At 31.5% G+C, this 144,179-nt stretch overlaps 8 protein-coding genes across 14 annotated transcripts in view; 4 read left to right on the top strand and 4 right to left on the bottom strand.

Moving 5' to 3' along the window:
- Positions 1-894, top strand: part of LOC137827753 (trihelix transcription factor DF1) — a 3,620-nt gene extending 2,726 nt beyond the window's left edge. The window contains exon 2 of the mRNA XM_068634044.1: positions 1-894. This exon is cut by the window's left edge and continues 1,311 nt beyond it. Within this exon, the coding sequence (XP_068490145.1) occupies positions 1-316 (316 nt within the window). The 3' untranslated portion in view covers positions 317-894.
- Positions 895-44,118: 43,224 nt separating this feature from the next.
- LOC137827714 (trihelix transcription factor GT-2) lies at positions 44,119-47,693 on the bottom strand. The gene is made up of 2 exons (XM_090304999.1): positions 47,085-47,693; positions 44,119-46,189 (listed from the first exon to the last, which is right to left on the bottom strand). The coding sequence occupies exons 1-2, from the start codon at positions 47,387-47,389 to the stop codon at positions 44,545-44,547; spliced, it is 1,950 nt and encodes a 649-aa protein (XP_090161125.1). The 5' UTR covers positions 47,390-47,693; the 3' UTR covers positions 44,119-44,544.
- Positions 47,694-62,772: 15,079 nt separating this feature from the next.
- LOC137827816 (uncharacterized) lies at positions 62,773-69,732 on the bottom strand. 5 transcript variants are annotated; one of them, XR_011083779.2, is made up of 3 exons: positions 67,543-69,512; positions 67,322-67,410; positions 62,773-63,249 (listed from the first exon to the last, which is right to left on the bottom strand). XR_011083779.2 is itself a non-coding variant. In XM_090305071.1 (3 exons), exon 2 carries the CDS (start codon positions 68,893-68,895, stop codon positions 67,543-67,545), a length of 1,353 nt encoding a protein of 450 aa, XP_090161197.1. In that variant the 5' UTR covers positions 68,896-69,429; positions 69,591-69,732; the 3' UTR covers positions 62,773-63,249. The 5 variants fall into 5 exon arrangements, 3 of the variants coding, with proteins under 3 accessions (XP_090161197.1, XP_068490258.1, XP_068490259.1); XR_011083780.2 differs by having other exon boundaries at positions 62,773-63,169; positions 67,543-69,508; XM_090305071.1 differs by lacking the exon at positions 67,322-67,410 and adding an exon at positions 69,591-69,732 and having other exon boundaries at positions 67,543-69,429.
- A 13,306-nt stretch (positions 69,733-83,038) lies between these two features.
- Positions 83,039-87,409, bottom strand: FBP (Inositol monophosphatase family protein). The gene is made up of 12 exons (XM_068634110.2): positions 86,909-87,409; positions 86,579-86,626; positions 86,371-86,445; positions 86,182-86,243; positions 86,011-86,077; positions 85,749-85,862; positions 85,319-85,405; positions 84,856-84,926; positions 84,700-84,765; positions 83,866-83,952; positions 83,674-83,749; positions 83,039-83,276 (listed from the first exon to the last, which is right to left on the bottom strand). The coding sequence occupies exons 1-12, from the start codon at positions 87,065-87,067 to the stop codon at positions 83,163-83,165; spliced, it is 1,026 nt and encodes a 341-aa protein (XP_068490211.1). The 5' UTR covers positions 87,068-87,409; the 3' UTR covers positions 83,039-83,162.
- A 5,066-nt stretch (positions 87,410-92,475) lies between these two features.
- LOC137827785 (ubiquitin interaction motif-containing protein) lies at positions 92,476-102,776 on the top strand. Of its 2 annotated transcripts, none has more exons than XM_068634105.2 (7): positions 92,476-93,440; positions 95,411-95,489; positions 96,549-96,694; positions 99,476-99,599; positions 99,753-99,938; positions 101,407-101,478; positions 101,591-102,776. In XM_068634105.2, the coding sequence occupies exons 1-7, from the start codon at positions 93,046-93,048 to the stop codon at positions 102,413-102,415; spliced, it is 1,827 nt and encodes a 608-aa protein (XP_068490206.1). In that variant the 5' UTR covers positions 92,476-93,045; the 3' UTR covers positions 102,416-102,776. The 2 variants fall into 2 exon arrangements, with proteins under 2 accessions (XP_068490206.1, XP_090160580.1); XM_090304454.1 differs by having other exon boundaries at positions 92,786-93,440; positions 96,549-99,196.
- Positions 102,777-103,530: 754 nt separating this feature from the next.
- LOC137827784 (Ubiquitin carboxyl-terminal hydrolase family protein) lies at positions 103,531-105,615 on the top strand. Its single transcript, XM_068634104.2, has one exon. The coding sequence runs from the start codon at positions 103,831-103,833 to the stop codon at positions 105,079-105,081; it is 1,251 nt and encodes a 416-aa protein (XP_068490205.1). The 5' UTR covers positions 103,531-103,830; the 3' UTR covers positions 105,082-105,615.
- A 7,672-nt stretch (positions 105,616-113,287) lies between these two features.
- LOC137827782 (eukaryotic translation initiation factor 2 (eIF-2) family protein) lies at positions 113,288-121,952 on the top strand. Of its 2 annotated transcripts, none has more exons than XM_068634102.1 (13): positions 113,288-113,543; positions 113,662-115,898; positions 116,498-117,024; positions 117,110-117,217; positions 117,303-117,403; positions 118,620-118,710; positions 118,805-118,915; positions 118,990-119,055; positions 119,478-119,537; positions 119,634-120,191; positions 120,756-120,875; positions 121,270-121,389; positions 121,485-121,952. In XM_068634102.1, exons 2-13 carry the CDS (start codon positions 113,729-113,731, stop codon positions 121,548-121,550), a joined length of 4,098 nt encoding a protein of 1,365 aa, XP_068490203.1. In that variant the 5' UTR covers positions 113,288-113,543; positions 113,662-113,728; the 3' UTR covers positions 121,551-121,952. The 2 variants fall into 2 exon arrangements, with proteins under 2 accessions (XP_068490203.1, XP_068490202.1); XM_068634101.1 differs by having other exon boundaries at positions 113,288-113,548.
- A 3,658-nt stretch (positions 121,953-125,610) lies between these two features.
- On the bottom strand, positions 125,611-126,569 carry LOC137827783 (vacuolar iron transporter homolog 4). The gene has a single exon (XM_068634103.2). The coding sequence runs from the start codon at positions 126,515-126,517 to the stop codon at positions 125,846-125,848; it is 672 nt and encodes a 223-aa protein (XP_068490204.1). The 5' UTR covers positions 126,518-126,569; the 3' UTR covers positions 125,611-125,845.
- Between the last annotated feature and the right edge of the window lie 17,610 nt (positions 126,570-144,179).

Below are 144,179 nucleotides of genomic sequence, written 5' to 3'. Positions count from 1 at the left end.
ATACAAAGAAAAGAGCAAAACTCAGAACCCCTTTGGCGCTTCATTCCTCAACATGAAGCCACACGAGCTGATGGAGCCCTTGATGGTGCAACCGGAGCAGCAATGGAGACCTCCTTCCCAATACGAAGAGGGTGCAGTGAAGGAGAACAGTGAGAGCGAGTACGAAAGAAAAGAAAGAGAGGAGGAAGAGGAAGAAGATGATGAAGAGGTAGAAGAGGATGAGAATGAAGAGGGAGATCTAGAGAGTGTGGAAGATGAAGGAGGTAGCCGTTATGAGATTGCGACAAATAAACTTTCTTCAGTGGACGCAGTTTAATGAGACAAGATAAGGAAGTTTCTGATTGGATGGAGAGTTTAATTTTAATTTTAATTTATTTTTTCTGGGGGTTTAATTATTTAATTTGATTTAATTTGAAATTTCCAATTTGGGGTTAGGAGATGTCAGTGAAAGGTTTTCATAGCAGATAGACACTAAAGGGCATGCCACAAACACCTGCACTATAAAATTCAATTCTTTAATAATGAGTTATCTAAAAGCATGGTGGTGCACAAGGTACCTATCTGACACACTTTCTGATCATGGGCCAGCTGAAAAGCAGATGATTGGAGTTGTGGGTCACATTCCGGCCGCCATGAACTGGGATCAGAGTAAAGATCGTTAAGAACAGTTCACATGGGCCAGCAAAGCAGAAGAAGTTATAGTGGGTGTACATGTTCTACCGCTCTTAAATTTATAATGTGTAAAGTGTAAATTGAAGATGACAGACAAACACACACACAGAGTATGAGGTCCCATAACAGTTTAATAAAATAAAAAAAAAGTCACATGCAACTCTTGTAATTTTCCTTTACTTTCATTTTATATCACGGAGCCACTGTGTAGTTCAACTTTCACTTTCTTCTCCTTCTTTTTCCTCTGCAAGTTTTAATTACTTCTGTCAAATACTTTAATACCTATTCATTTTTTTCACCATTGACTTTACAACCATGTCTTGCTGTTAGAGACAAATTGTTAAAGAAGATAGGCCACATTAAATTTTTTATTAGCTTCGTCAGGTGTCCCATTTCTTGCCAGTTAATGCTCTAAGTTACACTGTTACGTGCCACCTATTACTGTTTTTTTATAAGATAAATAATAGTAATGCAAATATATAAATTAAAAATATTCTTAATTTACACATCTATCGATATCTTAAGTATATATTTTTTAAATGGTTAAATATTGTTTTCAATAGTTTAAAAATGGCATCATTAAAATATTTTTCTTCCATTATGTCCTCATAGACACGTTTGTAAAAGCATTAAATACTTATTACTGATGTTTATATTACTTAGAAAAGAAGCACTGAATCATTTGATATGGAGTAATATTTTTAAAATTTTGACTTATTATTGTAAGTAGCGAGGAGAATACAGTAAAAAAAAAGGGTTCAGCTAGGGTTTGTAATATATAATAAAAGAAAATGATGAATAGTGAGAAAAAGTAAAAAACAAGCACTTTCTTATCTTGATATAGCTAGTTGGTAGAACATGACAACTTTGCAAGAGGCAACCTGTTCAGGTAGCACAGAGAGGAATCTTATGAGTCATGTGCTTTCCAAATTAATTAAGCTATTCAATTTAATATTCTTTTTTCTATGTTAATCCGTGTTGACTTTCGTGTATCTGTTTTTTATATTGGGATTCTCCAGATCAACAGTTTCATTATTGCACTCGTGCGGAGGTTGAAATTGCTATTCACCCTAAAACCTAAGGAATAAACAAAGATAAGTAAATGATGTTCATGATTGATTCATTTCTATTTTTCCTTCATTAACAACACAAATCTCATTACCACAACGAAAAATTGCGTGTTTTTTCATACAAGATATATTTTTAATGAGTAATTACGACCTATAAAATACATCATCTCAGTCAATATTGCACGTCACTATATTCGAGTTCAAGTTGGAACTCTTTTACAAGTAAATTTGCTTATGATAATCACAATGATAAACAGTTTCAATGTCCAAACACGAACGGATATGTAGATAGAGGAAGGGCCGACATGAAGTTTTGGAAACAACTGATTAAGGTTTTTATGAAAATTAATTGATGAAGATTGCATAATTTAGGTGTATTTCATTCATGTAATTTTTTTTTATCAGCAAATCATTCATGTAAGATAAGTTTGAATATGTTTTTTTATTTGCAGTTACCGCTATTAAATATGCAAGTCTATAGAATGTTTTGCCTAGAGCTTGGCAAAGGATTATTGTTGAGTTTTTGATTAAAATGTATAGTCTCATATTCACATATGTTTCGTATAGAAGCATCAGTTTTTATAGTGTACGATTTAGATATAAAATATTTTTTATAATTATCAGGAATAAGTGGGATGCGTGAGAAGAACTTTTTGATTTATCATAGATTTGATTTTTTCTTATTCGTAATAGAGTTGAAGTATATCAAAATACTCTTATTTATTATATTCTTTTATTACTGATAAAAAAAATATAAGATAATGTTTTTTTAAAATGGAAAAATAATTTTTGGATCGTCATTAACATTGAGGTCGAAGTCTTTGGTCGAAATGTCAGACAGGTATCAACTAAAGGTCTTTCGACGGTTAAGTTAATTTTTTTTATTTTGGTTCTTGGAGAGGGTTGGATGATAGTGTTGTGTCGAATACTGAATCTTAGTTGTGGAGAGATGCCAAGAAGGTGTGTGGAGGAAACTCAAATTCTTGGTTTGATAACCAGAGAAGGTGGAAGGTCGGTGTAGGGAGTAATATTCTGTTTTGGATAGATTATTGGATAGGTAATGATACTTTGAAAAATAGATATCCTATAATTTTTTCAAACTCAATGCCTAAAGAGGGTTTTGTAGATAAATAAAGAGTACGACATGAAAACCATTGGGTATGGCAAATAGAATGGAGAAGAAAGTGATTTTTATGGGAAACTGAAATTATAAATGAATTAAAGACTATTAAAATAGATGCTTGTAGAAATGATGAGTGGATGTGGATAGGTGATACCTCAAATTCTTTATTGCTTATAAAATTCTTTACGACCAAAATATTTTGCAGCCACATTCATTCTCTGCATTCAATTTTGATTCTCTTTGGAGCCTAAAAGCTCTTCCACCACCACATTACTTTGCTCGACATGTTTTAATTGGTAAAATTGCAACATATGATAATTTAATACATAGAGGAATTCAGACTAGAGGGGGGGTGTGTCATGTGTGGGTCTGAGCTTGAAACAGTAAATCATGTTTTTTTCACATGTAAAATGACTTCTAAAGTGTGGTATATGTATGTTGCTTGAACTGGTAGAGCTTTTGTATATTATGATAATGCTATTCAACATTTTAAACAAATAGGTTTTACGGGTCTAAACTACTTGGGAAATTGTGTTTGGAAATGTATGTGGATTTCCAACATTCGGGGAATTTGGAACCACAGGAATAGGATAATTTTCAATAATGCAGTGGTGGATCCTGTTGAAATTTTTGCTTTGACCCAAGTAAAGGTGTGGGCATGGGTAAGTTATAAATTTCCAAAGTCAAATTTCTCTTATTCTGATTGGTGTATTAATGTATATGAAAATCACTACTTTGATGATTAACGCTCTTTCTTTGCTTTTGGATAGATTCTCGGTTTGCATGGGAGGAATTTCTTTGGGTACAACTATAGTCACAATGCTTGGGAAACTGCAGTAGATAGCAAGGAGACAAAGTCTTTCTTTTGAGCTGACATGCTTATATTCTGGAATTGGACAAAGTTGTTAGATTTTTTTATAGATGATTTGCTTTATGTAGTGATACCTTGATGTTTTTTTAAATGTTTTTTTAAAGAGGTTTAAGCTTATCAGAATTATATGTCTAGAATATAGGTATGTTTTGGTCATTTTTATCTGGAAACCTCATTTCTCTAGTACAAAAAATTTTTGTACATGGAGTACCCGAGTACTCCTATTTATTAAATTTTTATTGCTGATTAAAAAAAGTTATTTTTTTTATCTGGATGAGTTTGTATAATTAATGTTTAATAATTAGATGATATTTTTGTACGTGTGTGTCAATTTATTTACAAAAATGGATTGAACTTATTGTTTGGGCCTGTTTAATATTACCTTTATTTTTTTCTTTTAATCTTTACACAAAAATATCTATTTGTGACTGAGGGAGTCTTGGGGTCCCATGTTAGAATAAGTAATGTGTTGTCCATACTCCAATCCTTTGTACACTTGTTAGTGTGTAGATTTGAACAGTGAATAGTATTTTATTTTTTTTCAAAAGAAGATTGTTTTAATCAATAGAAACACTAAATATAATGGAAATTAAGATAATTTTTTTTATTACTAAGATAAAAAAAATATTAATTAAAAAATATAATTAAATATACTTTATAAATTTTTGGTTTTTTCTCTTTCGGGTCAGATGACTTTCTTTGGAATGGAGAAGAAAGTTTTTTTTTCCGTTCAAACAATTTTTTTTGTTTATTATATTAGTAGATAATTAGTGCTCATTTAAAGAAAAATTTGAGTTTGATTAAAGAATGGATCAATCTTATAATAAATTTAGTAATGTAAAGACTATTTTGTCCTTGCATAATGTCACAAATACGATTACAATTTTTTAAAAATAATCTAACACATTCACATTTTAGTTATTTTTTAAATGTACCACATTATTGAAACAAGACATTAAAAATTTGTATCACTACAATAAAATCATGAAATAGAAACCAATTTTAGAGACAAAAAATAATTAATTGCTATAATGACTATATTAGAGACCATTTTAGGGACTAAATAAATTGATGGTTTCTAAATTAGTTTCTATTATTGTCTTGCTACCAAAATTAGATTCTAAATAATTGGTAGTTAAAATCTTGATAGCTAATTAGATACCAATTTAGAAACTATTTCACAATTATAAAAACTAATTTAAAAACCAACTTTTTTTTAGTTTCTAAAATGATCTCTAATTTGATTACTATTACAACTAATTATTTTGGTACCTAAATATTGATTTTTATTTGATAATTTTCTTGTAGTGTATGTCGCATCTAAATTTTTCCATTATCGTTTAACTGGTGAAAATTATGACTTGATTTTACGTTTTAAGAGAAAATAATATAACATCATGATAAGTTGTAATTTGCCATTGATAACTAATATATATTATATTTTGTAAAGCAAAAAACTAATAATAATTTGTAAAATAATTTATGTCGGCGTATAATATTTAAATGTGTTTTTATTTTTCTTAAAATATTTTTTATTTATCATTCTAGGATTCCTTTTTATTAATTTTGACTGGATATTTTTGCACTGTCCTCCCCAATTCTGAAAAACATTTCGTGTTTTAAGAGATCTATCGAGTCTCTTAGGTTGGTCCAATTTAAAAAAAAAAAGGATTAGTAATATAAGTACGAAAAAAATGTGTGATTTTTTTTCCATAGATATAATAAATTAATTGATCATTTGTGTGTATGAGGAACATGTAATGTCAGGTTATATGTGTTGTTATTTTTTCACCATAAGTTTCTTTTTAACTTTTTATTTATTTCATTTTAGACTTAAATACATTTTTTCTTTGGTATTATAATGATTTTTGCTTGTAGTTCATGCAAAAAAATTACGAGTTTCCTCTATATATTTTTAAGTTCTGTTTTTATTCTTTATGATCACATTCGGTTAGGAATTTTTGTTATGGAAAGTAATTATAGGGACTTAAAAATAAAATACTTGTAAATTACAAAAGACAAAAAAAAAATGTATGATCAAAATTGGTACAATTACAATATTAAAAATATGTTTAAAAAATTATTTTTCTTATCTTCATTACTTTTGGATAAGAGAAGAATTTGATGTAAAGTTATTATATGTTTAGTTGCTTTAATAATTTTTTCTGAAAATAAAAAATATAAAATCATATTTAATTGTAAACTATTAATAAATAATGAACCGATATATAACTTTTTAAATTTTGGCTTCTCCAATAATTTTTTATTATACCTATTAATATTGATAATGATTTTGATCCATTCTTATGCATTGATGTTGTTCTCATTCTCAAGAAAAGTTTGTTGATTTGAACAAAGTCAGTGTTTATATACATACAAGTGAGGATGTTTCAATTCACTTTGGGTAAACTTCGTTTGAAAACTCGTTTTAAATAGTGTGCATGTCGGATACACGTATCGGATAAGACATTTGTATGGTACTCGTAGAATATTTATTGGTTAAGTGTCAAATTTAAAAAATATTTGTTGAATTTCTAATAATTCTAATACGGATTTAACACAATTTTTAAAAGAAGAAATTCATTAATTTTCTAAAAACTCAAATTTATTGTATAATTTTTTATTATGATTATAAAAAAAAAAAAAGAAATCCTTTCCAACTAGTCATGAAAAACATATTTATGCTAAAAACAAAATGAAACATCCTTAGTACACATAAATCTTTATTGTCAATTTATATAATTCATAATTATATAATATATATAGATTCATGTTCTTGTACCCAACATTTTAGAGATTATATGTATTTTCATGTTCATATTTATATCGTATCAGTGTTCGTGTCAATGTTTGTGCTACATAGTTTCCTAACAAAAGAGGTGACGTGTTTAAAAACAAATAATATTTTTTTTATTAATTATAAAAAATAGAGAATAATGTTAAAATTTAACGTGTTGATTAATGATTTTACCCCTGTTTATCATTTTTTTTATTATGATACTGAAAAATAGTTGATTAATGGTATTATCCTAACCTTAAAAAAATTAATAATATATAATTTTATATACTATTTTATTAATTTTAATGATTGATTTAATTATTTATTATAATTATAGATATTGAATTAACGATTCACTCATAATATGTTTGAGATGACGTGTTTATTATGTATGAATAATCCCTTGTAACTTCCATCCCATTTATTAAATACTATAAAATTTATTTTCTAATTGTTGAAAAATTAAAAATACTTTACAGTTAAACTGCTAATTCTTTGAAATTTTACAAGATTAGTAAAGTTTGAATTTGTAGTTTTAATCGTGTGCCATGAATATGATTTTCTCAATGTGTATAAAGAAAAAATAAGAACAAAAAATAAGTATATTTCTTTCAAAATTTCTATTGACAGTGATAGTTTTTGAAACCTTAATTTTCCTCTCTCGTACTAAGTACCTATGCACAAGATACACGTGTTTTTAAAATAGAAATGACGTGGTGATATTTGGTGTGTGACAAGAAAGACTATTTATAAATCTAGTAAATATTTTGGGTTATGTTACTACTACTGACACATTTATTAATTTGGTGTTATACGAAATAATTTTATTTTTCTTACCTTTCTTTAAGATATCTTAGTTAAAGATTAACCTTTATTTTATTTTTATAAAAAATTTTATGTTAGACATTACTATGTAACTTGACATCTCAGATAAGTTAACACCTCAAGTAATAACAATCATCTGCCATCACATGAAAAAAATATTATTGAAAATAAAAATAAAAATAAAAATACAGAAATATGGAGAAACTAAACCAAAACTCACATGTTAACGAAAACGATACATAGGTAGATTATACCTATTCATAAAGAATTTAAAGAACAGACTAGATGAAAGTTTATTATATAAATGAATTGATTCTCTATAAATAAATCATAAATTAATCAACTTATCCGCACACAAATTCTCTTCACGAAACAGAAAATATGACCCTTAACCTGATTCTCCTACCGAAATTAAGACAAATATTATTATGTACCTGTTTGTTATCTATGTTAACTAAATATTTTCATCCTTCTCCCATAATAATATATATCTTGCTAGCATTCCCTTCATCCTAATAGTCGCATGTGACATGTCAAGTTGCGATTAAATTAAAATATCTAGTAAATCAAGTTAATGTTCACGATTTTGCTAAAAGAAATCGAAATGACTGCTATAACATAAATATTAATGATTTGTGATGGTATAAAAAATTGAAAGTTACATGAACCTGATAATGTTAAAATATAGAGAAGGCAGCAATTGATATAAAATTAAAAGGCAAACATATGTTATGATTATAAAAATGATAACAAAGCAAGTGTCGTTTTCAGATAATGAAGAGATAGTTTATTAAACATAATCCTTGCTTAGGTATAGATCCCAAAGCGTTGATTAGTTTTAGTGGGTGAAGCCCCAAAAGTGTGTTCACATTCTGTTTGATTAAGCTTTGGAATTGGGCCATTGAGAGTTTGAAAAATATTAGTTAGTGAGTAATGATGATAGGTAAAGTTAATGACAGGGACACGCATGTGTTTGTGTAGTTTTGTGAAGTGATTACCTTATTGTGGCAAAGATAAACCTAGACTCATACCTCATTTTGGTCTCTTGAAGTTGGAGCTCATGATATGAATGTTTTGGTTGGACCACAATATCTTAATAAACTAATTTTATACCGCACTGCCTCTGCAACACCATCTCATCTTACGTTTGATGCTTCTTCCTCAATCTTCTCCAATTTCAATTTTTTAAATAATAATTATATATCTATCTATCTATGTCAGACTCAAAAGTGGTGCGCGTGCTTATCACTATTTTTATATCTCTTCTTATCTCACTATTTTATCACAATTACATCATCTCACAAAAACTCACACTCTATATGTATAATTAACAATAATTCAAAATTTTAAAATCAATTAATAATATAATCCCTTTCAAACCACTCACTCTAACATAAAAAACATTAATTAATTCCAAGAAAAAATGATTTAGCATTGACAAAAAAATCGACAATCAATAAAAAGTTGGCATTAAATTATGATTCAGCAAAAAACCTCATTCATAGTAGTGGAAGCTAAATAATTTGTGTTGGCTTATATATGGACCCGATTACTATTAGTATCGGTTAAACCCGTTTTAGTTATAATTTATACTAATTAATTATTGAATGTTAGATACATAAGAAAAAAAATATTTATTAAAAATTAGCTCCAGTTTAGCACTGACAAAAAATCGACAATGAATAAAAAGTTGGCATAAACCGTGAAAGCTAAATAATTTGTGCTGGCTTATATATGGACCCTATTATTATTAGTATAGGCTAAATCCATATTAATTATAATTTATACTAATTAATTATTAAATGTTAGTGTGTGACACATAAGAAAAAAATATTTATTAAAAATTAATGTTTGTTTAATCAATGTGAAATAAATAAATAAAAATTAAATGTAACATAGTAAATGTTAATTGAAAAACATAATTGTACACTAAATTTTTTTTACATTGTAGAGTCGGTTAAGCTGATATTCATAGAAAACAATTAATAAAATTATTGTTCTGTTTAGGATCAATTTAGATCTAATTGTGAATTGAGACCTACCTATATAAATATAAATATGCATACAATTCAACCGCATATAAATATACAAATGATTCTGAATTGTAAACCAATTTATTATGCAAACACACTAAACTGTCATTAAAACCAATGGAATTTCATTTCTAAACCTTAAAAATTGTACTTATAAGAGTTGTATCCAACAAAAGCCAAAGCTAATTTAATGTAATAGTTGAGTAATAGCACTACAATAAAATCCTTAAATATAAATAAAAAATCCTTAAATATAAATTAATATTAGAGACTAAAAATAATTAGTTGTTATAATAACTAAATTAGAGACAATTGTAGAGACTACAAAAATTATTGATTTCTAAATTAGTTTCTATTATTGATAAATAGTTTTTAAATTGATATCTAATTAATTAGCTACCAATGTTTTAACTACTAATTATTTAAATTCTAAATTTGGTAAAAAAACACTGGTAGCTAATTAGATACTAATTTAAAAACTATTTATAATAATAGAAACTAATAACTTTTTTAGTTTATAAAATTGTCTTTAATTTAATCACTATAACAACTAATTATTCCTAAAACTGGTTTCTATTTAATAGTTTTCTTACCATGTAGGATGATAAAATTAATTACATTTTTATTGTCCAAAAAGTGTTAACAATTATTATAATCAAATAAATAAATTTAAAACAAAATAATTAAGAAAAAAAATTTAATTCTGAAACACAAATTTGAAACTGTACCCTCCCACCATCAACCATGAAACAACGACATATATAACACACTATCAAAATAAAGAACTAAGCATAGAAGTCACCTTTAGGCATATGAAAGTAAAGGTTTCATCTCCATCCAAGAACCCTTACCCAAACAAGGATTGTTCTCTAACACCACAACCCAATTTTCAATTTCTTATTTGCGTATCAGGATTTGTTAATACTACTCAACAACACAAACAATATGTAAGGATTCTTAAGATGACTTACCAAGTCAAAGAAGATCCAACATTTCCACGATGAGAGATGTCTTTATTAGAATACGACTTAGGACAACTCAATACCGGAAGAAGGGAAAAACACGAGAGAAAGGGTGAAATAAGAGATAGGGAAAATATGAAAGATAATAACTTACATGTGTTGAATTACTTAAGTTATTTTTTTTTGTTTCACAACAAGATAAGCATCAACCAAACTGACACTACCTTATAAATAGCTAAATCATGAGTTTGGAATATGATAGCAAAATAAATAAATAATTTTTTCAATGATCAAGCCTATACAACTTTTTTTACATTTTATTTAAATTATTATTTTCAAAGTTAATTTTTACATTACATGATGCAAATACAAACCATTAAAAGTAGTGTCAGTTTTGATTCTTCTTGACCAATTCAATGTAATTTTGTGCCATCTTAGAGTCAATTTGACCAACTCTAATAATGCTACTTATATGATTGACACTATATGAAATGATGGTTAACCCTCACCATTTTTATACTTATTTCACTATCTCTATAAAAATATCAAACCCATCTCTATAAAAATATTAAATCCATCATTTTGAAAGTAATTCAATTTGTTAAAGTACTTTAGATTCTACCCTACACATTTCACCTCTTAGAGGTTTTGTTTTTCTTGTTGACAATACATTTAACATGAGATTAATCCACTGAAATTAATCCAAAATCTTTGAAATTGAAATCATTATCCAATTTCATTAGTGTTTATTGACTTATTGGAAACAACTTTTTTTTTAAACATTGTCCCTCTAAAGTTCCCTTAAGATATTACTACTTTATGCCATAATAAAAATATATATACATATGAAGGGGGTTGAGCAAGGCAGTGCTGGATATTTCCTCGCGGAGTTTTGGAAGTCAAAGACTATTCCTTCGGCGCAAGTTACAACTTGGAGGGTGCTGACTACAATTGCTACTAAGAACAATCTTATGCGGAAGAGGAGACGATAAATCATGTATTCTTCGATTGTAAGGAATCTAGGAGAATCTGGGGTCTTTGTTTTGAGTGACTTGGGTTCTACTCAGTGTACCATTTTGATGCAAAAATGCATTTGATGCTGTTTAAGCCTGTAGGTATGAAGGAAGCTATCATTAGATGTTGCGGAGGGATTTGGATAGCATTTGTAGGTGAAATATGGAATCATAGGAACAAATGTATTTTTGAGAATGAGAGTAGATTTTTTGGAGGTTTTTATTGTGGCCAAAAGGAATTTCTAGTCTTGGGTTACGACTTAGGAAAGATTGATGGACTTCTCTTATTCAGATTGATGCTTGAATCCCCTTTGTTGTATGAAGTATTTGAAAAAAATGAAATTTTTTTATAATGCTTTAATCTATATGTTAGGAATGTTGGATTCTTTTATGCAGGTTCTTGTCTTTACAGAATGTGGCTATGAAAAGAGTTTATGGGTCCCCAATAGGCAGGTAAAGACTATATGTTTGAAGAAAGTGTACTCTTTTGGTTAGTAGACTTCTTTGGGACTTGTTTTTGGATGAGAAATTTGATTTGTAATTGTTATTGTGGATTTTCAGTTGTTTAAAGGGAGGTTTTTGTATGTATTATTGTTGATTATAAGGGTTTTGATAGGATAATTTGGGGGCTGTTGAATTCTTTTGATTTTGTTAGATATTTTGTTTTTTGTAACTGCATGCAACTACAATTTGTTTTTTTTTTTCTGTTTCAATTGTTGAATTAATCTTTCTAAGTAAATGTTCCTAAACTTTAGGTAAAAGCATTTTGGAGTCGGTTACTGCAAGTATTATAAATGTAATTGTTAACAAAGATAATGTATATCTTGCTCTGTTTTTGTTTCAATTAATATATTTTTCTATTTCAGTATTTTATTCCTTTTATTTTGCTGTCTACCTTTTATTCCTCAACACCAACAATTTGTATTTGAGTTTTATTCTTGAGGGATCTATGAGGACACTAAAGTGCATCAATGGAAAACGACTCAAGTTTTTCAACAATGGCACCACCAATCTTCGATGGAAAAAACTAGCCGATGTGGGCAGTTCGTAAGGAGACCTACATAGAAGCATTGAATCTATGAGAAGTTGTAGAAGAGGACTATGAAATTAAGTCCCTTCTAGAACACCCTACTGTGACCCAAATGAAATCACAAAAGGAGAAGAAGACAAAAAAATCAAAGGCAAAAGCATGCCTATTTGCAGGAGTATCTCCCACAATATTCACACACATTATGTCTCTCAAATCAACCAAAGCAATATGGGACTATCTTAAAAAACAGAGTAAGATTATTTGGGTTTGTTGAGAAACTTTTGCCTCTCATTTTTACCTTGAAAAATATCAAGGATCTGTCCAGAATAACCTTGACATAGTTATTAAATTCTTTACAAGCATAAGAGTAAATAAGGCTATGAGGGAATCAGTTATTGTTGAGGAAGCTTTACCAGCCAAACATGAAGATGGTTGGAGAAACAAAAACAGCAAGAACAAGTAGAACCAACAAGAAAATGGAGAAGTTGTTGCACAAAATAACAAGAAGAGACAAAGAGAAATTTCCAATAGAAATTATCCTCTTTGTAAGCATTGCAACAAGTTGAGTCATCCACCGTTTAAGTGCTAGAGAAGACCTGATGCTAAGTGCAACAAGTGCAATCAACTTGGACATAAAACAATCATTTGTAGAAACCAAAGTGAACAACAAGATGTAGATGCTCAAATTGCAAATGAAGAGGAGAATGAACTTTTCGGTGTAACTTGTTTCTCTAGCAATATTTCAATTGCATCTTGGCTAATTGATAGTGGATGCACAAATAATGACTCATGGCAAAGAACTTTTCAAGGAGTTGAAGCCTTCAAAAATTTCAAAAGTCAAGATAGACCATGGGGGTCACATTCCAGTAAAAGGAATAGGAATCATTGTTGTAGCAACACATTCAGGTACTAAAATCATTACTGATGTGTTATATGTACTTAATATAAACCAAAATTTATTAAGTGTTGGTCAGTTGCTACAAAAAGAATTCAAGGTATTTTTTTTGAAGATAACCACTTTTTGATAAGGATGCAACATGACAAGATCTGTTCAAGGTAAAAATGAGAGGCAAAAGTTTCTCATTAGATCCATTTTAGGAGCAAACATTATTTTCAACAAAGAAAAATATTGTTGAGTTATGGCACAAGAGGCTTAGTCAAGGGCCTCTCAAGATGCAAAAAATCTGAAATGGATGATGATCCACCAATTAGAGGCACTCGATTACTCTCTGACATATATCAGAGATGTAATGTTGTAGTATATGAACTTGTTGATCACAAAGAAGTTATCAATGGACCAAAGTGGAAAAAGGCAATGGAGGAGGAGTTGTATATGGTTGAGAAGAACAAAACTTGGGAGTTTGTTAACATACCTTGAGATAGAAAGGTATCAAATGGATGTCAAGTCAGCATTCCTAAATGGATTTCTTGAAGAGAAAATTTATGGTGAGCAACCTAAAGGTTTCATTGTGGAAGGAAAAAAAGACAAAATTTATAGGCTATCTAAAGCTCTTTATGACTTAAAATAGGCTCCTAGCCAAATAGATGATTATCTTTTCAAGTTAGGCTTTGAAAAAAGTCTTTCAAGGTGAGGATGTGTTTTTTATTTTTTATTTTTAAATGCAAGGGAGATAAGAAAGATGGAGTTGTTGTTATTATTTATTGCAAAATTGGAAATCAGGTTGCAAATTTGTTTACCAAATCACTTCCAGCTAGCAAGTTTGAGTTTAGCAAGTTTGAGTTTCGGTTTCGAGACAAAAAATGGGAGTTTGTAGTTCAAAAATCAAGGAGAAGTGTTAGATATTTTGTTTTTTTTTATAAGTGTAGGTTTTTAATTGTTTTTTCTGTTTCAATTGTTGAATAAATCTTTCTAAATAACTGTTCCTAAACTTTAGCTAAAAACATTTAAGATTCTGCAAGCATTATAAATGTAATTGTTAGCAAAGATAATCTATATTTTGTTCTTGTTTCACTTAATATTTTTTTATCAATATTTTATTCCTTTTATTTTGGTGTTTATCTTTTATTTCTCAACACCAACAAATTTTTATGTATCCTTAAGGATAGATTTATTGATTGGTATAGTTTGTTGGATTTATGTAGATCAGATGAACTTGACATTTTTTTTATAAAGATTAAGATATCTTGAAATATCTCATTTTATTTATTTATTGTTAATAAAAAAAATACATATTTAAATCTAATTTGTCTTTAAATGTTTTCTCCAACGCCAGGCATCATTTTCTTGTGGTCCTGCGGAAAAAGGATGATATAGGCAGCTTTGAGGGAGTCTTGCAACTTGCTGGTTGTAATAAAACTGTGGCTGAACAGTGCTCGTTAATTCCGTAACAATTTTATTTCTGAAACTAATTTATTTCTTAGAGATCAAAGCCTATATATTTATGTTGATCACATGCACGAGCTATGTTACAAATGAAGGACACATAGTAATTGCTTTACATGTTCATTACGAAATGAAACTACAAAAACTATGTACTCTCTCTCTAATTACTAAATAATTAAAATTAAAAAAATTGGTAGAAATTATTTAGTTCTTGAATATCTTTGTTTGATTCACGTTGTTTATTAATTTTTGTATATATTTGAATGAAAATGTGATAAGTAATTTTGTAAAAAATAAGATTATAACAGGTCAATTAATTTTTTTTAAAAAAATAGATGGGTTCACATATATTTAATCCTAACCAAGTTAAAATTGAGTAATAACTTTTTAGACACTAACCAGGTAAAGTTTTAGTAATAACTTTTTAGGCACTAACCAAGAAAGGAAGATATATATAGTTAAACCGAACCCGTGTTGCTTCGTGCTATTTGCTTCCCTAACCTCTTGACAAAATAATCTAAACTCCCCAAACTTTTCTTTTCAAATCTTTACTTTTACTGATCAATATATTCAACTTTTTTTTAATAAATAATAAATAAATAAATTGAAGAGAATATTTAATGGTGTCTCAACCTTATATAAGATATAATAATTTGACATATTCATTACCACTCTAAAAAATATAAAACTCTTACAATATCGGATTAGTTTGCACGATACCTCCACCAAAAATAAAAACAACCACAGCCCACAAATACGTCAAATATAGTCAACTTAATTCATTTGGATTAGGCCAACAAAAAATGGGTTACCCTATTTTTTTTTCACTAAATATAAAAATTTAAAGTGTTTTATATTTAAAAACATGAAATTTGTAAATTATTAATTCATATGATTATGAAAGTTAAATTTTGTCTGTTCATGTGCAAGAGCATAACAACTAACTGAAAACATTTACATTGATAAGTGAACTCGGAAGCATTTATATTTGATAGTGATTGGTTAAATGACTTGGACTTAAAAGATGAGAGAGATAGAGATAGATCAGATGAAGTATTAAACTTAGAAGGCAAATATATATTTAATAACATTTAAAAAATATATATTTAATTAATCTAACAATTAAACTTAATGTATTTTATAAATTAGATCATGTACATACAAAATTTATATAATTTTAAAATCATTTAAACAGTTTGTTACACCACTTAATTTTAATATATAAAATGATATTTAAGAAAATATCAATATTTATTATTAGATAATATATTTATTAAAATATAAATTGTGTAAACTTTGATCCACATTATTAACAAAATATTATGAACTTTAACGGTTAACAACATGGAAAGATGTAGGTTGTGGTCGAAAGTAACTTATGTTACGTATGTGGGGTAGAAGAGGAGACAACAAGTCATTTGTTTTTTGGCTATACAATTGGTTGGCTAGTTTGGAGCCTGTGTTATGCTTGGTTAGAGTTGGTGTCGGGGTATCATCACAATTGAGTTCTACATTTCTTGCAGTTTAAAATGCATAATGCACTTGAATCCGTTAATGTAGTTTGGGGAAATGTTTGGAATGCATGAGTATGTGAGATTTGGAAACATAGGAATAAACACATTTTTAAAGGGGGATTGATTGATCATTCTAAAATTTCTTCTCTGGTTCAACTGAAGGTTTGGTCCAAGGTAACTTCTAAAGTTCCATCATCATGCTTCTCCTTTTCAAATTGGTGTCTTGATCCCTAGTTTGTATGTACTCGAATAAGAGTAATGATTATTTTTTATAAGGTTGGTCAGGTTTTTGTTTTGTGTTTTGAGTAGTGTTTGGTTGAGAGAGGTGTTTTTTGGTGCAAATTTTCAGTGAGAAAGGAGTTCAAGGCGAATCAATGATGGGTCAAGGATTGCTTAGTCTTGTACAAAATCTTGTTGTCATGTTTCGCATGTGGCTCTTTTTTAGCTTTGTATTTTTGCTCTCCTGTTCTTATCAATTGACTATTTTTTTTTCTGTTTTCATAGAACCTTGCTCTCGTGTTTTGTTAAGATAGAAGATTGAGTTTGATGTGATAGCTTGCTTTAGTGTAGCTTTTAGTTGCTCGGTTGTCAGCTTGATTTGTGTTGGTGTTTAGTAGTTAGTTATTGGCAAGCTTTCAGGAATTTGATTCTCTTAGGGAGGAGACGCAGATGTCTCTTTTGTTCTGTATAAGGGTTGGATCACCCTAAATTGGTTCATATTTATTTATTTTTTTTGCTTATAAAAGAACTCATTATTATTAAATAATCATTTAGGTATATGAGTGGTTGAAATTGAGTGAGATCTACTTTTAAATAGGAAACAAAATCATTAAATGAAAAGTTTAACATTTTTTTAATAAATTTTAACCAAGTCTAAAAATTAGATTAAAGAGAGTGTTTCTTTTTTCATTAGGAATAAAGAGTAGTAGCAATCGAGTGATGATAATTCCTCATTAATTATAAGTATTTTGAATTTGGCTTAGGATTGAACTACACTAAACAGTTTTCTAACACCTTGAATATTAATAAAACAAGCATACTTTTTATACATCTTGGACTCTATGCAGGGGAATCCAAGAAAAAAAAAATAGTTTAAGAGTCTCTAATATCTAAAATTAAGTCTAAATTTTTAAATTGGAAAGGGAGATACCAAACATTTGCTAGTAAAATTTATCCTATTAAATTTGTTTTGCATGTAAGCCTCTTTTCTATTTATCCTTTCATAATGTTCTAACTTCGGTATGTCACATGTTGACAAATGTACAAAGAAAATTTTATGTTGTTGAGGGAGTGAGAGTGAGAAAATAGTCTTAGATTAAATGAGAGCAAATATATAAGAGAAAACATGAGCGAGAGCTAGGTGTCAAAGATATTGGTCGGTCAACAAGGCTTTAATCGTCAAGTGGAGATAGAGATTAGGGGTTGAATTAGAAGGTAAGTGGAGAGAAATTTTATTTTCAAAGTATGAAAATTATTTTTTAAGAATAATGGAACAATATATTGAAACAACAATTTTAGCGGTGGAGAGACTTCATTACAATGATGGAAGAAAATAGTTGGTTTGATAAAAATACAATTTGGAAAATTGGATATAGAAATACTATTAGGTTTTGGAAAGATAAATGATTGGGTGGAATTAGTCATTATTTCCTAGGTTTTACTCTACATCAACTTGCAAAAACAAAAATGTACAACAAATAGTTGTGAGGATGAATCTTGGATGGGAGTGGCAATTATCCCGAAGAAGGAACATATTCTTGTGGGAAATTGCACAAGAGTAAGAATTGTTAGAGGAATTTGAACATGGATAACTATGTTAGGTGGACATGGTTAGAAGTATATTCTCTATAATATCTGCTTATGCTTACTTGCAAAATTGTAATATCGTTGGTAACATAACATATTTACAAGTTTTCCGGTTCATCAAAACACTAGAGAATGGTGCAACTATGGTGAAGAAGCAAAGGATACAACATAGTGTCTAGACTCACCCTGTCTACTTCTTTTTGGAGAATACTATAAGCAATAATTTACGAGTAGTTTTTTTTTTATCAAAGTTTATTGATTTTGTGATGGAAGTTCTACACATGGTTCATCACAACAGCGGTTGAGGTCGGATTTTAGAATGTGCATGGTATAATATGTGCTAATATAGGGATTTTTGAAATGATGATTTTGTACTTTATTTTGTGACCAACACTTACTTTTTTTAAGATGGATTTGGACATTCGACAAATGTCTAAATTAGTTGATTTACTTTTTTCGATAAAAATAAGTGTTTTGATTTTTTATTTTAAAAAGATGATCCAAATTGCAAAGAACGATAAGATGAGATTAAAATAAAGGAAAACTTTTCCTTGAAGTAGGTGTGAAGTTTAGAGCCCACGTGATGGAAAAATTTATTGGGGCCACTGGCATTGGGATTAGAAATGTGGAAAGAATCACCTACACGTTTTATAGGTAAAATTTGGAAAAATTGAAAATAGTTATTTTTTTTATAAATATCCGTGAGTTTTATATAAATATTATAAGTATTCAGTTGCTAATCCATGAATATGGATATCGTAGTGTGTATGTTTGGTGTCTCGTAATTTTGTTGTGATAATGAGAATTAGGCATAGCAGGAAGCATAGTAAGAAGATAAGAGGTATCCCCATAATGGACCATCATCCTCAACATTAATACCTTCTTCCCCTTCTTTTTCCACTCACCTTTTCAGAACCAACCACATTCATTCATTTATTTGGTCCAACCTATCCTCAACATAAATATACATGCATCTCCACCATCTCTAAACATAATCATTATACTCATAAATTTAAATTCCACAAACCAGTAATCAAATGTCAAGACAAAATCACTATTTTGAAAATACTAAGAAGAATATCATCCTCATTTCTCCTCAAGGTTTCTCTTATGATTCAGATTATTTTCGTGCTGCTAACACTATTAGAAAATCATGAAATATAAATTAATTTTTTGAGACCAAAATAATTAGTTGTAATAGTAACTAAATTAGAGACCATTTTAGAAACTAAAAAAAAATTAGTTTCTAAATTAGTTTCTATTATTATTAAATAGTTTCTAAATTAGTATCTAATTAACAAGCAAGATTTTTTCTACCAAATTTAAAAAGTAAATAATTTATATGTTCGCCATTTGTGCTTTGTTTTTATGTATACAATAATCAGAATATAACAATAGTGTCCGGATCATCACATTCACAAGAAACTAACAAATCAATACACCGTAATAACAATCTCAACACGATATTTCTTTTCTTGAAAATACTATGTCTTAGTCACACTTTCACTTCATTGTATACTTCATTTAACACACCAAGACACCAGTCAACCACATCATATTTTAATATTTCTAAAAAATTCAAATATATCTAAAATTCACTTAAACACATAACTAAGTTCCTTTAATCATATTTTTAAATAAAATTTAGAGTTTTCACTTAAAAACTATAAGCAATGATAACCTAGACTTTCAAAAGAAAAAAATTAAAAGTTTTAAGTTTTTTTTTACTGGCTTGAGCGAAAATCTTCTTACTTGAGCGAGAGTAAACCTGAGAGCACCCCCAGAATTTACCTCATTTTCGCCTGATAGATATTCCTTCTCACTTAGGCAAAAATGAACCTGAGAGTACTCCATCTTCATTCTATTCTTGCTTGAGCGAGATATCTAGAAAAATCTGCATAATTCTGCCCAATTTCATCATTCAGAGTGAAAAAAAAAAATCAATAATTCATTTACTTCAAGAGTAGCTTACGTTATATCAACTATACAAATAAACCAATTGTTCAAAATTCAAACAAAAAATCTACCATAAATCATTGATATCAAATTCAACATATTCACATTTTATTTCAAACAATACCCTGCATTACTCATAAACAATCAATCCTACAAACAAAACTTGGAGTTGATGACCACGTCACCCTAACATTCAAATATTTTAACCTAGGATTCTATTTGAAATTAAAACTAGCTTCCCTTATCTGAACTTGAGCAAATATTCACTAAGAGCTCCAAATCCTAATATTGTTTAGGTGTAACTTAATATGCATCACATAGTCTTGATAAAAAATCTAACTATATCACTAGGACCCTAAGCTAACAGAGAATAATCTTAAAGTTAAAAGAGTCACATGCAAAGCCTAGACTAAGACAAACCTAACAAGTTCAAAATTTGACTCAAAGAAAAGAGCAAAATTGAACTTACTCAATTATATATTCTGATTCTGATCGGACAGTCTTGTTGTCTTTGCTGCCAAAAGTCTAATGGCGAACTTCTATCGTCAATTGATTAACGAGAAAGTTAGAATCTTAAATAGAAGACAGAGAAAAAAAATACTTCTAAAAGAATATGTTCTTTTAAAATAAAACCTAAATAACTAAATCTTCTATTTACATTTTTTTATTTAATAATAAAATATTTAAATATTATTTAAAATATACGACTCTTACTTTAATGTTATTTTCTAAATCCTTACTATTCTAATCTAAATCCCTACGATTCTCATTGTATATATGCTTTAAAAAAATCCTTAATTCCACTCATTTGATTTCAGTTGGAGACCTAAATGCTTATTTATGATAATTTAAACTTCGGTTTCATTACAAATCTTCTCTTCAATAGAACATTTTCACTTCATGATTAAAAGCTTCAATAAGACAGTGCTTGCCCAGTCCTCAATTGAATAAATATGTTATCCTTCTCCATTAATGCACAATATTATTATTTTGGGTGTATAATGTAAAATATTTTATATTTTATTTGGTTACAATTTCTTCCTACTTTTGGTGGTTACTTAAAAAATTGGAATTTTTGTATGATTCTTATAATTGTTTATATGATTCATAGACACTGTGGCTGATCACGTACCCGGCAAATGCACATGCCATAGTTATAAAATTGGGTAGTAATATCAGATTCCAATTCCTCTCACTGTTCATATATCACAGTATTGTTCTGTAAGTTTATAAAACATCAGAAACCTTTTTTTTTTGTCGTTTTTCGTTCTTATAATCTTATATATTCCATAAAATAATTACTTAGTCATATTTATGGAATATATAAATTTAACATTACTGCATGTAGATTCAACTTTATATAAAACTAAATAAAATAGATAATAACAGTTTATAATTTTATAAATATCCGATTCAACCTAAAAATAATATTTAATATCTATAAATCTGTAAATAAATTATTTTTAGCATGATATTTTTTATTAAAATTTAGTAATAAATTATATAAATCATAATTTATTGTAAACATAAAACTTACACATGTAATTTTTTTTAAAATTCAGTATATTTTATTTATTTATTTCAAATTAAAATAAAAATTCCTTTAAAAAAATTTACTTAATACAAACTTGTCAATGATCTGTCTAAATTAAGTCACAATTTAAATAATTTATATTTGACTAATCTCATAAATTAAATAGTGAAATAATTTTTTTAAAATATTAAATTCAGATTATACTTGTTTAACTAAATGGGACCCTCCAGATAGATAATGAGGCCTAGTTACAACAATATGATTATATTCATCCTCAATGATTGAGTGCCTCTTCATCTTTTCATCTTGAAGTGAATGTATGTGCAGACACATCCATAAAGAGTACAAAAATGTGGAATCATTATTTTTTTCTCAGCCTAACACGTCTCTTTATTTTTTTAAGTTTGATTTCTTTCATTTCTGCTTATCTTTTCTATCACATCAAATACTACATCTATCATTTACCTCTTTGGTTTGTTTGTCATTGTTAATTCATTGTTAATTCTTAGAAACAGTACGATATAAATGTTAATAAATTAGACTAGTTATAGGTTTCGAAATTCATTATCTTTTAACATTTTTTCTTGATTTAATTAAAGGTCTAGTCTTATTAATTTTCAAAATGTAATTAGATTTATTTTTCTATCTTGATTGGTGTTTTGATTTCAGAACTTGTTTGTTTATTATTAAGAACAACTATTAATTTGAGTAGGTGGTATTGTAAGGTTTTTTAGTAGCTTTTAATGAGTTTTAAGGATTTTTTTTTGTTTGAAGTTGTATGTATAAGGGTTGAATTATCTTTAAAGTGATTTTTATTTATTTATTTATTATTTTTTTAGATAAATATATATATAAGGGTTAAATCACCCCTAAATGATTCATATTTATTTATTTATAGTTTTTTTCTGATAAAAAAAACTAGTTATGCGTTTTTAATTCAACTATTTTGAACTTTAATTTAATTCATTATTTTGAACTAGTAGATCTCATGTAATTGTTGAGTTTCTATTTTAAAAAAATAAATTAGCTAGAGCAAAAGTATTTTTAGTAAAATTGTTTTTCTGCAACACTTTATTTAACAATCGGTGCAAATTTACACTTCTTTTTTTCATTGTACCGTGATGTGCCCGTGAAAAATATAATACAAAACTATCATTGTAATTAAGAGTAAGAGTGTCGTGCAACACTCTTGTATTCTTCGCTGCTGAGTGAAAATATTTGATTGTGTAACTTGAGAAGAACAGAATCTTATAAACAATGTAAAGAAAAGAAAAAAAAAAATTTCAGTGATGAATCTTTCAAAATAAAACTTAAATAACTAAATTTTTATTTAATAATAAAATATTCAGATGTCATTTAAAATATATCACTTCTATTCTAAAGTTATTTTTTAATCTTTACAGAAAGAATTTAATAAAATTATCTAAAATTTTAGATAAAAATCACATAAATATTGTGTTATTTTAGATTGATAGAAGAATTTATTTTTTATCGACAAAAAAAGAATGAATTAAACGAGATATTTTAGGGATATCTCAACCCGTATACAGAAACTTGCCAAACACACACAAGCCAACTGCTCCTCTCAAGAGGATGAATTCCTAGGAAATATAACAGACCTCATACATACCATTGGCTCAAGACACCAATCAGAGAAAGAAAAACACACACCTTGCACTTTGCTCGCAACCCATGACCACGCCTTTACCTGCGACATTGCAAAAATTTCAATATGATCTACCCTACCATTTCTAAATACCTTTTTGTTCCTATGATTCCACAGTTCCCCTACCACAGCTAACCACACACACCCCGAAACCTGATTCACACTTTCCGTGACCCCACTCATCCGGAAGCTTAAAAAGTGGTCCTTCGGATCCCTATGACCCACAAAAGTCGTGCCCACCCACTCACTGCACATTTCCCAGACACGCCAAGCCACCTTACAAGTACAGAACAAGTGGGACGTAGTCTCTTTCTCCTCCCCGCACAAACTGCATATGTTATTAATTAGCCCTACCCCCCTCCTTACTAGATTGGCTTTGGTTGCAATTTTGTCTTCCAAAACCCTCCACGCCAACAGATGAGCAGACGATTGCGCCTTTAACCTCCAAACACCCAGATATATGTCTCCCTGCTCCCCTTGATATTCGTCCCTGAGAATGTTGTATACTGATTTAACCGTGAACCTCTCTGTTCTTCTATCATTCCAAGCCCACTTATCCTCCTTGTCCGCCCTCCCCGTCTGATCTCCCAGAATATGCATCAGCTGACTCTCCAGACTCAGTTCCCATTCAAACAAGTTTCTTCTCCATTCTATCTTCCATACCCACCCTAAACTTTTGGACCACTCCCTAACCTGCCAAAGCAAAGACTCCTTGTTCGTACATATAGAATGAAGCCTCGGGAACAACTCTTTTAAGGCTACATTGCCTGCCCAACTATCATCCCAGAACCTGATCTCCCTCCCATTCCCAACCTCCCACAATATGTTGGCCTCAAAATTATCCTTCCAAAAGTCTTGAGCCCAAACCTCCTTCAGATCCCTCCACCAGAGAGAATCCAATCGGTTCTTCCTTTGACTTTGTAAGTCCCTCCAGCCTCCATATTTTGACTCCGCCACCTCTTTCCACAAACCCTGCTTCTCTGAACCTAGGCGCCAAATCCATTTTCCTAGCAATGCAATATTGAAGCGCCTTATGTCGATCATACCAAGCCCCCCTTGTTCTTTTGGTGCACACACCTTAGCCCATGAGGCCCATACGATTCTCCTACCTTCTGACCGCCAGCCCTACAAGAAATTCCTCTGCAATCTAACAATTTCCTTCGCCACCGTTACCGGCATTTTATAAAGAGACATATAGAATAAAGGCAAAGTAGATAACACCGACTTAATCAAGCACAGTCTACCAGACATCGAGATAAACTTACCCTTCCATCTGCCTAGTCTCCTCCTCACTCTTTCCACCACCTCTTCCCAAAACTTGCTTCTTCTGTGATTTCCTCCTACAGGCATGCCCAGATACTTAAACGGAGTCTTCATCGTGGCACAATTCAAGACCGTCGCAAAACGCTGTATCAAGAGATTATTGCACCCTATCCCTCCAACACTGCTCTTCTGGAAATTAACCTTCAACCCGGACGCTAATTCAAAACATATAAGAATGGCCTTGATGACAAACACACTATGAGCACTCGCTTTACAAAGAAAAAACGTGTCATCCGCAAACTGAAGCATATTGACCTTGGTGAGCCTACCTCCGATCTCCACACTTTCTAGTAATTCCTTATCAACCGCCATCCTTACCACTCCGGCTAGTCCTTCTGCCACAATGAGAAACATAAACGGTGTCAACGGGTCTCCTTGTCTCATCCCCTTCCTAGGCTTGAACTCCTGAGTTGGACTCCCATTCACAAGCACAGACACTGATGAGGACACATGGCACGCTTTAATCCATCCGACCCATCTCCCATAGAAGCCTAATCTCTCCAGCATATAGAACAAGAACCTCCAATCGATTGAGTCGTATGCCTTCTCATAGTCAACCTTAAAGAAGATACAGCTACTCTTTCTCCTCTAGATATCCTCCAACACTTCATTTGCTACTAAGACACTATCCACAATCCCCCTACCTTCCAAGAACGTCGACTGCCTCTCATCAATGACCTTGTGCAGAACTTTCTTCAACCTGTTTGACAGAATCTTTGCCACAATTTTGTACATGCACTCAACCAGAGATATCGGTCTAAACTCGTTCAAACATTGGGGGTTTTCCACTTTAGGGATTAACGATATAAACGAGGCGTTCGTCCCCCGTGGCCATCTCCCATCTTCCTCAAAATTACGCATTGCCCTAAAGATGTCTTCCTTCAACTCCTCCCAACATAACTTGATGAAACCAAAATTGAAGCCGTCAGGTCCCGGGCTTTTATCGCTGCCACAGCTCCACACCGCCTCCTTAACCTCCTCCTCAGAAATCCTTCCTACCAACCAGATACTGTCTTCATCAGAGATCCTTTTAAAACTTGCATTATCTAGCTTGACGCTCAAACTATCATCGCCAGAGAATCTCTCTGAAATACTTTCTAACCTTCACCACCCCCTGGTTTTCATACCACACACCATTGTCTCTCACCCCGTTGAACCCATTCCTTGCTCTTCTCCACTTTATGGTCGAGTGAAAGTACTTTGTGTTCAAATCCCCCTGCTTCAGCCATTTGATGCGGGCCTCCTGACTAAGGTTATTATTTCTCAGTTCTGCTAACAACCACTTCCTCTCTTCCCTACCCGCCTCATCCAACTCACTCTCGTCATCTTTTGCATCCAACTCATGTATCCTTTTTTGAATCTCATCCCCTTGCTGAAAGACATTGCCGAACACCTCCCTGTTCCACTCTTTTAAGTCAGCCTTCAACAATTTCAACTTCTCTTTGAACACAAATAAACCTCCACCTTGGATTTCATAACTGAGCCATCTGTTGCGGACTAACTCCCTGAACCTTCTATCTTTGTGCCAAACATCTAAGCAACGAAACGGTTTCGGCCCCCAGTCCACGATGATCGTGTCTAATACCAGCGCACAATGATCCGACACCGTCCTGTCTAACACCCGGTATTTGCTGTCCGGCCACCTATCCAACCATTCCCTCGACACTAAGAACCGGTCAATTCTACTCTTTATCAATCCGTTAGGTTTATACCACGTAAAATTTCTATCCAACATTGGTAAGTCTACCAATTCAGAGCTTTCAATAAACGCATTAAACCTTCTCATCTCACTACTGTGATCGGCGTCACAACCCACATTCCTCCTCTCGCCTGGGCACCTGATGGAGTTAAAGTCCCCAACCACACACCATACCTTCGTATTACTTGTCGATTTCTTCTCCCGAACCTCCCCCCATATTGCCTTCTTCTCTAACACTGACCCTGTGTTGTAGATATTGACCACCACAGTCTGTATCGGGTCTTCTAGCCTCCATTCCCCTTCGATAATGCTATAGTTACTTTCGTTAAAGACAGTTTTAAGACAAAAGCAACTTTTCCTCCACATCGTAATTACTCCTCCAGCATTAGTCACGTTCCCGTTCACAACCCACTCAATCTCATTTGAACCCCACATTTTGAAAATCTCATGCGACCCCAAATCCTTACATTTGATCTCCTGTAGACACACCATACCTGCCTGTTCTTTATGAATCAACTCCCTCAGATACTTCCTTTTGTGAGGACCCCCAACACCCCTTATGTTCATACTAATTACCTTCATCATCAGATATACTGTTCTCCACTCTGCTTACATTTTCCTTCCTGACTCCTGCCTTATCCCGAATTTCCATAGCTTGAATACGGCCTACCACCACTTCTTCCTCACCCGAGAAGGTGAACCCCAATTCCTTTCCGATGGTCCAGATTCTCACCACTTTCGAGTGCTCATTGTTGATCCAATACAGCCTGTTGCAATTCCTAACAGCTCCGTCTGACAAATTGTTACCGCTCAGAGAACCAACCCTTGCATCTTGCCGACTGGACACAACAACCGCCTGAGAATTGTCCTCCACCATACCTTTCCTTCCGCCTACCGGACTGGACCGCAGTCTCCTTTCGTTAATAATGACAGATTTGCGCCCCCCACTCACCTTTGTCATCTTCATTTCGTCGTTGACCTTCTTCGCCATCCTCGTCGCATCACCGCTCACTGCACCTGTTTCAATCGCCTTCGCTCTAGCCCTGGTGCGGATGTGATACACCTGAGTAGGTGGGCTGGTCGGAGACAGTTCACATAGGCGTTCAGGGCGCCTCGTCCTCAGTGTATACATCCCCATGCCGTCGTCTTCCTCCGTGGTCTTCACTTTGCCCACTACGTCCTCCCCGCTTGCCTCTACCCTGGACGAGGACCTGTTGCTACCATCCGTGGGGTTGTCGTCACTCTTCTCGTTGTCGGATTTGCTAGCCCTGGCCTCCACCGCATCATCCACCCCTGACTTTGTGTTCCTTGCTGACGGCACCCCTCCTAACTACTCATCTTCCATTTGTTTCAAGCCCAGACCCACAAAGATACTAAACTCACTCCCTTCGTGTAATTGGGCCTTATCTAGCCCATTAAAAATTAGGTCAAACGCATTTGCACTTCTACTAGCCGTTGACAACCTCTTAGATGTCCCATCCTCCTTCTGCACTGGCGCATGCTTAGAATGAGCCCTGTCTGCACTCACTTTCCACGAACAGCCTACTTGATCCTCCAAAAATGGCAACCTACTCTCAGCCCTAGACCCCGCGTCCTTGCTAGAGCTACCTGTACTGGCGCCGCCCCCTTCCCCCACCGCGTCCTCCGCCGAGAACTTTACTGAGCATTCTTCGACGTCTTTACTCCCCTGAAATTCTTGAGCATCCGCGTCAAAGCCCTCCGATTCTAGTACATCCTCATCGAACTTCTCCTCCGACCCCTCGTCTGAATCGTCTCCTCGTGCCTCACCCCCTCTGCCATGCAATCGATACCCACATGTGTTGAGCGAAAGAATTTCTTCTTCCAAGACAACCTGGCAGAGAATATCGTTGATCTTCATTTCCGTCACCATGTGAATGGCTGGTCCCACCGGTGCCCTTACTCTTAGCCTTACGAACTCCAAATCTTCGAATTCCAGCGTAGCTCCGTCTACCTCCACCAAGGATCCTACTTGAGCGGCAACACGTTCAAAGCATCCTCTGTTCCACATGCTGAGAGGTAGTCCTCTGCATCTAACCCATACCACCTTTTCATCTACTGCAAAACTCTCCTCCCACGGAACAATGGACTCGTAAAGGGCTGCCATCATCTCCTTGTTATTTTTTAACGTCTTCTGGATCATCCCATCCGATTCCCCTGTCAAGAGCACATACTGGCCACCTAGATATCTCACTCGGATGAAGTCGACGCCTTCCATGATGAAGCTCTCTTTTACCACCTGCACCATCCCTACGTCAGACAGTTTTCCAACAAAATTGTTCCTCAACCATTCAACCTCCTCCTTCACCCCATTGATATGAGCCATGTTCAGTTCTGTGTGCCCTTTTGCTTTCACCTTCCCCACCAGCCCCGCTTGAAAGAATGGTTGTCGACGGTCCATGGTCACTGCTTATGCATAGGTACGCGTGTTGTTGAACCCAGCCGGTGGATGAGTGTGAGCCCGGTGAGATACCATTCGTTCCTACCTCTGTTGTGGTGCTTTCAAGCCATTCAGGTCCGTGTTCCGCTATTTAGATGTCCCTGTTACCTTTGAATACATTGCTTTATTAGCCCTCAGCTTCCAAGTCCCAATCCAAATGGCGTTCAACCTTCTTTCCAGTTCATCTTCCTCTACCACCTCGTGGAACCTCACAAATCCGAACCTTTGTCTCTTGATGTTTAACCTTCTTGAGATAAAGATATCTTTTATCCTCCCCCATCTCTGAAAAATCTTCCACATGTCCCTCTCATCATGATCGTGTGGAAAGTTGGAGAAGAAGAAGCTTACCTCCATCTCTAGATTGATAGAAGAATATAAACATTAAAAATTAGATAATATTAATTATAATTTAAATAATAACAAAACAAATAATCAGAACTAATAAAATGCATCCTATCACTGTAAATCAAAACAATAACTAAAGTAAAAATATAAAATATATTAAGGAGAATTATATTTAAAAATTATGTGATAATAATTTAAAAATTAATTTTTACACATAATGCATCAGTTTTTATTAGAACTGATGCAGTATATCTAACACTTGTAACATTGATTCCTATTAAAATTGACATAGAATAGTTAATTCAAAATTGATTCCATTTAAAATAGCTAATTCAAAAAGAGTAAACATAAACACCACTACATTAAAAATAGTTAATTCAAAAACATTAATATTTTTTTTCTAGTTCAAGTTATCACTGTCAAGCCCAACCCAAGTCAACACAAACTTTTTTTTTGGCGGGCAAGCCTGCCCTGTCCCGCTGTTGGGTTGCGAGTTATGCGGGACGGACTGAAGCGGGTCAGTGGGTTGAAAAACTGAGCACACCCCGCATGTTTTACTAACGAGTTGCAGGCCAGCCCGGATGGCCCGCCCTGCTTTACCACCCATACGTACTAGTCAATTTTTTTTTTATCAGCAATAAACAATGAATAAATGTGAGTCACTTTAGGAGTGATCCAACCCTTATACAAAACACACGACCTTTAACCTTTTCCACAACGCACACCCCGCCAACTCCTAAATACTTAAATAAATCCGGAGAGAACCGCCTACAACCCTCACTCTTATACCCAAACAAAACATCAAAACATCATCTTCATACAGACCAAAGGAGCAACACACCAATCAAAGAAGGAAAAGATTGCATCCTACAACTTGGAAGTAACCCAAGCCCATGCCTTTAGTTGCACCAAAGCGAAAACTTCCAATACATCTATTACACCCCCTCTAAATATAACTCTATTTCTATGTTTCCAGATTTCGTTGACGACCGCGATCCAAATCACTCCCCAAACCTCATTTACTGAAACAGACTCGTTGCTCAACCTAAATTGAGAGAAATTTAGCAGTGGAACATTATGAAACACACTTTGCACGCCCAACCAAGCACAACAAAGGTTCCACACTCGCCACGCAAAACTACACTCAAAGAACAGATGAGTGTGAGATTCCTCCTCCACCCCGCAAAGACTACACACAGAACTTACCACCGTGATCCCACGTTTTTCCAAGTTAGCCTTAGTAGCCAACTTATTTTCAACACCCTCCAAGCCATAACATGTGCAGAAGGTACAACCTTACACTTCCAGAACTTCATAAAATCCCCCTCTCTCTCCCCTACTCGGCCCCCCCTAAGACGGAGATATCCAGCTTTAACCGAATACCCTACCTCCTCCCCTTCCTTCCACTCCCAACCACCTTCCTTCTCCAAATTCAAGCTCACACCCTGAACTTCCTGAGACAATAGACACACTCAATTCTTTTCCCACTAAAAAAGATTCCTTCTCCAACCAAACTTCCAAACCCAAACATTGTTGTTCCAAGCCCCTACCTCTGCCACTGTAGAAGCTTTTGAGACACTAAGTGAAAACAGCCTCGGGAAAACACTTTTCAACGCCCCCCCTACCCACCCAATTGTCTTCCCAGAACATAACTTCCTTCCCATTACCCACCTTCCAAGCCACAGCATCTTCAAAATTCTGACACCACCCTTCTAAGCTCCACACCTCCCTTAAATCTTTCCACCACAGGGATTCCGAACTTCCTCCCCTTCCCGCTCTCAAATTTCTCCAGCCCCCATACTTGGAAACAAGTACCTCCTTCCAAAAACCACCCTTATCCAACCCCAGACGCCAAATCCATTTACCGAGTAAAGCTGAGTTAAAAATTCTTAAGTCGAGGACGCCAAGCCCTCCATCCTCCCGCGCTTCACACACCTTTTTCCAAGAAGCCCACGCTACCTTTCTTCCATCAGAGCCCCAACCCCACAGGAAATTCCTTTGAATACTCACTATCTCATTTGCCACCCCAACGGGCATTTTGAAAAGAGATAAGTAAAACAAAGGGATAAAAGAGAGAACCGACTTGATAAGGAAAATTCGCCCTGCCATAGACAATAGTCTGCCTTTCCAACTACTCAGTCTTCTTTTCACTCTATCTATCACCCCAGCCCAAAACTACTTTTTCTTATGACACCCTCCTATCGGCAAACCCAAATAAACAAAAGGAATTGTCATCACCTCACAATTAAGAATTGTCGCAAAACGCTGGATCGATATTTGCTTTACCCCCACACCTCCTAACCTATTCTTCATAAAATTCACCTTAAGCCCAAACGCAAGTTCAAAGCAATTCAGAGTTGCCTTAATATTGAAAATACTTTTAATTTATTTTTAAATAGATAATTCAGTTACTCTTTGTGGGATGAGAATTTCCACCCCATCTTTCATATCAAACATCGATCTCCCAGTTAGTTTAGAAAGACTCATCATGATATTTTTTGCATGCCTCCTAACCTTCACATCAACACCCTAATTAATATGTCTCCTCTTCTGAACGAGTAAAATAAGGTAGTAGGGACTAAGAAATGAAGAATTTATAGATAAATAAAACTCCTTTTTTTCTCTCTAATGAATAAACATATAGGCATGTAATGTAGAACTAGAAAATACAATATAAATATTGTAATACACACATGATATAGGAGACCTTACTAATAAAATGTTTGACTAACTTAGGATTTGATCAACAAGAACTTGCAGGACTCAGGAACCTCTACCACTTCATTTTCTATTCTTGCACCATCAATTACAAAAAGGATCTAAATCAAATGGTTCAAAGACACCCCTGAGGAAATGAAAGCATATAATAACAAAGATAAACAAAATGATATTGATAATGCTACTAAGGTTTTAGATAAATCTTCAGATTTTTGAAGATGAACGTAGAGTACCTTCAAAAGAGTAATGTATAATTCAATTCAAGGTATATTTGTCATGAAGCTAGAAAATTGGATACCATTGGAGCTCAAAAATCATAGTGCCCTTATGGGGGATACTACATTTATAGTCTGCCTACTTGCTATATATTGTTGTTTTTAGACCTAACATTTGTTTTTCAAAACTTTTGGAAAGGCATAAGTTTTTACTATCTTGACTTTTCTAAACAGAATAAGGAAAATCGAGAATTAAACGAATTAAATCCAAACCGAATAAATCTAATAAAATTGTTTCCAACCTAAATCAAATTACAATTTCAAACACAAAACCACAATGAAATTATGAGTTTGTTTCACTTTTACAATACGAAGTCAGATAACAAACCTTACACGATTTCAACTCCACTTTGAAAGCATTAGGTTGACCACAACAATGCTTATTTAAGCTCTCCACCACCACGTCGTTTGTAGCTAAACTATTTTGGCTCACACTAGCAAAGATTTGAAACAATTTTCCAATCTTAGCTCCAAAAACCTTCATAAGGCACCACCCAACAACTATTGTAATACAATTGTGGAGAAAGGGTTATAGAGTTAGGGTAAATGATAATTAACAATGTAGAGTAAATGGTAAACAGGTTATGGCTAGGGTTGCAGAAACGAAGAAATGAAATTTTTAAAAAAAGGAAATATCGTAAGAAGGGAAACCATCTAGCTACCTGATTTAAAAATATTTTTTTTTTCAACTCGATCCATCCACACCATTTTAACTTTTATTTTTATTTATTTACCTTTGCATCAACTACAATGACCCTAAAAAATTATTATTTAAACTTTTGAGACCACTTTAGAGTATAGAGTAGCATAAATGGGTACTCATTATTACGAAGTGGACTTTAAGCCTAACTCAACTCCATAAAACCGGCTCAATGGGGTGAGGTTTGCACCCACTTATATACTATGAAAGGCTCTAATCTCTAGTCGATGTGTCGATATGGGATCTCCAACACACCCCCCTCACGCCGAGAGTGATAGATAGAAGCTCGTGCGTGGGACTATATATTATGGGTGGTCCGATAGCGGCCCGATAGCGGGTGGCACAATAAGCCCAACAAATACTCGCTAGGATAGGCTCAAAATGGCTCTGATACCATGTTAAGAAGTGGACTTTTAAGCCTAACTCAACCCCATAAAATCGGCTCATAGGAATGAGGATTGCACCCACTTATATACAATGAAAGGCTCTCATCTCTAGTCGATGTGGGATCTCCAACATACTATGAAAGACTCTAATCTGTAGTCGATGTGTGATCTCCAACACTCATAATTTATGATTAGTTTTTTATTTTATTTTCTTAAAACATTAATTTATGTGTCAGTTTGACAAACATGACTTAAAGATTTTAAAAATTTATATTAAATATATTGTGGGTCTAGTATCGATTAAACTCAATCTAATAGAATTTTCTTTCGATCGGCGCTTTATTTTGTTAACTAATTTGAGACACTTTTGTAGTGTAAGAAGGAAAACGAAATGGAAAAGCTCATCTAAATTAGAATTTCCAAGATATATTACTCATCATATCATTTACTAACTTGCACACTTAGATCACAAAAAAAGATGAGAACTCGGTGTACAAAACATAGAGAGAAGATGATGAATGGCTGAGGGAGAGAGAAGGAGGATGAATGGTTGCCTTATGTTAGAAAGAAGAAGAATTGAAGATTTCTAACGACACATCCTTTTTCTAGTCTCACACTTGACTTACTACAAGAAAAATATTAAATAGAAGCAAATTTTAGAAACAAAAAATAAATAGTTGTTACATTGATTAAATTAGATACTATTCTAGAGACTAAAAAAATTATCGGTATCTAAATTATTTCTATTATTGATAAATAATTTATAAATTGGTATTTAATTAGCTACATAGGTTTTGTTCTAAACCCAACTTACGTACCACTTGAATCGGCGAACAACCGAACCCTTGGGACCTTCTTCAACCCCAGGATGTGATGAGTCGACATCGAGGTGCAAGTTGTCAATTATTTAAAGTTGATATCTAAAGCAACTAATTATTTTTTATCTCTAAAATTGGTTTATATTTAATAGTTTTCTAGTAGTGACTCTAATTACTTTTTTATTATTCTGTTTTCACTTTGAACCAATGATGACTTTTTACGGCAAGTGCACCACGTTTGTCAGAAGTAATAATTGTCCCTAAGGACGGATATCGATCCCACAAGGAATAGTGAATTATCGAGTACAATAATCGCTAAATATAATTATAGAACAATTAAAAGAGTTTTGAATTAATTGCGGTGACACTAATCAATAAGAAAACAAACAAAGAATTAGTTGTTTCAATTGGAAAAATAAGGATTAGTTTCATCTCTCTCACTCTCAAGTATTTTGATTAGCATGTCAATATCAAGTTCTTTGATTGAAATTGATGCCCGTATAAAAATCATTTATATCGATTCCTCGCATATAAAATCCTTAAGAATGTCCCCTACCTATCGATCCCTCGCATAATTATAAGAACAACTTAGAACGAAGCTCAGACGTTTAATAGCAATTAACATTTCAAGTCTATTCCTAGCACTCAAATATGTTAAGTATTGTTGTTTAGGTCCGAACCCTAAAAATACCTCCCGGTCAGATTTAAGATTCTCAATTTGTCACGAAAAATTAAAAGTAAAACAATAATACCAATAATCAATCAAGAACTGAATATTAATATATAAGATATCACCTCAATACATAAGAGTTTGAGCAGATTACTCCCAATCCCAAAGGGTAGAATTAGCCACGCATACTTCTAGCACCTTCAATTCTCCCAATTGGGTTACAATTCACTCTATGGTGTTTTTTCCTCTCAATCTGGCCCCCCTAAGGTTGAGCCTCTAACCCTCTATTTATCCTAGTTTTCTAGGGTTAGGTTGTTTATTGTGTCGCGCTAATGGGCTAAATGATAAAACATAAAAAGGCCCAATCTTTCTTTGCATCTTTTTCCATTCTGGGACCTTCTATCTTTATCTTTTTGGCTCAAATCATTCATCTTTAATCCAAATCTCCAATCTTCCTTAGAAATCTGCAATTAACACCAAATTTGGGAATAAAATACTCTTATTCAAATAAAGATCATAAAAAATGTAAAAATGTATAAATTCATAAATTAGGGATTATTTTATATGTAAATTAGCAATAAATCCTCATAAGTGCCTATATTTTAATATGAAATATTACTGAAATTAGACACTTATCACTCTCCCCAACTTAGAATCTTGCTTGTCCTCAAGCAAAGTAAATGAATATATTTGAATTTAAATATCAAACAGCTTAATTCACTAAACAACAGATCAAATTAGAAACTTATGATGCTTCCAAATTCAAATATAGAAAATTATAGACACAATCAATTTCCAGGATCAAATCAAAACAAATAAATGACAATTCATCAAGGAATATCTTCTCATATGCTCACGGGTAAGTGTTTGTTTCTCTCTATTTTCACTGAATCATAACAAATCACAGTTGCTTTTCATTTAATCTTCAAATCACAAACATATTAGAAACATGAATCTTGAGGTCTTTTCCAGGGTTGTAATGAGGCCGGGCTTCCAAAAAATATTGGTTTTTCTTACATAACAAAATGCACATATTAAAGAAGAAGAACATATCTACGATTCAATTATAGAGAACATATATGTTATCTAATTACCACTTTCTTTCGACGTCACCTTTTCCCTCATTTTCTTTCTGACTTTTCATGATTTTCATGAAATTTTTCTATCTTTCTTTTCTATTTATTTTTCTTCTTGTGTTCCTTTTTTTTCTTTTCAATAATAGTAAAAGATTCTTCCCATTTTCAACTTTTTGACTTTCACAATCAGAACCAACCATTCCTTTTTCTATATGTATTGCATCTATGTTCTCCTTCCTTAAACATGCTAAAGGGTAGGAAATTATATCAATAAAGGTTAAGGTGCAATATTAACAAAAAAATTCTTGGCCCAAAGGGATAAAAAAATGGAATTCTAATATAAAGGTTGGCTTTTTGGCCCTGACTCCTAATTAACACAAACAAATGCCTCAATCATCTTCATGCTCTTTTATGATGCAACAAAAATAAAAATTAAGCACCCACAATTGTCAATTCATCAGTAAACTCTCAAACTGTTTAAGGTTCACACACTCATTTGGTTTAATTGGTCTAATTCATTTTTGTCTTGTCATTATCTGTCCTAATCAATCATCCTGTTAAATTTATGTATCATACTTTTAACTACATTTGAATAAGGATTCAATCATATTTTCTTTTCTAACATGTGTCTAATTCATCTCACTATTTAATATTTAAACACAAATTCTTTTTTTCTACAATTCAAAATTAATATTCTAGTTCTTTTTTATTTGAAAAAAATAAACTAGAAAACAAACAAATTAAAACTGAAGTTTATTCAAGAAAGATAATTCAAGACTTAAAACTAACAAACTAACAAAACAGGATATTTATTCAAAATAAGCAATATAAACAAACAAACTAAACAAATAAGCAAATAAACAGAAAACAAAATAACCGAAAAATAAAATAGATAAAATAAGACAAAATTCAAATAACTGAAAAGAAAAGAGAATTAGAAAGATAAAACCATATTTTTGCTCAATCCTCTCCTCTTAAGAAGTCATCCAGCTTTTTGTTAAAATCTTTATCTACCGTCTTTGCTTCATTTGCTGGATTTGCCCCCTAAATAATAAAACTTGTCCCCAGGTCAAAATACATAACATAGGTTGGGTTTCCCTTGAAATTCTCCATGGTTTACCAGTTGGGCTTATTTGATAGGAGTGATTGGCTAGACAGAATTTCCTAGCCACTTCATTATTAAAACCATATGTTCTCTCTCAACTGGTGATAAGTACCGTCATCATCATCTCTCAGTCTTTTCTAACTTCTCTCCTTGCTTCTTTTTTCTTTATTTTTAACTTCTATTCTTCCGGATTGTCTTCTCAATTGCTCAATCTATAAAAACTTGTTTTCTTAATATCATAAGACAACTCAAGCAAAGATTAGTATAACAAGTAAATAGTTTTTTTTTTTTTTAAAAAAATGAAATAAAGAAAAACAGAAAATTTAAAATAATAAAAGAAAGAAAAATAAATAGTAAATGAAAAAAGAACAAAATAAAATAAAATAAAAGAAGCAAAAACTTACTTAAATAAAAACTAAAAACTAAATAAAATAATAAAACTATAATTTTTAACAAAGAGAAAAATAAAATAATTAAAAACAAGAATAATATATAAAAAATACAAAAATACAAAATAAAACAAATAAAAAATTAAATAACTAACTAACTAACTAAGAAAACTAAAACAGAATATATAGATGGCAAAAAAAAATCTTGCGTAAAATAAAAACTAAGAATGAAATCAAAGAAAATAATAAAAATAAAATCTACGTAAACTCTAAATAAACCACTTAAGCTAAACGTACAAATAAAATATGATAAAACAAAATTCAAATCCAAATAAAATAAAATAAAATAATTACAGTAAAAAAAACTACGTAAACTATATAAAAAAAAAGAAATAAAGAATAAAATAAAATATAACAAAACAAAATTAATATAAAATAAATAAATTACAGTAAAAAAAACTACGTAAACAATATAAAAACAAAAAAGTAAAGAATAAAATAAAATATAACAAAACAAAATCAAAATAAAAGAAATAAAGTAAACAAATAAAAAAAACACTTAAAAGAAAAAATATTAACATAAAAATAACAGTTTTAAAAACACAAACATATTCACATCTAAAATTTTTTTTTTACATATTCAAAACTAGAAAAAAAAACAAAATCTTTTAAAAAAATATATATATATATACATATCTAGAAAAAAAAAATTATTCACAGCTAAAAATAAAAACAAAATCTTTACAAAAATATTCAAATCTAAAAAAAAACAAAAACTAAAAAATTTATTCACATAAAAAAATAGTTAGTATATTCACAATATTTAGGGAATTATACTCAACAAATCAAAACTGTTTCCAGGCAACGGCGCCAAAAACTTGATGACTTTTTACGACAAGTGCACCGCGTTTGTCAAAAGTAATAATTGTCCCTAAGGACGGATATCGATCCCACAAGGAACAGTGAATTATCGAGTACAATAATCGCTAAATATAATTATAGAACAATTAAAAGAGTTTTGAATTAATTGCGGTGACACTGATTAATAAGAAAACAAACAAAGAATTAGTTGTTTCAATTGGAAAAATAAGGATTAGTTTCATCTCTCTCACTATCAAGTATTTTGATTAGTATGTCAATATTAAGTTCTTTGATTGAAATTGATGCCCGTATAAAAATCATTTATATCGATTCCTCGCATATAAAATCCTTAAGAATGTCCCCTAACTATCGATCCCTCGCATAATTATAAGAACAACTTAGAACGAAGCTCAGACGTTTAATAACAATTAACATTTCAAGTCTATTCCTAGCACTCAAATATGTTAAGTATTGTTGTTTAGGTCCGAACCCTAAAAATACCTCCCGGTCAGATTTAAGATTCTCAATTTGTCACGGAAAATTAAAAGTAAAACAATAATACCAATAATCAATCAAGAACTGAATATTAATATATAAGATATCACCTCAATACATAAGAGTTTGAGCAGATTACTCCCAATCCCAAAGGGTAGAATTAGCCACGCATACTTCTAGCACCTTCAATTCTCCCAATTGGGTTACAATTCACTCTATGGTGTTTTTTCCTCTCAATCTGGCCCCCTAAGGTTGAGCCTCTAACCCTCTATTTATCCTAGTTTTCTAGGGTTAGGTTGTTTATTGTGTCGCGCTAATGGGCTAAATGATAAAACATAAAAAGGCCCAATCTTTCTTTGCATCTTTTTCCATTCTGGGACCTTCTATCTTTATCTTTTTGGCTCAAATCATTCATCTTTAATCCAAATCTCCAATCTTCCTTAGAAATCTGCAATTAACACCAAATTTGGGAATAAAATACTCTTTTTCAAATAAAGATCATAAAAAATGTAAAAATTTATAAATTCATAAATTAGGGATTATTTTATATGTAAATTAGCAATAAATCCTCATAAGTGCCTATATTTTAATATGAAATATTACTGAAATTAGACATTTATCAACCAACCATTCAAGACCCATTTTTATTGACTATATACATGGCTCCTAATCACATATACCATATAAAATGTATGAATAACATCCAAGAAGTGGGGTAGTAATTTTAGAGACAGTTTAAATTGGGAAATTGGCAACGGGAAGACTATCAAGTTCTAGGAAGATCGGTGGGTTGGTAATTAACCCTTGAAGACTAAGTTTCCAAGGCTTTTTTCTTTGAGTGTCTAGAAAGATATGTTGTTGGATCGTAGTGGGATTTGGGCAAAATGGTTGAGAGTGGTCTCTAGTGTGTAAAGGAAGTCTATTTGATTGGGAGAAGGTCCAAGTTAGACAACTTCTGGAGGTACTGCACGGATTGTGCTCGGTCTTGGACAAAGTTGATAGGTGGGTTTGGAAAGTCAATAAGTTTCAAGAGTTCTCAATTAATTCGACTTATAGGATTCTGAGAGGTGTTCATGAGGTGGACGGGTCGATGATGTTTAATTTGTTTTGGAGAATTAAGGTTTTTCCCTCATCTCAGGTTACCGCTTGGAGGGTGTTGGGAAATAGGATTGCTACTAAGGCTAATTTACATAGACATGGGATTGCGATCGGAAGTGTTTTGTGGGGTTAAAGAGGAGGAGTTAAACAATTTGTTTTTTAATTGTAAAATAGCACGGCTTGTGTGAAATCTTTGTTATGCATGGTTAGGCATTTCGTCGGTTGCCCTCATTCATGCTCACTCCCATTTTTTGAAGTTCAGGTTATGTAATGCTCTGGAGTCAATTGATTTAGGGATGAGGAATATTTGGATTGCAGTGGTTAGTGAGATTTGGACTCATAGAAATAAGATTATTTTTAAAAGTGAAGTTTTGGATTATTCTGAGCTCTTTTCTTTGGCTCAATTAAAAGTTTGGTATTGGTTCTCTTCTAAATTTCCTTCTGCTTGTTTTTTTTTTCTGACTAGTGTCTTGATCCTTTAGTCTGTCTTTATTTGCTTTATTTTGGTGATCGAGTTTGTTTTTGACAGTATTAGTGTTTTGAGTAGTTGTCTAGTGTTAGATTATCCTAGTTTCTTTGTAAATGGATTAAATCACCCATAAAGTGGTTCATTTGTATATATTGTTTATTGTTAATAAAAAAAATCATATACCATATAAAATGTATCACTAAATTAAATCTTAAACATAAAATAATTTAATAAAAGTTTTAAATTAAATTGATTTATATACTTATTTTATTAAAAAAAAAAACACGTTGGTTCAAATTTGTATAGTAGATATCGTCAAAAAGAAATCTCTTAAATAGAGGATACACAATTTTATTTTTTTTATCGGCAATAATAAATTAATAAATGCAAGCCACTTATACAAAGGAAACAAGAGATATCAAACCAATTACTAGCTAAAATCCCCTAACTAACAAACACAAGCACATAGACTTAAACTATATCAAACAATCATTCTCATAAATTCCAAAGGTATAATGCACAATTATAATAGTATATAATTCCTTATTACAATATACTTGAATTTTTTGTCTAAGTGAAGAGTTAACAAAACCTAAAAAGGAAAAGGAAGAAAGGATTAAAGTGTAAAACAGAAGTTGAGTGAAAATGGGAGAATAAAAGGAAGAAGTGAAGCATGTATAGGGTATTAGAGAGAGTTCGTTTCCGAAGTGTGAGGTCTCTGAGATGAGATTAGAGTGAAGGCAATGAATAAGGTGAAAGTGTGTGAGTGATGATCCGACAAAGGAATAGGATCCGTAGACTTTTGTGCATGCACGTATATGAATGAAGAAGGTACTGCAACTGGAGCGTTTATGTCTCAAACTGTTGCTGTGTAACAGAATAATTATTCCTATCCGTAGAGGTAAATGCAGGCCAATCAATACTGTGGGGGCACATCTTTTACGCCCAAATAGTCACCATTTTCATCAAAATGGACAAAATTGTAGGCCATACATAAGTCAAATACATATGCTATGCACCATCATATCATATCATATCATCAGAGCCAAGAAACCAGAAGAGACACTGCCATCACCCAAATCCACAATTTCTAATATAAAACTTCATTCCCCTTTCATATTATTTTCTATTTATATATAATTTCAGTTTTAAAATCTATGCATTCATCACTCAAATTATACTTGTGCCTCCTGCACTTACTTTTATATTATCTCACCCATAACGTGGAGGATTTTCTTCATTTGAGCCTATGGTGGGGGACTTTTGTCAGTAGCAGGTATTCCTTAGGTGTACCTTTTTTTGTCAGAATTTATGAATTAACAATTCACTGATATATGAGACTGCAGGGTGTAATTTAGATCTGCATAATGAAGTTATAATAATGAAAAATAGTAAAACCGTATGGTGATGAAGCACAAATACTATTGATAAAATCATTAAAGCATATAGATGGAGATGGCAAATCTGGAGGCTTCAAGCTTCAATTTAAGTAGGAAAAGGATTATTAATGCTTGGAAAAGGTTGGTTTTTCTTTAAGATAAATTGAATTTAATTCTTATAAGCAGAAAGAAAATTTGGGAAATAACTCTTATAATAGATTCACATTACTAAAGTTAGATCAGTCGAGGTTCAATGAGTTTTATTCATAAATAAACAATTGATACTACAATATGATGTAAAGCATAACACATTTCTGGTACAAATCTAATAATCATTATTACTTGAAAATCATCAAATAATAATAATCTTAAAAATAAAAAATAATTAATTATTATATAATAAAATTAAATATTATTTTATAGATTAAAAAAATTATTAATTTCTAAATTAATATCTAATTACTTTACCTAAATTTTAAATATTAATTATTTAAATTTTAAAATTAATATATAAAAATGTAGTATCTAATTAGATATTAATTTAAAAATAAAACTAATTTAGATACCAATAATTTTTTAACCTTTAAAATAGTATTTAGTTTAATTAATATAACAACTAATTATTTTTGTTTTTAAAATTAATTTTATTTAATAATTTTCTTATAATGAATAAAAAATAATTCAAACTAATATCTAAGCATCCATATCATGTAGACATGTTTATTTTTATATAGTTAGAAATTATAAAATTAAATATTATAACTAAAACTTATTTCAAATACATTCTAATGAATAAATTATATTTTAGATTTAGAATTAATAATTTAAAACGTGATACAAATATTATATTTAACTATCAATAGTTTTTTTAAAAGAAAATTGTTTTAAATTACAAGTATATAGAAGCAAAAAAAACACAGTGGATTAAAAAGAATGTGCATATAAGAAGATAAAATGTAAGATGTTTTTTTTTTCTCAAGTTGAACTGTAATATTTAAAGTACACATTTAAACAAAGAAAACACAGAGTATTAAAAATATCAAATTGAAAAAACAAAAAAATACTCTCTAATTAGATATTTTTATTTAATAGATATATAAAAAGGAAAAATAGAACTAAAGAATATAAGAAAAGAGAATTGGATACCCCATTCATCCTAGTTGTAAAAAGTTCAAAGGAAAATTATGAAACGGATAAACGATTCCACTGTCAAATGACCTTGGAATTGATAAATTAACATGGAAAAATGAGGACTATGATTTGCATTGGCAACAGTAAATCTGAAGATTTAGAAAGAAAACATAAACAAAAAGCGTAAAAGAGGAGAATTAGATACCCACCAAATCATTGTTCATGCGAGTTCAAAGAAAAATAATGACCTGTTTTATTCGAAATCGAAAATTGTTCCTTCTAGCAATCTCTCATTCATAATATATATATATATATATATATATATATATATATATATACATATAACATAATATACCAAAAGCACAACATAGTCTCACCCATCCGTTACTTATAAACCAATGAATATATACCTCTTTTAAGACAGAAAAAACAAGAGAAGAAAATGAATAGTTTAATGATTTTTTGAAACAAGTACAATTGTTTCAGAAACGGGATGAGAGATGAGCATAAGATTAGATTAGATTAGATATTTGGATGCTGATGAAAGCCTGACAAAAGCACATTAACAGCAGAAAAAGTTGACCCTTTAGATGATGATGATGATGAAGCTTCATCTCTTTCTTAGGACTGACACTCATGAAGAGAAACACATCACCTTGCCTGCACAGTGCCACAGAGACAACAACTGCATGCTAGTGTTTTAGGTTCTTTTCAGAGTGAGGTTACTCACAACTCACAAGATTCCCCCTGGTGGACCCTCTTTCAAGGGTTTATCACTCCATGTGTGATGCTGCCATCTTCTACCCTCTCTTACAATGCAAATATGTAGGGTCACTGTCCCAACAATTTAACCCTTCTTTAATATATTCTAATTTTATCATTTTTTATTTCTTTCATTTCTTCACCACCACTACTGAAATTCCATCATTTTCTCACCCTCTTATCATATCTGACAAATCGCTAATAAGTTAGTGCAAAACGGAAAACGGGGCAATTAATTCACCAACCTTTCCTCTCTACTCACCAAGTACTCTACATTTTAATAATTACTTATAGTGTATATATGTAACTAAAACTAAAGTTCTGTAGTAATAAATTTGTTGGTAAGTGTAAATACAATAAATTTAATTTTAATATCCCAAGAATATGTTTTTGTTGCTTATGAGTCTTAAGAAAAGTTAAATGATACTCGTTATTATTTAACGATAACACAATATTATATGTTTTTCAGATTAATGTGACAGGTCTAAATGCATATCACGTAATTAATAAATAATGATAAAGACTGGTTTTATAACGAACCAACTCAATAAAATAATTAAATGATTAATGTTAAAAATGTATTTAAGTAATATATAATCAAAATATTTGAGTTGAGCACCTTCTACTGGTGTAAAAAATTAATGTGTACCAAAATATGGGTATTATAGAAAATAAAGAAAAAAGCTAAAGTAAGAAAAAAAAATAGGAAAGAAAAGTCAATGGCAGTCATATGAAGAGTAAGAAGATGTCAAAACTGAAAGCATGGAGAAAAAGACAAAACCGGAATTAATCTCCTCCCATTTACAGCACCAGGAACGTAAGAAAAAAAAGATGAAGATAAAAGAAAAATACAACCTTAATTAAGGTTTCTCTCTTCTTTATTGGTCTCTATCTTAAATTCCTCTCTGATTGGACTTATTTATTATTATCCCAAAAAATAAACAAATTTTATGAAACAGAAAAGAAAGAAAAGAGAAAAACATATAATCTTACTGACTATATGCTACAACAAAAGTACCAACCAAACCTCATCTTCCACAGGTCGATACCCATGCCATGTGTAACTTCACCGTACGTGAATATTCAAATTCTTTCTCCACCACAATGGCCACCACCTCCTCCGACAACCCCAGCACTCTCTCTGACCCACCTCACGCTGCTACTACCACCACCACCTTCTTTCATCACTCTATTCTGTTGATGCCCCAACTGAACCACCACTTGTTTTGTTCGCCACTATCTCATATTTCCCACCACCACCACCTTCTTCATCCTCTTCATCATCTTCTTCTTCCTCTCCCTCACCATCTCTCTCTTCCTCGTACTCATCCTCTTCATTCTCCACGTCCTCCATTCTGATATCCCTATCCCTCATCGATTCCTCCTGAGGTGGCCATTGTTGCTCCGGCCGCACCATCAGCGGCGCCACCGTGCTCTCAGGCTTCACCGCCGCCGCCACGCCCTCCACCTTGCTCCTCTCCCTGTACAGCGCGTCAAGCTGGTGGAAATAAGGGCACGTTTTGGAATCTTCCGGTCTCCGCTTGTTGCTTTCCTTCACTTTCTTGAAGTACTTGTTTATGTTCTCCCACTTCTCTTTGCACCTTTTCGCGTTTCGGATGTACCCGAGCTTCCTCATTGAGGATGAGATCTCCTCCCAGAGAGGACCCTTTGGTCCGTTCTCTTGATACTTTGAATCCAGGTTCGTTCGAAGCTTTATCAATGCCTGAACCTCCACCTTTGGCCACCTTGAAGAACTCGATGGCGTAAAATTCTCACAACTATTGTTGTTGTTGTTGTTGTCAACTTTGACTATCTCCATGTTGGTCACTTGTGAGAAGACTGGCAACACCACTGGCTGTGTAACAACCGCGGGCAGTGGTTGTTGTGCAGGAGGCGGCGCTACACTAGATGGTGGTAATTGTTGCAGTGGCGGTTGAGGTTGTTGGTGTGGTGGTTGCTGTACGAGGTTGATGTTGCTCAATGCTTGACCGAGGTTTTGTTGTTCGGCTATTTTTTGAAGGAATGACATGACGGCGGCGTCTTTGGCTGCGGCTATGGATCTTTCTTGTGCGAGGATTTCTCTCTCTCTATTGATTCTTTGCATCTCCTGGACTCTCCATGCTTCTTCTCTTGCTATTCTGTCGTGTTCTCGTTTCTCTATGGCTTCCAAGAACTTCTTCTGTAGATCCTCTTGCTTCTCGATCACTTCCTTCATTAGTCTCTCGAAGAAGTCCTTCCACTTGCGCTTCCTCTTGCGCCTACCTTCCAATGTTTCGTCGGAGGAGGTGGAGGAGGAGCTAGAATTGGAGAAGGTGTCGGTGGGGAGCGTGGGGAAAGAGGGTGGTGGGGTTGTGTTGATGGTAGGGTTTGTTGGAGGGTTAGAAGGAATTGAGAGATGTATTGATGGGGTAGTAAGAATGGGCTGGGGTATGGTTATAGGGAGTGTTGTTGTTGATGGAACAGTGATATGGGGGACAGTACTGGTGAGAGTGGTGTTGGACAGTATTGGCTGCATTGGCACTGTTGTTATTGTTGTTGGAATTGGAAGTGACAATGATGAAGCTGTTGCTGTTGCAATTGGTAGTGACACTGATGCAGCTGTTGTTGCAATTACTCTTGATGGCGCTGATTGTGGTGGTTTTGGTGATGGGTTGGGAGAATGCGGTGTTGGAGTGTGATTCTCAAGGGCTTGTAGTTCATCAAAGAAACGATATGTTTTTCCATCTTGTTTCCCACTTCGACCTTCTTTGGTTCTCTTGTGATACTTGTACACGTTCTCGAATTTCTCTTTGCACTTCTTGGAACTTCTGTGATACCCAAGCTCTGCCATTTTCCTGCGCAGAAAGAGAAGACAAAATGAAGAGAGAGAGTGTAGAGTAGAGTTTCTCTGGGTTTATCTTATCTCATCAAATTGAGCTAAGGACAAAGGGTAAAAGGCATTGGGATCGTGATATAAACATGAAATAAAAATGAGATGAAGTAATGAAGCATTGGAAATGATGGAAGGGAAAGAAAGTAAGTGAAAGAGAGATGGAAGAAAGTGTGAAAGTTGGACGTAATGGATGTTTTGAGTAACAAAATGGCATGAATTGATGAACAGACATGTCTCCCATGAGAAACACATGAACCCAAGTTAGAAGATTTGACAGATAATCTTCTTCCTTAATTTCCCGTAGGAGTTGGTAAGCGAAATAAAGGGGGAAGAAAAATCTCGCTTTTCATAGCTCAATTCAAGTCGGTAACTTATTTGGAAAATAGGACATGAACCAAAGTGAATGTCAGAAAAGCAAATCACACCCAAATCATGTACACTGCACATCTAAATTCTTTTCTAATTATTTTATGCTCAAACTCCCAAACAAAATAAAAACACACAAAAGAAGCAGGAAAAGGAAGCAAAATCCAAACCATGGAAAGAGAGTGAGTGAGAGAAAGAGAGAGGAAAGATGGATTTGGAATTGGAATTGAAGCGAGCGAAACACTGAATACATTTCCGAGAATAAAACTTAAAAACAAAGCGAATTGAATTCTCAGATCTCCGCACCCCATTAATCTCTTTTGAAGAAAAAAGAAAATCCAGGAACTGAAAAACTGACATGAATTGAAGTGAAGAAGTGAAGTGATGAATTGAAGGAGAAGATGCAAACTAAAAAGAAAAGAAGAAAAAGGTGATATATATAATAAAACGAAAGATTAATATAATTGAGTTGAGTTGGAGTAGTGACGCACCTGGATACTTCTTCCCACAAAGGACCCTTAACACTTGCATCTCGAAACGCCACGTCCATATCCTTCCGTATCCTTAACAGCGCCAAAGTCTCTTGTCGGGGCCACCGGTTACCACCGAAGCTACGTTCTCCCTCGTCGATTCTACCCCTTTCGTCGTCCCCCGAATTTGATCCAACTCCGCCACCGCCTCCGCTCGCCACCACCGCCCCCTCATGCGTCACCCCGCCCACTGCATCGACGGAGGCGCCACCTTCCCCACCGCCACTTCCGCCTCCTGCTCCCAGCACAGCTGAGTCCCCAAGCATAGTCTCTTTTGGGTCTCTCTCCCTCTTTTCCAAAACAGCACCGCAGCAATTACAGCAGCTGACACGAGACGAGGAGAAAAATTAAAAATATAAACACAGCTAAAAGGGTGGTGAATTCTTTCAAAATTTTGATGGCTTTTTATTTTATGTAATAATAATAATATTATTATTATTATCATTATTATGTATATGTGTATATACATACATACCAAACCGCTATCCCCCCTCTCTCTCTCTCCCTTTCTTTGCGGGGTGAACTAATTTGTTTATTTATTTTATTATATCTATAATAAACACGAGGAATAATTAACTGCAATAAGAATAATAAATATTTCCCTTTTCTCTGTTTTTCATTAATTAATTAACTTTTTACGTCTTTCCTTTTCTTCTCTTTTTGAGCTGCGGAATCTTTTTATTTTTCATTTCTTCTATTGTTTAATTGTTCTCGACCGATAAATTCACCTGACTCTGCTCTTTTTGATATGGTAATAAGAAAAGTGGCACGGAAAAGTAGATGCAGGTATGTGGTAGTATTTATTTATTTATTTATTATTTATGAAATAATAAATAAATGCATAGATTTTTTTAACAGCTGCGCACAGGGACGATGGAGATAATTGTTGGTTTTTGTCTGTCCAGCTATATTTAGTTAAAGGCCGGCTCCTGTAGGTCACCCTTTTTCTTTTCCTTTTTTTTCTATTTAATAATATTTTTACTTAAATTCGCGTTATTATTAATTTTCTTTGCTTGGGATGAAGATGAAGATGAAGATGGAGATGAAGATGAAGATGAGGTTTGTTGCTTTTTCTTTTGGGATGTGTTTTTTGGACTTCAGTAGCGGTTAGGCGTACTCATTGAGAAAAGACCAAACAGGCCCTAATGTGCTTCCTGCATTGACCTTTAATCATTGAAGCTAATCTATTCTATATTTTATTTACATCACCTTCTTTCTCTTCTGGGTTTCACACCTTCTATAACTTTTATTTTATTTTATTTTTACTGTGTGTAGATCCCGGAGTTACCCAAAATACCCTTTTGAGAAGAAAATGTTTAGTGGGGAAAAACATTGGGGTCTTGATTTTAATCTTCAAGTTGTTGCCTAGAAGTGTGGTACTCTACATGTGGGGTTTGGGGACCTACAGTGACAGTGACAATTGCAATTTGGACAAATTTTGGTTGACAGATATAGCAGATAAAAGAAAAATGAGAAAAAGAAAAGGTTTAAATTAAATAATGTGATTGTAATTGGTGTTTTTGATTAAGAAAAAAAGGGTTTAATTGAATTTAGAAGCGTGATGAGTGAATTTAAGTGGGAAATTGAAGGAGGTGGTATTATTAGGCGAAGGTATTTATGAACAGAAGTAAACGGTGGGCAGTTGTGTTGGGTTTGTGACCTACCGTAATAAATGGCGTCAAAGTTTCGATGGCCGTGATATTCTGCATCATGCCTCATTCTAACAACAATTATTGCTTTTCTACATTTAAACAAAACTAATTACTCCAAGGACAATTTTGGTAATCACAATGTCTTCTCTCTTTCGCTATACGCTTCAAATAATAATAAACCTTTTCTTAATTCTTATATTTCAAATAAATATATTAATGTTAAATTATTAATGTTAAATTCCACACACTTTGATCACATATATACCAACTACATATATAATTGTTTTCTAATATCAACACATTCAAATGTAATCAATAATCTCGAAAACAAAATAATTTGTAACTCGAAGATGAATGTCGAGTGACCAGAAGTTTTTTTATATGCGGGTGACTAAAATTATGCAAATAGAATAGCGGAGTGCGATTAATTTTAAAAAGGATAAATGATTTTGAATTGGAAATAATTGGAAAATAAAAGAATACGTTTATGTCTAACTCTTGTTAAATAAAAAATTTATTATCTAGGAAGATTTCAGATTTTTTGTGAACATCTGTTGACATGTTATTAAATATTTGGTACGTATTATAGATCTTATATTTAATGGAATTAAATATATAAAAAAGAATCAACAACAATTAATTCTTCTTTTATGAGAAGTACGAGAGTGAGAGATAAGAAAAAAAAATGTGTGTATAGCGATATTCACATTAAAAAAATATATATATTACAAAATTAGTATTTTTAGTAAATATTCATATATGTATAAGTAATATAATATTTTAATTATATATACGTTAATGATAGATAACCTAGGTAGCACACTATAAGTAAAATATCTAAAATGTAAGATACAATGACACGAATCTATATATTATATAATTATAAATTATATAAATTGACAATAATGATTTATGTGCACAAGTATGTTATAGACTATTTTTTGGAGCAAAAAGATATTTTTTCATGACTGGTTCACAAGGATTTGTTTCTTATTTTTATGATCATAATAATAATTTATACAATAAAATTTGAATAGTTTGAATTTTTAGAAAATTAATGTATTTTTCCTTTTTAAATTTGTGTTAGGACTGTACTATAATTGAAAAAAATCTAACAAATACTTTTTAAATTGCACATTTCACGAATATGTGTCCTACATGTGTCATACGAGTGTCGGTGTCCAATACGAGTACCGGATACCGACACGCCATTTAAGATGAGTGTCCGAGCTTCATAGTAGGTAACACATGATCTGAAATACTCATGTAGAAAAAAATAATAATTAAATAATGGTTTAATTTCTGGATTTACAACTTTTTTTTTACATATATTTATATAATTAAAGTTGTTTTTAAAGTGATTAATTTATTTAAATTTATATCTTGAAATTTAATTGATTTTTTAATTTCGCATTAATATTGATACAATTTTATTTAAATTATATTTTAATATCAAAATTTTATTTAAATTCATGTTTTAATATCAAAATTTTACTTAAATTCCTATTTTAAAAAATAAATTTAAATGATTTTATTTAAAAATAAAAAAGTATTGTCTATTATATATAAATATTATAAATATAAAATAATCTGTAAATATTTTTAAATAGAAAATAAAACATATAATGAAACAATTTATTTTAAAGATAATAAATAGAGGACAACTACTTGAATCCGTCTGGATCGGTTGTCGTTCTAAGTGAAAGTAATGTTAATATCTTTTATATTATTTATAATTGTGTAAAAAAAATAGTGAACAAAAGCATGAATTTGCTAAAATATTTTCTGAAACATCCATTTTCACTTTTTTTAACCATCTTTTGGTGAAAAGGAAAAAAAAAAGTGGTCCATGAATTTTAAAGTACTGTATCAACTTTTCAATAAACTAAATTTTTAGAATTCTGTATTCAAATATTAATTGAGTATTTTAAATTTACGAAATAAATACTTCTTTTTCCTTTTAGAAAACAACATATTATTTTATCGAGCAACTAACCTCATATAAGATTAATTATCTCATATTTTTTTAATCAATAAAAATAATGAAGAAATTGGAAATACTAGAGGTATCAACCCATATAAAAATAATTCCATCTCTTTTATCTTAGTTTTTGCTTAAAAACCCACAAAGCTTTTAATCTTCTTCCCTCGTGTAATGAAGGTTATTACTAACCTTATTCATCGGGAGATGTAATTTTTTTGTCATTTAAATACAGTGATGTAATTATCTCACAGCAAGAGAACATCCTCTCTTTTTTCTTAAACAGAAGGTAAATATTACGTGAAAAAGTAAGAAAACATGAAATAATATAAAATACATATATATATATATATAGACAAAAGAAACATTTAATAAATAGTCTATTAATTAGGAGTATTTAAACGTAATTATGATTAGAAATATGAAGTTAAATATTGTGTTAGTTCTTTAATTAGAAGGTGGACTTTAAATTTAATTTTTAATTTTTTAAAATTGATATGTAAGATAAGATAAGATATGAATCATTTATATATTATGAAATCTTTAATACTGTTTCACTTAAGAGTATTGGTGATCTCAAACTTAGAACATTCAGGTGTAGTCAATAATATGTGAACTCTTAGATAATATGTAATCTGTCTTTCTTTCTTATGTATTCTTTGGTATATACAAAAATCTTTACCCTATCTCTTTTGTTTTTGACCTAATTCAATAATAAATATCGTCTCTTATTTTAAACTGATTATTTAGAATAATTTGATTTACGCTGATACGATATTAATGTCCTTAAATATGAATATTGGTGAACAATCTGTTTATACACAATATCAAACTCGATTCATAACACTACAACCTTCTAGCCTTAAGCATGAGCTAATGAGACTAAACGTCAATTTTACTCTGACAATCTTCCATCAGTCTATGCAATTTTTAGCGTCAGATTTGATCCGTGACGCTATAAATACTGAAAAATAAAGAAATAATAATAATAAAATATGGAGACTTGGAGATGGTATTGATATAAAGGATTATTTCCTATTGGATATATGAAAAAAATTGGCTCCTACAATATACAATTATGGAGCCACCGCTGAGGTATGCTATGTGAACGTTGCGTTTTTGTTTCCAATTTTAAATTCCAAAGCTCTTTGATCGTTGCACTTGCACTTGAAAATGACTTCATATTGAGATAAGATTGTTGAATATTGTATTAATATCTTTTATATCTCCATTTCCCCCTGTTATGTTATGTAGTTCATTTTGTATTCTTCTGCATTCAGTGTATACTGCATGAGACAAAAATAATTGTTGTTTTGAAAGACACTAATATCCTTAGAATTAGTAACCACAATAAATGTTTACAAAATCCTCTTTCTTTCTGGGGAGAAATGAATTACTCATTATGTTACCATTCAACGCCAATAAATGTTTCTGAAAAAAAATATTTTGGTCAGACGAAACCCACAGTTAAAGGACTCCAAACTCAGTAATTCATATAAATAAATTTCATTCACACTTTCAGAAATTTGATGAAATTATATTTTATATATCGTCTTTTTTACGTTATTTCCATCTTTTTTAATTCACATGTATAACCGTATAAGAAATCAAAGAAAAAATATTGCATGTGTGTGTGTGAGAAAAATATAATAAATATTATTCTACCATAAAACTGTAATATGATTTTGATGGTAATGATAAAATGAATTGAAAGATAGGGAAGAGAATTTGGAAAATATATATTTAGTATTTTATTTTTTGCCATCAATTCAATAAGTCAATAATTGAGTCTAAAAACAAAACAAAGGAGAAGGAAGGAAGCAGAAATATAATGCAAAGAGGTGGGGCCCACTTAATCAATATACCATTTAATGCATATAATGATCAAGGATTAGGTTTATATTTGGAGATGTATTTAGTTATACCAATCTTATTTATAAAACACCTGTCATGCTAATCATGTGTGGAGGGTATTTTAGTCAAAGTAGATAATACTAAGGCAAAAGGTAATGGTGGGGTATATAGTAAAATTGGTGATGGCAGGTGAATCAAAGTTTTCTTTTTCAAATATGTTTTTTCTATAGATGATTATTAAGCTGAAACACTATTCAAATTCTCATTAATTTCGGATTATTAATTTAAGCTCTAAAAATATTAGTTTTCTAGAAAATAAGTTCATTACATCCTGAGAAAAAATTTAGTTGTTTTCTTATGAAGTCTTGATATTAAATTGTTTACTCGTAATTTCTAATTAAGTCAGTTTATCAAACTTGATCTTAGATTTGAAAAAACGTTCATATATATACTAATTAGCTTTAATTAAAATCTAACTAAGATGATACCAGATAGAAGTATGGTTGTGCTTGATAAATCAACACATTAGCAAATTATTTATGACATTTAAGTAAGCTAAACCATAGAATTAACTTAGTTTGATGTTTTGATTGTTGATTTTACGTCTAACATGTATAATGTACAACATAACTAAAATAAATATATGAAAATGAGCAGCAAGTTAAATATAATGTGCGTTTCGAAATTGATAAAAATAAATAAATAAGATGCACAGTATTTTTTATTTTATTAACTGTGAATTTTCTGTTACACTTAAATAAGAAGTTATTCGACAAAGCAATACTTAAGAAAACAGAAAAATATATTTTTTTTGGTAAAAATTTGGGGGGGAAATGGCATATAGCAATCACAGTAGATATGTATAAATCACAATGTAAGGAATAAGGACCACAAAAGTCTGATAAAAAAACATTTCTCTGTTTGTCCATATAAATTATTATGGATTCGGTTTTTTTTTTCTGTATTTTCATTCCGAGGACATTACACAAGACAACTCTTTTGTAAGTTTTGGATCCTAATTAAATTAGGATACCAAGATTAAAAGTAAAAAAAATATCGAAATAACTTTTTTTAGAATGATTTAATATATATTGATATTAATTATTAAATAAAATAGTAATGCCTACTGTCTTAACTTATTCAATGACCACGTATAAATATTGATAAAAACGAATTCAATATTTATGAAAGAAAACAGTATGTTGATTATGATATATAATAATAACAATTTTAATTTAAGTTTAGGGTTTAACACTTAGGTGGTTTAAAATTGTAAAGCAAATTGGAGAAGCATTTTAATATTGGGTAAAGAAAAAAAATAAAATAAAATAAAAATGAAGACAGAAGCACACATGAATATGTCTCTCTTTTGTTGATTGAACATGTGAGATGGAATATCTGATTGGTTAATATTAAGTGTGAATAAAGGGTAGGAAGTCGTGTACAAAAGTAGGCATCTCATCATAACATTTGCCATACCCCTTTTTTCAATACTTTTTCTCCCTTTTTTTAATCTTCATCTCTCAAAACTCTCTTCCTCCTTAACCACATTGCTTCTCTTGCAAAACATCTACTTAAAAAGATGCCCTAGAAAACATTTTGCTATTTTATTAATACCCTAAGGCATATATCTAAAAGGCATTAGTGTATTTTGTGTGTGTAGAATATTGATTTGATTTGTATTATTATACGTGTAATATTATATTAAATGTTATATATAAATAGGGTGGAGGGTATGCATGATCGACAACAGCACCCTGCAGTGGGGAATAATATAATTGGAAGCAATCACATAATGCAATGACATTGGCAGCTTGTACCAGAAATTTATTTTCAGGAAAGTTGTGATGGAACATGTTGACTATATTATGAGTGAATTAACGCATATTCATATATGCCATTATATTGAAAACCGAATCATGCCAGTACTTAACAATATGTGCATACCAGAAGATCGAAAGAGATGTATACTGAAAAGAAAAGACTAACAACATTCAATCAATTCTCCCAAAGCCACTCACAAACCCCACAATCTAAGTCTAACCAATGCAGATGTTAGTGCTATGTATGTCTTTCAAAAATAATCACCTTATAATCATTCAAAGTAGATGGAGGAAACAACCTCATCACACCTTTCAACTTCTAATCATATTTTTTTTCCTTTTAGTCAATATATGCTATAAATTACAATTCGAATCATTGGAACTTACACAATTTCAACCATATATAATAAGAAAATTTCTCATTTCTTTTTTCTTGTTACTTAATTTTTTTTTCAACCATATATAATAAGAAACACTTTAGGGTTTTGGATTTAGAGTTTGGTTTATCAACCCATATACATAGTTAATTACTGCAAAAAATATTTAAAACATATTATCTTCCATAAATTGATTTTCTAGAAATTGATACCTACACTATAAAACTATTTATAAGTTCCTAATGTAAGCTCTTTTTATTTATTGTGAGAGTTTAAATTAGGGTTTATCCATGCACACTATTTTCATGTTGATAGAGTTAATGTGTGTGACTACTTAAAAATTAATTAATGTACAGAATTATCTCAATGAAATAATATTTAGATTTAGATTTATGTTGGAGATCTATAGGTAATTATTTTTAATTTTATAATATATCAGAGATAAAAACTTTATTTTATAAATCGGTTTGTTAAGATTGAATTAAATTTAATTAAATTTATTTTTTAATAATTTGAAATCTTGTAATTATTATATGTATTATTGCATAATTTATATGATTATGATTAATAACTTTATAATAATTAGTTTAGAACCATCCAACAAGTAAACAAAAAGTTTGGGTTACGATTCACTTTACAACTTGGGGTCATGTATATGCACACACAGTTGTCTGCAGCAAAGTAAGTGTCATTAATATTTGGAATTGAAAACTGCAGATATGGACTGTAACTTGTATATTGCAGTTAATCTTGCATAGGAAACATTGGAAGAGAATAATGAGAATGGGGAGAGTGAAAGTTGATTATATATAGTAACATTTCATGGATTGCTTGCTGTGTGTGTCAGTTTGTGTTTTACAGAAGAGAAACATGCTTCTGTCTAACATTGTGTGGTAAAAAAACATTACAGCTATGATGGTAAATATGAAGAAGGATAAAACCCCACCTCATGTTTTGTTTTCAAGCAATAAATTTTCCTTAAAAGAACAATTTAAAAAGAAAGAAAAAAGGAAAGAAACTGCATAGCAACCCTGCAGACAAGGAAATTACTGAAAATAGGGAAAAATGGGGATCCATTGTCACTTTTGCAGTTGCTGAGATAGGAGAAAAATGAAAGAAAAAAATATATACATATGCACTCATTAAATACGTAACAATTTATGGATCTGGATGACTTTATATTTACAGGACCCATTTGAGAAAAGTTTTACATGTAGACAAAAGGTTTACTTCACATGGGGGGTGCATGTGATGTGAATGTACACTTACATCTTCTGTCTACCATGTGGATTAACCCTTAGATTTATCTGTCACCAGCTAAGCAATCCACCAATCTGATGCATATTTTTTTTTCTTGCCCCCTTCTTTCTTCTTCTCTCTCTCCCCTTCCTTCCCTCATAATCTTCTCCAACTTAATTTTAAATCTTGCAAATCACACGCATGCTCCACTATATTTCCCCATGACTAAGAAAATGCTAAAGTAACGCATCAAAGCCTTATTATTCATCTTCCTAGCCCCTCTCCCTTTTACTTCCATCTTCTTTATGATGAAATTATTGTTTCATTTTGGAGCAGACCTCAGTGGTTTAAACAACGCTACCATTATTCTTTAGCTTTTCTCAAAATTGTCGCACATGTCTCTTCCTCTTTTCCTTAATAACTGTAATAATAATAATATAACCTGGCAAAATGATTCACACCAGAGGCACTTTGATCTGTTATACGAAGCAGAAATAAAGCTATCATTGTAATTTTAAGTTATTGGTGTGGTGTGCAGATTAACACATCTTCTCTCTCTTCTAAGTTGTATATTATGCATTAAAGATTTCTACATTTGGCGTATAGTATCTGGTTTGAAGTTTGGAATATAGAGTAAAGAAGTGAACGGGGGAAAAAGATAGTGGTGAAGAGTAAATTGCAAGCAATCATAACCATGTGCAAAGGATTTGGTCCTTCACAATAATTTTATTTGTTTATTACAGCCCTTACTTACAAGCTACAGTAAAATTATTCCTCCACGTCTTGTACCGTAGATTCATTGGAACGTGGAACCATGTGCATATTGCACGTAGGGTCATAAACAAAATCCTCTGCGATCCCAATGTTACTTATTATTATTACTGTTACCATTTCTGGGAGTAGTAATTATTAATAAAGTTATGGATCAACTAATGAATGCTGCAATAGTGTTTTAACAAATAAGATTGTTTTATTATTGGAAATGATGGTTGAAGTGTGTTTGTAATAACTTTATGTTAAGCCTTTTCATTTGTGTGATATCTTAATCACTTATTTAAAGACTTGTTAGCACAGCTTTCTTGATATGTAATAACAACAATTAACCACTCTCTGGCGTTGCTAAACCCTAATTAAGAAGCATATATATATTTATGAGAAGAAGGTCGCTGTAAATGGGCCCCATGCGGGCCCCGAGAAAGAGGGCACTCGAAAAGCCCATATTGAGCAAGGAAGGGTGGGAGGGCCCATGTCCCCACAAACAACAATTTACAAGAGGGGAGAAGAAAGGAAGAGTACTACGTAACAAATAAACACATCCTTTCACGTCCACTTCTTAGCTTTTCAATTTCTTTAGTTTATCAAAATTATGGCCTCAATTTTTTGTTTTAACTTTATTTTTTCTTCCTTCTCCACTTCTCTCATGTAATTCTCATATGGATAATGGATAAGCATGTGGCAACGGACTTTACATAAGTGTATTTCGCAACTCTTTCTTCGTTATCATCCCAACGGACCACAAAGGAAAATAACCCCACGAACTCCAATAATATATATATATATATATATATATATATTTTCCACCCAATATCTCTCTCACTGTCTCTATATATATAAATATTCGTTCATGGTGGTCTTGATCAGGTCATAGATGATGGAAACAAAATACAATGAAAATAAAGTTGAAAAAAAAAAAGAGGCAAAAAGGTGTCACTGTTTCTGAGCCACGTCTAACTTTAGTGCCGCCGTTGCTAGTGTCTTTTTAATTTTTTTTGTCGTGGGTGTTTCACACATTTTGATAACCAAAAGAGGGTGCATTTTAAATGAGTGGAATTGTCTTCTTATGGGGATTCATTAATTCCAGTTATGTGGTCTCTGGCATAAAATTAACATCACCAAAGGGAAATTGGATTTCAATTTTGGACAACATGGAGCTACAGGATCTAGAAAATTGCTGTGGTTGATTATTTCATACAACAAAGTCTGGTCAACGAGTTGGTAAAGGATATGCCACCTGAGTTTTAGCTTTAGTATAATAATTTATATTATTATTTGACCACCTTTGACTTTGCATTGGCTTATGTTCAAAAGTTTTAATGGGAATGTGGACATGGACGTAAAACAAAAGAAATGAAAAAGGGTTTCTGAATATTAATATAACTATTGGGGAAGTAGTAGATATCTTATTTGTATATAACCATGCAAAATCATTTAGAGTTGGAAGTTTTAAATAGTGTAAGGATTACAACATGATTAAACAAGATTTTGAAAACAAAAAGGTTCTCAAATAAAGTAGTTTTTTTATTACCAATCACGATGTAACTGTTAAAAATCATACTAATGGGAGTTTCGATTTTCTTTAACTATACCTTGTCATGTTCACTTATTATACAAGTCTTTGGTTTTGTTCTTCAATCTCTTAACTTTGTCTTAATTTTCATTTGAGATCGTGCTTACTATTGGTTTTGTCATCATCTGAAATTTCATGTACCGTATTCTTCTGTATTATTAGAAAAGTCTTCAACTGCATATAATTGCTTGAGATTCAGTATTCAAGGAGGTCGTGATGCACTTACAATTCCTTCATGCAAGCAACCACTTATAATAAATCCTCTGTCATGTTTCTCACTCAAAACATTCCTTTAAAATCACCATTTAAAAATATTCTAGATTACTCTTGTCATTGTAAGAGTCGAAAAGGTCTTGATAGGTCCTTGATAATCAGTTTTCGATCTTCAGGTTTTGATTTTGACATTTGGCATATGTGGTAGGATAACTGCAAAGATCTTCTGATATTCAATCAGTTTTCAGAATTTGAATGTTGGGGATAGTTAATGCATATGTTAACCTATTTATAAAATCACTTGAATTTTAAGAATGATACTCCTAATTAGCACTACTATCACTGTTAATCTCGTACTAAATTATGTTTTTGATTTGGTTACTAAACATGAAGTTGGATCTATGTTGTGGTGTGCTCGGTCGGATTTTGAGATACATTATTTGGAGATGTACTTTCGGTCATATAGTACAACTCCGAAAAAAATTTATTGTGATTATTTTAAAAGGCCTTTCATAAAACCCATACTGCCATATAGGTTTGAATACAATTTTAGTAAACTTCCCCAATTAAAATGGACAGCATATATTATTATCTTAAAATATTTAACTTGAAATGAATTAAACTTTTCTTTTGATTTACTAAATGTGTATTTGGTTGATTTTGAAACCTTTCAAAAAGGGACTCTCACACTTTCTCAGAGAACAAACAGGGGAAAGAATTGACCTAGCGAAGTTTAACGTTTGTTTGCATTAGTTGAAAAAACAAACACCGACTCGAGCATAGCTTTAACTTGAAAAGTTCTAAATTTATAATAGCGTCGCAAACTTTAATGATAATAAGATACATACTGCAAAAACACAGGGATTTGATCTTCGGAAGAACAAACCTTAGATACCCTAAGACATGTATCACGAAGTGGAAAGGTACATTGACATTTATAAATAAGAACCAACATAAATGTTATGTGACGCACTAACAACGACAAATTTTAATGGAAAGCAATAATAGAAGGAACAGTTTTTCTACGGAATTTATTTACGAATAAAATTTAGTAACAACGCACCAAACCAAACCCCAAAAGAGGTTGACAGGTATGCTTTACAGAGTTAATTAAGTTGATGTTTTTCTATGAAATCTCACAACTCAACAAAAACAACAGATGCACTGAAAAAAAATTAAGACATCAATATTTCCCTCCATCGATTTAAAAATTGCATATACAAAAACAAAGCCAATTTTAATTAGTAAAATGAAAAAACAAAAATATAATGAAACCCATTTTACAAGTATAGTGTAAAGTATGACGTATTCCCTGGTTTGAGACCATTCTGCTCTCTTTTTTTTCTCTCATACATTCTACAGTGTCCTATTAGTTTAAAATTTCAAAAAAAAAAAAGTATTTGAACATCACAACACAAAAATAGTCCCTTCTTTGAAATTGGTCTCTTGAGTTGAAAAGCAAACCTTCTTGCTATCTAAAGTCAATATCCGTTATAGTGTCATTATGTCCATCAAAATTATTAACAAACTATATTAACATCATTTCATTGATACTATTATTATTACATTCTATGTTAATAGTTCAAATGGCCACGTGTGGACTCTTGAGTCAAGACAACCCAACTTTGTGGCTTATACGCTGCTAATATATATGCACTTTAACAAAAAAAACTTGAATAATGTTTTTTTTTGTCGAATAATGGTGAAGCTTGGACTTGGATGGTTATAGTAATAAAAATCTAGAAGTAGAGAAATCAAATTGTGGGGAGAATTTCAATATCACATCTACTGAAAATTTTACATTTTTCTAATTCAAAGTTTGATCATTATCTCATAAAATAAAGTCTATTGAATTTGCATATTCTGATTCGATTTTAGATCTCATATCTTATTTAAACTTATTTTATTTTAACTGAGTTTAAGAGGTGATTGATTATATGTAACATGCTTCTATGATCTTGTATTTTAGATATGTTTCGTCATTTGATGGAAAAAAAACACACGCGGAAGCAACACACAATCACAAATCAACAACAGAAAATAAATAACATATGATTTAACGTGGTTCGGTCGCCAATCTGCAACCTACATCCATCCACGGACAACTAATTAGGTTTTCATTCAGTTTCTTACAATTTTATTACAAACACAAATATCTCTTAAATAAATATTATAAAGAGGACACAATAATTAAGCTCACTCACTTAGACATGGTGTCTAGTCAGCCCTGTCAAATTGGTGTTGACTTTACACTTAACAATATTATTTGTTATTTGTAAGTATTCTCAAATATTTTAATAGTTTAATTTATTTATTTTCGATAAAAAATTAACTTGTGAGTTTAAATAGTTTGGAAGAGTGAGTCCATGTGTTTTTATTTATTTATAAAATATGGGTGAAATATTTTAGCATTATATAAGTTATAATTATTGGTAAAGACAAGCATATAGAGGAATGATTGATGAAAAGACAAATAATAGTTTTGAAGGGAAATATTAAGCAAGATCGGCAACAAAAAGAAAGAAGGGTTTATACTTTGGAAAACGAAAGTGGAAAGAAAAGTAATGAGAAAGTCTTATCAATATGGCACGCTCCACCCCGCGGCCCTGCTGCCCATGCTGCACCCTCTTCTCTCGCAACAATCAATTTTCTTTAACGTTCATTTTACACTAAATCAAAATAATAAATCATTTTTTTTATTGTCATTTAATTACTATCAATGTGTAAACTATCTCACGCACACTTTAACCAATCATCTTAAATATCCGTTTTCATTATGTAATTACTTGTAAGGTTAACAATTACATCACTGTATTATATTGTTTTAATTGTTTGTGCCGTTTTTTTAAAATTAAATTATAATAAAAACTAATCCGATCATTAATATTAACATATGATTAAAGAATTCTGTCATTTTTTTATGTATCTAAATAACTTTTTTATATATGTAGGAAAAAAAATTCGATTAAATTAGTTAAATTATCGAATTAAAATTTATTGAATAATATGATTTTTATATAAAGTATAGGCACAATCTCATCTATATCAACGACAATTTTTTGTCGTTATCTACAAAAACTACGATGTGATCATACATGTTTATTTAACTCTTGATTTTATTAATAAACATTTCTTACCTTATTTTGCTTGAAATTTAATATTCAGAATTTATTCTTTAATTTATTACATTTTTTTTCTTTATCTTTTAAATGAAAGATTAAATTAATACAATGTCATCCAAAATACTATGTAGAGAGTAAAACATTTGTATGAACTAAAAACACGAGAACTACATTGCACCAAAAACATAACACGAGAAATACGTGGGATTAAATTTAAGGAAACATCACCGTTGAAGGTACAGAAACTACTGACAAGTCACGCGTACCAAAAAAATTGCATTGTTGAAACGATTTGCATTTTGAATCTGGGCTTCCCAAATGTTTTTGGTCAAAACTGGGCCTTCAATTTCAATACAACAATCACTATTATCCATTTTCTTCCAATTAATGGAAATAATGATTTGTTGCATGCTGTGTTACTTTAAGTTATACGATTATAATTTTTTTTTCTATTACTATCATTCATTTTATTTCGTCCACAAAAATTTATTGAATTAGTAAAGATCAAAATAATATGTAAATCTTGATATGGATAGTCAATAAATATTTATGTAAAGACTTTTTAATGATCAAATAAAATTTTAGGACCACTCACGTAAACTTTGGAGCACTCTCTAATTCATCTTATTTCACACTTTTTACTTTTTCTCGAGCTGTCTTTCTCGGTGTGTCAATATTTTTTTACAAAAAATTGTGTATAAATTACTCATATCCCCCACACCCCACTAACTTAAATCACGTGCATTCATTCTGTGGACGAAGATATGAGAATGAATTAGTGGGATTCTCACTTTCTCATTCATGATAGAAACCAAACAATTTAGAAGGATGGAATTTCTTGAATTTGGTAAAAATCACTTTCTCATACCAAACTACCCCTAAAGGAACACAAAATACCAATTCTTTTTTTCTTGGCTCAAATTTTAACCTTTACATCTTTATTGACTTTGAAATTTTGCATTCTGAAATGGAACCTACCTATCCATAAAACCTCGAGAAACCATACCTAACAAGGAATTCTAATAAAGCACCCCAAATCCATTTTCAGAGCAGCAACAATTTTATTTTCTTAGAAAAGACATACAAGGGGTAGGAGTAAACTAGATAAGTGGTCTCCTGTTTAAATTTAGGACAGAAAAAACAGTATGTGATCATGAATTTGATCCTAAGATTCAACTGTGAAAAAATATGTCAGAAGATATTTGATCCTTGAATACTTTTTAATACTTCAGTACATTAGTTCTAAACATAAATAAATATAAGTGTGTGATATGATGATGGCTTAACCACACACAAATTTCAGCTGAATAACTCTTCAAATTTTCAAAGAGATTCTCTTCTTTCTTTTCTCAAGATCAACCACTGAAACTGTCGATCCAAGTTCTGGATTTCTTGAGCATCAGATAATAGACAAGTAATGGACAAAGACATTGATCCTCTGCAAAGTCAAGTGTTCTCATGATTACAATTTTGATAGACTAAATATTCTCAGAAGTTCAGAACATCATTTGTTGCAGCCTGTAAACAAAACAGAAAACTCCTTACGAGGTTGTAATGGTCATAGGCTCGTGCCAGTTTCTATCAAACATAAAGGCAAAAGCAAATCTATGCTGATCAAGTATTTCTGTTCATTACTCAAACAGCGCCAATCATAGCAATAGGAGTACGCCAAGAATTTATGAGTTAAAGAATGTGATAGAAAAGCAAGAGATTATGAAATTGGTGTCAAGCACATAATCATACTTAAGAATCCTAAAAGTGATGTGCTAAATTTAATGCGTAAAATTAAGTTCTTATCAGTTAAAAACCATATGCATTATAACAAACAGGAAACATATCATGAATAACACTTGTAGAAACTGAAAATGATAATTTTATCAATTACTACACTAATAAACATCTTTCCTTGCATCATTAAACCCTACATATATTGCTGAAGTACCGATGAAACTAGGTAATATTATAAAAAAAAAATCATACTATAAAGCGCTCGTTCTTTAACAAACCCAGGAACTAGCTCCAAATAAAACAGTCAACCACTAAAAGTAGGATGTTTATATCTATATTTATCTACACTAATACGAAGAGAATATCTCTCACAAAACTATTCAATTATCACCACCAAAACTAAACCAACTTTCTCTTGACTTTCTTGTTTCTCACTCACTCACTCCCTACCAAAAGGAAATTTTCTTTGGAGTTATTTTATTTGACATTTACAGTTAGTTTCACTCAAATATGGAAGTACATAGGTCAGGTTTGGGATGGATTCAACCTTCATACACAAAATTCACATAGCAAAACATTTCCACACTCCTCTCCTCATCCATTCAAGGTCTGTTGTTATAATTGATACTAATTCGACCATACCCCCAATTTCCATTTCATTCGCAGATATAGACCCTTATCCAGGTATAGACTCTCTTCCACATAAGGTCGTCATCACAGCAATTATGGATGAACCCTCTAACATTGATGATCTTGTTGACGAACCTAATGTCGATCTTGTTCATGTTTTTTGAAGACACTCTTGAAGTACATATCACTGGTCAAGTTAAGAAGGGTTTTGCTGATACATGTGTAGGTGCAGGCACTGGTTTAAATGGAATGTTTAACCTTGAAGCGTCTACCATTCCAATAGCGTCTACCACTGCCCTAGAGTATAAATCAGTCAGTCCAAAATACTATGTTCTTTACCTTGACAAACTTATTGGCTTTGAGGAGATGATTTACTTGAATTTTCAGGAGAGTTTGAATTATCCAGTTTTACTAATGTTTTGACTTGTGATTAATGTAATGGTTCATTCATTTGTAAAGCATGTGATAAGATTAACAAATGCATATATCGATCTGATGATATGATTTGTGGTTTACACTCACAGTATACATGAAAAGGAGGGAAAATCACATATTCCCTCCCCTTAAGGAGTTGGACTTAAATTTCACAATATGTTGAACATAGGAGGGTGTTTTACCCTAAGAGACACAAAGCATCAATACACCCTTTATGAAATATTAAATGCATTTTACATCACATACACCAAATAAATGTCTACACGATAAATTACTTCACAAGATCATTCTACACACACAAATGGACTTACATAGACACATTAAATCCAATACAATCAATTTCCGAAACTTGTTTATCTTCTCCAGTTATGGATTAAGATATAACTTTATCGGAAAATTCCCCACTTCATCAGCTAATAATAGACTACAAAGTACAAACATAAATTGTCGTCGTTTTCCTTGCTAAAAAGGTATCACTCTTACTCCTATCACCAAATACAAGGACAGTTTTAGAAAACCCCTTAATAAAGAGAGCTGGATTATAAAATTATGAGAAAAAAATAATATTTTTTTTAATACCAAATTAAAATCAAGACAATTAGAACCCAAATTATAACTAAACCAGGAAATAGAAATACTGTGACCAGTTGGACAAAAGAAATTCCAAGTCAATAAACTAATATTCTAAGGCTGTAAGCTTTTATCAAGATTTGAATATCGACATAGTACCAAAGCTTTATGGCCAAGTAGTCAATAGTTTAATCCTAGGACACTACTATTTTCATTAGTAAGTTTCAGCACAAAAGGTTTTCCTATTGACTTGTCTTATGAACAGTAGTTTGATCCTAGAAACCAATATTTTATACATTTTTAAGATTAAAAAATAAAAAAATAAAGCAATAAAACTATATATAATGCTTCAAAATTCAGACCCAATAACATGCACTGTTGTAACTAGTAAATAGGATGGAACTCTGCATTATTTAAATGTGGTTTATGTTTGTGTAATTGAATGAGATAAATTGATGACACCAAACATGGAATTTGTAGCTTAAGCAACTTAACAGCAAGCACAATTTCATCACAAGCAAAGATGGCATATATTTCACAAAAGGAAAATATTTTTTCACCCTATTTCCTCTGAAACCACCTTATATACTTATTTCCTTGAATAAGGAAATTTCCTCTAAAATCTGAGCACTTCACTACAACCAAAGACACAGAGCTTACAATGGCACAATGCCATAAAACTTTTTCCACCTACCATTGCCCAACCCTTTAAACTAAATGGAAAAACCTCCTACAAGCACAGAAGATAAACAGAAGATTAAAAAAAATACCAAACCAAGATTACTATTTCAAATGTTTATGTCTTTAGGACAATGTAAACGAAATGCACAACTTTTCTGCATCAGAAACTCGTCACGAGATATAGCATTTCATTGCAATATATTATTAGCATAAAACGCTCTGATTCTATGGAACTTCCATAGATTTTTCTAATGCAATTCCCAAAAACCTCCTTCAATTTCTCGCAATTCCTAATGAATTTTGCCAATTTGACCTCCTCTATTCTACACTGCAATTTTGAGGAGCATTTCTAGGGTGCTGCCAATGGCACCCGAGGAAGACTAGAGTCCAATGGAGAAGTAATACACAGAAGAGAAGTCAATGGTGGGTGAGGGGGCACCAATGGTAGAGAAGAAGATGAAGAAGTCATTGGCAACGACAAAAAAAGAAAAAAGGACAAAGGTAGTGCAAACCAAGGAAGATTAAGTGTGAATGGAAGATGAGATCTATTGTGGCGGAGGAGCTACACTTTTTGAAGACGAGATCCTTAGCTCCTTCATTATTGCTCAATTCCACTCCATTCCATTGTGCAAACGCTTCCGTTGTGTCCTTGCAAAAGTGAATGAACTTTTCCTCTATTGGTGTTTCTTCCTTGCAAGAATCTTCAGTAAATTCCTCCAATCTATTGTTGTTACATGCTTCAGGAGATCTTTTGTAACCACAACTTCACTTCTATCTCTTTCTATTCTTTTATAGCAGAATCATTGCTCTCTCCACAAGAGAGCACTGATACTCTATCAGAATTTTAAGAGATGCAAGTGACCCTAAGTTTATGAGGCCAAAACTCATATAGCTCATGGAATAAGATAGGACTTCCATAGAATTGTCTCATGGTATTGATAGATATGAAAAAATGCAAATAAAAAGTACATGCATGCTCATCTATAGAGCTTATTTGAGAGGTAATTAAGAACTAACAAAACACCTAACAAACAGATTTCAACTAACAGATATAACACAACAAACATAGTTTATTAATATCCTACAGTAGGGTTTTAGAAGAAAAAATTTGTCATGTATTCAGGTAAAGAATGACAAGATGGAAAAAAGAACTTCAAAGAAAACTCAACAGCAATATTTTAACAACAGATTGATAAGACTCCCCTTTTGGCTAATGAAGTATATGAAAAAAATCATTGACAAATAATAATCTAGCAATAGTCTTAGAAGATAGATAAAGCTTCATTAACCTATTCTTAAGGTACAGTCAACATTAATGATTTCTCTCAAAATTGTTCTGGTGGGTATGAACAGTAGACACGATTTCAACAATAAACATATACTTATTCCCATTATATAACGGACACAAATGATTTCAAAGAATGAAGAAAACAAATAAATAACCAGAAGAATATATATAGGCTGTAACATAAATGGAAGGAGACACAATTAATAATACCAGAAATTTAATATTACAAACTAAAAGGATTAAAGGTATTTCAGCTACCCAGCTTTCTGACACAAGCAGCAAAACTTCAGTAGAGCCTAACCCTTATGCACAAACTTAAACGGTGCATGCAGGAGGAAGAGTTAGATCTGCAAAGTGACCAAATCAAAAACCCATACTTTCAACTAAACAAACAACAACTTAACAAAGACAGCAAAAGCAACAAAAATGGAGCACCATGCATGTAATGCAATTGCTAGAAAGCTTGCGAGAGTGCTGACCTATTTAAAGCCAGTGCTCAATTCCTTTCGCTTAAGTTCTAAAGCAAGACGTTCATTTTCAAGCTTCAATCTTTCATTTTCTAGACTTAGCTTCTCCAACTCCCGATCCTTTTTTTTACTAAACCTCTGCCACTTGAATCTCTGTTTCTCTAGTTCCAGCATCTCAACCTGAATTTGTAGCTTTTGTTCCTCTAACTGAAGGAAGCGAGATTCAACCCATTGCTTCTGTAACCAAGCTGATCTCATGCTTTCAGGTAAACCTTGATTCACATCAGATTGGACCATCTGCCCATGGGGATATGAACTTCTGTTGTAGTCCTGACAATTTAAAGAATTACCAAAAGTATTGCAATCTTCCTGATCTTGGCCTTGTTTTGGTTTCTTCATAGATCCACCTAATGGTGCATGTATTCCTCTACTATCACCATGGGAAGTACAATTCTCTTCAAAGTCATCATGATCATCAATTTCCACATCTGGATCATCTTCGCCCTGATCGTCATGATGGGACCTTCTCATATCATCATTATCATGATCATCCCTATTTCGGAGCGCTAACTGCAGTGAACGTTGCAATGCAGGATCATGGGGTAAATGCAACCTATTACCATTATGGTAAGAACACATCTCCTCATAGAACAAGTGTTTTGAGCTTAATATTTTTCGAACATCGTCCTTTTCTTTATCAGAAAGAAAATCTATTACATCCAACAGTGCAGGCTTTTCAACAACCTGACAAGAAGTGCCTCTCCCTAGCATATCGTTAAGCTTTTTATATCTTTTATTGAGATCATTGAATTTATCCTCGCATTGCTGAGGTGAGACATGATAACCCCTCTCAGCCATGACCTTGGAAACAGATTTCCACTTACCCTTCTTCTGTAACACTGCAAATTTCCTTCTTCCACTTCCACTTCCACCACCATCGCCAGTTACATCCTCACCAATATAAGAAACAGCGGTTATCAGAAGTTTTACCATCTTATCGGTCCATTTCACCCGCTGCCAAGGCGATCCTTTCTTCCCTCTACCAGCTTCATGGTGACAATCAACACCATCCTCGGTAAAGCTCGGCTCGTCTTCCTCACTCGCTGAGTTTTTGCTTCTGTCTCCTTTACTAAACTCTGTCATTGAAATGGTTTGGTCACAATTCTGCAGGGTTCCCATTGTAAGAGGGAAAACATCATGAACTGTGGAGTGTACAGAAGACCCTTGACGCGGATGACTTTGATGTTGGTGCATGGTATGGGGATGTTGTGCTTGATGCTGAACCCGAATTGATCCCGGCAAATTAAAGCCACCAAAAGATGTTCCACCTTGAATTATACCTCCCTGGGGCAAATTCCCTTCCATAGCTTCGCATAAACCACAACCCAAATCAGACAAATGAACCCATTAGACCTCAAATCCTAGTTCCAACCCAATTTCTTTCAACCCTTTTCACATTACCTACATATTGAACCCATGCAAACTCATTTATGGTCAATCATCCAACAGCTTTTTCATTTTCATCTACGACCCTTGATCTTCAAGTAAAATTAGCCACCAATTTAAAAGGAACAAATCTATCTCACAAACATCATTTCACAGAGACCAATATCTCAAATCCACACACAAAAAAGAAAAACTATCACGCCAACAGAGGGGGACAACTCCAAAGAAATACCCAGATGCAAAACAAACGAATAGGGTTCAAAAAGTGCAGAAAAACAGCATAAAAACCTTCAAGGCTCGTCAACAAGGAAGCCAGGTACTAATCTGCCCGTAATCTGAAAAGAACTGCACTCCCAGAAACCAAAAAAAGGACCTTTCTGCAACCAATCCCAGAATCCAGAACCCAAGATCATGAGAAACACATCTCCTATCAAGCAGAGAAAGAGTCGAAGGCTGTGAAAAATGAAAAGAAAACCACCAAAAAGGAAGAGTATCAGGACAACCAAGTGAAGAACATACTCAGAAAAGGCGTGTATTCTAATCAGTGAATCACCTTTTGTTATTTAATGAAACGTTACAAAAAAAATCAATAAATTAATTGAAACACTAATTACCATATAATTGTTATTCAACACTCGGCAGCAGTCTGCTTAGAATGATGTAGAAAAGAAAATTGGCAGCTAGACCCTTATTTCTCGAGATAAAACAGAGAAAACTTAGAACTTTTGTCGAGTATTTGCAGCATTAATTTTAATTTAAATTACCATTTTCCGCAATAATTTTCGTCATTTTCAATAATGGACAAGTTAATAAACAGAAATTATAATTTTAGTTTCCAAAAATCACCAATAAACATATTAGATTAGAAGAGTGTTAGTGATATGTGAAACTAGTTTAATAGTTGTTATAGATACAATGTCAGACGATGTAAAGAAAGAACCTTAACAGGTTCAATGTATTCAGAGATATAGTGGGTCCTCCAAAGGCAAGTCGGTCTCATTCAAAACAATACACATTATATACTATTTTTTAAAATAATTGAATAAAAGGCGCCAAACATATATTATAGTCGGTACAAAATTATGTCTGGTCTCTTTTGTTGCAACTTGGCAGTCCAACAGATATCTAAATCTAATCTAATCTCCAACAATTCCGGTCTAAGCATAAGACAAGACAATCTCATGTTCATGCATCTTTTTTTTTTCATTTAATATATTCACTCTCCCTTTCATTTCAAAAGTGTGATAGTAAATAAATTTTCAACCCCTCCTTTTTAGACCTTGAGAAAAGTGACTAAATTGTTAATAACACTTGGGAATACATCATTATAATTCACAAAAAGGTCCTCATCCAATCACTTTATGCTTACAAATATGTTTCAATTCATATAATGATATATAGACTTAAATATATATTTTTAGTTTATTTGATATAGCAATTGTTTTAATCTTAAAAAAATTGTAGGATCTAGTGTTTTGAAGAAAAAAGATTATAGTTGTTTTCTAGTTTTTAAAAAACAAAAAGTTGTTCTAGAAGACCTGTTGGTCAATGAAAACAAGAAAATCATGTTTTTTCTGTTGGTAAGTTATGTTTGCTGAGAGAACATTGTGCTAATTTTTGTGAGGACTAAAAAAAGGCAATGATAACTTTTGTAAAAAATTGTATTTTTTTTAAATTAAGATTTTGTCAAATAAGAAACTAGAAGTATGTTTAAATATATATTCATAAAAAAAATATGTGCTATGGTAGATATTTTATAGTTTTAGTTTAGTAAATATAAATGTGTAAAATATTTATTACTAAAAATAACACTTTAAAATTAGGTACCACTATCAATATATATATTTCTATAATGTACTTATAAATAACAGAAGACTGATAAACTTGTCATTGGTAAAAATTAACTACTCTCATAATTTGATTTTTTTTTATTATAAACTAGTGGAATGCAACAGCGCTTGGCTATTCGCATTCTCCTTTTTTACTCAACTTTCATGATGATAGAAATTTAATATACATACAAAAATAATCTTACATACATATAGAAATAATTTTGGATGAGTCGAAAAAAAATAACATGTAAAAGAAAAATGATGAATTTATTAAACAACCTCTTTTTTTCTTCTCTGGTTTGAGTTTATCTTTCTCTTCTTTCCTTGGTAGTTTTGGAATCGGAGAGTATAATGATGTTCACGTTAAGATTAAGATTGATTTGATAGTAGATATAAGAGAATAATGATTTTACCAAAGAATATAGTTATTTGAAATGGAGTGAAGAGGGTGATTGAAAATAAAGGTTATTTTATCTGATATGTGAGATTTGGTGTAAAAACGTGTGAGAGTATGTTTTCTCTTCCTATTGTTGTCTTAAAATAAGAAATTAAGGGAAGAGTGATGAGTTAGCATATAAAAACTGTATATTAATATTAATTTAAAAATTAAAAATTAATTTTATTTTTTAAGTAATTTATATGAAATGACAAAATACTTCATTGTACTAATGAAATGAGATATATTAAATAAGGATAGAATAAAAAAAACAAATATGTACATCAAAAAATGATTATAATGGAGAATCCCTTTATATATATATAGATAAAGTTATACAGTAAGAGAGTTTAGATATTTGGTTTATGAATAATCTAACTCATTAACTATACCTCCTACTTGGAGACGTTAAAAAGTTAAATAATTATTCATTAATTACAATAATGAGATAAATAGTAGGTGAATAGGAAGATTAAAAAAATATAGTAGATGAGAAATATTAAAGATGTCTAATAAATAATTGAAAATCTTACTTACTTCCTATGTTATAAATTGAAAAAAAAATGTTTTTTGTCTATAGACTTTTTTTTTATTTTTGGTTTTAATTTCACTCTACACATTTGATTCATTTGATCATCATGTCTCAAAACAATGATGATAATGGTTTATAATAATAGTGTTATTGTTTAGTCTACGTGACTAATATTCACTAATATGAATGAAGTATATATAAAAAAAATATTTTAGAGATGTGTAAGATGAGTGAGGAGTAAAGAAATTGTATAATATTTTTTTTTTACAGTTTGGTTATGATAATTTGTTGTGATGTTTGTAGATTCAACCACATTGTTATTACTTTTCATTGGATGAGAAAGTGGAAGATGAGGGAAACAAGAAGTTGCATGAGTTAGCCAACAATGGAGGAGTTGCTTAAAAATGGTGTTAAGTTGAAGGAGAAATCAGTGATGAAGAGGAAATTTGGAAAATGAAAATGTGTTTTTTTTTATTCCAGAATTCATACTTATGTTTTGTTTTATATTTTTAACTTGAAAAAAAATTCTATTATGTATAGTATAGTATCATTTACCATATTTAATGTATTAATACTTTTGTATTCAAATAGTTTTTTTTAAATGAAGTTGTAATAGATGAAAGATCATTATTGTTTTGAGAGTATTTTCAATCTTTCTTATTGAAGTGGATTTAGTAATAAATAAACAAAATGTTAATAGTATTTCATTAAGTAACCCAGTTAAATGGATAAAATGTAAGTAATAATAATAAAAGTAAATAGTAGGACTGAGTTAATAAAGTTTAAGTTAATATGGCATTTGTCCATAAATGAATGATACAACTTAATAAAATATAAGGGCATGTTATAATAAAAGAAAAGATTTGCTTATCAATATAACACAACAATCACATAATTGAAAAAAATCCTCAAAAATACAATATGCTAAATAATTGTCTAGCCAAAAAGTTTAAAAAGTGACAACATAAGCTCATTACCTAAACATCACAACTTTTTTTTAAAAAAAATAGATGTTCATGAATAATACATTCTTCACCTCCTTATATTGAAGAGGTTATAAAATTTTCCATGTGATGAAAAGTTACAAAGAACTTTAAAGTTACAAAGAACTTTTCGGTCAAATCATCACTTACAAAACACAATAAAAGACATAATCAATAAAACATTATCCATCAAATGTAATAAAAAAATACCCTTTGTTTATATCATGAATTTATCCTAAATAAAAATCCCAAATTCCCCAATAAAAAAAATCCTACGGTATAAAAAATGTAAGAAATGAATGAGAGAATTAAGTTAATAGGTCAACCTAAAAAGAATAAATACCATTAAACATTTGTAATCATCCACACACCAATACCAAACAAACCCCTTAATCTTTACATGAAAGAAAAACTTCTAAAAAAACCAACATGAGTGCAAATGAAGGAAGAGAAAAGAAAAAACAAGAAAGAACCTTTGCATTTTAAAGAAAATATTTCTCTTAAACTCTACTAAATTTTCAAACTAGAATCAAAATATTATACTTATTTCTTTATCAATTTATAAACATGACAAATATACCTTATTATGTTTACATCAAAGTGGAAGGGATGACAAAGGGACGGGTGTAGATTTTACTAACTCATCCACATTCTTCAAGTAAACATTCATTCTCATTCACATCTAATAGATATAAAAAAAAATATGTCTCGTCCTCATTTTCATTGGAAAATGGGTATACTCCTACCCATGTTCATACCTTAGTTTGTACCTGCCTCCTTATTATTACGAATATTAGTTAAATAATTCTTTATAAAAATAAAAATCACAATAAAAAAAACATGATATTATAACTAATAATGTATTATCTATGTCATTTTTTCTTTTTTATATTTTTACTTTTCAAACTTATATACATAAACTAACATAAAATTACAAAAGTTGGCATAGATTAAAAATAACACGATAAAATATCCCGTAATAATAATGATGATAAAGTTTATTTGTAACACTTTATAAATACTAAGATAATAATTAAAAAAATTATTCTCCAACTTATATTATTACATATCAAAGTATTTATAAACATTAAAATATTTACATTTATTCTATAAGAGAATATATATATATATATATATATATATATTTGTTAATTATTTCACGGATCTTGCATTCATATCTACTTATGTACATATTACATCCAAAGTATATATCATACATTAAAAAAAATGGGTAAGTTATTTAAATATAAAGAATGTTGTTATAAACAAATACTTTCATAATCACAACACATAAAAATAGATCGCACATAGATCTATATAGCATAAGGATATTCATTAAAGAATATTAAGTGATGTTTTTCAAAATACTAGTATTAAGCAAGTCATAAAAGAGAATAACATTTTTATCATTTAAGCATACTTGAGCTTCATGGATTCAAAGTAAGTTTAAGACATTAAAAATCCATAACTTTTGGCATTCCATATGTAAAATAAAGTCTCATACTTATTCACAACATTAATCAATTATAAAAAATTATCTAATTACAAATATTAAAAAAAAACATGCAAAATATGCTCATAATTACATTAAAGTATGACATAAAAAACTATTTAAATTAAATAAATCAATAATATTCAACATAACCTTTTGTAGCATATATTACACTCTCTTACTTCATTATATTGTATCAAAATCCAAAAATAATTCATAAAAATATAAATATTATGTGATAATGATTAAGTATAACAACTAATACCAAATTTCACTCATCCAAACATACTTGAATATAAATCATAAGAAAAACAAGAGGACAAGTTACAAATCTTATGAATACTTCAAGTTTTAAAAAAATATTTACTAAACTTAAAAATAAAAATCATAACAACTTCAACTGAAATTGACAACTTGACATTTGCTCACCAAAAGAGTCCTAACTTAAGTTATAGACCCTCTTCCTAATTTATTTCAAACCCATCGTAAAGCCAACATTCAAAAACTACAACTTTCATGAAAACTACCAAGCTTAACTTGAAAGACATTGATTTGCTCAACACTTACAAAACTACTAAGCAAAATTAACAAAAGTTTTCCTCTATTTGCTCTGGAGTTTGAATCCACTCAACAAATTTATAATATTGCATTGCGTGAATTATAAACCATCAAACATATTCAAGCCAAAAAGTAATGTTAACTTTGCATGAGATCCAATGAGCAAATTTTTGCAAAAAATATATCATTTTTCATATTTTTCAAAATCAACTCCAAACTTCAACCAATTATTTATTTTAACCAAAATACATGTTTAACAAGTTTTAAATGTTTAACTATAACCAACTAGCGTACTATTTCCATAGTCACACCAATCCAACCAATTTTGACCACACGATCAAATATTCAATTCTAAGCAAATCCATGAGTAAAATCAAATTCAAAGCTTATAACTAAACCTTAGTCATTCCTAGTTTTCTCAACCAAGTTAAATCATCTATTTTCAAGTACTCTTTAGAAAAGTACTAAAACATAACCCTTACACTTACTTGCTCAAATTTGATAACGTCAACTACCTAAAACATTCTATAAGTTTATATCAATATAACAAAAGTTAAGCCTACCAAACTTAATTATATAAACTTAAAAAAAAATCAAGATGAATATATTACACCTAGTTTCAATTATTATAATACAATCCAACATTATTCATAATCTAATATTATTATCAAGTCATGACTCTCACCCTTAACAATAACAATTTTCATAACAAAAGGTACAAAAAGGTACAAAAATAAACTCAAAGTATATCATCAAAATTTCTCTCAAACCCTAATGTTCCACATATTTTTCAAGTTCAATCTCAATTAAAGGACAAACTTTCAATAATTATGCACTAACTTAAACATTTAACTTTGATTCGTTTGGAAAAGTCAATAAAGAGGGAAAATTGAGAAAACTCCAATATTCTAAGGATTCTAATTTAACTTTTGTTTTGTTAGGAATGATCCTTAACTCGTTAATGAAGGATCTAAAAAAATGAGAAACCATGTGAGAATATTAGAGAAAAAAAAGAGAATGGAAACTTAGAGATAAAGAATGATAACACGCAGTTGAGGAAAGTGAGATTTTTATATTATTTATCTAAATTTATTATACATATTAACATGAGTATATGATGTGACACTACAAGAAAAAATGGTTTTAATAGGGGTTTATTTTTACATTATCCAGGGTTAAAACCTCTATTAAGTTATTTACCTAGGATTGCAGTTTTCCCCACTAAATCATCACTGGGAAATGTGTTCCCCGGGGGGTTTTTAAACCTAAGGAAAAGTCTTTCAAAACCTCTATTAAATATCATGGGTTTAAGAACCTCCATAAAATACCATGAGTTTCAAAACCTCTATAAAATATCATGGGTTTCGAAATTTTTGTAAAATGACTTGCCGTTTAAAATAACCTTCAACCCCATTTTTCACTATATCTAACGATCCTCCTAACTTCTCTCTTCCACCGTAAACACACTGCTCTCCATCACAAGTTCAATGGTCGTTGACGACAGTCCTAACAAGGAATCACAATTCAGTCACACTTATGTCTATTATATATAAGGAGAAGAAACACTAAATACAACAGTATATTCTTCTTACTCCAATATTGCTTCTTTCATCACCTTATTGCCCTAACTTGGGTCACAAGTTAATTTTACCTAACTCGACAACAACTAGTGTTTATCACTGCTTTATATATTCTAAATAATTGTATTATCTATTAGATGTGGGCTTCAAAGTCATGTGTGTTCTTGGCTAAAGATTGCAAGAACATATTGTGAGGAGAAATTAACTTTATCACTTTTCACTTTCACAATGAATTAATTATTATATGCATTTTAAAATAAAGACCTTAATTTAAAATATTTCAAAACTATAAGAATTAAATATCAAAAATTAAAACTAAAACTAAAATTGCACATAAAATATATGTACATCAAAAGTAAAAACAAAATAAGTTAAGTTTTTTGAAGTATGAGCTAGTAACAAAAAAAAAACTAGGAATTATATAAACCACATATCATCAATCACAAAAAATATGCAAATACTGTTGAAATACTTATTATCCAAGATTAGTTGTTGATATACTTATTATCCAATGCTATTTTGCTAAGTTTTTAAAATAAATTTTTAAAACTTTAGAAAACTTATTTGTAATGTAAAGTTACACTTTCAAAATTTTAGAGAGTTTAGTTATAAAATATATTAAAACTATGTAGTTTTTAATTATTTATTTATAAATAGATTTAATTTTTTTTATTTATTGAAGTTTGAAAAATCTGGAGTGTTTTGTTGAGGTTCTACAATAAATCTTTGGAATTTAATGAAGGTTAAAAAAACCTCTGTTATTTTACCGAGGTTTTAGAAAAAAATCTTTGCAATTTAACGAAGGTTAAAAAAACCTCTATTATTTTGCTAAGGTTTTCGAATAAACCTTTGGAATTTAATGAAGGTTAAAAAAACCTTTGTTATTTTGCTAAGGTTTTAGAATAAACCTTTGGAATTTAACGAAGGTTAAAAAAATCTCCATTATTTTGCTAAGGTTTTAGAATAAACCTTTGAAATTTAATGAAGATTAAAAAAACTCCGTTATTTTGTTGAGGTTTGAGGTTTTAAAATAAACCTCTAAAATTTAACGAAGGTTAAAAAAAGTCCGTTATTTTGCTGAGGTTTGATGTTTTAAAATAAACTTTTGAAATTTAACGAAGGTTAAAAAAACCTCTACTATTTTGCTAAGGTTTTTGAATAAACCTTGGAACTTAATAGAGATTAAAAAACCTCCGTTAATTAAATCAATTCTTAAGGTTATATCAACCTCCACTAAATAACCTCAATTAAAACCTTTTTTTCTTGTAGTGTGATTCCATCACCAATATTAAAACAAAAATATTTTTTAAACTTTATTCATTTCAAATAGTATATAATAAATCATTCCTCTCACATTTTATATTTCTATTGACATTTTAAGAGAAAGGTTATGTTTGAAATTATTTCAACTTTTTTTTTTATTGTGACTTACATAAATTGTACATAGCGAATGTTATATTGAATCAAACTACAATCGAATTATGGTGATTAGAATACAATTACATCCTAATTATTAATTATAATTTTTGGTTTAATAATAAATGCTCAATCCAATATTTTTTTACTAATTAAAATATTTTTTTAGTAGGTTGTGTTGAATTAATGGGATCTAAGTTCAAGAAGGAGGTTAATTGTACCTAGTTAGATTTTCGCAATAAGTGGTTTATAACAAACTTGAAAAAAAATTAACTTATTACTTTTCAAAACAACAAATTGATTTTTAGATAAATACACCGATTAAGAAAAATAAATTTATTTTTATTAACTTATTCACAATCGATTGAGTAAACCAGTAAAGAAGATTATGCAAAAAAAAATTAAAACCCAATGATAAAGAAAGCATAAAAGACACCAGGAATTTGTACTGGTTCACTCACAACATAGCTACATCCATTCCCACCTCACATCAAGATGAAATTCACTAAATTAACACAAGTCTTTTACAAGAAGAGCAAAAATAGTTCCTGAACACTACAAAAAATCAAATCACTCTCTGCAACACCCTTTCACAACTGTGATTCCCACCAAAAAACGTTATCTTGGCCCCCAACACACACAAAATTACAAAACAGTAATAAAGAGAACGAAAACACCTTGACTGCGGACCAAGAAATGCAACAAGATCTTTCAATTCACAGCAGTACTTGAAGAATCTTTGACCTCTATCTAGATGATGATGAAATTTAGGTTCCAATAACTGTCAAAGAACCTTCAAAGACTCATTCTTTCAAAAACTACTCACACTTAGGATTCTCACACATCGTAAAAGTGTATACTATGTAAGTAACATTTTTCTGAAAACAAACACACCCTTTTATAGAAGTTAAAACAAAAACGGTTTTAAAACATAATGGATACCGTTAGTAAAATCAACCAGTTAAAAATCAAAGCAATATGCTGATTTTACTTAAAAATTATGGTTGGTATGAAAACTGATTTTTCTCTAATAAAAAGTACTTAAACTGAAAACAATTCTAAAATTATCTTCATATCAAAATATGGTTTGAGTATATAAAACATTTTATAGAAAAATCTAAAAACATTTCAATATTTTTAATAAATTGATTTAAAAGATAACCGTTTGAAAAACTATAACTTTCCAGAAAACAAAATTAAAACCAATTGAAAACCTTTTAACCAATTCAAAACCAGTTTAACCAGTTGAAAAACCTAAGCTACCTAGACACATAAGGCAACAGGTAAGGGTGGGCAAAAAATCCAAATTACAAAATCCAATCCATAATTATCCAAATCCATATTAGTTTTGATCCATTTAAATGGATTTATTTCAAATCCAAATCCATATTTTTGGATTTTAAATCCAATCCATTTAATTGGATATGGATTAGATATGGATTGGATACATTTTTGGATTATCCAATTTGTATTTTGGGTTGGATTTTGACTTGGCCCGATCCAGGTTGAGCCAAGACAATTCAGAGGCAGGTTGAGCAAAGTTGACCCAAGTCCACGTCGAGCTGAATGGGCCCGGACCGATGTCAAGCTGAGCGGGCCCGAACTGATGTCGAGCCAAGCGGGTCCAAGCCGATGTCGAGCCGAGGGGGCCAGGGCCGATATCTAGTCATTCGAGCTTGGGCCAACGTTGAGTCGTGCGAACCCGGGCCGATGTCTAGTCGTGCGGGCCCGGGCCGATGTCAAGCAAACTGGGCTCGGTCAGATGTCGAGTCGAGCGAGACCGTGCCATTGTCGAGTTGAGCGGGCCCGGGCCGATTTCGAGTTGAGCGGGCCTTGGCCGATGTCGAGGCGAGCGGGCCCGAGCCGATGTCGAGGAGAGCGGACCCGGGCAGATGTCGAGCCGACCGGGCCCGGGCCGATGTCAAGCAAATTGGGCCCGGACAGATGTCGAGCCAAGCGGGCCCATGCCGATGTCGAGTCGAGCGGCCCCGAGCCATTGTCGAGTCGGGCAGCCCCAGGCCGATGTCGAGCCGACCGGGCCCGGGCCATTGTCGAGCCGACCGGGTCGTTGTCGAGTCGATCGGGCCCGGGCCGTTGTTGAGCCGATTGGACTCGGGCCAATGTCGAGTCGAGTGGGCCCGGGCCGATGTCGAGTCGAGGGGGCCCGGGTCGTTGTCGAGCCGAGCGTGCCTGGGCCAATGTTGAGTTGTGTGGGCCTGGGCCGATGTCGAGTCGAGCGGGCCCGGGCCGATGTCGAGGCGAGCGGGCTTGGGCCGATGTCGAGGCGAGCGGGCCTGGGCCACTGTCGAGCCGACCAGGCTCAGGTCGATTTTGAGCCGATCGAGCCCGGGCCGATGTCGAGCCGAGCGGGCTTAAGCTGATGTCGAGCCGAATGGGCCTGAGCCGATGTCGACGAGCCCGGACTGATGTCGAGTCGTTCGGCCGAGGCTGATGTCATGTTGTTCGGGCCTAGGCTGATGTCGAGTCGTTCGGGTCGAGCCGATGTATAGTCGTTCGGGCCCGGGCTGATGTCGAGTCGTCCGGGTCGGGGCCGCTGTTGAGTTGTCTGGGCCCAAGCCGATGTCGAGTCGTCCGGGCTCGGACCGATGTCGAGTTGTCCGGACCGATGTCGAGTCGTCTGGGTTGGGGCCGATGTAGAGCCGAGTTGGTCTGTGTTCAGGTTGAGTCGGCTTAGGCCCAGTTCGAGCCAAGTTAGTCTTTATCCATATCAAAATGGATTTAATGTAATTGACAAAGTGGATTTAATATAATTAACAAAGTGGATTTAATTTGGATTCAATCCACTTTAAACGGATTGTTTAAAAAAATCCAAATATAATTGATCTAGTTAAAGTGGATATGGATTTTAAATCCAATCCACTTATTTGGATTTGGATTGAATCTAGATTGGATTTTGGAAAATCCAATCCATGCCCACCCGTAGCAAGAGGTCTTCACTCATGACTTCATCCAACAAACACTGAAGTTGGGATACTTGAGATGTCCAAGAGGTTGTAGCATATTTTAAAACATTAGTAGTAATAGCATTTTTTAAAATGCTAGATTCTTTTGCTTTTATATTTATTTTTTGTTTGATCTTTAAAATGATTATAAATTTTCGTGTTTACTCTTCTATATGTAAGAGATGATTTTATTTTCTTTATTCATTTATAAGATATGTTTTTTTTTTCAAAGTTATAAGATATGATTTTTGTTCAAGTTAATTATTTTACTAAATTGATATTAACAATGATAGAAAATAAGTTTATTACTATTATTTATTATTGTTTATTATTATATAATTTATTTTAACTATTATACCATTTACCTATTTATTTTACTGTTTTAATAATATAATTTCATACATTAATTTTGTTATATGATAAATTTGTTTAATTTTTATTATTTTTAAATAGTTATCATATTGTAATGTGCATTTTAATCCTATTTTTACTTTCTTTTTAAAAATATTATGTCTATATAAAAATAGTTTTTTTACTTTATTTTAAATCTAAATAGCAATATTTTGATATATAAAATAAGATTAATAGTAACTAAAAATGAAAAGGAAATACCAATTGAAAGTAAAATAAAAATAATTTATGTATGAATATAATATTATGATGTTATTTGTTGATTCAAAAAGTTGAAGTTATAAGATTTGAGGTTTCAATCTACCTGGTGACAAAGATGTTTGGACTTAGTTTAAAGTTATAATTTTTATGTCTATCTTTTTATAAATGATTTTATTGCCTTAAATTATAACAAGAGTATGTTCAGAGTCAATTTTGAATTGCTTTGTGAAAGATTAAGGTATGTAACGTTACATACAAAATTAGTACGTAAATATATAAATATTTTTAATAAAATTTTAATATTTTAATGAATTAAAGATAAATTTAATAATGCAGATGATGTTCTAGTTATTGAAAAAACAAAAATAAAACTGTAATGAATTAAATCAATATTTAGTTCATTCATTTACTTATAGTTAAATTTTGCAAGATTTTTCCGGGGAGTACTCTTCCCGCTGAAAGAAAAGCGATAATAGTTAAATAAATTTGAAATTTTGAATTGATTCAAAATGTTTTTATCTGTTAAATAAATAATTTAATAAATTTTTATTTTATTAGATTAATCATATCACTTATATATAAATGATTTATCTTAAGTTATTTTCATTGAATCAAAATATATAAAAAAAATAGAATATATCAAACACACAGAATACAAGATAAAAAGTTTAAAAATTATTAGTTAAAGAATTAGTTTGTGTGTCTATTTTTCTTTAAAAAAAAAATAGATAATCTTGTTTATTTTTACTACTTTCTTTATGTGTAAGTTATTAACCTGAGTGATCAAAGTATTTTTGTAACAATATTTTACATGAGACAATAAAAAATATTATAGAGTTTAAGATGTATAATCTAGTTTTCTTGTGAGAGTCTTATAAAAATCTGAATATAAACAAATTGGTTAATGTTCTCTTGTGAAAGTATATTAATATAACTTATCGAGATTTTTTTTTTCTTCTTACATATTTGACTTTTTTAGTTAAAAAAAATATTATCTAAAATTCAAGGTAAATTAACATTATTTAGACATTTCATTAAAATAAAAAAGTTTCTCATATTTTCTATCAAGTAAATACTTCATCTAATTTAAACTGAAGTGTACTAAGTTAATGTGTAGGACTTAATAAATTTAATATAATTGATGATTGAATGTTACCCTTTAAAGATAAGTAAAATTGATTCTCACTCTCATTATCCATGACTTTAAAAAGAAACTATATATATGAAACAAAAAATCCTATTAGTATACTTCCATTAAAAATCATTATAAAAATGTCTTTAATAAATATATAAAATTTATTAAAATCTACTATAAATTATGTTAGGTGTTTTAAATCCTAGTATAAATTTATTTATTAAGGGAACCCAGGGGTCATGAATTTTCACAATAATTTATAATAAACAAGCACTAACATATCATACCAGTTTACAAGAGAATATCAACATATAAAAATATATCTAGTAATTAAAATCATATCAATATTGAGAAATTAAAAAAATCCTGTCAAATATAAAAGGTTATAGATTTAGAAAAACAAAACTACAATTTAACTAGATTAATTATTAAGAAATCATCATAAAACTATCTACATAAATTAAAATCGTTAATATTAAAATTTTTAAATTGTAAAATATTTAGATATGGAGTAATAAACTAATTTTTGTAAATCACAAAACATTAACAAGCTTTCTTAACATATACATGACCATGTATCTGTGCAACAATTAGATGAGAATTGATTGTAAGTTGGAAAAGACAAAGAATTATGCTTTTTCATTCATTCATTCCAGTGTCTGATCAGCAGCATAAAGGGCCTTGATTTCCTCCACATCCTCATAGCTTCCAAGAAATATGGGAGATCGCTCGTGCAATTTTGTTGGAACCAAATCAAGTGCCTGTTCACATAATGTTATCAGAGAAGAAAAAAGAAGACACAAATTTCTGCTGCACAACTTCATCATTACTTATGCAGGGCTTCTCCCTGTGCTAATAGTATTTTTATATTATATTAGAATGATATGTTTGTTTTTAAATGTACTATTTGTATCATATTTTCATTTTTCCACTCACAGAAAAAGGACTAGTGAGAATTTTAGTCTAGATAAACCAAGCTTGACAGAAAAGGTTTGTGACTGCAATTTCTTCTGCGACATAAAATTTGTTGACAGTGTTTGCAAATGCAATGTGACCAACTGTGACCGAACCACAACGAAAGTGCAAGCACAGACAATTCAAAACCTTGGTCCAAACATATTGAATGGGGGAATTTAACAACTGTTTTTGGTAAATTACCCTTTGCTTGCCAGTGAAAGCCTGTCCTCCTGCTTGCTCCATCAAGAATGACATTGGGAAGACTTCATAGAGTACACTGCAGCAATCAAAGAAAAACTCTACAATCATTTCTTCAGTTAAACCATTAACAGTGTAGTAATATTGGATATGCTACTCAGGAAATGAGGTAGTGATTGATTGAACATGACATACCGAAGTTTCCCATTTGGACTCTTTTTATCAGCCGGGTACAGAAAGATACCTCCATAAAGAAATGTGCGGTGAACATCAGCTACCATGCTGTTAATGATAGAAATACAGACAAAGCAATGTCATAAAAAATCAAATATGCTTTTTGTTGAAGGTCACCAAACATTTGAGTCAGTCATTCAGTAGCCACATCTAGGTACAATATTTTTATGATGATAATCCATAGACAAATTATCTAGAACACTCCACTATTACATTTAGCAGTTGCTGCTATTGATCTTATTACATTTTTTAATAAAAAAAATCTAATAAATAAGTCATTCGTAGGTATGTTTCTTTACAATTCTAAACAAAGAAAAAGGTTACCCTTACCCTGTTGAGCTTTAGTTATTATGAGTCAAGTAGCTGAACAAAATATGAACACTTTCAACTAAAAAGAAAAGGGAACTAAAAACTCTGCATTACTAGAGTTGAGAGTAAGTAAGTGTTAACTTTGTTTACCATAATTAGGAGCTTTGTGGTGATGAATGATCATATAAGATCTATTTTGACCAAAATGAAAAATGATACCCATTTAAAGGATTAGTTATTTCGTGGTAGATGTTTGCAGAGCCAAACTATGAGGACTAATAGTGTGTTTGGGGTGGTAATGAAGTGAATCCAAATCAATTTCAATTTCATGGTGAATGTGAAGCAACACATTGTTGCTCTGGAAAAAAATTGTGCTTTTAACATGGTTTTGAGGTAGTCCCCGTGATTTTGAAGGTATTTAATCAGACTATATATCAAATCATGCTATACTCTTGGAGCACTGAGAATACACTATAGTTTCTATACCTTCCAACATATCTTAGGGACTTTGGTGATGAACCATCTTTTGGAAACTTGCAGTTCTCCACATACCTGGACAGAAGTAAGAAAGGAAAAAGTGTCACAACTAAAAAGTTGCCTTGTAGTGCCTGAATCATTTTAACACTATTGGATTATACATACTTGGTAGTAGGACCATCCCAGTTTTTAGCATTTCCTTCATTCACTGAATAGATCTTCCCTTTCTTCGGGACCTGAATGGTGAACCATGGATCAAGCAATTAACATGACTCTAGTATGCCACAGACTGCTTCAGTAAAGATCATTCATACCCTTAATCTTTAAACTCTGTATGACAACTTATTCACTATGTTCACATTAAAAGATAGACAAATAACTGAGAGAAGCCATTCAGTCACAGCCACAAATGCTCAATCAGTTGTTCTTTGACAACAACAAAACTCTACAAGAACGATTTTTTGTAAAGCATATGGATATAGTCTTAGATACTTAACTACAAAAGGTTTAAACAGGAAATACAACTTCCAAAATAGAGATTTTTTTAGGAGATCAAATCCTGCCAGGAAAGAGCATTTACACAGAATAGCAATGTGCAATACTTATTGATGAATTGGTAGATTAATACCTTGATGTCAGGATGAGTTAGAATGAACTCTCCAAGAGATGGATCAAGGGTGAAACCATTAACACCAGTTCCAGTGCTTAACACAAACTGTAAAAATACCCCAAATAGTGATTAGAAAATTTTATAATTTTGGAATGAATTAAAATTAAAGCACACGACAACTCAGTCCACAGGTGCACAGGAAAACAAACAAACAAACAAACAAAAGAAACTGACCTTATCCTTTCATGTAAAAATAGTTAAGTAAATACAAAAATTCATACCGTCATAATGTACAGGTATCTAGCTTAGTAAAAATTGATCAGTAACTTATATACCTCCCTTAAAAAATTATCATAAACAGCGTAATAAGATGACCAAAAGAGAAGAAATTGAAACTGTCTGAGAGAAAAAAAGACAGAAATATAAACTGGGACCTAATTTACCATACCGTGCAAGAGCTTCCGTACATACAATAACCAGCAGCCAACATGTTCTTCCCAGGTTGCAAAACATCTTCTATGGTTGGTTCACCGTTTTCTTTCACCAAATAAATCCCAAAAATCTAAATGGAACACAACACACTCAATTGACAACTGCAATATTCTAGTTAATCTGGACTACTATTAATTCACCCATTCGTGTGGTATATAATGTGTGTGTGTAATGGAAAAGAGAAAAACATGGATTGCATTTCAGAGAAGAGATCATACTGTGCCAATGGAAACACCACAATCAATGTTAGAGGAACCATCCAGCGGATCAAAAACAACAATGTACCTGCACAATAAAAAAATTTCGTACTAACTGATTAGACTCGGGAAAACCAAGGCTAAATAATCAGTTGGGAAGAAACACTACTAGATTATAGATAGGTTAACAACTTTCCACGCTTAGAAGGCTCCACAAATGTTGCTTCCTCGTCTTCTTCAGACACCAAGATGCACTGCAAAAATATTTCAAACCATCAACAAATATGCGCACACACACACATATATATATAGAGAGAGAGAGAGGGATGGCAGCTGGTAGTAGCAGTAGAAGACACGCCAAAACACACATTGATGACTTACTGTTCGTCCACTGCTGACCAGAGCCTTGACAAAGACATCATTGGAAAGGACGTCCAGTTTCTTTTGCTCCTCACCCTTCATTCCAGATAATTAAGAGACAAATTCAGAAATAAAAAATAATAATCAAAGAGGATCAAATCATCACACATTAGAAAGTTACCATGCTGGAATAATATGCATAACTAAGATTTATGTATCAAACACTTGCCTGGACATTTGTCTCTCCAGCAAGTCCAATAAGCTTAGCAAGACCCGCCTGCATAATCAATTGTTATTACTAAAATTTGCATATCTACAAATACAATAACCCATTCACAAAAAATCAAGTAAAATAAATCTTGGGCATGTATATGTCAAGCATATTATTGGGTGTTTGATAAAAAAGAGTGAGATATATATGGTTGCTAGATTCAGCTATGAACACATACATATATATAGAGGTAGTACTTGTTTGAAGTGGATCAAATGAAACGGTGGCATGCATATACGTTGAAGATGCATGCGTGGTAATGAAATGATGAGTATAAGAAAGAATAACCTTGTTAACAGCAGAACAAACGAACTTGCAGCCGAGAACAATGTGACTGAGCAAGATTGAGAAATCGCCACGAGCCTCAGGTTGCTTGGACTGTTCGTTCAGCACGAAACGGGTGATGGTCATCAAGTCTGTGCGTTGAGCATCCGCACTGTGATCCATCTTTCACTCTTCACGAACCCTCAAAGTGATGATGATGACTTCAACACTGCATGTACATATGAGTTTTTTATTTGAATATGGAGAAAGAGAAAGAGATATGATATTATCTGTGGGGAAAGGAAGCTTGGGGTGACACGTGGAAGGCGTAGGGAGAGGGTGAGCCAGAGGTGATAGCGGCGGATAACGATTTTCGTCGTCATGCACGACACGACAAGACACCACCATGCAAATTTCAGGTACGCTACAACGTTTTATCTTACATTATATGATTATATGTGGATGCACCTTCTCTTCTTTTGTTTTGTTTTGTTTTGAATCTTCTCTCTAGTTTCCAATAACCATTCTAAACCTTACAAAAAATCTCCGTTTTATCCACATTCCATCCACGTTAATTATATTTTTCTCATTTCTATTAATTATTTTACAAAATGAAGGACAAAGAACTCCATTTCTATTGCTCAAAACCATTTACTTTCTATAATTCACCATTTTTACACTTAATTAACATCAATTGTCAGTTCCTATTCAACAAAACTATTTTTCTTTTGCCTTTTCGTTATTTCTCTCCTTTTTATTTTACAGATTTTGTTTCTTTAAGTTCTCTTACATAAAAAAAAAAACTTTCATTCATCCTAAATTGAAGAATCTTTAATGTAATATATAGAGCTAGACACGTTTTTTTGAACAAGAGGAGAGCTCTATGTGTATTAGTTTGCACCAACATGAAATGATAAAAATTTGTTGCATCACTTTAATTTGCTGCATAAAATCCTTGAAATCATGTAAGATATTACATAATATTTCCATCACACACTCTCCGGACGAATTACATAAAATAAGATAATAATAACTTGACACTTCCCTTTTGACATAAAAAAAATTGCTATTTTATTATAATGTAATATTTTATTTTAAAAAAGTTGTAAAATAATTAGTTTTTGCTATATTAGAATGTTAAAGAAATTTTATTCCACATAAAAGTTATCGACCTATATTCATTGGGAAATTAAATATTCATGAATAAATTAAATAATAGTAACTTCCTCCTAAAAATTCATGTCGAATGGAGGAAATAACTTTATGACACGCTACCGACATAAATGTCCATTGTTAAGCAAGCATTTAAATCTTCCATCAATAAAGTTATCTAAAATACAAAATTTATCAGAGAAGAAGAAATTATAGGTATAAAACTCTTCATCCGTAAATAATTTTAAAAAATTATAACTATTTATTAATATTTAAAAGTAATAAATATTTAAATAAATATTATTTATATAAATAGTATATTTTATTTACACTAAAAATTCAGAAAAGTAATTATTACATTATATAAAAAATAGTAAATCATTAAATTTAATAGAATAATCATAAATTTTAAGATTAAAAAATTTGGTAGTAACTTTTGAAACACAATAAGAATGGATGTTGATCGGAATGAGAAATTAATGGAATTTCTAGTCAATACCAAAATCTTCAAAATCCCTTCATTTATACCACTAATTTTCTATTTTTTAATATTTTTAGGCAATTTTTTTATATTTTAAGCATTTAGTTTACCTACCTATATTTGTTATAAAATTCTGAAACTTTTTGTGGTATTTTCTTATACTAAATAAAGGTTTTTACATTTTAGATATCTTATACATCCATGTTAAAAAAAATATCCCATCATTTTGTATATTGCTTTTTATAAAAAAAAATTAAATATCTACTTGAATTTAGAATTTAAGATTTATTTAAAAGAGATATATACAAGTCTATGTGATAGGAATTGTAATACACACCCACGACCAAAAAATACCGAACAACAAACCACAATCCAATAAAAAAAATACCGGATAAGTCGACTATATTTAACATTTATTGACCACTTTTTATAATCACAAAATTAAAAATTGATTAAATAGTGAAATTTTATATTATTTTAATGTTTAAAGACTAATCTATCAATTTCCAAGTTACAGGACTAAAACTAAGTTTAATGTGTATTTAACGAAAAAAATATTTTATTATTTGATATTAATTTAAATTGGTGACACTACCACTTCTTTATTTAAAATTAGGCATTTAATATTTCTACTAAGAAAATAACGGTAAATGTTTAATGATTTTAAAGTGGGATATGCTTTATTGCAGTATCCTTTATTTTTCTTCCTCCACACAATTATTTCAAAATTATTATTTTTAAATTACCCATTTTTTTAAAGCTTTTTAAAGATACACTATTTTTGTAACATCCTTAATTTTACCCATATATAATGTAATAAAAGTAAAACAAGCAATATCTAATTACAAATAACATATACTACTTTCTCATATGTGTATCTCAAAAGAAATATCCCTCTTCATAGGGATTTAATATATATACATAAAAAGTTTTAACAACAAAACAAAACATTCCAATAAAACTATCTCATTCTCCAGCTGTTCACTAAGGAGCTCTATCACCTGAAATCTCATCTGCTCCCATGTAAAACACGATCATCACAGATAAAGAAACAAACACAAACAAATAACAGGGTAAGCTATCTATATAAAAAGTTTTGATATAATTTAAATTTCAAATTAATAAGCATAATTCATCAATTCTCATATGATTTCTCAAACCATCAAGTGTCTATTACATTCATAAAATTCATCCAGACTTTTACTGACTCACAACACATAGACACTTGACTCTACTTCCGGAAGACTTATGTATTGAAATTAGCATCCAGAGACCTGCACCTGTCATACTACTGCTGTGAAACCCACACCGCCATGCACATAATTATCTCAATATCTCATCATCTTCATATGACAGGGTAAATCCATTTGTGCTCTGATCAGTTCTTTCAAACCTCAGAATCAGCCAATGGACCTCCTTCGACTCTCACCAACTGAATAACTTCATCTATTTGATTCCATTATATCAGTAGAGTCAGGATCGTCTCATTCACAGGACACTCACAAATCAATACACCCTAATAACAATCTCAACATGGTATTTCCTTTCCTGAAAATACTACGTCTTGATCACACTTTAACCTCATTACATACATCATTTAACATATCAATGCACCACTCAATCACTTCATATATATAAACTTTCTAAACAATCCAAATATATCTCAAACTTTACTTAAAACACATAATTAATTCCAAATATATGCTCTTTAAATCAATCATCATCTGAAATCACACAACACTTTCAATTCTCAATCACAAACAGTTTTCAACAAATTATTCCCATAACAGATTCAAAATCAACCATTCCAGTCAATATATTACTTTACTCTTCAAGAGAGACAATCCTGCAAGCAAAACAATTAGAATTGGTGACCACGTCACCTCCACATCCAGAATCTTCTAACCTAGGGTTTTATTGAAAATAATAAGACTAGCTTCCCTTACATGAACTTAGTTGATGCTCACCAAGAGCTCCAAACCTACCCAAAAGCTTAAAGTAATTAACCTGCACCACAGAGTCCTAATCAAAATCTAACTATATAACTAGGACCTTGAGTTAACAGAGATTAACCTAAAGCTAAAAGAGTCACATGTAAAACTCATGTAGACAACCTATCAAGTTCAAAATTTGACTCAAAGAAAAGGGCCAAAAATGAACTTACTCTATTTAGGATTTTGATCGGGCAATCTTGTAGAGTTCATTGGCAGGAGTTCAATGGCAGACTCCGATCGTCAAACTGATAGCTGAGGATGTCAGAATCATAGAGAGAAGGAGAGGAAAGGAAAAGGGTACGAAAATAAACTTACTCTAGATTTTGATCGGGCAGTCTTGTAGTCTTTGCTGCCAGGAGTCTAATGGCGTACTCTGATCGTCGAACAGATGAACGAGGAGGTCAGAATCTTAGAGAGAAGGGAGAGAAATGAAAAGGGAAACTTTTAGAGAGATGGTGGTTATTTTAAAATGAAACCTGAATAACTGAATTTTCTATTTATATGTCATTTTCATTTTAATAATAAAATATTCAGGTATCATTTAAAATATATCACTTCTACTCTAAGGTTATTTTCTAGATCCTTACAATTTTAGTATAATAAAAAACTGTAGAAATGTAGTTTGCATTTTCACTAATAAGATATAGTATTTAATTGATTTCACTTGGATAATATTTTCTTTTGATACTAATTACATTGATTATATTAATTATATATATTGATTGCCATTGATTGGAATAATTATTCTGTGAAATAAGTGATCCATATTACTATGTTAAATAACATTCCAAGTGTAGCTATTATTTAAAATGCCAATTTTGAGTGCGTAAGGCAATTACTTTTTTTGCACATGACAAAATTTGAACTTGCATTTTTAGTTTCTAGAATCCCCTTTTCAAAATACATTTTTAAATATTTTGTTTTTTGGAATTTATTTTCTAGAATATATTATTTTCTATTCTAGAATTATTTTTCCAAAATAAAATTTTGATTTTTCAATTTTATTCTAGAATTCTATTTTCAAACACAAAATCTATTTTAAATTTACTTTTTCATAATGTATTCTTTTAATTTTGAATTTTTAGTTCCAAAATGAAAGAAATTTTGAAAATTTCAAGATGCATTGGAATGCAAATCACAATTTATAAGGCGGAGGAAGAATTTATCATGTAAAAAATTAATGTTTAAGAAAATAATCAATAATCGCTTTTTATTCTCTTAAATCAAATGTATTATTAAGTATATATAAATAAATTAAAAAGAGTTTATTTTATTTGAATAATTTGCAATTCAAAATTTAAATGCATAAAACATTGAAAATTAAAAATGAATGTGACAAAAACCATCATATAAGTTTCATGTGAGTCTCCATAACCATCATAATAAAAATGGGAAATAGAAAAAAAGAAATTAAAAAAAAAAGAATGTGACAAAAACCACCAACCATCAGATTAAAAGTAGAAGGATCGAATGGTTGCAAACCCTAGCATTAGCACCTGTCCTTTCTTCTCCTGTGGGGTCACCTATTCATGTTTTTTTTATCACACATCCTCTTTAGTGTCACTTTCTTCTGTCACTGTAAGTCTACGTTTTTTTGTCACTGTAACATAAATAACTATCACAAACCCTCCTTCTTCGCTGCCACTCAATCCAACGCAATCACCATCATCTTAATAACAAACATATCACTGCCTAGTTAATGCCTTAGTTTTTCTGTTTTCTTTATATTTAAAAAAATAAACTTCTGAAAATAAATTAAAAAATAAGTTATTGTATATGATAATCTGTGGTTGACTAACATTATAATAGTTAATATGACGTAAATTACTTCTAAATACTTTATGTTATTTTCTTAAATGTGTTTTTATGTAGTAAAAAATGGGAATGAAATATAAGTTTTGACGTCATAGAATATATATAAAATATATTTTGTTTAAAAATACATTAAAATGAAAGTAAAAATTGAACTAAAGGAGGATAAAATTTAGAAAGAAGAAGCAATAATTAAGAAAAATTGTTAATATTCCTCCCTTTTCTGAATAGGTAAAGCAGAAGCGCTTTTTGTTTGCTCTTAGTTAAAGGAAAGTATCGCCGGTGGCTTCTCTTATAATCTGCACAATCAATTTTTCAATGTTTATTTCCCCACACTACCCTCAACTTTCACTGAAATTACTCACTCTACCACTGCGCGAATCTTTCACCGAGGGGCCTCGCAGTCATTACGCGTATAATACCACTACAAAGATTCATCCTCACACGACACCGTTTTCACCCACTCCACGCTACGGTCGGGGCCTCACCCCCGCCAAAACCCGCAATTGTCGTCGCCACCCTCTCACAAATTCATTTCCACTTTTGCCCCTCCCTTGCGTTACCAATTCCAATTCGCCCCAATCGAAGTTCGATTTTGCAAAACACTCGATTCCAGAAGCTTCGATTCTCGATCGCCGAGAAACGGATCCCTAAAAATAATTCTTCTAGGGTTCCTCTGTCTTTGCGTGGTTTTGGTATTGAAGTTTTTGATCCGTTCAGGAATGGGGGATCGAGGAGAGGACGAGGATTTGCAAATGGCGATTCGAATGAGCATGCAGCGCGCGACGCCGGAGACGAAGCGCAGCAAGCCGCAGGATGCCGCCGCCGGGGCGGTTTCGGAATCGCCGGAAGATTCGCCGGAGTCCAAGACCCGGCGGAGGGAGCTCATGGCGGCGGCGGCGGAGAAGCGGATAGCGGCGGCGGTGAGGGTTTTGCCATCATCGTTGCCACCAGGGAAGAAAAGTGGTGAATTGGGGAGGAGAGAGGAGTTTCGTTTGAAGAGTGTGAATTTGAGTAAGGAACTTTCACCGGAAGAAGCTAATCAATTGTTTGCTATGGTATTTGGAACTGAAGTCTCTAAGGGGATTCTTGCACAGTGGAGCAACCAGGGAATACGGTATTTTATCATTTCAAATTAGTTATTAATTTATCTGAAGTGTATGGATATGTTGCCAAGTGTAGGATTAGCAGACACAAATCTTTAACATGTTCGTGTATTTAAACCCCTGTTGTATGCTTTAATTTTCTAGATGATGTTGTAATTGGTATACCTCTTTTTGTGCTTTATTTTTCTTATTTAATGTTTCGATGCACATTCCTGCTTCCCCCAATATTGTTATACAGCTGTATGTGTTCCTTGTTTCTATGTGATGTTTAATGTGTTTGTTCTGAATCAGGATGTGTATTTATTTGTGTCATATTTCTGATTGTAAAGTGAGCTTAGTTACTCATACAGTCTTGAAAAGTCCCATGACTTCACTTCAATAATAACATGCGAACCTGGTTATTCTGGCACTGGAAATTACGATATATATTACTAGAGAAGGGGGTAAATTGGAACTATTTTATTTTCAAAATAATGCATTTTCCCAGTAGTAAAACATACGGAGGGTTTTGTAAATCTACCTTAATCGCTACAGCCTTGGTGAATGATCATTCAAAAAGTAAAGGAATAAGATTTAGATAAGGTATAGGAATGTAGTAAAAATAAAACTGTTAGTTAGCATAAAGTAATGTCAATATGCTTTTCTTCTTTTCTTTGGAGGTGTAGAACTTCATATGTGAAAAACTAACTAACTAAATGAGGGACTGCTAGGGTAGAAGTTCTGATGTAGTACTGGTGTTAGACAAATTTGTTGTGTACTACTCTTCATTGATTGCTTGATGGAAGCAGTTTATCAAATAATTGGCTGGTTTTCCCTGCTTGGTAAAGAATGAAAAAGTTCCTGTTAAAACAACTGGAAGAAAAACTAACAAAAAAAAACAAAGAAGAATGCAACATTGTTATTGAACATAGTCCTTTTTGCATGTTGTCGACTGGCAAAACTCTTTGTTATGCAAAGTGATTTTGTTCACTTAATGCTGCATTCCTTCTTAATTAGATAGCAAAGCCGTGCTGGTTTTGTCATTCCTTGATGTTATCTGTTTGTTACTTGGAGAATAATTTCATTTTTTTATTTCTGTGGAGGTATATTTAATATAATAACTAAATATTGGCACAAGATGTTTGTATCTTTTCCTTTAATCAATGACCAATATTTCTTATTTCGAAACTTGCTTCTGCGCTTTGTGTGCAATTGAACCTTTCTGCTGTGAAACCATTGCTATGCTGCTCATTTTGTATTTGTCAAGCATAATTTGTGAATGGATTAATTTCACTGAAAAACCATCATTATAAAGGAAATCACGAACATGTGTTGTCATTCTTTGATAATATCTGTTTGTTACTAGGAGACTATTTTCATTTTTGAGCTTCTGTGGAGGTATGTTTAATATAGTAACTAAATATTGGCACAAGATGTTTGTATCTTGTCCTTTAATCAAGGGCCAATATTTCTTATTTTTGAAACTTGCTTCTGTGCATCATGTCCAGTTGAACCTTTTTGCTATGAAACTATTGCTATGGTACTCATTTCGTATTTGTGAAACATAATTTATGAATGAATTAATTTAACTGAAAGAACATCATTATGAAGGAAATCATGAACATTTGTTTTCAACTCTTCATCTGCATGTTATATTTTTTTAACATATTGATGTTTTGACTTCGGAATTTTTTTTTGTATACCTTTTGTGAGTGTATAATACTTTATAACAATTTGCCAGTTAGTTACCAACCTTCGTTATCTGCTGTATCGAGTAGTTTGTTACAGCTGTCAGTGTCAGGTTGTTACAACTGATGCAGTCAGTTAGACAAGCTTCTGTAGTCTATGTGTAACTGCTGTAAACAGAAGCTTATCACTTCTATAAAACTCAGTATAATCAATTCAAAGTTTCTTTTCTCTTAAGTTTGTTCTCAATACTTTTAAATTTGGATAAGATTGTGTACTTGCTTTTATTGCTAATACTTTGAAAACTGCACTATAGGTTTAGCTCTGATCCTGTGACATCAATGGGCCTAGTGCAGCATGAAGGCGGTCCCTGTGGTGTTTTGGCAGCTATACAAGTAATTGTTACATTTATTTATATTGTCCATTTTTCAGATCTGTTTAAAAAGTCTATTTTTCAAACAATGAAAGTGGTACTGATCTGGTTGTGATAATTTCGCTCCAAATCGGGACCTTCAGGATAACAAGCCCTGCTAGTATGCATAACTGTCCTTAATCTATTGAGACTGTTTTCAATGGTTTTGGATGTGAGGACTAAATTGTATTTCCAGAGTGAAACAATAAGCAATAAATGAGTGCTTTAACCTTCTAATGGCTGTATGATAAATGTATTCTGTGTTTTCTTTATATGACTACCCATGTATATGTTTAAAGTAAAATAAATTTAATGATGTCTTGCTACGCTCGTGTAAGGATGACAACGGGGAAGATGACTGCAGGTGTTCCCTCTATACTGCATACTTTTACATTTATATTTGTGGTATTCATGGAAATCCACAAATATTTAAGAATTTAAATATCTTGAAAAAATCATATTATAACTTTATTTATTAATTTTAATTTTTGTAAAATTAAATAGTATTGCAAAAAACATATCAAGCTCGTTTATATATTTTTGTAGTAATCATATACGTGTGTGTGTGTTTTATCTCATAAAAAAATGATATCATAGTAAGTTTAAGGAGTAATAGGTATCCATGGGGCAGGTTATTTGATCTCCATCCCCACCCAATGGAAATTCATTTCCTATCTTGTGGGCAATGGACTAAACATCTTGAGTATCAGACCCAATATTTGTGGGTGGTCCTAATAATGGAAACATGACAGACCCAACAAATCTTTCTAGAATAGACTCTAATGGCATTATAAAAAGTAGACTTTAAACATAACTCAATCTCATTAAACTGACTTATAAGGTAAGGTTTGCACTCACTTATATATATAAATGTGTGTGTGTGTGTATATATATATATATATATATATATATCATAATTTGGTTATATCTTTAATTGATGTCAGATCTCCAACAATTTTAATGAATTTTCCGTAATGTAAATTCCCAAAAACATTTTCTTGTCTTATGTTGTTTTTGCTCATGTTTTTCTTTAACTTTTCAGGCATTTGTGCTTAAACACATCATTTTCTTCTGTGATGAATTGAAAGATGTATCATGCATGCCACAAAAGGGTCCGGGTGCATCATTTAAAAGTCTGTCTGTTCCATCTTATAATTTTTCTGCACTCACTGAAGGTGTAAAAGTAAGGTGATTAACTTTCTCCCGACCATTCATTTGTTCTTAGCTAGGTAACATTCATTATAATAAAATTATATTCGTTTTTTGTATTCTGTACTTCATGTCTTCATTATGTCATTTTCTTTGGTCTATAGCGCCCACCATGTTTCCTGGTGTATTGTCAACATGAATATTGTTTTGATTCAATTAACTATCCTTTTTAATAGTGTTTTATATATTTTCTTTTTAATAAATTTCAATTTGGATTTTCATTGGTCTACTTCGTGGGCAGAGACTGACTCTTAGGAGCAGTGCTTTTATAAGGACTTGGATAACATGAGGTGTTTTAAGTCCCACACTGAATAGTATGAGATTCTCGATGTAGTATTTAAGTTTTGGGTTCTCCCACTTAGCAACTAGCTTTTAGGAAGGCTTCTCCAAGTCAATGTTGTTAAACTCGGAAGCGGATCAGAAAGGGTATGAAAACTCGTAACTCGACTCCGAAGAGTTACTATTCGAGTTACTACTATACATAACATAATTAATGAAATGGTCCAAATACATAAGATAATTAAACATAGATTCATAATTCATAAAATGGTCCAAATACATAACATAATTAATAGTAGATTCAAGATATGTTTAATACAGATAAACTATCCAAGAAAATCATTCATATTAATCATAGGATAATCATCTTCCTCCTCCAGTGTCGGAGGCGCGCGCGATGGTGCAGTGGCACGAGCAGTGGAGCAATGGCGGAGGTAGTGACGCGTGCGAACGGAGGCTCGAGTGGCGATGAGAACGGAGTTGCAAGCTACAGAGGTTCTGGTTTTATTTGGATTTGGTTTTCAGTTTTTTTTAGTGGGCCGAGTCATGGATCGTGGAGGCCCAGAGATCGTCCAATCCAACCCATGAATCGCTAGATCACTCCAATCCGGACAGATTATGATTCACCCCACGATTCAACTCGTATTCTTCTCAAAAGATCATAAGATCGGAAGATCGGTGATCTAGATAGCGATCTTGACAACACTGCTCCAAGTTATTGTTGGCCTGGTTATGGACAGAAATGCAAGGGTATCGGCATTTTAACGAATGAATGTTGGTTTGGTTTACAGTAGAAATGTTTGTTTAGGAACATGGACTGTAGGCATGACAGGTCAATCAATGAAAATAGTAGACACCATGATTAGGTGGATCAATTTTATGTGCATGTAAAGGAGAGAAAAAAATGAAACTAACTGGGTAGTAGAAAAGGAAATTGAATTTAACACTTTGGGTATTTAAGTTTTGGTTTATTGGCAGGCTAAATCAAGAAATAAGATGGGTATAATTGTAGCTAACTTTTGAAAGAATGATGTCATAAATGTAAAAAGCCTAGCAGATAGGTTCATATCGGTAATGTTTGTGGTGGAAAAGGGAATATTTTATTATGATTATTAGTACTTCAGGTAGGTTTTGAAGAGTGTACAATTTTTTTTCTGGGGGAACTTTTAGAAGCTTTAATCCAGAGAATACTATTATGAGAAAAGATTTCTTTGGAAGGGATGTAAATGTTATGTGAGGAGAACATCCTGAGGTATGAGGAATCACATGTAAATTATGGTCAAGGAGAAGCAAAGTCAGAGGGTAAATCTATCAGTATATCCTAGATTTTTCATTAGTTTATGACTTTAAAATGGGTGGAAGTTGTTTTACGAAAGGGGAAGCGCATCCTATGGACTTACAAAAGTAAGGTGGCATGCTTAGAAATTCTTTTTAAGGAAATCATATAGAAAACTTTGCATGGACTAAGATGTCATATCTAGGTGAAGTTTGACTACCCAATTCAAAGTATTGGTTAATGCTGAGTAGGTTCTCCCAAAAAACAATATACTTATAACTTTTGGTGGAGCATTATCAGAAGAATAAAAAGGCTTATATGCGATTCTTCATTAATTTTGAAAAGGCACATGATAAGGTGTTGGGAGAGGCATCATATAGTGATCTATAGAAGAAAGGAGTTTGTATTTCTTATTCATGCAATGTAGGATATATGTATAAAAGGGTCATGGCTAGGGTGAGAAAGCAATATAATGCCACAAGTAGTTTTCCTATAACTGTAGCATTACAACAACTGTTAGTTTTGAGCTCATTATATCTTTACCTTAGTTGTAGTCTTAGACTTGCTTAATATGCATATTCAAGATTTGGTGTCTGTAAATAACTTTTCTTTCCCCCTGTTTCATCAACTGACTACGGTGGCTGGCATTGGAGGCATACTTGATCCTAGCTCTTAAATTATGTTTGCAGTATTTATTTATTTATTTGAAAAATATGGTATTTATTTAGTACAAGCGCAAGTTCTTGGGTTTTCTGTGGGTTCGTAATAGCTAATATTTATTTTTCTCATTTTCTTATTGAATGGTGAAGATTTCAGGTTTTCTGGTTGTGGACTTCATTTGCTTATTAGTATATGTCCATATATTTAAATTTGCTTATTTCAGATTCTCCTATGTTCAGCATTTTGAAGGGATTTCAGAGGATGAGGTACCTTGGTTATTGTACTGATATTGATTACTTATGTACATCTTGTTTGTTGGCAATAAGATTGAATTAAATTTCCTTTCTTGTTATCATTGTCTTCTATTGTGATTCTACTGTGACATCCTTATTAGCCGAATGTAGTCTTGTTGAATCATATGCATATGTTTATAAAATTTAGTTCCTTCTGAGTTCCACTGGTCTTTAAAAGTGGTCAGTGTGTTCTTTCATGGTTTTACTTACGCTATGCTCATGATATATTTCTGTTGTGTGATTTTGTGGCAGGGCCCTCGTAAGAAGTATGGGTGAAATTTTATTTTCGTGTGGAAGTAATAGAAGGGCTGTGATTGCAACTTTGAGCATTCCAGAGAATGACATTCGGCGTTTTGAAGGGATTTCAGAGGATGAGGTACCTTGGTTATTGTACTGATATTGGTTATTTGAGGATCATCTTTGTTGGCAATATTTTTGAATTGAATTCCCAATCTTGTTATTGTTGTCTTTTACTCTATCTCTCCTATGATAACCTTATCAGATGAATCAAGTCTTGTCTCATTAACAGGTTATTACAAAATCACTTCAAGGTCTTTCCATTGAATCTGCCGTGGATCTGCAGAAAGTTCTTAGAGTTGAAACATGCACATCACAAATGACTGCATTGCAACGGCTTGAAGCAAATCTTCCCTTCTTCCAAAGTCGAATGGGAGCATTGCTTTTCCTAATCTCTGCTTTAATCTCACGAGGACTGGTATGTTTGCCTGCTTCAAGCTCTGTTACTTTTCAAATTGCATTTTACAGTCCCTGAATTTACTGTCTTTTAAAGCAAGAGATATTGGACTATTTTTTCCCCTCTATTTTCTTTTCTTCCTACTCAGAATGAACTACTCGTGACTGAATATGTGAACTCTTTTTCTATAAATAGAAGAATTCTGCTGGGTGATTTGCTAACTGTATTATTAGGTTGATTGAGTTTGTACTTCTAATTGCTTGCTCCTATTATTCAATTTAAATCAATGACAGTGTGATAGAATTCTTTATTGGGTTTTGGTTGTCCCGATCTTTTGGATTGTAAAAATGCAATGTATTTGAGATATGAATGTGAGTTTTAAAAATGCTTGGAAATTGGCAGAAGGCCAGTGACAACCGAGCTAATTAATGTGTTGCTGGTGGCTTGAATTGGCTTTAAAAAAATATCAGGGTCTCTTGATGCCATTCCCCATCCCTGCCCTTGAACTCAATTCATTCAGGGCCTTGATAGGGCCCTGAGCTCCTGGAGCATACCTGCACCCAAAGGGGTCTTAGAGTGGTGGTGGTGGGTGCTCAATGATTTTGCCAGAGGTCTTTTTTTTTCAACTTTAAGCTTCTCTTAAACATAATCTAAAAGATTTTCAGGTTTGGTTCTCTGATTTGTTTGTCAAACTCTAAATTCAAAAAATTTACTGGAAGATGCTGTTTGTTTTGACCAGAAATGGGCTATTTTCAGAATGTGGTTAATACTTCTGACATGTTAATATTATTGATACCATGTTGAAAGTATAGTAATTGGGTGGAAAAGTAAAATTGGAGAATTTACTTTATTTACTAATATGACTCTAAATAATTGTTATAGTGTGGTAATAAAGCGGTAACATTACAATCTTGTTTATAATAATATAATATAACCTAGTTCAATTACAAGCATGATACAACCAATATAATGTTTAGCCCAATAACACTCCTAACATAACAAGGCTCCTAAAAACATTAGTAATCATAAAATATCGATTCAACACAACATCTAAAGTGTGATGTTCAATCACACCCTCTGATTAGTATCGTTGATACCAAAATATTATGGAATCTGGATTGAAATAATGTGGATGACAACATCTTTCATATGCTTGTATTAGCTTGGGTACTGAAGGATCAACATCGAGTTAGATCCAGGATTTTAACATTCAAAGTTCATCTTAGTCTCCTTTAAATTTTGAGCTGATCTAGGTTCAAAGCTGTGTAAAGCAGTGGCAATTGTTACTACATCCTTTTAAAATAAATTAGTTCTATTTATTTGTTTTTTAGAAAATTTTGAGTCGATCTTTTTCTCCCATCCTTAAATGTGAGGAATAAAATGCTAAGTTAGATGTCATAAATTCTACTGGATAAGTGAATTTGCCTCACTTGTTATTTTGGCTTTAAAAATTCTTAGTCAATGCATTTAATATTTTACTCTCCTTTAGGACTTGGTTCAAAGCGACAGGGATGATCCCAGCCTACCACTGGTTACAGCACCTTTTGGGCATGCCTCTCAGGTATACAGACTACATATAATTGGAAAGGGCCCATCCTTAACTGATGCTTATAAATAATGTTCTACAACTAGAATATATGAGTTTATCTTTTTCTATGAATCTTGTGGTGCAGGAAATTGTGAACCTACTGCTCTGTGGGGAGGCTGTCCCTAATGTGTTTGATGGAAGGATGGATTTAGGTGGAGGGATGTTTCTGAAAGGTATTTCCCGAGATGTGGAAGTTGGATTTCTCACACTTTTAGAATCCCTGAATTTTTGCAAGGTTGGTCAGCATCTGAAATCTCCAAAGTGGCCCATATGGGTTGTGGGGAGTGAATCTCATTACACTGTGCTGTTTGCTCTAGACCCCAGCGTCCAAAGTGAGAATGAATTGGAAGGAAGGGAAACACAAATACGCAAAGCTTTTGATGCACAAGATCAGAGTGGAGGTGGTGGTTTCATTAGTGTGGAAGGTTTCCATCAAGTCCTCAGAGAAACAGATATCAAATTTCCACCAGAGAAGCTGGAACATCTTTGCTCTGCTGGGTTCATTGTGTGGAGTGAATTCTGGCAAGTAATTTTGGATCTAGACAAAAGTTTGGGAGGTTTGAAGGATTCATCAGGATTGATGGGTAAGAAGGTCTTTGATCTATACCATTTTAATGGGATTGCTAAATCAGATCTGAATGGCAGTCAAGTAAATTCTGCGGGTGAAACTCCCCTGCAAAGACCCCGGCTCACAAAATTGAGAGTTTCAGTTCCCCCAAGGTGGACGCCTGAGGAATTTATGGCAGATGTGAAAGTTTCATCTGCGCCTAGTGCTAGTGACTCTGCTGGGAAGGACAATGAAGTATCGAAACCGGAGCCTTCTCAGCATGCGCCTTTGGTGGACTGCATAAGGACACGCTGGGCCCGTGCTACCTGCAGCTGGTTTGGGGATCCTCCCAGTATAGTTTGAGAGACATTATTTGGAGTCATTTGTGGTGGTTACAGGTGTTTTACAGGGAAAAAGCACGATCATTTCAGTTAAGAGTAGATAAAGCTTTTACGTTTTATTTTGATGTGGTATCTCGAGGCACATGAATGGGGTTCAGATCTCCAAATTTTCTCCAATATGTGCATAGCTGTTATGTAATGTGGATTGATGCATGTTGAACGTTATCTTATATTTTATCATGCCATTCGTAAGTTACAAAAAAGAGGGGTGGAGATATTTATTGTCAAGCCTGCGTGTAACATCCAAAATGTATTGCCACCAATTAGGAAGATATACAGTTCTTGAGGGGTTAGTAATAAACGTTCTGTTATTGTTTCTGAAATTGTTGTAATAGTAAAGTATCATGCTTGCCTTCTGGAATATGGGAAAATGAACAGTCATAATAACACCATCGCCTCCTCTGTTGTGGAACATCTTTTTCTTCGGATGAACGCCTTCTTTATTGTTTCATGCGTGTCAACCACTAAATTTCTCTTCAACCTCAACCGGCCTCAGCATTTCAAAGTGTCTCAAGTCTTGAAATTTTTATAAGGCGTCTTCTTCATATACCTCTGAAATTTCTTATTCTTTTACTTTTTAATTCTAAAACTATCTTTCCATAAAGGGTGATGAGTTTTTTTTTTCGAATTCTATAATTCGTGACCTAAAACTACATTCTAAAGAATTTAAGAATTTGAAATATAATTTTGTATTTTAACCTCTAGAATTTCGAAGGTAAATATACCTTTTAAATTTAAATCTTACAGTTCAGAAAAAGTATACTAAAACTTTGGAGAGGAAGAATTACGTAGTTGCAAAAAGAAATTATAGTGGGTTTGTTAAATAAGATTAGTGTGTTGTAATGAATCTGATTAGTCATTCTGTGTCCAACATTGATATTCTTGGATACTTTATTCATTTGCATTTTTTAATTAATTAGATAGTGAAATGATTTTTTATGAAAGAGTGACATTTATAGTAAATTATATATTAATTAACTCTATATATTTGTGTGTGTATACATATAGTTGCATTGCTGTATCATATTGGTGTATACATTTATTTGTTGTATTTGTGTCTGAATTATGGCACTAGCATTCATTATACGGGGATGTTTTTTTACGGGAATTATTTTTCTATTGATGACATTTCTTTTTGTGGGAAACATGAGTCTCTTCCACATGCATTCCTGAATCATTTAAAATAGAATAAAAAGGTGATATTCACATATTAACTTTACAACAACATTCGCCAAATGGAAAAGAAAGCCATATTCAGAGATGAATGAAATGGTGATTTGATTCTTGAATGGCATGGAATCGAGTTCTATTCTATTATTCTATAATGTGTAAGTAAAACGGGGTAGAGTTTGGTTCCATTTCTTGATTGTGAATTCAATGTTGAGAATAGGAATCTCTAATCATCTGGAGGCCAGGGTATGTTTGGTAGAACAATGGTTTTTCCTCCGAAGATTGTCTCTATGGTCGATGAAGAAGGAATCGGAGTTAGAATCAGCACTCTCACGCAATCGACGATGGGTGGTGAACAACCAGATAAAGAACATCATCCTTCGCTACCCCAACAGCGAAATCCCCATCGAAACCCTTCAGAAGAAGTTCAAAACCCTCGATCTCCAGGGCAAAGCCCTCAACTGGCTCTCTAGGTACCCATGCTGCTTCCAAATCCACGATAACCGCTGCCGCCTCACCAAACGCATGATGAACCTCGTCGAACAGGAACACTCCCTCGCCGACTCTCTCCAACCTCTCTTCGCTCGCCGCTTGGCCAAACTCCTCATGCTAACCCCCCGCAACAGACTCACCGTCCTCAAAATCAACGAATTCAAACGCGCTTTCGGCTTCCCCGACGATTACGTAATCAGGATCCTGCCCAACTACCCTAATTTGTTCCGTATCGTCAACGAGAGCGGCAGGAGGAGCTCCATGGCCATTGAGTTGCTGCATTGGGACGCTGAACTCGCAGTCTCCGCCGTCGAAGCCTCCGCGGTGAAGCTCGGTACACCGCCACGCTTTTCATGTTCCTTGCCGTCCAGTTGGGTGAAATCCTGGGAGAGATTTCGCGAATTTGACGAAATTCCTTACATTTCGCCGTATTCGGATCCTAGAGGTTTGGTGGAGGGGTCCAAGGAGATGGAGAAGAGGAATGTTGGTTTGGTGCATGAGTTGTTGTCTTTGACTCTTTGGAAGAAGGCTTCAATTGTGAAGTTGGGGCATTTTAGGAGGGAGTTCTTTTTGCCTGATAGGTTGAATGTGTTGTTGCTCAAGCACCCTGGGATTTTCTATGTTTCCAATAAGTATAAGATTTACACTGTGCTTCTTAGAGAGGCCTATGTCGGGTCTCAGCTTGTGGATAAGGATCCTTTGGTGGTTGTGAAGGAGAAGTTTGGGGAGTTGATGCAGGAGGGGCTTCATGAGTACAATCAGAGGCGGCGCCTCCTCAACGTGGAAAAGAGGAGGAAGTTAGGAGTTCCATTGATTAGTGTAGATGGTGCAAAGGGTAGAAGGAGAAGTCACGAAGTTGATGATGATGGTGATAGTAATGGTAGAGATAGTAAGGTGGTAGGGTTGTTTGACCCTGAAGAAAGAAAACGGTTTTATAGAGTTCTTTTTGATGATGATGTTTCTTGAAATTTCTTGTATAGATTGTGCGTCTGATTTGCTTAGTTTAGTGCATTGTTTGGATAACAGTTGCATCCTTCCAATAGTAATTTCAGAATAAAAGATACTATAGGCTATCTTTTACTTAAAGTACATTCGACATGGTTATCCATGCATGCTCTTAGATATCAATTCTACCCTCTTTTCCAATAAATACCACATTCTAAAAGATGTAGTGGGAGCAGAATTATCTAGAAACACCTACTCTGTAGGTTGTGAGCCATTTAAGCCCTTGATGGCCTGTAACACACTTCTTAGCTACCCAATAGATAAAGTCTTAACCTGAATTATTTCTGTATTAGATTCTCATTAAAAGAATGGTAAGCTGCATTTTCCATTTTGTCAATGCTTCTTTCATTCTTAGTAGGTTCATTTTTTCTTCATTTCTTGGTTCTCCATTGTCTTGCATTAGTTTTTGTAATCTAGGTGCTGCTTTTTTTATATAAAATAGGGTGCATGTCTTGACAAAACAGAGGGGACAATGAAGATATTGTTCTGTGTGAATGGGAAGTTCCAATTTCGATTTTGTGTACCTAAAAAGTTAGAATGAGCTGTGCTATCAGTCTACACGTTTTTATTATTTACGTTTCTAGTTTTTCCAATTGTAACTGAAGTTTCGTGTTTTTGCCATTTGAAAGGAAGTCGACTGTTTACCCGAATAGTTTTATGCCTGTTTGGCTTGAGCTTGAGAAATGAATTAACATAAGCTAGATCTAGAATTTGTATATCCATCTCTTCCAAAAAAATAAGATGATTTGTCTTTTCTTAAAGCTGTGAACTATATAGCTAATGTTTCAAGTATGTTAAACTTCGAATTACTTTTTTCCTGGTGGGGGTATTAACTTTTACATAGTTAGTCTGTCACTTTCAACAATGATTAGCTATCATAAGTTTCAGAGGATACTTGTGAATTTGCAGTGATAGTTAACTTGTTTTAGTCGCATTCCAAATTGACCATGTTATGCCACACACGGTTTAGTTTTCAAACTGACGGTGGACTACCATCTCAGCGGCTGCTTCTCATTGTTCTTACTGTTAATTGAAAACTGCAGTTTTCTTTGTATTTGTTTCATGTATTTTAAGATTATCATTCTTCTCCTTTTCACCCTTTTGAAGATTGTTGTGCAGGAAATTGTGAAGTTCTCTTGGGAATGCTTGTCCATAATGTGTTTAATGAGAGGAGTAATTTATAATGTTTCTGAAAGAGACATCGAGATGGTGTCGTTCCATCCTCAACTGAGTTTCTGTATTGTCTTTGCACAAGGCGCATGTGAAAAGTTAAGAGACTAAAAATTAAATGATTTTAAATTGCTAAAATTTGTTGAATAAAAGTGTTACTGAATGTTATGTTTTACTAGCAAGCATCATTATCATCATTTTAAATAGGCTCAGAAAACAAAGTAAGAAAAATGATAAATTAAATATTTAGAAATTTGAGAGTTAATATAAAAAAAAACTGATGAAAACGATTTAAAGCAAAACTTAAGATTCCTACTTGGAATAAAAAGTTAAATAAATTTAAAATATGAATAAAATTAAAAATATATATATTGTTGATCTATGGAGAAATATTTTCAAATCACTTGAGTAAAGTCATGCTTTTCAATTTTATGTATGAAAAACTGTGGTTTGAAAAAAAAAATCAATTTTTCCATAGATATTATTCGGTAATAAAATTGGCGAATAATAACATGATAATACTTAAATTTAAAAATTAAGAATGGTGTTAAATTGTTATTTTTCTCTTGTGTTCAAGTTTTAATTTCAAGTATTTTCGGGAAAAATGAATAGATTAACAAATATTGTTGTATAAAAATTTATGGTGCCTAACTAATATCTCAATGTATTTTTAAAAAGTTATATATATTAAGACACTATATGATTTAATCACCTTAAAATCACAATCTTATGTAAATGACAAGTTATAAAGTGTTTATTAAGGTTACTGTATATTAGACAGTCTTACTATTTTTAACACATTAGACTATCTATTAAGCTAAATTTATTAGAAGTTAAGTTTATTAGGAGTTGTTAATTTCAAATTGATGTAATTTTTATAATTTTAAACTATAATGAACTGCTTTTTAATCTTATTAAATAATTTAGAATAAAAAATTTACTCTAATGAAGTTTGGAAATGGCCTGAATCTTAAATTTAAATGAAGTTTGTGATAAAGAAGTTTTTCAATTATATAATTATGATTGATATGTTTTTATTATAATATATCTTGAATATATATTTAATTTTTTTTAAGTAAATTAAAGTTCCAGATGCAAAATAATCAATTAGATTAGAAGTGTTTTTATAGTAACAAAGGAGAAGATATGCTAAGACAAAAATTATAAGTTTTGCAGACACTCAAACGGTCAAATTGAAGAAAATTATAAATGACTCCAAGACAAAGACAAAAAAAAATACCTAAGAATGCAAAAAATACAACAACAAATACAAGACATCTAATCATTTGGATTGTTGGTAAACTTTATAATTCTTCACTTAGTGAAGTATACCATTTTGAGTTTAATATGTGTTTTATTTGAGAGTGTTTCTTTTGCCTTAAGAGGTTTTAGTCTTAGGGAATATTAGGAATGATAACTTGAAGAGGTTTGTGTACTCATTATAATTATTCATTTGATAAGGAGAACATATTGGGTGATTTGGTTAAGAGAGAACTAAACTTAGTCCAAGGTTAGGATGAACCAACATTAAAATTTGTTGTGTCGTGCTCTTCTATTTTGTGTTAAATGCTTTTCTTGATTGTCTTTATTTGCTACGAATTGAGTTTTAACTCCTTCAACTCCCTTTCTGGAACCAATTGTTCCTAAAATATCAAACTTGTTTGTCCAATCGATAAACAAGTAGAGAAACTAATCCAAGTTAAATACAACATAATATTCTAATTGGTTTTCATTTTTTTCTTCTGTAAAATCTTAAATGCTAAAAATGAATAAAGATAATGCATGAGTCGATGAAAAATATATCATCATAAATTTTGATTGATCTTAAAAGCTTGATGCAATTTTTATCACATGTGTGTTACTGATTATAACAGGTTTATCAATACTTATTCCAAATTATAACATTAAGAAGTTTTAACTACATATAACACAATTAATAAGTCATTAACCATGAATCAAACACAAGAGAAATAAAATTTTCAATCATCCCAAAATATAGAAATTTTTTATTTTTTTAAATTATTCTTATATATAGTTGAATATGGTAATTTTTATTTAAGGTGTAACTCTTTATACTTAAACAATGGAGAGGAAACAAAGGTTTTTGAGTTTGTAAAGGTGTTTCGATCAAAGCAACGCTTCAATAATTGCGATACCAAAGTCGCAAAAGCGGGAATTTCAATAAGTAGATAAAGGAATAGAAGAAAAGAGTTTCAAGGTGCTATTCACAAAGAGAAATAGTAGAAGAAGAGAGTTTGTGATTGGTGAACGACGAAGGCATTTCAAAGACGTAAGGTTGTTTGTTCGCAAACATTGGTAAGGTGTTATAAATTTGCACTTTTTTGGTTATTTTGCGATTTGGTTAATTTAATTGATTTTGTTTTGTTGTTGGTGGTGGGCGTGGTGTTTTATTTTGTTTTTTATGTCTTCACTCTGTTTGATTTCTAGAAAGGTGAGTCATTTGTGGCTGGTTTATTTTTTTTATGTTTTTGGAATATTTAATTTGGTAAATGTGGTGATTTTTTTATGAAATGAACAGTTTGAAGGTTTGGAAAATGTCATCTTCAAGTTCAAAAAAATGTCTTATGGAGGAAATGAAATGCATGTATGATTGTTTATAATGTTAGATTGATAGTGGTTGAATTATTTTTGAAATGGAAAACTATTGAATAAAAAATTTGTTATTTTGTGTTCTAATTTTGTAGTTAATAGTGAGCATACAGTGTACAGTGAACATATTGTGAAAACCAATCGTAGTTTGATTGTCTTTCAGTGCCAAAGAATACATCAAGCATCTTTTAAGTGGATGCTTGAAGTAGAACATGTGTTGGACATATCAATCACTCTTCTCCAAGAGATAATTAATAGGTGTACAATAAATAATAAATCAACTTATTTTGTTTGTGTGTTTGCATGAAAAAATTGTGTTGATGTTGTTGTAGTGTTGTTGTTGACATAGAAAACAACATATTGATCGGGTTGGACTTGCAATCATTATGTTCAGAGGGGAAAGTTGACAACATGATACAAATTTACATAGAGTTGTGTGTTGTATTTAGTTATTGTTCAAAAAATTATTTAAGTTGAATGTGTTTGTAGATTATGTTATTATAAGCGAGTTGATGATTCTTCATCAATTTAAAATAAATGAATTGGTTAAGCGGTTTTCCTTTAATTCTTTTTTTGCGGTCAATGAAGTGTGGATTTAAATTTTGTTGTTATTTTCCTAAAGTTTTTTATAAGTGCATTAACTTATTTGGTTGTTATAGAGTTGTGTAATTGAATAAATTAATTTGATATTGGGAGGGAAAATGTGGACCAAGGGGATTACACCTCCTTTTATGCAAAAAGTTTTTTTATATTTTGATTTTGTAAGTGTATATTACTAATATTGTGTGTATATCACTTTTGTTGTTTAATAAGTTTATAACTTTTGTTGTTTATAATGATGTTGACAAAAAATTTAATTTCCACATGTAGGTGTTTGTCCCAACAATTTACAATGACCAATGATGGTTGTACACGCTGAATTGCCGCAATAGGCAATTGCATGTGTTGGACTCCCTTAGTCATAAAATGGGCCACGAAACATAATTGATGAAGGTCGATTTTGTTTATGAATGTTGTTATATTATAGGTTGTAGGTTCATCGACTTGAGCATCTGTATGGAATGCTTAACAAGTTTGTTGGAATTTGTGGTCCTGGTATGAAACTAACAAAAGAAAACATTCTCATACAACCAAACAAATTAGTATTGAAATAAACACTATTATTTATTCTCATTTGATATAAATATGATGTTAGTTGGTGTTTTTTTTATATGTTGTTTGATGTATGCAGTTTTAATTGTGGACTATTAATTGTGAAATATATGGAGGTGTGGGATGGTTTGGGTGACTTTGACGGGAAGACCTTTTCTGATTACATCACGATAGCTATTACTTTCATCGATTTTGCACTTTTAATTATCAGTTTGATGTTAATGAAAAACTCAGTTAGACATGTACATTTTAGGAGGAGCTTCAACAATTTCTTGGGAAATGGTTTGCAATTGGTTGTTAAATGACCATAATATGCATTGAGAAAGTGTTTTGAGGGATTTCAATTTGGGTGGGTCACACTAATAATGGGTGTTTTGTAATTGTACAATTTTTTTACACAACTTAAAGTTATTCAAATTTTGTAATTATGATTTGTACAACAAGCTGAACAATATATTATAGAGGCACTTTTGCATTGTCCAATGTACAAAAACATGTTCAGTATATTAATACAAGAAATTTCATTTTTATGTTTATGAATTTTGACGTTGTCTTGTATGGGTTTGTTAAAAGATCAAATGAGTTATTTAAACCACGAAATAGTTCTATGATTTTTGTAGGCAAAATGTTGGCATTTATTTTAATGCGTGTTGTTGTTGTTAATGTGAGAGTAAGTGGTTATCATTGTATGTGATGATCATTGTATGGATAAGTGGTGACATTCTACAAAGTTTGTGCATAATTAAGATGCTTTGTAAATTGTGATTTTGGTGATCATTGAAGGTGATGTTATGTAATGTATGTGTGAGTGAAGTCAGTGGCAATAAGTGCTAACACCTTGTTGTAATTTTTGTGCACACTTTAGATATTGTTAAAATTTTTTAGGTTAGGACTATGTTAGCAGGTTGGAGGAAGGACAAAGCTACATGTTAGCAGGTTAAGAAATAACCCTTGTTGGAAAGACATAAGAAAAAAAGGATTTTATGTGCCTTTTAAGGTTTCCATGAGTGGTCTTTGGTCCTCAAACAAAAGCCTATGTGCAACATAGCTATTAACAATTCACCCTTCTTATGAAGACCATTAATGAATGTCAAGTTATGTAATTTATGTCCACAAGGACCTATTAAGGTGTGTAAAGTGACCTCAGTGAAGAACACCAGTGTGAACTTGCATGTCAATGCATTTAGTCATAGTTAATGGTGACCTTTAAGGCATAACTGATGACCTTTGAGTCTATAAGTGGGAACCTACTACCAAAAGTTTCTACACAGTGATAAATTTGATTTACATTTTAACCCGTGTTGGCAGTGCATGATGTGTGTGTATGAAGCCCAGACACGGATACAACCACGACCACGAACATGGACACAGACACAGACACAGAGATACGACTAAATTGAAAATTATAGGACACGGGACACGACCTATATATAAATTAAAATGTAGTTTTAATCTTCTTGAAACATATCTCCACAAAGGTTTTGTTTCATCTTCTTGTTCGATGGTTTGATTGGGTATATTATTCATCTTAATTTCCTATAACAAAATAAATTAAATATAAAATATTTATTTAAATATAGAAATCTCAAATAAATTCATTTAATAAAAATCAAATTATAAATATAAAAAATAAAATATATGAAAAATCAAATCGACATTGTATTTTATGTAAATATTTGAAAGAGAAAGTGACTACTTTATTACAAAACAAAAAGCATATGTACGTTCCTCTGGGACCGACAATGGATGGCAGGTATGCATTTAATACCAAAGAAATAACTTACAGTTCCAATGCATAGTGAGAAGGGAAACATTGGCCAATGAATAATAATAAATCTGAGAAGAACACACGGTAAGTTACTTACCTCTCTAGAGGGTCTATTCTTTCTTCCTCGTCTTTCTTTCTTCTTTTTTTTTTCTTTGTTCAACAATCCTCACCCACACCACAATTTTACGACTTCTTCTCCGTTCAACAATCCTCTCACCACATTTGAAATTTTGTTGGAGATTTTGTGATTTTGTTTTAAATTTTGAGATTTTGTGATTTTGTTTCAGATTTTGAGATTTTGTGATTTCATTTGAGATTTTGTGGTGTTAAAAGAGTGGATACGTCCTCTCTAGTGCGTGTCCAAGGAGTCCACAACGTCCTATTCGACGTGTCCCTAAATAGGGTCGTATCTGGCCCATAGGAATGCGTCTGACGCGGTGTTGTGCACGCATCTGTCACGTGTCCACGTTGGAGGTGTGTCGGAAGCATGAAACGACACTAATTCTGCTGTATCCGAGCTTCAAGTGACCTCAGTGGAGGACACCAAGGTGAACTTGTATGTCAATGGATTTAGTCATAGTTAGTGGTGACCTTGTAGGTATACTTGGTGACCTCTGAGTCTATAAGTGGGGACCTATTACCAATTTTCTGCATAGTGATAAATTTGATTTACATTTTAACAGCCAGTGCATGATAAAGTGACCTCAATTCTCTTTTTAATCAACAATTCATGTAACTCCTTCACCTCATTCTCCATAGTGGTAATGAATACCTCTAGCTCCTTAGCTTTGAGCACCAATTCAACGACTTTGACCATCATTTTACCAACTTCATTCTTTCTCTGTTTCTTCATTATAAATCCACATTCAACTTCTTTAAACGCTCCTTCAACCAATTTATTCAAAACTCTTCATTTGACACACATAAGTAAACAATAACTTGTTTGTTGACATAAATAATACCAAACTAAATTAATTACATTGATAATAACGTCAATTTAATACAAATTTGAATAAAGAGGACAAACCATAAGCAATCTCATGCATAAGAGGATATTTATTTCCACTCTCAACACATAATATAAGAGAACAAAACGCACATATCTACACAATTAATATAATTAATATGACAATTAATGTTAACTTTATAATTTCAATCCTAAAATTCAAAATTTTTTCGCTCAACATGTTGACTTTATAATTAAATATAAAAATATTTTTAACATTCTTATAAATTAGCATAGCTAAGTCATCATTTGCGAAAATATTAGTATTCAATAATTTAACACTCGATTTTATTTTTATATATTTTTTTAATTTATTATTTTTCAGCATAATTTAAGACTCAGATTTTATTTTTATGTATTTTTTAATCTATTTGTTTTATGCATGTGTGTAGAAGCCAAAGTGGAAATTTGTAATGTAGGAATTTGGGATAAATAGGAGACACACACAGAAATACAACCCTAGAATAACGCTGTGTTTCTTTTATTACATTTATCATTAGTATAATACACATACACATATACATTCCAATTAATATTTGTTTTCACCTTCACATTCACACTCCTTTAAGGGCTCAAATCTTTGTTCCCATTCCTTCACCTTCACCGCCGCTCTATCGATTCCGAACAATCACTTCTTCTCGTCACTCTGAACCCAATCGCAACCGCCGTTTTCCTTTCCCTTGCTTCGCAGATTCTCTGCGTCGCCGTCAGATTCACGTACGGTGCGCCCTACACCAATCTCCCTCGTTTTCTTTATTTTCTTCTCTGGCATAGAGTTTTTGCTTATAGATCTTATTCTTATTCCATCGACGCGATTTTCCTTTCCATTTCGCAGTTCCGTGATTCCAACGCGGCGTCGTTTGTACTCATACTCACGGGAGAAGAGAAAACCCTAATCAGACATGGGGAGGAAGAAGCCTACGGCGAGGGACGATGAGAACGCCTCGCAGCAAGGAGGTGGCGGGAAATCCAAGAAGAAGGCGGTAGTCATCGACGACGATGAGTATGCCATTGGAACGGGACTCTCTGAGGAGCCGGCGCCGGAAGATAAACCCGCTGCGGCGGGAAAGAAGAAGGGTAAGAAAGGCAATGCTAAAGGTAATAATAATGATGATGATGTTGATGATGACGAGGATGTGCCTGAAGTTGTGTTTGCTGGGAAGAAGAAGGGGAAAAGCAAGAAAGGCGGTAGTAACAGTGCGTTTACTGCATCTGGCTTTGGTGTGCTTGGTGATGAGGAAGGTGATGACGAAGATAAATCTGAAGAGGATGAACCTGTGGTTAGTTTGTCGCGTAAGAAGGCATCGAACAAAGGAGGTGGTAGTTTGTTCAATGCATCAGCTTTTGTTGCTATCGATGATGATGATGTTGATGATGCTGGTGGTGAGGAGGAGGAGGAGGAGGATGAGCCGGTGGTTAGTTTTACTGGAAAGAAAAAGTCCTCGAAGGGTTCGAAGAAAAGCGGTGGTAGTTTGTTCGCTGCCTCGGCTTTTGATGCTATTGATGATGGTGGGGATGGTGATGTGGTGGATGATAAGAATAACGATTTTGATGACGATGAACCTGTTATTGCTTTCACGGGGAAGAAGAAGTCTTCCAAAGGGAGTAAGAAGGGTGGTGCTGGGTTTTCAGCCACTGTTATCACTGAAATTGATGATGGAGAGGGCAAGGAGGATGGTGGTGGAGATGATGACGATGACATTGGACCAATTACTTTCACTGGCAAGAAAAAGAAGTCTTCCAAGAAGGCTGCAAGTTCCGGTAGCAAAGGTGTTTCTGTTGGGGATGATGTTTCTGTACCCGAATCTGGTAAGGATGGTGATGACAAGGAAGAGGATGATGTTTCTTTAGTTTCGTTTTCAGGTAAAAAGAAGTCGTCTAAAAAGAAGGGCAGTAGTACTGCTGCCAAAGGGAGTGATGAAAATGTGGATGTAGTGGAGCCTGAGGCACCCAGTATTGGTAGTGCTGATGCTAGCAACAACAATGTAAATAAGAGTGAAGGAGTTGCTGAAACTTCCAAAAATAAGAAGAAGAATAAGAAAAAGAGTGGAAGAACTGCTCAAGAGGAAGAAGATTTGGATAAGCTTCTTGCAGAGCTCGGTGAGGCTCCTATACCAAAACCAACTGCTTCTGCACCACAGGATGATAAAGTTCAGCCTACTCCCGAAGTAGGTTCTGTTGCTGCTGATGCTTCTGGGGATAAGGATGGGGAAGAGGAGGTGGTAGAGTCAGCTGCTGCAAAGAAGAAGAAGAAGAAGAAGGAAAAGGAAAAGGAGAAGAAGGCAGCTGCCGCCGCTGCAGCAGGAAGTGCACCGGAAAATGAATCAGCAGAAGTTAAAGCTGAGGCAATTGAACCAAAGAAGAATGACTCAAAGGCTAAGGCAGCTGATAAGAAAGTGCCAAAGCATGTTAGAGAGATGCAAGAGGCACTAGCTCGAAGAAAAGAGGCTGAAGAAAAGAAGAAAAGAGAAGACGAAGAGAGGTTAAAGAAGGAAGAAGAGGAGCGACGCAGGCAAGAGGAACTTGAGAGACAGGCAGAAGAAGCTAAACGTAGGAAGAAGGAAAGAGAAAAGGAAAAACTCCAGAAAAAAAAGCAAGAAGGTAAACTTTTAACTGGTAAGCAGAAGGAAGAAGCCCGTCGTTTGGAGGCAATGAGGAGGCAGATTCTCAATAGCACTGGGGGTGTGACTCTCCCTTCTGGGGACTCTGGTGCTCCAGCCAAAAAACCCATATACCAGACAAAGAAGTCAAAACAAAATAATAGAAATCAGAATGGAGCTGCTGCTCAGACAGCTGAAATTGTTGAAGCGAAGGAGATTACTACTGATGTAGTTTCAGAGGAACCAGTAAACATTGAAGAAGTGGAGTCGATTCAGGTGGATGACAAAGTTGAACTTCATGTCACTGCTGAAGATGATGTAGTGGAAGATGACGAAGATGATGATGAATGGGATGCAAAAAGCTGGGATGATGTTAATCTGAATTCCAAAGGTGCATTTGCTGACGAAGAGTCAGAACCTAAACCTGTTATAAAAAAAGAGATTAAAAATGCCGTACCTACTCAGAACGCTGGTAAGATTTGCATTTTTTTATTGACATTTTTGCTTGTTCTCACACTGCTAGAAACCTCTTTGATGATTGGAAAGTATAAACATGGAGACATAGCGATCCGGTAGCTATAGCGGAAACGTATATGTGAAGTTATTTTAGTATAGGGAATTAAAAACTATGGTTCTATAAATTTTTGACCAAGAACTTTGTTTTGGAATTCCCCCCAATGCAATTGATTTCTTTGTTAAATAAATATCACCTGCTTTCATGAAGTAGTAAATTGCTGAGATATTCTATTTGATACCGGAATTGGTGTTAAACCGGAATCTGGCATTGCGATGCATGTTCTTCTGGTATATGATAAGATTTAGTAGTTTTATATCCACCTTTGCTTTAGATTAAAACAGATGGTGTTTGATTGACACTAGTATATTTCCCTCTGCTATGTGTTCGGTTGTTACTTGTTACTATTGTGTGTCTCCCAGTATAGAAAGGGGTTGTGTGAATGGATGTTTACTTGTACTTTTGTTTCCCTAATGAAGTTTTACACTTTTATTCTTTACTTGTAACTACTTTCCTTCTAATGTAAAAGTTATCTTTGTTTTTCTCCTATGCAACAGGGGCTACTAGTACAACTGTCACTGATGAAACTGAAAATGGAAAGGAAGCTAATGTTGTGGTTACGGACAGAAATAAGAAGCATGATTCTGACTTGAATAGGTCAAGAAAGTCTGCTGCTCCTCCTCCTCAGCCTAATGATGAAAACCTCCGCTCCCCAATTTGCTGTATCATGGGGCATGTGGATACTGGCAAGACCAAGCTGCTGGATTGTATTCGAGGTACTAATGTTCAGGAGGGTGAGGCTGGAGGTATCACACAACAGATTGGTGCAACGTACTTTCCTGCTGAGAACATACGTGATAGAACGAAGGAACTGAAAGCTGATGCAAAGCTGAAAGTTCCTGGTCTACTGGTTATTGACACCCCTGGACACGAGTCTTTCACTAACTTGAGGTCTCGGGGTTCAGGCCTATGTGATATTGCAATTTTGGTCGTTGACATTATGCATGGGTTAGAGCAACAAACAATAGAATCATTAAATCTATTAAAAATGAGGAATACAGAATTCATTGTTGCGTTAAATAAAGTGAGTATTTCTGCCTTTACACTTTTTTGAGTATTTTTAATAAGTGATGCTTATACTTGTTCCACTGCTCTTTGACACTTTGTAGGTTGACAGGCTTTATGGATGGAAAACATGTCGCAATTCTCCAATTGTCAAAGCATTGAAGCAGCAGACTAAGGATGTTCAAAATGAGTTCAATATGAGGCTCACTCAGGTAGCACAAGATTTTATTTCTTTGTGAGTTGTACCAGGCTATTGTTATTGTTTGTTAACCTAATTTTCTTCTTTTTCATTACTAGATTGTTACTCAATTCAAAGAACAAGGGATGAATACCGAGTTGTACTATAAAAACAAAGAAATGGGAGAAACTTTCAGCATTGTGCCTACAAGTGCAATAAGGTAACTGCAGTAGCCTTGTAATTATAATATTCTGCCTCCTCACCCTCCTTTCTGAAATAAAATAAGTTTGGCATTGTAATTGAAACAATGGATTGTTTGGTAGACATAGTCGGTCTTTCACCATCTATTTTATGCGGTGAAAGTTTCCATTGGATCAAGTTCTCTGGTCTGATGAATGTAGATGTCTCCTTTGTCATTAAGAATAAGGAAAATACTAAGAGAATTAGATTTTGGGTTATGATTTTGGGACTGATGTACGGCTCATGTTCCTTCACACACACCTAACATTCCTAATGCGGTAATACTAAGAGAATTAGATGTCTGAATGATTTTTTTTAAACATTTAGTCTTAGATTATGGGTGTGAGAGTTTATATCTAATAAAGTATTGAATTATATACACTAAATTTTACTAACACTGATGTCAATATTACTACATGTGTCATCGGTTTGGAAGAACAAACTTTCTAAATCAAACATTTTATTGGTTTTAAACAATTTCAATTGGTTGGAGATCCCATATTGAGTAGAGCTAAGATTGATTCATAATATATAAGTGAGTGCAAACCTCACCTTATAAGTCGATTTTGTTAGGTTGAGTTAGACTTAAAGTGTACTTCTTAAGATGATGTCAGAGTTATATAAAGCTTATCCTAGCGAGAGTTTGTTGATTCTATCATATCATCCATAAGTATATAGTTCTATACACGAATTAATAGTCTCGGCGTTGGAAGAGTTTGTTAAAGATTCCACATCGACTAGATATAAGACTTATTCATAATATATAAGTGGTTGCAAAACTCAACTTATAAGCCGATTTTGTAAGGTTGAGTTAAGCTCAAAGTCTACTTCTTAAGAGTCCATCTGCTTTTTTAACATTTTTTTCCATTATTAGGAAGCATCATCTATTGCTTCTAAATTCTAGTATTTCAGAATGTTACAGAAAATCTTAACTTCTTCCTAATGTTTTAAATTGGTTTCAAACTGTTTGAGGTCTGACTGAAATTATCTAAAAAGTGGTAGAAGAGAGGTTGGGTATATGAAAAGTGGGGGCAGATTTCCATTTATCCGTGGACACCAACACTATATGTAGAAAATGCCTAAACATTGCCTTACAGACACTGTCTTTTTAATTAGTGTTACCTTACACAGTCTGCTTACTGCTTGTCATATGGGTGTTGTTGTATTGACACTATTTTTACTTTTTGATATTTCAGTGGCGAAGGAATTCCTGATTTGTTATTACTATTGGTTCAATGGACCCAGAAAACAATGGTTGAGAAACTTACATACAGTGAGGAAATACAGGTTAGCTTTACTGTATCCTAATACTAAAGTTAGTGTAACACTTTATGATGGTTTAACTGTATGGACCTAATTGTTTGTTTATTGTGGTCACCAGTGTACTGTTTTAGAGGTTAAGGTTGTTGAAGGCCATGGAACTACTATTGATGTTGTTTTAGTTAATGGTGTTCTTCATGAAGGAGAACAAATAGTTGTCTGTGGAATGCAGGTAAGTATCTTAAATTCTCACTACATCTTTTAGCACCCAATCTATAGTTAAGGCTAATGAAATTTTTGTTATAGGGTCCAATTGTTACCTCAATTCGAGCTTTATTGACACCTCATCCAATGAAGGAACTTCGTGTCAAGGTATAGTCACACAATTATTTCTTTCTTTATTTCACATTTATTTACCTGTAGGAAAATTTGAACATTACTGCATAACTATCTACTATAAATGTGAGCAAGAGATTATGGTCTTTATTTATTAATTTCATAGCAAGTATGGTTTTAATGAGTTCCAATGATCTTAAAAGTGTTGGAAGAGATACTGATCGTTATATTTAACATGGTGGAGCCGAGCTAAAAAACCAGAGGGGGGTGGGTCTTAGATGATTAATTTAGACAAGAAAAATATTTGGGCAAGTCAATATCTCATCCTTTCGTATCAACATCAGCAATTTGTTTACTGAGTAATGTGTTCTATATATTGGCAAATTCTATCTAGGCAGAGAGAGTATTACTTAGTATCTCTTACACTTCACAACACAGTAATAATGGTATAATTTCAGGGAACATATCTTCATCACAAAGAAATCAAAGCTGCTATGGGTATAAAAATCACTGCCCAGGTATTTCATGGTGATATTGATAGTTCTTTTTCTATTTTTATTCTATTGTCTTGTGCTTATGATGCTTAAGCTTTGGTTTTACTGTGTTTCATTCAGGGCCTTGAGCATGCCATTGCGGGCACTGGTTTATATGTGGTGAAGCCTGATGATGATTTGGAAGATGTCAAAGAATCAGCAATGGAAGATATGCGGTCAGTCATGAGCAGGATTGACAGGACTGGTGAAGGTGTTTGTGTACAGGCATCTACCCTTGGTTCCTTGGAAGCATTACTGGAGTTTTTGAAAACTCCAGAAGTTAGTATCCCTGTTAGTGGTATAAGCATTGGTCCTGTACACAAAAAAGATGTCATGAAGGCCAGTGTAATGCTTGAAAAAAAGCGAGAGTATGCAGCTATATTGGCATTTGATGTCAAAGTTACACCTGAGGCTAGGGAACTGGCAGATGAATTGGGTGTGAAGATATTTATTGCTGATATCATTTATCATCTATTTGACCAATTTAAAGCTTATATTGACAACATCAAAGAGGAGAAAAAGAAAGAAGCTGCTGATGAGGCAGTCTTCCCATGTGTTTTTAAAATCTTACCAAATTGCATTTTCAACAAGAAGGACCCAATTGTTTTGGGAGTTGATATTCTTGAAGGAATTGCGAAGGTATTGTTATTTTTTATTGAGGGATTTTTTATATGGTTGCAATTATCTGGTTAATAACTGTTTTCTTCACAAAAGGGCGATGTCCTTTTTGGCTGGAGTGAATCCAGCAGTTTTAGTATTCGTTTTAAATCTATTTTTGACAAAGGAATTAGCAATTGTATTTCTCTGTGCCATGTATAATCTAGGCTGTGGTTTGAGTAATTATAATGTGAGGTGGAAATTTATGCATGGAATTTGTTTCACACATGCTCGGTAGTTGGTACAACAAGTATTGAAAAAGTGGAAGTGGAATGCTACTTATTTATGCTCCACCCCATAAATTTTCCCTCTTTTAAGCATGAAAATGAGCCGAATGTGACTTTTGACCCTTACCAAGCAGCAGTTAGTTTAATTTTAACTTCTAAATGCTTTGAACATTTCTCGGATTGATCTCTCTTCTGACCATTGAAGATCATCTTTAGCTTGAGTTTATGATGTTTAATGACGGGTATTTTGTGAAGCCTGTTGCACAAAGGTAATTGTTTTGATTCTTTAATGTGCATCTAATATTTGTCCATTTGACAGATTGGGACTCCAATTTGCATTCCTTCTAGAGAGTTCATTGATATTGGTCGCATTGCCTCCATTGAGAATAACCATAAACCTGTTGATTATGCCAAGAAGGGGCAGAAAGTAGCCATTAAGGTATGTTCTTGGACTGAAATTAAATCCTTTATAATGAACCTCTCCTAACTCTCAAATTTATAACAATGAAAATGGAATTTGAAATATTGATTAGAAGAAGCCTTTGTTTTAAACAAGAACCAAAAAGCTTCTACATGTAAGTTGTACATGTCAAAAGGAAAAGATCATTAATGTCTGTTTTAAATTTATTTGAAGTGTAATAGTTTTATTACGTTGACAAAATTTCATATCCCATTTACACGATTTAGTCATGATCAATAATTAGACACGATGGCTGTTGAGAAAATGGTGAGAGAAAAGTTTGGAGGGGGGATAATAGGGAGAAATGGAATGATTTGCCTTGGGTATTCTTGGTGGCGGCAACCTTACTGTAAGTCTCCAATTTGTTTTACAGATTGTTGGCAGCAATTCTGAAGAGCAACAGAAAATGTTTGGGAGACATTTTGAGATCGACGATGAACTTGTAAGCCATATTTCACGGAGATCTATTGATATTCTCAAAGCAAATTATCGGGTAAGTCTGCAATAACAAGCATCATGAGCAAATGTATTTAACTGTTTATGATTTAGTTGAAAATGTGTCTAAGTTACATCTGTTGATGGATATAGGATGAACTATCTATGGAGGAATGGAGGTTGCTTGTGAAATTGAAGAATCTTTTCAAGATACAATGAGGAGACTTCATGTGCGGGCGCTTAAGTATTCAATTCCGAAAAACAAGGTTTTGTGGCGAATGTTTGGATTTATGCAACGCTTTTAAGGATTTGTTGAGGATGCGGTGAGATTCCCCATGGAGACCAGTATAGATGATACAAAGATTCAGGTGGATGGCGCTGTGCCATGGAGAGGCAAATAGTAACATACGAGACTCCAATGCTTTGTCCGGTGGGAAGCTCAGATCTAAAGGGTGCGGAAAGTGTAACTGGCAAGGTCAAAATTTTGTGAATTACTATCATATTTATATACATATCTGTGGTATACATGGAAGCAAATAAGGGTTCCAAATGCAGTTCAGTGAGGAAAAGGAAAATTTTTCGGGAGTAATTTGACTAAAAAATTGATTAACTTTTGGTTTACGAGTGTTCTGTACAATTTTTTTACATTTATAGTCATAGGCACTTTATTTTTCGGGAGTTATATATCCTTTTGGTGTTCCATACAACCAAGCATTTGGTTGTGGAAACTGGTATTAAGGCCAAAGATTCAACTAAGCCACGTCATGTGTTTGCATATGTTGATACGGTGAAGCATGGGATAGCTACCCATATCTCCCACGCGGCGTATATTAGGGCCGTCAGATTTATTTATTTTCAAATCAATGGTGGAGAATCTTCACTTAGAACTTTTGGTTTGCCATTTTAGCATTTATAAGTGTTGTTGGGTAGGGTAACCTGACATCTCAGCATTTATTTAATAGTTATATAATTTAGAGCTGTTCTCGGGTCGTGTGAAATACTCTGCACCTCTGTTGTACATCACCACATTTTGCTGTCACCCCATTCTTGTGTTTTTGGGGTTAATTTCTGTCGTAGTTCTTTGCTGAATACGAAAATTTTGTCCATTCCTAATTCCATCGGCTTCTTCATTCCTATTTTATTGTGCTTGACACCCAATCTCTCGACGTGGAACCTTTCCACAATCATTTAAGCTGGTGGCAGCACCTGGCTTGATACACTATTTTCTGCATCTGCATAATCTAACAACAATCTCCACTAGTTTCTGTTCTAGCGGGATCAAAGTTACACACTTCCCAGTGAAAGAGATTTTGTCTGATCATATCAAGTGCTATGTTTTGGTTGAACAAAACCCCGGGACACAATATATTGAAGCAACCTTTTGCACTTGTATTATTAAATTGTTGGAGTATGAAATAAGGGAGAGAAATGTGTCTTGTTATTAGCTTGTTATACAGGATTTTCGTAGATCACAACATAAATATCAGAAAAGGTAAAATTATGGAAATTTAAAATTACATACGCCTAAAACATTTGTAAAATAAGTTTAATTAAATATGAAATATATCATAAATTTAAGTATTTATTCATTAAATTTCTATTAATTTTTTTTATTGAGTGTTCAAAATATTTTTATTTTTATCTAAATAACTTACTGTTTTGATTTTTGTCATCAATAAAATGACGTGATTATCATGATTTGTTTTTAATATTTCTAACTCACTTGTCAATTTACTCCTTCATTCTCTCACTTCTTTTACTTCATTAGTTAACTTCTTCTTTCCCTCAAGACTTAATTGGTGAGTTATAAAAGGAAACTAAGAAAGCAAACACACATAAGAAAGGAAAACCTGGCGAATCAACATGTGAATAGAGAACGGGATTGTATGTGAATTACACTGATAGGGTAGATTTGAAAGAAGAGAAATAAAGTAATTTTTGAAAAAGGTAAAATCAATCATATTTAGGTTTTTTACGTTAACACATTTAAAAGTCTAGTCATGATGACAAATAAGAAAATGTTAACAGTTTTTTTCTATACTCAATCAAATCATGTATTGATCTTAAATCTTATCTGATGTATTGCGGTATGTCAAAGAATGGGGTAGGTGTATATTTTGTGGGCTTAGTCCTGGAAGGAAGGACTAGGTAAGATGAGGCAAGAAGAAGGTGGAGAAGTAGGGATCCGGTGCAGCTTTAGTGATTTTGTGGCAAGCACCCAATCAATTTTGAATTGCACCCAACAAAAAATTTAAAATTCTATTTTGTCCTTTTTACACATTTGCTTACAGATTTCAATATCCGGAAGTCATTTTTATACATTCTGGATTTTAAAATCTGAAAGGTCATTTTTATATTTTATTTAAGCTTCCGGATGGTTATATCTGAAAGTGAATAATGAGTTCTAAATTTTTATATCTAGAATTGTGTGTTGTAAATGATGCTGAGAATTGATATATGAAACTCATTTATGTTTGCTTATGGATTAGTTCTGGATTTGTATATCTGGAATTTTGTAATTTGACTTACGGATATGAATATTCGGAAGGTAAAAATTTAAAATCATTAAAAAAAAATAGACATTTGATGTGAGTGTGTTGGGTGCAAATCATAAATGATATGGTGTAGGAGAAACAGTCTGATTTTGTTCAGGTTCAACCTTTCAGTACGTGGATAAGTGAGTGGCATTGATTTTTTTTTTGTGTTACACTCTTTGGAGCTATGCTTTTCTTTTTTGGTGTTGAGGTTTTTCTTTTGCTATGTAGAGCAAACCTCATGGTCCTTTACAACATTTTTCTAAGGGTTTGGACACTTATTAAGTGCTTCTCTTTTTATTAAATTTAAATTTATTTTTTGTCAATAAAAATTACAAAAACTCAAATAAAAATATCTATAAGATAACAAATTTTTTAAAATACTTAATAAAATAAAAAGTAAACTACAAAATAGTTAAAATTTAATTAAGCATAAGTACAATCATCAAACAACTGCGATTCAAAAAAGGAAATATTAAGCTTTTGAATCCTCGAGAAGAAACCATCGCGGCCGCATTTTGCTATTCCATTCTTGATCGATATAACTGAACCACTAAGTTGTCCTTCGCAGCTTCACTGAAGAAGCATTGTTTAACTAATAAAAAATAATAATTTCATTTAATTCTTTATTGCAAGTTAATAATTAATCAATAGAATTTGAATATTCAATAATGAGTTTATTAATATATGACATTTTAGGCCAGGAAAGGAAAGTTTGTCAAGATATACTATAACAAAATGATTAAATATCAATTAATTTAAAAACAAAAAAAATTAATCATTATATTAATTTAGATACTATTTCATAAATTAAAAATTATTAATATTAAAATTAGTTTCTATTATTAATAAAAATTTATAAAATAATTTTTAAACTGATATTTAACATTAATTATCAAAATTTTAGATATTTACTATTTTAAATTTTAAATTAGTCTCTAATTATATTAATGAAAAATTTTATATTTTAGAAATTAATAAATTAGTTTCTAAAACTAATTTTTATTGCAATGATATTTTGCAATTATATATATTAAAATTAAATTAAGGTGTGCAAGTAACCAAGGTTTATCAATAAATAAATTTTAATTTTGATTTACTTGTGTTCAAGACTGTAACGGTTGAAGTTGTAAATACAAGTAAAAAAAAATCAGCCATTAAAATTACCATATGGAACTGAAATAACCTACACAATTTGTTTGCCCCTTTAGTTAGAGTGTAAAAATAAGAGATTTTAAAATGAAATTTATGAGAAGTTATTTTATTCTTTTACTTTTAAAGCATTTTTAAAACTAATTTCTTTTATAAAACTTATCCACATCCAATTTGCAAATGGAAAACTAGGATAAAATAGCTTGCAAAGAAAATAAATTTTCTTTTTCTTGTAAGATCTAGGAGTTTTTCTTGAAACTCGAGTTTGATACATACAATTTTTTTTCTTTTTGTTATGGGTTAAATTTTCTATTAGCAATAATTATATGGAAAATGTTAGTTTGAGAAATGCAAATGGAAGAACATCAATTCAAAATGTGATTTCGTTCATGCAATTTTAAAGTTGTTCCATTTTATTAATTTTTTTTCTAATTACAATCTAGTGCATGAATTTTACATATCATTACTTTTAATTTAGTTCAATTACAACCTATTTCAAATTATTTCAAATGAAATAGATTATAATTTGACTAAATTAACTCTGCATAATGATGCATGCATTAATAAATTGCAGGTTTTGCAGTGAAAGGAGAAGAAGCAATAACCTTTTGGTTTTTTAATACATAAACAACAATACATGTATACAAGGTTGTGTTGTGATACAGCTTTAAATGCTAGATTATTGGCATGCCAACTTTGTTGTATTCACGTGGTCTCACCTCAAATGGTTTATTATGAAAAGCAAAATGAGGGGACTCTGGAGAAAGGTGATGAAAGGACATTACTTAGCAAAACACACTTCACCAGGAGAAACATGTATATTCATAACTAAAGACCACTTGACCCAATCAACTTGGTTAGTCCAAAAGTTATGGCCATGGCTACCCAACCCCCAACCAACACTCTCACACATGACCTCAATGTTGGAGCCTTACCCAACACTGCCCCCAGCCAACCAAACACCACAAGAGCAAAGCTCACTGCTCCCAAAACCACACCTAACCTCACCTTATACTCCCTTATGAAAGAGGCTGCAAGAAGAGGCACCAGTGCACCAACTGAAAATGCTAAAGCTGAGGCTGCTGCAGCATGTATAGGGTTTGGTAAACTCTCTTTCTCCTTCTCATCTTCTTCCTCTTCATCTCTGTGTCTGCCATTGTTTCTTCCATTATCCCTTTTCATCTGAGCAACTTCTATGTCCAACTGCGAGTACACAGACACAAACTCCCCTATGGCCATGCTGCATGCCCCAGCCACTAGCCCTGCAAACCCTGTTAGGATCATAACTTTGATGTCTTGCTTCACTGCTCCCACACCCATCATTAGGGATGCTGTTGAGACCAACCCGTCATTGGCTCCTAGGACAGCAGCACGTAGCCACTGAGATCGCTTTGAGTAATCAAAGTCCTCAGTTTCAGCCTCCAGAGTTTGTTGTTGCTCAAGGTCATTGTTTGGAAGCCCTAATTTGGTTTGGTTAAGGGATGAGTGATCAGATGCCATGAAAAAGGTTGAGGAAGAGATAACTGATGGATGATGTGGAGGACACACGCTAACAAAGAAGGGTATTTATGGATGAAAGTTCTCTATCTTGGAGGCAACGGTGGGGCAACCCCACTAATCAAAAGACAAATTTTATATATTCACCAAATGCAGACAGATATGTGTATATTCAGCTAATGTTTGATGAGGGCTCAACTCATATGTCAAATAAGTATAATTTCAAGTCTCATTTGTAGATGTTATTAATTAATTAATACATAGTATATATAAGTATCATTATAAATATTAAGTTAGAAACCTTAACTCTAATTCTAATGAGCTTGAACTAATTAATCTAAAGTTTTTTCTTTCAAAGAAAAAGTAAATTAATTTTGCCCCATTTTTTTAAGAATGTATGAAGAAAAAAAAAAGGAATCACTACAAAGAAAAAAAAGTTTTAACGGGATATTATTTAGCAGAGTTTAATATAATCTTAAGAATTGATTTAATTAAGAAAGATTTTTTTAACTTTTGTTAAGTTCCAAAAGTTATCCTAAAACCTAAAAAAAAAGAAGATTTATTTAATTTTCGTTGAATTTCAAATGTTTATTTTAAAACCTCACCAAAATAACGAAGGTTTTTTTAACCTTCATTACATTTCAAAGATTTATTTTAAAATCCTAGTAATATAACATATGTTTTTTAACCTTCTTTAAATTCTAAAGGTTTATTCTAAAACCTCAGCAAAATAACGGAGGTTTTTAACCTTCATTAAATCCCAAAAGTTTATTCTAAAACATCAGCAAAAAACGGAGGTTATTTTTTAACTTTGAGTAAGTTCCAAAGGTTTATTCTATAACCTCAGCAAATTAATGAAAATCTTTTTAACCTTTGTTAAGTTTCAAAGGTTTATTCTAAAATTTCAACAAAATAACAGAGGTTTTTTTTAACATTCATTAAATTCTAAAGATTTATCGTAGAACCTCAATAAAACATTCCAGATTTTTCAAATTTTTTTAAAAAAATATAATGAAATCTCTTTATACATAAATAATTAAAAATTATATAATTTTAATATATTTTATAACTAAATTCTATAAAATTTTGAAAGTGTAACTTTACATACAAATAAATAAGTTTTTTAAAGTTTCACAAATTTATTTTTAAAAACTCAGCAAAATAATCTTGGATAATAAGTATTTCAAGAACTAATCTTGGATAATAAGTACTTCAATAGTATTTGCATATTTCTTATGATTGATGGTAGTTTGTTTATATAATTCATAGTTTTCTTTTGTTACGAGCTCATACTTCAAAAAAACTCTAACTTATTTTGTTTTAACTTTTGATTTACGTATATTTTCTATGCAATCTTAGTTTTAGTTATAATTTTTAATATTTAATTATCATAATTTTGAAATATTTTAAATTACGACCTTTAATTTAAAATGTATATAATAATTAATTCACTGTGAAAGTGAGAAATAATAAATTTAATTTATCCTCGTAATATGTTCTTGCATCTTTAGACAAGAACACACATGACTTTGAAACCCACATATGATAAATAATGCAATTATTTAAGATATATAAAGTAGTGATAAACACCAGTTGTTGCCGAGTTAGGTAATAATGACTTATGACCCAAGTTGGGGCAGTAAGGTGATAGAAGAAGAAATATTGGAGTAAGAAGAAGATGATGTCTTATTTAGTGTTTCTTTTCCTTAGATATAATATACATAAGTGAGGTTGAATTGTGATTCCTTGCTAGGAACCGTCGGCGGTCATTGAGCCTGAGCTGGAGAGCAGTGTGTCTACGGTGGAAGAGAGAAGTCAGGAGGATAGTTAACTCATGGTATTTTACGGAGCTTTCGAAACCCATGATATTTTACGGAGGTTCTTAAACTCATAGTATTTAACAGGGATTCTGAAAGACTTTTCCTAAGATTTAAAAAAACATAATAGTTTAGTGGAAACTGTAACCTAGATAAATAACTTAGTAGAGATTTTAAACCTAAATAATATAAAAAATAAATTCCATTAAAACAATTTTTTTTTTTTTAGTGAATGATTGAGCAAAGTATGTGCTGCAAAGGTGACATTTTGTTAAAAGTATGTTAATGTAACTTTATTTGAGGTGGTCAAATACGAAATGCACTTTCTAATGTGCAGTCAAGCTTTGTGTGTGTTTGCAAATTATTGAGCCTTTATGGTCTCATAAATAGTTCTACAATGACTCTATCAATAGTCATGGTGAATTATGGGCAATATATTGGTTGGTTAATATAATTTGGGGTGCATAAATTTTGTCAGAGTGAATAATTAACTGTTACTATTCACTCAAATTTCACAAGGCAAACATTTCTTAATTTGTAGAGATTTCTTTTCATAACAAAACTATGATATATAATATCTAAAGATGTTATTTTATCATCATATTTGAATTCGAAAAATTAACAAATATATATATATATATATATATATATATATATATATATATAAACATTACAAAGCAGTAACTGGCATGCCGTGTTGAAATGGTATCAAGGAGATATGCTATTTTTCAGATATACATAAAAAAAAAGTTGGAAAAGAAACCCACCAAGTGAATATGGACATCTTAAGACAGCCACAGCTAATGAAGTCTAAAATAAAATTCATGAAATTAATGTAATAATTCACTGCTATATAGCTTTTGTTCACCAAAAAGAGAGCAACTCTTTCTGAGTGTTCATGAAATCATATCTGTTAATTGGATAAAAAGCTATTCTCCAACAAAAAATGTATTTTAGAATATAAATCATTGAATTGAATTGTAGAAGAGGTAGAATTAATGGTACATATAGCGATCCAAAGAAAGTAAAAGCATCGACAGTGTGACGACGTGAATGAATGATTCATAGAAACCCATAATTTGTAGATAATCTATCTATCCACAAAAGTAGTCAAAATTTATAGTGACCAGAACCTCATGTATGGCATGACTCAGATAAAGGACAAAACGTTAAGATAACCAAAATGAATTTGCTTTTTTCTTCACACGCGAAAAGGAGAGGGAAAACCACATTATTGAGTCCCCTTTTGTTTCTTCGGTTATAACACTAAGACAGGGTCTAGTAGTACCACAAAGAGTTTCGTATTGCATTGGAAAATGGATGAAAAGCTTTATAAGTGCATCACAATAAATTCTATATATTCTTTACGTACTTTCTTTGTAGTTCTTATGCCATTGTGATGGTCATTTTCTTAGATTATAGTTGTAAGATATGTAGACGTGAGACACTTCTAAATCATAAGAATTAATATTATAAATATTAATAATAATATTATTATTATTGATAAAAATATTAATATTAATATTCTCATTAATATCAATATTATTATTATTGTAATTATTAAAAATATTTTATATGTAATACTTTATATACGGATACAATTTATATGTAATTATTTCCGCTTCATACAATTCATGCCGCATCTAATTTTATTTTTAGTTTTTTTAATGATTACAACACATATGGCCCAAGGTGTTATAATTCTAATATGATTTAGATGGAGACAATTAATATGAAATATTATTATTGATACTAATATTTTTATTTTTATTTTTTTTATTTTTTTTATAATTTTAATATTATAATTTTTCTTTATTTAAATTAAAAAAATAATTAAACTCAAATTACTTTTCTAATTTAATTCTAACAACGTAATAAATTTTAAAATTATTTCAATTCTCTATGAACTTCTTTTATATTTTTATATTTTAGTTTTTTCATGGTTTTTAATTCTCATCAAGAACAATACGAATCCAAATCCGTATGTAATGCTCACTTTACATAAACATCTAGATTCATATGTAAAAATCGGTATGTAACACTTACTTTAATACAGATCTGAATCTGTATGTTAAAATTCCTATGTAATGCTCAATTTACATACGAATTTGGATTTGTATGTAAAAATCAGTATGTAACACTTACTTTACATATGAATCTGGATCCGTATGTAAAAACTCGTATGTAATGCTCACTTTACATACGGATCTGGATTTGTATGTAAAAATCCGTATGTAACATTTACTTTACATACGGATCTGGATCCGTATGTAATGCTCACTTTACATACAGATCTGGATCCGTATGTAAAAATTCGTATGTAATGCGCACTTTACATATGGATTTGGATCCGTATGTAACACTCACTTTACATACGAATCCAAATCTGTATATAATGCAAATTTCTTGTAATGTAATTTGTAGGTAATGTTGAATTCACCTACGAATTCATATTTGTAGGTAATATTTCGTAGATAATGCTAAATTTATCTATGGATTCAGATTCATAGATAATATTCGTAAGTAATGCTAAATTTACCTACGGATTTAGATCCATAGGTAAAAATCCGTCGGTAAATCCAATTTTTTATGTAGTGACATTTTACTTGAAAAAATAAAAATCATATCAAGGGGATATATTATTTGTTGTCTGAATCAGATATGTCAGGAACTTGAAGAAATGCGTTATAACTTGTTTATTTTTTGTATTGTCAAGAATATGTCATATGAACATGACACAAACTATGTAAAAAATATAAAATTTTGAAAAATAGAAGAATGATCATTTAGAGGGGATGATATGTGATGTTTACAAATAACATTTTGAAAGAGCACATGTTTATGATTCTTAGAAGTCTAATTTGGAACAAAAATTGAATCCAAGATAGAATAATTTAGCAAAATTGTTAGCAACTTTAAGATTATTCAATTTAAAAGTAGAAATTGATGGACAAATAAAAGTTTTACAAAATGGTTAGAGTTATTAAAGAAGATACTTCCAAAAGTATATGAATTTGTTGAGTCTCAATGGAAACACAAAAGTGCGGATCTAACAATACTTACAAACATAGATGAGTGACTCATAAAAACATATATACTTAACTTCATACATAAATAGGTTAGTTTTCAATTTTTTTTTTAATTATTTATATTATTAATATAATTTGTTTGTCATTGTACGTAATACTTAAAAATTATATTGTAATAATATTAATATATTAATAATATTAATATATTAAAGATATTAATAATATGAATGATATTAATAATATTAAAAGTATTAATAATATATAGTATCAAATTAATATTATATAATTAAAAGCGTAATATCATAAAAATATAATTACTAATAAAGTTTGCAATATATACTTCAATTTAAATATATTATCACATGATACAAAAGTGTTTTATTAATATATTTAATTATTTAAGAAACTATATTTGCAAATATTAAATATTAGAACAGGTTTAGATTTAGTCGTTTATTAAAAGGCGACGGATTTAACCTCTTAAACCTAAACGGGATTTTAAACTGTGTAAAGATACTAATCATTATCTCATACTTGAAAAGAAAGATTTCCAAAGAAATTTTTATAACAAAACAGGTAAAGGATAAGGTACATTCTCCTCCCATTAGGTAGTTACCAAATAAATAGTTCATACCATAATATAGGTCTGAAGATTTAGGTGTAGAATTATCAAAAACAATTTCGAGAGCCATGATCCTATAATATACAAGTACATAATCTTCAACAAGGTGTTAATTAAAGTGCAAATTGCTGTAGAAATTGGAGTTGTTATTGGGATTGTGAGAGTTTACCACTTCTGCATTATTTTTGTTATTGGATCATACAACAGCTTCTTTTCTTTTTATGTTGGAGGGCTGCTGCAGATTGACGCAAGTGGAGGCTGCTACTAATTATGATGCAGATGAGTTGTCAAGTCATGTTAAGAACAATTCTCTCATAAATATTTTCATAACATCATTACCATCAATTGTTATATTATATTTAAGGTATTTTGAAACTAAAAAATTCAATTACAATTTTGTCTTTAAAAATATATTTATAAATTTAAAAAATATATAAATTATCTTTAATTTTTACTCCTAAATTATGGGAAACTATGTTATGTACTAGAACAAAATCAAAGTCTAAGGAAAATGATACAAAATAGTGGCATGGAGGGTGTTGGAAAACAAAATTACTACTAAAGTGAATTTGGTTAGGCGTGGGGTTGCGGTTTAAAGTATTCTATGTTGTATGTGTGGTGCACAAGAGGAATCTACCAATTATGTGTTTTTTGGTTGTAGAATAGCTTGGTTAGTCCGGAATCAATGCTTTACATGGTTAGGTTTGGTGTTGATGATTACCCATCTTGATTCCTTCTCACATTTCATTCAGTTTTCTATCTATAATGCATTACATTTGTTAACTCTGTTTTGGAGAGTGTATGGATTACTGTGGTAAGTAAAATTTGGAGCCATAGGAATAAGGTCACCTTCAATGGTAGAGTGGTGGATCATTCAGAAATTTTCTCTTTGCCTCAATTAAAGGCTTGGTTTCGGGTTACTTCTAAGAATCACACTACTCAAATTTTCTTCTCTGATTGGTGTCTTGCTCCTTTGCCTTGTCTAAATATGATGTAATTTATTTTACTTTGATAATCTTTGGTTGGATGTTTGCGTGGGGTGTTTGGTGGTTGGTGAAGTTGTTGTTGTTTTGCTTTGCCAGGTTGGGTTGCTAGTGTAGTTGTTTTAAGTAGAGTTAGGTGTCTGTTATTTTATGATAGGTGGTGGTTTTGTTTTTCCTGTTGGGAGTGGTCTGTAAGGTTTGGTTTGCCTTTATCTACTGTTTTGTATAAGGGTTGAATCACTCCTGAAGTGGTTCTATTTATTCATTCTTTCTTGCTGATAAGAAAAAGTAACGAAAAATAGTACTTGAAAGGGGTTGCCGATAAAAAAAACTACAGAATTATGTGTTAATAGGTTCTACTCTATCTTTCTGTATAACTACTTTTATTCTTTTCAGAGTCTTTTATGTGTTAATAGGTTCTACTCTGTCTTTTGTATAGCTACTTCTATTCTTTTTCAGATGTTACTCTGTCTTTTGTATAACTACTTCTATTATTTTTCAGATGTTTGTTTCAGGTATTGTGGATGAATTTGTTATAGATACCTGGGAGTTTGGTACTCAAAACTAAATGACTTTCAGAATTTTGTTATTCACATATCATAAAATTCTGAAAGTTCCTAGATTAAAACTTCTAATGTTAGTTATTAAAACATGTTAACTACAATGTATAACCATTCTTTACTTATATTAATACATAATATTTAAAATTAGATTAAATATGTTTTTCATCCCTATATATATATTTTTTTTTATGTAAAATGACTTTATATCTCCTAGGTGTATGTAATAAGGAAATTATTAATAAATTATTGTCAAATTCTTTTACTTGACAAACAGATTTTAATATAGACTAGATGGATATTATAACATTATAATATAGTTCAAATTGAAAGTTTGTTTGTTAGTAAAAAAGAAAAGACTAGTTTCTATAATTTTTTTACTACAAAATCTAAATTTTTTACTATAAACAAAAATAATCATTTAAAGTATATTAATCTTAATATATATATATATATATATATATATATATATTCATGATTTAGAGTAAATGTTTGTTATGAGAGGTAAGAACTTAAAAATAACAATATATGATCCAATTAACTTTATCATTAAAAATACTCACATACACTACAAAATCATGAAATAGAGACCAATTTTAGAGACAAAAAATAATTAGTTGCTATAGTGACTAAATTAGAGACTAAAAAAAAATTTTGGTTTCTAAATTAGTTTTTATTATTGTTAAATGGTTTCTAAATTGTTATCTAATTAGCCCACCAAGGTTTTTGCTATCAAATTTAGAATATAAATAATTGGTAGTTAAAACTTTGGTAGCTAATTAGATACAAATTTAGAAACTATTTAACAATAATAGAAACTAATTTAAAAATCAAAATTTTTCTTAGTTTCTAAAATGGTCTCTAATTTAATCACTAACTAATTATTTTTGTTTTCTAAAATTAGTTTCTATTTCATGATTTTCTTGTAGTGGTATGACAATACGTGTTATGATTTTTTTTTATGAGTGTTTTCTGTCTTTTTTTTTAATAAGAATGGAGTATTTCTAAAATCTTTCTATTTATTCATTCTTTCTTTGTTGAAAAAAAAGAAAAAAAAAATAAAAATACTCGTGTAATCTTTCATATGTTCATTTAATATTGTTTCAATTCTTTCGCGCAATAAGCCTGCGTTTCTTTTTTAAATTCTATTCAACCAAGTCACTAAATTTTATGTGATGAGGATGTTAGTAGAGAAGGTAGTGATGAGGATTGGTCATGCAGACAAGATAGTCACGTAGAAAAGGATAAACAAGATGAGACAGAGAGTGGAGGATATGAGAAATAAGATAACATTTTATGTGTAATAAAAAGAAAGATACAGAGTTAAAAGAAAAAAAAATGAAAATGAAGTCATGAAAACTAAGAAAAATTAATAGAAAAAGAGTGATGTAACTATTTTTAATAAGAAATAAAATTTATACTATGGATATAAGCATAGAAGTTTTGTAGTCATAGCAACTTGATTATTGATTATAGTTTGTGATGATAAGCTAAGTATGTTGAGAAGGAAAGAAAAAAAGGAATGGATTGGTGAAGAGGAAAGCACTAAATGCTGGGATATAAAGGAAGAGAAAGGAATTGGATGATTTATATAATGGAAGAGAGTGTACATCCTACTCGAAGACCATCATTTTGTGCATTATTCTTTCCAATTACTAAGACACAAACAAGCTCATCAACTCTTCATTTCTTCTCCAACATCAACCAACAACGTTCTTCATTGCACTATGGATCACCAACTTTGGTTCTTAGATGAGAGGAAAAAACCAAGAAGGTCCACAACTCTTTGTCTCGTCAAAGCCAATATACTAAAGTAGGTCTCAAGAAATAAAGGTGCCTTGCCTATTTCAACAGTGACATCCATTACCAAATGGCGTGGTTCACTTGAATTCCTGTCTGACATGTCGTTACTTATCATCATTCGTTTTCAGCATTCAACTAATGAATTTTATACCTTTATTCTTCTTACTGCTCAATTATGTATAAACTATATTTGTATTAACAAACAGTTTGTCAAAATACTCTCTTTTGTTCAAGTAATGAATCTTGTAAGGAGTGCGGCTTTTTAAGGTAGAAGATAGCTGAGTTGTTGATGAATTTCCAGAGATAGTTAATCTGCAAAAATATTTTTTATCGTTCAAGTTTATAAGAATTAGAGAAATTACTGAGTATAAAAATGAGTAAGAGAAAAATGAGAGAACTTATTGAGATTTATTTGTATTTATAGGCTTTTGGACTTAGGTTGAAGTATTTCAAAATATATTTAAACAAATAGAAGATACAATTGATTACTGAATATTGTTAGCATGATTAGTTCAATGACAAGTGTATCAATCACATAATATCAAGTAGTAAGTAATTATCATCTCTCGGACGACTAGTGCAATACACAACAATAATTGTAATTAATAACTAATTTAGATTAAAAAATATTTTCATAAATTGTTTTGATGTTCAAGAAATTAGAAGTGTGCAACATATCCAAGTTATACAAGTGCGCATGATCTGATTTGATTTTGCATAAGATACATCTCTATATATCTTGGATACAGTTGATTTGATTTATATTATTATGTTGATACATCTTTGTATCTAGGATATGGGTCAACAATTTATAGACAAGGAGTTTTAGCAATGTTTTAGTATTTTAGCATAAAACATCCAATTCCATCCATGAGCACCCTTAAAGTAATGGTCAGACAAAAGTATCTAACAAGGTTATACTAAATGAACTCAAGAAAAAGCTTGGGCAGGCTAAGGGTCTTTGTGCCAAAGAAATAGCCAACATATTTTGAGGTTATCATTGCACCTTCCAATCATCTACAAGGGAGACACCATTCTGATTAACATGTGGGTTGGATGCAACGATCTTGATCGAGCTTGGAGAAATCGAACGGTGAAAGCATAGTTCTTATGAGAATAATAATAATAATGACAACCTAAGGGTTGAACTAGACTTTGTACTTGAGATATGTGAAGAAACACGAAAAAGGAGGAAGTTGCAACGAATAGGGCAGCCCAGGTTTTCAATACACACGTCAAGGAACAAATTTTTCACAAAGGCCTGAAAAGACAAGCATGAAAGAAATTAGCATCCAACTGGGAGGGTCTATTCCAAGTAGTCGATTCCTTTCAAAATGGAGCTTACAAACTCAAATAATTAAATGACAGACTTATACCAAGAACATGGAAATGCACCTCATTTGAAGATGTATTATAATTGAAACTTGTTAAAAGAATGATGTACTTTTTTTCATAATTCATTTTTTGTCCCTAAGGAATATATTGGCAAGCAAATTTTTTTATTTTAATGAGGCACATTCTTCAATAAAATTTCTTTTTTAGATGACTTCTTATCAAGTCGTTTGAAAATAAGCAATCATCATAATAATCTGAAGTTGTTTGAACATCATATCAAAGTAGTACAAAGTCAGTTGTAAATAAGTGTTGATCAACATAATAATGTAAAGTCGTTTGAAAATAAACAACCATCACATCGAATGATAATAATACAAATTTGTTTGAAAATAAATGATCCTTACATTTGATCAAAGCAATCTAACATCTATAAGTCATTTTAAAATAAATGACCATCACATCGGATCAAAGCAATTTGATGCCTACAAGTCATTTGAAAATAAATAACCATCTCATTTAATCAAAATACTTGATCAAAGTAATATAGCAATAAATTGATGATAAAAAAACATAATTTAAGAGTTTTTTTCAAATTAAACACTAAAGCATCCCTAGCAAATTTTTACAAAATAAAATAACTCATTTGAGTTGTTAGCTTAATATAGTAGAGTGAAATGATAGTTTATATAATAATGTCATGTATTAATTTTTTAAATAAAAAAATAAAACAAACAAATTCATTAGAAGAAAAACAAAGAAACTCCAACCTAAACAAGTACATTTGAAGTATAAAAAAAAACTAAATAAAGACAATAAGACAAACAAAAGAACATTTTCTAATATTTTTCATAAAGACAACAAAGATGAACAATTGGATCCCAAAAAATAAAATAAGATTGATCATGTTTGCATCGCAGTAATAAAATTCTAAGATATTAATGCACATCACTACCATTATGTTTTCTTGGGTTGACCTGCTTTGAAGGTCTTCTTATTGGATTTTACTTCAGGTTTAGGAAGACCTCCCGATCTACAAGAAATTTGAAATGGTTCATCGTTTTCACTTAAAGATTTATCCTTATTCATCCATCTTTTCAGCCCATAACTTAGAAACTTAATTGGTTTCTTGTAAAAAAATATCAGTTAAGATAGATTCAACTATATCTACTATCAAGATGGTCAATCATGACCCTTGAGCCTTTTGTTCATCACTTGAAAGAGATTTAAAATAATTATGCAAAGCCAAATCTTGAGAAATTGATTCGGAAGTAACACATTTGACAGCAACAATGTTAGGACTTGTTGCATTAGTTGAAAATTTGAGATGGGAGAATCATTCTAAAATACCAAAATTTTTATGACACAATAAATCACTCCTTTTAACAAATCATCTGATTCATAGACATCATCTAAATAAGACATATCAGCAAAAATATCATTTTGAGATCTGGACCTCTATATCAACAACATTTATAACAACATATACATTATCAACAATAGATCATTCTTCATCAAATTTCTTAAATTTTTTACTAACAAAAAGACTCAACCTCAACTAACAACAATTTTAATAAAAATATCAAAATCAATAATAACTCTCTTAACTTCCACCATCTCTACGTTACGAATAAATATACTCCTCGAATTTTCTAATCAGACGTCTGATTATGTTTTATCAGTTTTGTTACCCACCTTTCGAATATTGTTATGTCTTGTTTATGTCAAAGAAACGACGTTAACATGATAAATAATTCCAACAATTTTAAAGGTTAGATAACTAAAGGGAAAAAGCTAAAATAAAGACGGAGTGCGTGGATGAAAGAAAAAAAAACGAAGAGAATGTGATGGTGAAAGATGATGATTAGTTAATAAACAAAATTCCATGAACAATTTGTTAAATTCCAATTGGATATTCCCTTTCGACATTCTTTTCAATAAAGGACCTGACAGCCTTCAAAATGAAGATCGTGCATCCAAAAGTTTGAGATTCCTTTCCTTTGTTAGTACCCAAAAAGAAATCTAAATATAAAATTACACACGCTTGCATGAAACACTACGTGTTATATCAAAACGAAAATTATTGAAGTTTTGGAGATCATTGCCCTAGATCGTTTCCTTAAATATCCCATACCACGTCTTGCAATTTTTTAGTCTTCAAAGAATTCATAAACATCCTCAAGAATGGAACCCTAATTCTCCAACTCTTTTAAAAGAATCAAAAGTTAGATAAGAAACCTCAAAACCAAAACAAATAAAAGATTAAACACTTCCCTAGCTCTTTGAAAGAAAATAAAGTTTAATTGTTTTTATAAGTTCCACCCATATGTCACAGTGCTGCTATTAAAAATTATTTCTGTTATTAGATTATATTTTTTATCCGTAAAAAATAAATTAAATTAAATTATAAAAAATATTTAAGAGTGTTCCAACTCTTATTAAAAAAATGTTCTTCACAAAATCTACACTCAAAATATGCAACCTAAAAAAGAGTAAATCAACTCGGTACAAAAAGTAATTCTAAGATGACTACCAAACACCTTTCACTTCGGTTCCACAACTATTGATTCACAAAGTTTCATAGCAAACTTGTTTATAATACTACTAAAAAAGTCATTAAATAATAACTAATTTTAAAAATTTAAAATAATTAATTATTATATAAATTAAATTATATATTATCTTAAAAACTAAAAAAAAAAATATTTAAATTATAAATAACTTTTAAATTAATAGTTATATATCAAACTATTTATCAATAATAAAAAATAATTTAAATATCAATAATTTTTTTAATTTTTAAAATAATATCTAATATAATAACTAATTTTTTTAATCTTTAAAATTAATTTTTATTTAATAATTTCTATAAGATAAGATAAAAAAAATTATAAAAATAGAAAAATAAAATTATAAAAACAGAGAAAATTAATTAATTAAGTATAATATATTATTGATGATTAATCTATAATATGTCCATTAATTTTATGATGTTGCTCGCTTCCCCTTTCGGAAGAAAAAAAGCTAGATCCTACCACACTACGTAAAATCTAACAACGTTAACAGTTATTTTTTTTCAATTTTATAGTATTTAAGAATTCGAAATAAATCTTACAATTGTTTCAAAAAATTCAAATTCGCTTTTAAAGAACTGATTTTCTATATATGGACAACATTTTTATATATAAGAACTCTTACATAAAATATTTTAACGGTAGGTTAACAAATATACATATATTATTGAAAAACATTTATTTCTTTTAATAAAAAACGTGAGCCTTCCACTATGTATATTAACTAGTTTATTAAAAAAAATACATTAACTAGAGTTGAGCATGTAGAATAGCATAACTAGAATAGTGCATAATTAGAATTTGTTGTTGCAGGTTGCAGAACCCTACCAACACCGACAAATATATGTTGGTAACACCTTAGATATGCTATAATTTATATCTTGTCTGGTGGACTGAATCCTAGACTAATGTGGATTCCACGTTGAACCAAATTTAGTTGTTCCAATTTCAGCATATCCAACTTCTAAGTTCGGACAGAGAGGACCAAGACTACTAGTGGATTCAACCTAAAAGTCACTTTCTTCGGAGAAAAAAAATATATTTATATTAAATTTTGGTTCTCAATAATTATTTTTCTTAGTTTAAACTAGGACAAAATGAGTTCTTAGAAAAATATCTTTTATCATTCGTTAAAATGTAAAATTTGATTATTAAATTGATTTTATGTTGAAATAACAATATTCATTACGAGAATCATGAAATAAAAACCAATTTGTAGAAACCAAAATAATTAATTAGTTGCAATAGTAACTAAATTAGATATCATTTTAGAAACTAAAAAAAAATTTGGTTTCTAAATTAGTTTATGTTATTTTCTATTATTGTTAAATAGTTTCTAAATTGGTATCTAATTAGTCACCAAGATTTTGCTACTAAATTTAGAAACTAAATAATTAGTAGTTAAAACCTTAGTGGTTAATTAGATACCAATTTAGAAACTATTTAATTTAGAAACCAAATTTCTTTTTAATTTCTAAAATAGTCTCTATTTTAATTTTTATTGTAACTAATTATTTTGATCTCTAAAAAATAGTTTCTATTTCATGATTTTCTTGTAGTAATCAGTCTTTATTTTAGTCCTAGAAAACTTGGTCACTAAATTTTAGGAGATGAATTCAATAATAAAAAATTGGTGAAAAGTTAAAATTCACAATGAAATTAAATTTAATAATTAAAATTAAATAATTTTTAGTAACTAATTTAGAGTTATTATTATTAATAATAATAATAATAATGTTAACAACTTGTGAGAAAAAAGTGAACCAAAATCTTTTGAGCAGAGATGGAACTTATAACCACTTCAAAAAAAATTGTGATCATATTACGACTATTATTATTAATAATAATAATAATGATTATTATTATTATTACTATATTAATAATAATCAAAACAATAATATTATTGTTAAAAATAATCATAATAATTAAAATAACAATTATAATAATAAAATGATTATAACTATAATCATAATAATAAAATAATTATAACTCAATAACTAAATTGATAGTTAATTTGTAATCATGTATTTGTATTTAGCGACCAACTGGAATTTGGTTGCTACATCAGTATAAATTAGTGACATAAATCAAAATTGGTCACTATTTGTAGTCATGTATTTGTATTTAGTGATTAACTAGAATTCACTCATTGTATAAATTAGTGACATAAACCAAAATTGGTTGCTACTTTACGATCATATATTTGTATTTAGCAATCGAAATCAAATTCGATAATTAATTTGTAGGCATTTAACGATCAAAATTGAATTGATCGCTAATTTGTAAACATACATTTGTATTTAACAATCAATTTGATTTCTATCTCTAAATCAATGCAAATTAGCAACGAAAATCAAATCAATAGCTAATTTGCACTCTTCTATTTTTTGGGTCAAAAGTTTAAAGTTCATAATGCAATTTCAATCCAAAAAACACCTTACAAACTATACAATTCAGAACACAAAATTGTATTCAAAATTTTAAAGTTCAAAATACATTTTCAAACTAAAAATTCAACTCTAAAACTCGAAATACAAAATTATGTTACAAATTATAGAGTTCAAAATGCATTTTTAAACTCAAAAAATACCTTCCAAACTCTAAAATTGATAATATTATTATGTATTCTAAATTCTAGAGTTCCGGAATGTCTACAAATTATAGAATTCGAAAATGAAAAAAAAAAAACAATTTCTGCTCCTTTTTTCAAGGTAGTCTTAGAATTGAAATTTTATGTAGGTGAAGAAAGAAACTATGGGGGTGGAGAAAAAATTTCCGTATTTAATGAGTCCGAAAAGCAGGTCAGTTCAGTTTGTCAGGGCTTGCTATTCAAGTTAAGTTTCAGACTCTTTTTTCCTACACCTCCATACCTTCTTGTGTCACCCCCATATTAAATGTAAGAATATCATTTTCTCCTTTTTTTTGCCACTCCCATACATAATCTGAAAGATGTTTTTGGATCCAGAATTCTTCTTGAGATTTATAAAATTCGAAATTCTTTTTTGAATTTGAAATAAACCTATGGATTATGTAGTTCAGATATATTCCGATTACATAATCCGGAAGTCAATCTCATAGTTAGAAAAACTTCTGAATTATGTAATCTGGAAACTAATCACACATCTGAAAAAAGAAAAAAAAAGGCTTTCGGATTACATAATCCGAAAGCTAATCTTATGTATAAAAAAGACTTCTGAATTATGTAATCCGGAAGCTAATCACAAAAGGCTTCCGGATTACATAATCTGAAAGCTAATTATAAATCTAAAAAAAGACTTCCGGATTAATCACAAAAGGCTTTCAGATTACATAATTCAAAAGGCTTCTGAATTACATAATCCATAAGTTAATTATGGATCTTGAAAAAAGACTTCTGGATTATGTAATCCGGTATATTAAAAATGAGTATTTTTGAAATAAAAAAAAACTTATGGGGTGGCACAAAAAGGTATGGAGGTGCAGGAAGAAGCAGCCAAGTTTCAAGGCACTGCAGTGCTTGTCAATAGAAACCTTAAAATGGGCATTCAAAGATCCAAGAAATATGCTTTGCAGTTTTAATTGGATACAAGAATTTAAACCCACTATATACACAATGAAATATCACGTCGGGGCTTTTGCTTTCTTAACCCATAATTACTACTTGCACCAATACTAACATTAACATGAAAAAGATTAAAATACATTTAACTTATAATTTAATCTTCAAGCCTAATTTTTCCTCACCTCCATTCTACGTCTTCTCTCTTCTTTGTTGCATCCCTCCCTCCCAAACCACCAGATTATCCTTTTAATTTTTTTACTATTTAATTTAGAAAACTGAATCCATAATATTTATGTATCTTAGTGTTAAAAGAAAAAAAATGTGTTGTAATATAAGAGAATATATTCATTTTCTTTATTATTTTTTAATTATTTTGGAGATTTCAATAATGCTTATTCTAAAACTATTTGTTTATATAGTAATTTTTTTTTGTTTTTTTTTTCATTTTTAGATTCCTATCTAACATTCAGGACGTGAAAAATATAATAAGATAAAAGTAGATTCTGTATTTTCTTGCTTGTGCGGGATTTTTAATAATTTTAGGATTTTATTTATTTTAACATATTTAACTAGTAAAAAAAAACTAAGTTAAAAAAATACCAAAATATGAATACAGAACCGTGCTATATACATACGTTTATGCATTTTTTTTTTTTTTCATACACATTGTTTAGTTCTTTATATCGATGTTGATTTGTAAGTAAATATTATCAATGTTATTGTGTTGTTAGAGATAATCGAACCCAGATTTCATGAATAGAAATAAAATATTTAACTACTACACTACACAAATTTAGTGATTATATTATGATTAATATTATTCTTATGAGTATTATCATGTCAAAATATTAATATTAATAATAACAACAACATTAATATTATTATAGATTTTATTATTAATAATATATTTAATAATAAAAATAATAATAATTAACCATATTAATATTAACAAAAATATTAGTAATAATAACAATTTTAATGATATGAACAATACTAGAAATGTTAATACTAATAATAATCATATTAATAATAATTTTAATAATATTAATAATAATGTTAATAGTAATAATAATTTTAATAATATTAATAATAATGTTAATAGTAATAATAATTTTAATAATATTAATAATCTTAATAATAATATAAATAATATTAATTATAATATTTACAATATTACTAATATTATTAAAAATATAAACAAAAATATTAATATTATTATTATTAATATTAGTAGTAATAATATTATTATTAATACTTTTAATATTGTTATTAATAATTTTTATATTATTAATATTAATCATAGGTAGATTTACTTATGAATTTTGCACATGTAGGTAGGTATTCGTTGGTAAAATAGCAATGGATACCGATAGGTAAATTTACCTACAAATCCTGATAATTTTAA

The sequence above is a fragment of the Phaseolus vulgaris genome, chromosome 7 (genome assembly GCF_051622355.1).
Source record: "Phaseolus vulgaris cultivar YP4 chromosome 7, ASM5162235v1, whole genome shotgun sequence".
Lineage (NCBI taxonomy): Eukaryota > Viridiplantae > Streptophyta > Magnoliopsida > Fabales > Fabaceae > Phaseolus > Phaseolus vulgaris.
Note: the sequence above shows the minus strand (reverse complement) of the source record. Positions and strands in the feature narration are given on the sequence as shown.

Bases quoted from the DNA above. Each gene is read 5' to 3' on its own strand.
- LOC137827714 (XM_090304999.1), bottom strand. From the start codon at position 47,389: ATGCTTGGGGACTCAGCTGTGCTGGGAGCAGGAGGCGGAAGTGGCGGT. The intron at 46,190-47,084 runs GTGCGTCACTAC...CTTTCTGCGCAG, and splicing joins TTGTGGGAAGAAGTATCCAG to GAAAATGGCAGAGCTTGGGT.
- LOC137827816 (XM_090305071.1), bottom strand. From the start codon at position 68,895: ATGGAAGGGAATTTGCCCCAGGGAGGTATAATTCAAGGTGGAACATCT.
- FBP (XM_068634110.2), bottom strand. From the start codon at position 87,067: ATGGATCACAGTGCGGATGCTCAACGCACAGACTTGATGACCATCACC. The intron at 84,927-85,318 runs GTATTAATCTAC...TTCACCATTCAG, and splicing joins TAACTCATCCTGACATCAAG to GTCCCGAAGAAAGGGAAGAT. The intron at 83,750-83,865 runs GTATGTCATGTT...TGATTGCTGCAG, and splicing joins AGTCCAAATGGGAAACTTCG to TGTACTCTATGAAGTCTTCC.
- LOC137827785 (XM_068634105.2), top strand. From the start codon at position 93,046: ATGGGGGATCGAGGAGAGGACGAGGATTTGCAAATGGCGATTCGAATG. The intron at 95,490-96,548 runs GTAATTGTTACA...TTAACTTTTCAG, and splicing joins GTGTTTTGGCAGCTATACAA to GCATTTGTGCTTAAACACAT. The intron at 96,695-99,475 runs GTGATTAACTTT...ATTTTGTGGCAG, and splicing joins ACTGAAGGTGTAAAAGTAAG to GGCCCTCGTAAGAAGTATGG.
- LOC137827784 (XM_068634104.2), top strand. From the start codon at position 103,831: ATGTTGAGAATAGGAATCTCTAATCATCTGGAGGCCAGGGTATGTTTG.
- LOC137827782 (XM_068634102.1), top strand. From the start codon at position 113,729: ATGGGGAGGAAGAAGCCTACGGCGAGGGACGATGAGAACGCCTCGCAG. The intron at 117,025-117,109 runs GTGAGTATTTCT...GACACTTTGTAG, and splicing joins TCATTGTTGCGTTAAATAAA to GTTGACAGGCTTTATGGATG. The intron at 117,218-117,302 runs GTAGCACAAGAT...TTTCATTACTAG, and splicing joins TCAATATGAGGCTCACTCAG to ATTGTTACTCAATTCAAAGA.
- LOC137827783 (XM_068634103.2), bottom strand. From the start codon at position 126,517: ATGGCATCTGATCACTCATCCCTTAACCAAACCAAATTAGGGCTTCCA.